At 61.6% G+C, this 114,358-nt stretch overlaps 8 protein-coding genes across 19 annotated transcripts; 5 read left to right on the top strand and 3 right to left on the bottom strand.

The window, feature by feature from the left end:
* Positions 1–5,031: 5,031 nt before the first annotated feature.
* On the top strand, positions 5,032–13,924 carry TTLL13 (tubulin tyrosine ligase like 13; the record flags this gene model as incomplete). Its single annotated transcript, XM_084254117.1, has 14 exons — positions 5,032–5,291; positions 5,624–5,664; positions 6,305–6,423; positions 7,575–7,705; positions 7,846–8,002; positions 8,340–8,483; positions 8,752–8,837; positions 9,102–9,333; positions 9,734–9,918; positions 11,510–11,695; positions 11,895–12,075; positions 12,290–12,469; positions 12,987–13,302; positions 13,668–13,924. 14 exons carry the CDS (start codon positions 5,032–5,034, stop codon positions 13,922–13,924), a joined length of 2,475 nt encoding a protein of 824 aa, XP_084110243.1.
* A 503-nt stretch (positions 13,925–14,427) lies between these two features.
* NGRN (neugrin, neurite outgrowth associated) lies at positions 14,428–19,501 on the top strand (the record flags this gene model as incomplete). Its single annotated transcript, XM_084254116.1, has 3 exons — positions 14,428–14,591; positions 15,435–15,545; positions 18,494–19,501. 3 exons carry the CDS (start codon positions 14,428–14,430, stop codon positions 19,110–19,112), a joined length of 894 nt encoding a protein of 297 aa, XP_084110242.1. The 3' UTR covers positions 19,113–19,501.
* A 2,446-nt stretch (positions 19,502–21,947) lies between these two features.
* On the top strand, positions 21,948–34,742 carry VPS33B (VPS33B late endosome and lysosome associated; the record flags this gene model as incomplete). 4 transcript variants are annotated; one of them, XM_084253831.1, is made up of 23 exons in its annotated part: positions 21,948–22,043; positions 24,794–24,874; positions 25,192–25,253; positions 26,102–26,151; positions 26,306–26,373; positions 26,717–26,762; positions 27,405–27,499; positions 27,783–27,887; positions 28,208–28,304; positions 28,466–28,547; positions 28,743–28,812; positions 29,048–29,134; positions 29,306–29,396; positions 29,581–29,655; positions 29,818–29,882; positions 30,704–30,758; positions 31,922–31,968; positions 32,281–32,413; positions 33,214–33,287; positions 33,682–33,783; positions 33,894–33,969; positions 34,058–34,177; positions 34,407–34,742. In XM_084253831.1, 23 exons carry the CDS (start codon positions 21,948–21,950, stop codon positions 34,484–34,486), a joined length of 1,857 nt encoding a protein of 618 aa, XP_084109957.1. In that variant the 3' UTR covers positions 34,487–34,742. The 4 variants fall into 4 exon arrangements, with proteins under 4 accessions (XP_084109957.1, XP_084109956.1, XP_084109958.1 ...); XM_084253830.1 differs by having other exon boundaries at positions 27,378–27,499; XM_084253832.1 differs by lacking the exon at positions 24,794–24,874.
* Positions 34,743–55,608: 20,866 nt separating this feature from the next.
* PRC1 (protein regulator of cytokinesis 1) lies at positions 55,609–69,181 on the top strand (the record flags this gene model as incomplete). 7 transcript variants are annotated; one of them, XM_084253581.1, is made up of 13 exons in its annotated part: positions 55,609–55,731; positions 57,873–58,106; positions 58,182–58,352; positions 58,790–58,939; positions 59,234–59,381; positions 61,627–61,763; positions 63,528–63,623; positions 64,616–64,762; positions 64,925–65,026; positions 66,702–66,816; positions 67,142–67,311; positions 67,635–67,676; positions 69,110–69,181. In XM_084253581.1, exons 1-13 carry the CDS (start codon positions 55,621–55,623, stop codon positions 69,179–69,181), a joined length of 1,695 nt encoding a protein of 564 aa, XP_084109707.1. In that variant the 5' UTR covers positions 55,609–55,620. The 7 variants fall into 7 exon arrangements, with proteins under 7 accessions (XP_084109707.1, XP_084109704.1, XP_084109706.1 ...); XM_084253578.1 differs by having other exon boundaries at positions 64,925–65,035; positions 66,702–66,812; positions 67,138–67,311; XM_084253580.1 differs by having other exon boundaries at positions 64,925–65,035; positions 67,638–67,676.
* A 6,256-nt stretch (positions 69,182–75,437) lies between these two features.
* RCCD1 (RCC1 domain containing 1) lies at positions 75,438–78,799 on the bottom strand (the record flags this gene model as incomplete). The annotated part of the gene is made up of 7 exons (XM_084254115.1): positions 75,438–75,586; positions 76,549–76,578; positions 77,078–77,236; positions 77,388–77,486; positions 77,719–77,840; positions 77,923–78,298; positions 78,631–78,799. The coding sequence occupies 7 exons, from the start codon at positions 78,797–78,799 to the stop codon at positions 75,438–75,440; spliced, it is 1,104 nt and encodes a 367-aa protein (XP_084110241.1).
* Positions 78,800–79,563: 764 nt separating this feature from the next.
* Positions 79,564–87,652, bottom strand: UNC45A (unc-45 myosin chaperone A; the record flags this gene model as incomplete). Its single annotated transcript, XM_084253445.1, has 16 exons — positions 79,564–80,047; positions 80,188–80,343; positions 80,427–80,544; positions 81,209–81,324; positions 81,537–81,650; positions 82,031–82,097; positions 82,268–82,395; positions 82,550–82,690; positions 82,926–83,067; positions 83,247–83,341; positions 83,923–84,223; positions 84,697–84,868; positions 85,477–85,647; positions 85,918–86,086; positions 86,966–87,133; positions 87,569–87,652. The coding sequence occupies 16 exons, from the start codon at positions 87,650–87,652 to the stop codon at positions 79,784–79,786; spliced, it is 2,406 nt and encodes an 801-aa protein (XP_084109571.1). The 3' UTR covers positions 79,564–79,783.
* A 4,958-nt stretch (positions 87,653–92,610) lies between these two features.
* Positions 92,611–93,899, top strand: HDDC3 (HD domain containing 3). Its single transcript, XM_084253912.1, has 4 exons — positions 92,611–92,912; positions 92,995–93,050; positions 93,127–93,367; positions 93,716–93,899. Exons 1-4 carry the CDS (start codon positions 92,801–92,803, stop codon positions 93,844–93,846), a joined length of 540 nt encoding a protein of 179 aa, XP_084110038.1. The 5' UTR covers positions 92,611–92,800; the 3' UTR covers positions 93,847–93,899.
* A 4,687-nt stretch (positions 93,900–98,586) lies between these two features.
* MAN2A2 (mannosidase alpha class 2A member 2) lies at positions 98,587–109,914 on the bottom strand (the record flags this gene model as incomplete). 3 transcript variants are annotated; one of them, XM_084253524.1, is made up of 22 exons in its annotated part: positions 98,587–99,343; positions 99,800–99,910; positions 100,014–100,301; positions 100,995–101,128; positions 101,794–101,935; positions 102,123–102,256; positions 102,477–102,591; positions 102,845–102,967; positions 103,175–103,411; positions 103,705–103,870; positions 103,959–104,026; positions 104,190–104,304; positions 104,421–104,603; positions 104,752–104,954; positions 105,094–105,271; positions 106,898–107,084; positions 107,694–107,867; positions 108,059–108,186; positions 108,538–108,709; positions 108,786–108,930; positions 109,005–109,262; positions 109,756–109,914. In XM_084253524.1, the coding sequence occupies 22 exons, from the start codon at positions 109,885–109,887 to the stop codon at positions 99,191–99,193; spliced, it is 3,546 nt and encodes a 1,181-aa protein (XP_084109650.1). In that variant the 3' UTR covers positions 98,587–99,190. The 3 variants fall into 3 exon arrangements, with proteins under 3 accessions (XP_084109650.1, XP_084109651.1, XP_084109649.1); XM_084253525.1 differs by having other exon boundaries at positions 100,014–100,208; positions 109,756–109,902; XM_084253523.1 differs by having other exon boundaries at positions 100,014–100,270; positions 100,991–101,128; positions 109,756–109,887.
* Positions 109,915–114,358: the final 4,444 nt, after the last annotated feature.

Below are 114,358 nucleotides of genomic sequence, written 5' to 3'. Positions count from 1 at the left end.
AATTTGACATTCGTCTCTAAGTTTAACTTTTAAACGTCTGTCAAAAATGTTTGGTCCCCTCGAGTTTGGGGCGTGCTGGGCGGAGTGCAGGTGGCATTGCTGCCGAGTAGACTGTGTCCAAGGTGACAGGCCAGACATCAGGCTTTTCCATGCTAGGACTGGTTTTCAGAGGAAAGCCTTCTCTGGCCCAAATAAGTTTTTTCCTGGAAAAAAAATCACTTTTCTTGATGGTGGCATTTCTCAGCCGGTGATAGGCTCTGAGAGTCTTCCAGAGGGAATTTAGACAGAAGCTTTTCAGGGGACGCTGTCCTAAGAGTCATCGAGCAGAGTCAGACGGACTGGGCCAGCCCAGCGCCTCTGCATCTCAGCTGGCTTTTGGAGGGAGGGCCGCCTGCACTGTGGGTTCAGACTTCCTGTGGTCGGAGACCTTGAAGGGCTTTAAATTGGGGAGTAAGTGACTTGCATTTTTGGAAGAACGCCTGAAGCTGCAATGAGTGCCCGGGTGAATGGATTAGAGGGAGAATAACTGTCAAAGACCAGCTTTCGGCAAAATGTCGGGTCAGGCGTCCCTGAAAGGATGAGACGTCCTAGGCCAAACCTTGGGACTGAGGGGCAGGGATGGTGAGGCGGACGCAGACACTCTTATTTCGGCGCAAGCGTCTCCTGCGGAGGGCCTCAGCGGGTCTTCGTTTATACCTTATGGCGAGCGATGGGATGACATCATCATATGATTAGAAGCAAAACAAAACCATCAGTACATTCCTTTCCCATGGACATTTTGTCGCCTACGTGTTTATAAGAAAAGAAACGACCTTAAAAGTTAGTAGATAATTAGACGCGTTATTTCAGCCTAAACAACTATCTAGGGCAGCTCACAGTCCTTGGTACTGCCCTGTCGCCAAGGCTACAGTATCAGGAGATTCCTCTGTCTATAATGGCCTGCAGCCAGAGACCGGTTGCTTCCCGGTAATCAGTTGTTAGAACTTTTTTTTACCTAGAAACTCCTAGCGTAATCAACTGCATGATTCATTACAAGGCTTCTCTACGGAACTTCCACATGAGGAATATTATTATGACCAGCTCTGGGTTGCTTATCAGACATGCCCTTGCACAATAATTATTCCCCATTGTCAAGTGAGCCAGATTATTCAGTGTTTAATTTTTAAGCAAGTAATTTTCCAGGCCATGTATTACGATATTCTTATACGTATAATTTATTGCCCAATGTATATTCCATAAGGTTTTCTCTTTTTATGACCAAGAACAAAAAACAAAGGGATGTTTAATCTTCAGACCCACGGTGTGAGGCACAAGGAATCTTCTGCCCCACGGTGTGAGGCTCTTGAAAAGTCTTCGGTTCCGTGTGAGGCCCTTTTCTTAGCTGCTTGCGAGTGTCTTACCTGGCTGGGGCAGCAAGGCCCCCTGCAGCATAACAGAATCAGGGAGTCTGGTCAGGAAGTTGCTGAATGGTGGTGACTGAAGCAAGAGCCGGTACACTTCAGGTGCTAAAACAGCGCCTGCATGTCATGAGCAGAGTAAAGTTCTACCCACAGCTGTGTCCTTCCATGACGTCACATGATTTGTAATTTATCAAACTAACAAATGGGTGATGACCTGTGGCAGTAAACCCCAGCCCACCTGATCAGCAGTGAGCGGGGCGGAGTCCACACAGAGCAGTCTGCCTGGACAACAGCCTTCTCAAACACTGTCCAACACAGTCCGTTGTTAACCATCCAAAGTCCAAATGTTGTAGAGCAACCCCGATACAAACCGGGGTGCCTGGCTGTGGGTCCTCACCCGCGCGCTTAAAAGGACTTATCCATGCTCCGCTGCAGGCGCACGCGAAAGGTTCATAAAAGGTTTATTTACAAGGGAAGGGGAAAAGGAGGAAATGTACAGCTCTGGGAGAAAAGGGGGAGACAAAGTTTTAAGATTTTTTTTTTTTTAATAGAGGCATGTTTTTCTTTATTTGTTTGCTTGTTTGTTTTTGTTTTGTTTATACAAGCACTGGGTACAGTCAGAGGCGCGGGAGGGTGAGAGGATTCCCCAGAGCCAGAGCGGGGAGCAGAGCAGGCAGAAGGACCGAAGGACACTGCTGAGGGGAGCAGCGGGCGGCAGGAGAGGTCTGTGCGCCGTGTGGGACCCTCCTCTGGTGGCCGGGGAGCAGCCGGGGATCGAACCGGCGCCGCAGAGGCCGCGGGCAGCTTCGCAACCCAGCGCTCTACCGCTGCGCCACCGGGGAGGCCCGGAAGACAAAGTTTTAAATGAGTCCTACCCGATCCGCCGATCAGGAATCCCAAAATGGCGCTCTCAGAGTTGGCCGCCAGCCAGGAGCGGTGAAGCCAGGAGGGGAGCGATCACGAGCCCAAGGCCCACGTGTTTGGTTTTTATACCCACCTGGCTGCCCAACTCCACCCTCAGGTCCCAGCCACCCTCCCTTGGCGGGGACGGGATTTGTCTTTCCCAGTGTCCTGATGGCTTTAGCCTGGCGTGGGGGTGGCGTCCAGAAAGCCTGCATGGGATTAGCTCGGGACATCCTCTCCCCCTAGCACAAACAGATGAGGGTGCCGGCTCCTAAGAGGGTTTCAGGCTCAAACCTCGTGCGCTCAGGGGAGCAGTGTTGGCGCTTCTCAGCCCAAGCCGGGTGGGATGTGTCCAGCACCAGGGCGGTAAGAGGAGCGAGTGCTCCTGCTGACACGGCACGAGTGGCAGCGTCCCAGCGCCCAGATTCGTGCAGAGACAGGTGTGCAGGTGTTCACTTGCCGCTTTCAAGCTTTTTTGGGATCCTCTGCGCAGGGTCAGTGTGTCCAGTCCAGATTTGACTAGGAGAAGCGCCCCCGGGCCTCCCCCTGGGCGTTCCTTGTGTGGGTGCTGCCTGATTTACTGCCCCAGGTGGGTTTATGACTTGACATTAGTGACTCCATTTTATATTGGCCATGTCGCTTCACTCGGCCTATTAGTTTACTTTTTTTAAGATTTATTTATTTATACGAGCACTGGGCACAGTCAGGAGCGCGGGAGGGCGAGAGGATCCCCCAGAGCCAGAGCGGGGAGCAGAGCAGGCAGAAGGACCGAGGGACACTGCTGAGGGGAGCAGCGGGCGGCAGGAGAGGTCTGCGCGCCATGTGGGACCCTCCTCCGGTGGCCGGGGAGCAGCCGGGGATCGAACCGGCGCTGCAGAGGCTGCGGGCAGCTTCGCCGCCCAGCGCTCAACCGCTGCGCCACCGGGGAGGCCCCTTTAAAAAATTTTTTTCTTATACCCACTGTCCATTTATGTTTCATGAAATGCCTGTTTGTGTCCCTAGCCATTTTTTTTTTTAAGATTTATTTATTTGTTTATACAAGAACTGGGTCAGTCAGAACCGCGCGGGGGGGGGGGGGTGCGAGACAATTCACCAGAGCCAGAGCGGGGAGCAGAGCAGGCAGAAGGACCGAAGGACACTGCTGAGGGGAGCAGCGGGCGGCAGGAGAGGCCTGCGCGCCATGCGGGACCCTCCTCCGGTGGGTGGCCGGGGAGCAGCCGGGGATCGAACCGGCGGCGCAGAGGCCCGGGCAGCCTGCAGCCCGGCGCTCGGCCGCCGCCGGGGCCGCTGTTGAACCGCGTCAGTAAGAGGCTCCCGCCGCGGAACCCTCGGCCCTGGAGGCGCGGAAGGACGCGCAGGCGGACGAGGCGCCGAGCCTGACGGGAGCGGGCGGGCGAGCGCGTCGCCTGCGGACGAGAGAGCCGGAGCCCGTCGCGCGCGCCGCGTCCCTGGGGGGGGGCGCCGGCCCAGCGCCCCCTGCGCCCCCTCCTCGGCCCCGCGGCGATCCCAGCGGCCAGCGGGGCTGAGTCCGGCGGAGGCCGCGGGCAGCCGGCCGGGGAGGGGGGCGGCGGCAGCCTGGGCGCCGCACGCGACCCTCGGGGTCCCCGCCGCGCCTCGGGCCGGGGGGGGTTGGGGGGGGGCGAGCCCCGCAGGGTCCGGTCGGCGCTGCCCGCGGCCCGGCCCGAGGCGCGGGGCGGGGCGGGCGGACTGCGAGTCCCATGGTGCCCCGCGCCCCCGCGCCAAGATGGCGCCGCCGCCGCCGTGGGCGTGGCTCCCGGGGCCCCGCCCCCAGAACGCTCGCCAATGGGCGCCGCCCCCGTGTCCATGGCGACGGCGGCGGCGGCGGCCCGCGCGGCGCTGACTGAGGCGCCGCCGCCGCCGGGACCTCGGCGCGGGGAGCGGGCGCGGGGCGCGGGGCGCGGGGAGCGAGCGCGGGGCGCGGGCGCGGGGCGCGGGCGCGGGGCGCGGGGCGCGGGCTCCCCCGACGGCGGACGCAGCCGGGCCTGCGCGGCGAGGAGGCGCCCGAGGCCGGAAGCCCGGGCGGAGCGGCCATGGGCGGCCCGCCGAGCCCCGCCCCGGCCGCGAGGGGCTGACCCGGCCCGGCCGCGGGTGGGCGGCGCCGCGGGGCTCCCGGCCGAGCCCCCGGGGCGCTGCGGCTGCAGATCCGCTTCATGTTGCCCCAGGATCCACTTACTCACGCGCGAGAGCCGGGCGCGGCCCGAGGTGCGGGGTGACAGGGGCCCGCAGGTGCGGGAGCAGCACGGGCGCGGCCGCCGACACGCGGCTGGGCCGCGCGGGAGACCGGGAGGTGCCGCGCCCTGCGGGCAGCTCCCCGCCGGGGATCGAACTCGGGCTGCAGAGGCTGCGGACGGCTTCCTAGGCTGCGTCTTCGCCCCTTGCGCCCCAGGAGGCCCCTTCAGTTCCATCTTAAGAGCAAACCCCGCCCGCCCCGGCCAGCTCCCTTCCCAGGGAGAAGCAAGCCCCGGTCTGACCCTGCCTCTTGCCGCCCCTGCACGCGCCCGCCGTGCGCTGTGGCTGATCTGGGGCGCCTGGGGCTCGTTGGTGACTCCTGGGCACTCTGTGGCCCCCCTGCTGGGCTGTTCTGAAGGGCAGCCACACCCCTACAACACTAGGAGGTGCTTTTGGTGAATGCCAAGGCCCTTCCCAGACCTGCAGGCAGCTGACAGGTACTGCGCTGCCCATTGCTCCCCCCTCAGAGCCTAAGAGGATGGAGCCAAGCACCTGCAAGACCAGCGAAACAGAGGAAGACTACATGGAAGAGGAGGACTCTGAGGAGGAGTGTGTTACGGGGGAAGCGCCCATCCCTGCCAACCCTTCTCAGCAGGAGCTCTCAACAGCTGACTGCGAGGCCCCTGGGAATGGAGTTCCCTTGTCCACTGTCGCCAAGAAAATCCCAAAGAAAGCCACAGGCCCGCTTAACTCAGAGGACTTAGAAACCAGGAGGAGAAGGAGAAGGCGGAAGCGCAGGTGACCGGTCCCTTGGACCCCTCCCCTGCCTGGCTCCGGTCACCCCCGACCTCCCTTCAGAATCGCGGGCCTGGGATCCAAGGGCTTCCTGTAGCCTGGGAGAGAGGACAGGGAGTCAGGAGCATCTCTACCCTTGTGTGCAACAAGAGCAAGATTCAGAGCCGCGCGGCTGGCCTCGCTCAGCATTCCCGCACGACTCTGTCACCCTGGGCTTTGAGTGGCTTCCCGAGAAGATGAGCAGCCATGTGCGGTCGCGGGGTGTCCCTTCCTCCGGGAGCCCAGGCGCTGTCTGCCCCTCCGCTCTGCCTCATGCCTGCTGTCCTCTGTTCCAGACCCCTGGCCATCAACCTGACCAACTGCAAGTACGAGAGTGGTAAGCGCCCAGGCCTGCTCGCGCCCCCTCCGTGCCTGGAGCTCCGGAGAGCCCCCAGCTACACGCAGCCTCAGGGTCTCGCTAGCCGCCCCGTCCAGCTCCCGGGGCGGAGCCATCCCTGCTCCGCTTCCTCTGGCGGTAGGGTGGGCTCCTCCATGGTTAGTGAACAAGAAAAAAGCGGCTGTGAGTCAGCACTGCCCTCCCCCACCCCATTTTACCAGAGAGGAGAGGACAAAGAGGAGAGGTTAAAACAGTTTTTTTTAAGGAAGGTTTCGAGGGGGCTTCAGCGATTAAAAAACAATCCGCCAGCTGGCCGGCCGTCTCTGCCTCCCCACACGTCCCCCCACTGGCCTCTGGGAAGGAGCCACCCAGAGAGGTGCCAGTGTGACGGCTTCCAAGGCCAGAGCCCGGGCCCTTAGAGCTGGACGGGCGGACAGCCAGGCTCTAGGTTTCTCTGGCGGATTCTGGAAGGGCCCTGCCGCCCTCTGAACTTGGGGCCGTCACAGAGTGCCTGACCTGCAGAGCAGAGGGAAGAGCTGCCTCTGCAGCCGCTCTCCAGTCTCTTCCTTTCCCCACCTGCCCCACTGCCCCCCAGGCCTGTTGCCCATGCCCAGCGCTGCCTTGACCTCCCTCTCCGCAGTGCGTCGCGCAGCCCAGATATGCGGCCTGAAGGAGGTAGGGGAGGACGAGGAGTGGACTGTGTACTGGACAGACTGCTCTGTCTCGCTGGAGCGAGTCATGGACATGAAGAGGTTTCAGGTACAGTCTCCTGACCTGGCTCCCAGGGGGGCTGCAGGCCCGGAACCGCCATTCCCACCCCGCGCCTGGGCACCAAGGCTGCCACACTGCGGACAGAGCAGGGCGGGCCCCTGCTCCAGTGGGCCTCGAGCTTGCTGTCTGGAGGCAGAGGCTGCTGGGTGTGTTCTGTTTCAGTGTTGCCCTCCGCCTGGAGGCCTGTGCTCAGCTGCTTCCCTCCGGCTCAGCTGAATAGCTGAGCTCACCTCAGGCCCAGACCCGGAGGCAGCCCCCTGCAAACAGCAGGGCCAGCCAAACAACCCAGGCCTGGAAGCAGCTCAGCCCAGCACCCCACGTCGCACTGAGCTGGGCGGGGCCCACGAGGGCACGGCTGACTGCAGTGCACTTTTCTTCCTCGAGCTGGGTCTTCACCAGTAACAGAAGAATTAAAAAAGGTCCACAGGCTCCTTCCCAGGGAAGCCCGGAAGTTGAGGGTCTCTAGTCCTTCAAGGGGAGCCAAGGGAGAGAGCAAGTTCTAAAAGGGCTTGGGGAGCCCCAGGGGAGGGGCAGGCAGGGGCAGTTGCAGAATGGGGGTGACAGTTAGCAGTGTTCATTGCGGAAGCACCGTGTGGTAGACACAGAGCGCCTCTGCACTGAAATCCTGTGCGTCCAGACAACGCAAAGTGGCAGGTACCCCTTCGTGGAGGACATGCAGCATCAGAATTCTAACTCCATGCCCTGGCGCGTGGAAGGACTGATCTGGGGATAGCCGTGCTGTGCACAAGGGGCTGGGGGGAGAAGCAGGCCACCCTGGCAATGCCATGCCCTCTGGGACTGCTGGCGCTGCCTGCCTGGGCTGCCCTAGCTTAGCTTCCCTTTCCCTGCGCGCCACGCTCTCTAGGACCAGCCCCCATGGGCGGAGGGATCTGAAGGTGTGGGGAGGCCCAGAGGCCTGACTTGCCCTTCTCAGTGCCCCCTATTTCCTGACCTCTGTGTGTGTTTGGGGGAGAAGCCAAGGAGGGTTTTCTCCCTCGAGGGGACCGGGTGCAACGTGTAGCTCTACCAGGACGTCCACCTTGCGCTGCTCACCTCTTCCCCATGGCTCCCCCATGAAGCCCAAGTTCCAGAAACGGAGGTTCGCTCTGGGGGAATCTCACCAGCCGGCTCTGTTGCAGAAAATCAACCACTTCCCTGGCATGACAGAAATCTGCCGCAAAGACCTGCTGGCCCGGAACCTCAACCGCATGCAGAAGCTCTACCCCGCCGAGTACAACATCTTCCCCCGCACCTGGTGCCTCCCTGCAGAGTGAGTGTGGCCGGCGCGGGCCTGGCTGGGGAGCCTTCGCTCCTCCAGACTCTGGCCTCAGACCAGTGTCTGCAAGGGAGGGAAGCGGGGCCAGAGCTTCCCCCCCGGCCGTGCCCGCAGTGACCAGCCCCTCTGCACAGCTACGGGGACTTCCAGGCCTACGGGCGTCAGCGAAAGACCCGCGCTTACATCTGCAAGCCCGACAGCGGCTGTCAGGGCCGCGGCATCTTCATCACCCGAAACCCCCGGGACATCAAGCCAGGAGAGCACATGATCTGCCAGCAGTACATCTCCAAGGTACGGGTGGGGGCTCTGCCCGCCCCGCCCCGCCCCTGTCCCCAGGGGTCTCCCAAAGCCGGGAGGCTGCTGGTTTCAGGCTCCCGCTGTCCCGGTAAACTTTCAGGTAGGAGCAAGCCTGCCTTCTACTTGCTGTCTAAGGAAGTCTGGCCCAATTTCTTACCCCTGTGTGCCTCAGTTTCCCCACATGTTCAATAGGAATAGTCACAGGAAGGACTTGATAGAGTGATGGTAGAAAGGAAATGAGTTTGGGACCTGAGGCGCTGGCGGCCGTGTGTAGTACAGCCAGCACTGCCCAAACGCTTGCTTCTCTTCACTGCGCTCGGCCTGCTCTTAGCCCTTCCTCATTGACGGCTTAAAGTTCGATATGCGGATCTACGTCCTGATCACATCCTGCGATCCGCTTCGGATCTTCATGTACGAGGAGGGCCTGGCCCGCTTCGCCACCATGCCCTACGTGGAGCCGAGCCACAGCAACCTGGTAAGGGGCTTGCCCGCTGCTGGGGCACTGAGGTTCACGTTGGTTACCCCAGACAAGGACGGTGGCCAGGGAGGACCTTGGCACCTGGCTGGCGGGGGCCGCTGGGGCCGGGGCGAGGCTTCTCTGGAGGAGGAGCACATTGCCTTCCCCGGGGGCTCACAGCACACCCTGGGCTGGAGAGGGCAGAGCAGCCCTGGGTGGAGCGTCGGGCATCCAAGGGCTGGCGGCACTTGCCCAGGGCTGGCACTCAGGGCCACTTTCTGCCCAGGATGACGTCTGCATGCACCTGACCAACTACGCCATCAATAAACACAATGAGAATTTCGTCCGGGATGAGGCCATGGGCAGTAAAAGGTACTCCCCGCTCGGACTCTGCTCCTCCTCTGCCACCCACCCGCAGCCTCAGCAGCCTGCACTGGCGCAGGGAAACCAACCTTCCCAGGCCCTGTCCTGCCCTGACCCCCAGAGGCAGCCCCGTGCCCCACCCCGGTAACTGAGCTGGTCTCCGTTTACAGCACAGGGAGGGAGGCAGGGAAGCGGGCTGGTTAGGGAGCCTCCGTGGGCAGCCCAGTCCCGCTGGCCTGGAGCTGGTCTCCCCCTGAGCACCGGGCCTCACAGGAAGCTGTCCACGCTCAACACCTGGCTGCAAGAGCACAGCTACGACGCGCGGGAGCTGTGGAGGGGCGTCGAGGACATCATCGTCAAGACTGTCATCTCCGCCCACTCTGTCCTTCGCCACAACTACCGGACCTGCTTTCCCCAATATCTGAGCGGAGGCATATGCGCCTGCTTTGAGATCCTTGGTTTCGACGTCTTGCTGGACCACAAGTTGAAGCCCTGGCTGCTGGAGGTGAGGATCTCCCGGGCGCTGCAAAACCAAGGTCTCCCCAAGCAGAACCGTGGGCTAGGCGTGCACCCGGCGGTGGACAGAGTGGGCACGCGGCGGCTCCGGGGGGCGGCGCCCAGCGGAAGGGAGAAGACTCCCATACTTCTGACCCGCGGGGTCAAATCTTGGCACCTCTGGGCTCTACCCGGCGATCCAGGCTTTGGACCCAGGTGTTCCTCCCGTAGGCCTCGCCTGGGAGGCCAGGCAGTCCGATTTGCTGTGGGTAACGGCCTGAGCACTGGCGGGATCTCTGTGGCAGAGCATGGGCCCGGGAGTCAGCCCGTCAGCCTCCAGTCAAGGCCGCTCCCAGGAGACCATGGCCTGCTCAGTCCAGGGGTGGGGCAGATAATGGCTCCTCACGCAGGTGAATCACTCTCCAAGCTTCACCACTGACTCCCGCCTTGATCGAGAAGTGAAGGATGCGCTTCTCTATGACGCCATGACCCTTGTCAACCTCCGGGGCTGTGACAAGAGGAAGGTGATGGAGGAGGACAAGCGGCGGGTCAAGGAGCGGCTTTTCCATGGCCACCAACAGCCGCGAGAAGCCAGGTGCCCTGATGTCTGACGTGTGTGGTGATGTGAAACGTGTTCTTTGTCATGACTTTCCTGAGGGTTGAGTCCTTCCCAAGATGGAGAAGGCAGCCTGGGCCTGACCAGTGTCTAACGCCAGCTTGGTCTGCACATCACACATCATCACACCACACGTCTTCGTGTGGCCAATCCCTCCCGCCAGCGACAGGACAGGTGCGGTCGAGACCAAATTTGGAAGAAAAAGGGGTGTGAAGGCAGATCCTGGAAACGCCTATTTCTCTGAAACCCCGCCGACACAGACCCTTAGCCTGCCCCTCCGCAGCTGTCCCCAGGCGGGCGCCGGCCGCTCCCCACGCCGAGGGAACAGGCTCGGCCTCCGCTCCCCGGCCCACGAGTCAGGCCCTCTGCTCCTGACAAAACCATGGGCTGGTCAGTGTCTCCTCTTTTTTTGGGGGTGGGACCCTCGCCGGCAGCCGGGGAACGAACCAGCGCTGCAGAAGCAGCGGGCAGCCTCGCAGCCCAGCGCTCAACCGCCGCGCCACCAGGGGAGGCCCAGTCTCTCCTCTTTCTTCAGCTGCTCAGTTCTCCTCCCTGGAGCCAAGCACTTCCCAGGCTCACGTGTGCTTGCACACACATACGCACACACCTCCGCCTCCCCCGGGCTGCAGCGTTGACTTCCACCCTGTGCCCGGCTCCAAGCACTCACGTCAGCACTAAGGAGTTTCACGGGGTCGACCAGCTGGCTCATCTTTAGCAAAGCTCCTCTCTCTAGACCCCGTCCAGAGGAAGCTGGGGGGGGTGGGGAGCTGAGGGTAGGGCCGTCACACTGCACCGGGCACAGTCTACACCGGGACAGGCTACACAGCACTGGCCGCCTGCCACTGTCTCCGTCCTGAGACAGGGCAGACAGGCCCCTGTGGCTGACATGCTGGGGCTTGCCAAGAGGTAACGATGAGGTGGAGGTTTAGGGTGACTCCTTCACTGTGTGAATGGAGGCAAGGGTACCTGTAAACGCTCTGGGGACACCCCGAGACTGGGTTGTGCATGTGACTGGTATGAATCATGTCTCTTGAAGGGGAAAAAGTGCTGGACTTGATAAACAGAAGTATGGCCGGCCATTTATTGATTCATTTTAAAGATTTATTTATGTATGCATACAAGAGCTGGGGTACAAGCCAGAGGTGCGGGGGTGAGAGGACCGATCAGAGACAGAGCGGGGAGCAGAACAGGTAGACTGACAGAAATCCACTGCTGAGGGGAGCAACAGGCGAGACAGGAGGGGTCTACTGCACCGTGTGGGTAGCTCCCTGGCTGGGGATCGAACTCGTGCTACAGTGGCTGCGGACAGCGTCACAGTGCAGAGACTTAACCCCTTGTACCACCAGGGAGGCCCTGGCAGGCCATTTGAGCAAACAGCAGATAGCTATATAAAAAGGGTCTCATGTGACCCCACATAACACTTCTGAAGCGAGAAAGGAAGGTAGGAACAAAGGGGCAAGGGAGTGGGCAGTAAAGCCCCAGCATTCACACAGGCTCTGATACCCTCAGCTGGTCTCCCGTCCCTTCCTGAACATTCTCCCAGTCCTCCTGACTGACTTGGTTTCCACAGGCGGGAACAAATTGAGTCATCCCGCGCGGCGATGCTGGACCAGGAGCGCTATGAGGACTCCCACCTGGGGGGCTACCGGCGGATCTACCCCAGGTCAGACATGGAGAAGTACGCGCCCTTCTTCAAGCACAACGGCTCCCTCTTCCAGGAGACGGCTGCCTCCAAGGCCAGGGAGGAGTGTGCCAGGTGCCTGGCCGGGGTTCTTGCTGTCCCCGTGGGCGGGGGAGATCCTGAAGCTCCCCACTTACCCAGCAGGGTGGAGGGGAAGCCAGCATGTGAGGAAAGAGGAGTGGTTACCCCATCAACCTCCTCTTCCCACCCCCTCTCTGCGCCCCGCCTTCCCAGCACAATTTCTCCAGTGCCTGAAGCGGCTGTGTCTTGTCAGGCAGCAACTGGAAGAGATCCGCCTGAAGCAGGAGCAGCAGGGGTTCTCGGGCTGTAAGAGGCAAAGGGAAAACAGGGACCAGAACCAGGGAGAATCGGCGGGGGAGAAGAGCGCCCCCAGGGCCCGGCTGCGCAACCTCTCCATCCACCTGGCCTACCGGAACCGCCGCCGGGAGCAGGAGGTCGGAAGATGGGTTGGGGCTGCTAGAGAGGAGGGAAGGTCCGCTGCCCTTTTGCGGGGGTTGGGGAGAGGGAAAGAGGGGGACTTCTCCATAACTGGGAATTTGACCTTTCGGAACCAGAGGCGAGAGAATGGAGGGGAGGGATGGAGCGCTGCAGCCACGACGACGACCGCTGGCCCTTGGGGACCCCGCATTCCCCTCTGGCATCTTGCAGCAGCCCCCAGTGCACCTGGACACCACACAGCCTCAGGAGATCGTGGAGGAGGAGGAGATGGAGCGCATGAAGGCCCTGCTCGAGAGGGAGAATCTCATCCGAAGCCTGGGGATCGTAGAGCAGCTCATGCGCATGCTGCACCCCAGCCACCGGAGCCAGAAAAAACTTCCTGAGTTTCCGGTGCGGGTCCCCAGTCGCCTCTCACCGGGCAACAAGGGCGGGGGGGCCCAGCCCACGGTGGCAGACCCAGTAGAGGCGGCAGACAGACGGCATCTGGCAGTAGAGCCTGGGAAAGCAGGGCACGCTGGGCGGACGGAGCGCCTGCTGGTCCCTTTGCATCTGCTCCCCAGCCCCCTTGCTTTGGTAGTGGCAGCCAGCGAAAGGCAGCTCCCAGCCTCCTGGCCGGCAATGACCGATGAGTAAGCAGGTGCCACACTGAGAGGCTTCTGTGAGGTCCTCTCCCTAGCCCTGCCAGTGCTGTGGCTTTCGTGGGAAATAAGGAAAGCCTCGGGCCAGCAAAACAGCCGCAGCACTACTCCCTGGCCTAACGCAAACCTGCCAGGGCCTGGTTTTGTTGAGCCGCAAAGGAGTCCCGGGTTAATAGTGGCTGCAGCTAGAAGCGCTTCGCCAGTTACCTGCTCTGTGCAGCGCGCCACCCACCTCACAGGGCTGTGTAAGGGGCTGCTCTTCTCTCTAGCCTAGATTTCACCAGGACGGGCTGGGCAGTCAAGAACTGCAATCGGTGAATCTGGTTCCACTGGTCCTCCTGAGAGGGGCCACCAAAAAGCAGGGTCCTCATTTCCTGCACCCAGTCCGGCCCCACGCCTTGATCCCCAGGATCTTAAGGCCACTGCCAAGCACCAATGCTGCAATGCCACCTCATCCTCGGTGCCACCTACGGCCCAAGAACTTCCACTGGATAGAAGATCCAGCAGCCGGTGGCTCCTATTCACTGTTAGTGAAGAAACCTGGAAGGCGCTATTTTCCCAGCGCCAGAGTCAGGTTCACTGGCCGTAAGTACAGGAAACCAGCTCCTGGCACTCAGCTGCTGGACGCCCGCCAGCAGCTCCAAGGCCGGCTGCTCCTGGGGGAGAGAGGGCACGCCTGGCAGTGTGGGGGCCAGGGAGGGAGGGAGGGGATCCGTTCCTTGACCTCCTCCTGCGCAGCAGACCACGGTGAAGGAAATGGCGGAAATACAGGCCCTGCCCGCCACACACTGAAGGGGCAGCAGGCTGGCATACCCGTCAGGCTGGCATACCCGTCAGGCTGGCATACCCGTCAGGGCGGCGTGGGGAGGTCGGGCCGGCAGCGGTTGGGAAGGAAGTGAGCAAACCTCGTCCCCGGCACCAGCTAAGGGGCACCCGTGCTCCCCCCGCAGAAGGCCAAGCCGGCAGGAGGCTAGAAGCCATAAGCCGAGCCCTGGCGGGATCCGTGCCACCCTCCCTGGCCTCAGCGCAGGGCTGTCTTCCGCAGCAGGAGCGGGCGCCGAGCGGCTCGGGGCCCGGGGGCGCTGTGCCCTCCGCGGGCGACGCTGAGCTCGGCGCGGACGAGGCCCGGAATGTCGCCCTCTGCCCGGGCTCGGCGCCCGCGCTGCAGCGGCCCCCCGCGCTCCCGGCCACCCGCCACCCCCGGTAACGGCAGGCGGGAGCCCCGCGCTCAGCGTCTCCCCGAGACCCTCGGGCGGCCAGCGGGGCCGGGGGCGGCGGGCCCCGCCCTCCTCGCCGCCTCGGAGGCCGGCCGCCGGCGCCAGCGCCGCCTGCCCCCGCACCCCGCCTCGCGCCAGCGCCGCGGACCGTCCCCCGCGGCGCGACGGGCCTGGGCCGGGGCCTCCCCCCCGGCAGCCGCGCCGGCCCCGCGGAGCCCGGGCGGGACAGGCCGCCGGGCGGGCGCGCTCGGCAGTGGACGCGGCCTTTGTATTAAAGTTGTGGCTTTGCAGGCGCGTCCGTCGCCTCACTCCGCCCCCGCGTCTCCCCGGCGCCGCCTTCCGGGCCCCGGCGGAAGTGGAGGGCGCGGGCCCCGCCCCTTCCGGCCGAGCGCTTCCGCCACGCCCCTTCCGCAAACGCCCGTTTCCGGCCACACCCCTTCCGCAATGCCCGTTTCCGGCCACGCCCCTTCCGGCGGCGGACGCCGTGCTCGCCATGGCGGGGCCCTTGAGCCGCTCGCTGTGCGGGCGCGTCCGTGCGGCCGTCGCTCGCTGTGCGCCGGCTACCCGCGGGGGGGCGGGCCCGGGCGCCGCCGGCCGCGAGCCGGACCCCGATTCCGACTGGGAGCCGGAGGAGCGGGCGCTGCAGGAGGCGGCGAGGTACCGGCTCCCCTCCGGGCGCGCGGCCTGAGCGGCCCCCCCCCCCGGCCCCTCACCGCCCCTTCGGGAGCGCGGCCCCCCCGGCCCCTCACCGCCCCCTCGGGAGCGCGGCCCCCCCCCGGCCCCTCACCGCCCCCTCGGGAGCGCGCCCCCCCCGGACCCTCACCGCCCCCTCGGGAGCGCGGCCCCCCCACTCACCGCCCCCTCGGGAGCGCGGCCCCCCCCGCCCCCTCACCGCCCCCTCGGGAGCGCGGCCCCCCCGGCCCCTCACCGCCCCCTCGGGAGCGCGGCCCCCCCCCGCCCCCTCACCGCCCCCTCGGGAGCGCGGTCTGAGCAGGCCCCCCCTCCCCCTCGGGCCCTCACCGCCCCCTCGGGAGCGCGCCCCCCCCCCCGGCCCCTCACCGCCCCCTCGGGAGCGCGCCCCCCCCCCGGCCCCTCACCGCCCCCTCGGGAGCGCGGCCCCCCCCCGCCCCCTCACCGCCCCCTCGGGAGCGCGGTCTGAGCAGGCCCCCCCTCCCCCTCGGGCCCTCACCGCCCCCTCGGGAGCGCGGCCCCCCCGGCCCCTCACCGCCCCCTCGGGAGCGCGCCCCCCCCCCGGCCCCTCACCGCCCCCTCGGGAGCGCGGCCCCCCCCCGCCCCCTCACCGCCCCCTCGGGAGCGCGGCCCCCCCGGCCCCTCACCGCCCCCTCGGGAGCGCGCCCCCCCCCCCGGCCCCTCACTGCCCCCTCGGGAGCGCGCCCCCTCCCCCCCCACCGCCCCCTCGGGTGCGCGGCCTGAGCAGCCCCCCCCCCCCCCGTGCGCCGGGCCTGCTCGCGGGGCTCCGCCACTGGTTCTCTCCCGCAGCGCCCTGAGGCGGCAGAGGAAAGCCGTCCGGCTCCAGAAAGTCCGCAGGCAAATGGAGGCGCCAGGGGCCCCGCCCAGGACCCTGACGCGGGAAGCCATGGAGCAGATCCGGTGAGGCCCGCGGGGGCGGCGGCCGTGGTGGGGGCAGGCCCGCGGGGGTCGCTCTTGCCTTCCTCGCCTCGGGTTCCAAAAGAAGCGTGTGGAACGCGAGCTTTGGGAGCAGCTGGGGCGTTGCTAAAATTCAGGAGTGGATTTGTAGACAGAATAGTGGATCGTGAGGTGGTTCTTTTTTTACAAAACATTCATGTATGCGGGCCAGAGGTGCCGGGTGAGCGGGTTCAGCAGGGACAGAGCGGGGAGCAGAACAGGTGGATCCACTGAAACCCACTGCTGAGGGGAGCAGCGGGGAGACGGGAGAGACCTGCTGCGCCGTGTGGGCAGCTCCCTGGCCGGGGATCGAACTCGTGTTGCAGTGGCTGGTGATAGCTTGATACTGCTGAGGCTTAACCCCTGGCACCACCAGGGAGGCCCCACATGTAGATACTTTTTAAAATAATTTTGGGGGGCTTTTTTTTTCAGGCTTCCTTATGCAAATACAAGTGGTATAAAAATACTCAGACTTTACATCCACCTTTAATCAGACAGGATACTATAAATACTGCTTTACATTTTTATTTCTTCACTCAGTATATTTTATATATTTTTTTTTTTTAAGATTTATTTATTTATTTACACAAGCACTGGATACAGTCAGAAGCACGGGAGGGTGAGAGGATTCCCCAGAGCCAGAGTGGGGAGCAGAGCAGGCAGAAGGACCGAAGTACACTGCTGAGGGGAGCAGCGGGCGGCAGGAGAGGTCTGCGCGCCATGTGGGACCCTCCTCCGGGGGCCGGGGAGCAGCCGGGGATCGAACCGGCGCCGCAGAGGCCGCGGGCAGCTTCGCAACCCCGCGCTCAACCGCTGCGCCACCGGGGAGGCCTTATATATCTTTCTGCGTCAGAAAAGTCATTCTCTTCTAGAAAGAGTAGCCAGTTGTAGTGCATTTATCAGCCCAGCAGTGGTGAATACGGGCCTTGTTCCCCTCATCTGCTGCCACAGCTAGTGCTCCAGTGAGCAACTGCATCACCCCACGGGTTTATCAGGCCCTCTGTTGTCTACAGTGGGAGCTGCTGTAGGGTCGCTGGGTCAAGGACAGAGGGACTTGCATTTTGATGAATAATGCTAAATAGCTTTGCCCAGGGTCAGCACTTGGCCAGTTCCATGGTAATGGCTGCTGGAGAGCGTCAGCCTGTAGCACGTCTTACACCGTTTCTTCCCCTATCCTGAGCCTCAGCTGTTTCAGACCTTCGGGTTTCCTACCTCTCCCCCCCCCCCCCCCCCCTGTAGCAAATGTCCTCTAGTTTCCAAGAAAAAAACCAGACATTCGGTGAGAACCCTTTAGAGCTGCTCGGTCTTGCCCCTTCCCTTCCATTCTCTGTCTTCAACTGTGTTTGCGCGTCTGGGGGCAGCAGCCTATCACTCCCCTAGGACCCGTCCTGTGCGTGTTGGCGGTCAAGGCCCTCCCTGATTCCCGAGGGACTTTCATCTGTCACATGGTTTCCCACGTGATTTGTTCCTAGCTGCTCCCTGCTTGCCGCCCCTCGCTTGTTAGTTTTGTCCCTACAGTGAAACTTTCTACACCAATCTGTCCGTGCCTTCTGGGTGTAAGTGATAGTCTGGTTTTCAGCTTCCCTGGCGTGTCTGCAGCATTTCACCTTGTAGTGTGTAGTCTGCTTTTTTAAGATTCTCTTCTCCCTTGACCCAGGGGAGCACTCCCTTCTATTTCTCGAACTGCTTTTCCGAGTTTCCTTCTGGGCTCCCATTCATATTCTGGCATCTTAGGTCTTAGTTGTTGTTTTTTTTTTTCCCCGAAAGTTGTGTCGCTGGTCATTTTATTTCTCTCTGAATATTTCCCTGTATAATGCCATCCACTTCACATGCCTTTAACCACCCTGCTCTTGGCTCAAATCTGTCACCTGTCAGTGTTTGTCTTACGGCGCGCTGCAGTCAGCTGTGTACTAGACAACTTTTTTTGGACATCCCGGGGTTTCTCGAACTCTACATGGACAAAATAGTATTCGTCGTTGTTCCTTGGCAACTTCCAGTTTTTACTATAACCCTGAATGGCCCCATCAAACACCCAAGCTAAACCCCTGGGTATGGTCTGCTTCTTTTCCCAGTTCTCAGGAGCTTCTACCACTTGGCCGGCTTGACAGTTTCTCAGGTTCTCCTCCTCCTCCGCTCTCACTGCTGGTGGCCCCATTCAGGCTGCGTGGATTACCGTGATAGCCCCTAGCCTGAGTTTTCACCTCCGGTCTTGCTGCTGAGACACGCCACTGGATTGGATTTCAGAATGAAAACTTGCTTACGACATTCCACTGCTTATACTCACCTTTGGGCCGCAGTGGCAGAAGGCCTGGCGCCCGGTGACCGGCTCCCGCCCTCCCTGCTGGCCAGCGTGGTTCCCAGCAAAGGTGATGTGCCCCTTTCCATCTTGCAGGCTTCATGGCTGCCCCTCTCACTGGCTCTCCTCTTCCTTCTCTTTTCTCCGCCAGCTCTTCACTCCTTTTCCACCTTTCCAGACCAGCTTTCCTGTGGACTTTGTGACCCGACCTTGGGCCCCGCCACAGGTGTCAGGACAGCCGGGCCCTGGGCCTCCCTCCTGGATGCGCTCACAGAGTCCTGTGCAGGACGCTAACCATGGTGTTGTGTGTTGACACGTGTGTTTCTGTCACCAGTTTGTATGTTCTTGGAAGGGAAGAGCAGTCTTCCTGCATCCCCGGGATCCAGTTCTGGAGCCCGGTGTGCAGTGGGAGGAGCTCAGTGGAGGTGAAGTCAAGACAGCTATGTGTGGTTGGGTGTTGCTGCCACAGAGTGGCACACGGCCCCTGCTGGCACGAGAGGGGCTGTATTTGCAGTTGTTTAGGCTTTCTCATTTTCACTCACGACTAGCAACATCAGTTACGCATTTTAACAGGAGACTACTTCACGACTTAAAAACTTGCTCCTTTTTCCCGTAGGTATTTACATAAAGAATTTGCAGAATCCTGGTCAGTTCCCAGATTGGCGGAGGGCTTTGATGTCAGCACTGATGTGATCCGAAGGGTATTAAAAAGCAAGTTTGTACCCACATTGGAACAGAGACTGAAGCAGGATCAAAAAGTCCTTAAGAAAGTCGGGCTTGGCCACTCACTCCGCCTGCTCCAGGGCTCTGGGGATGTCTCAAAGCCGCTTTCCGCAGGCTGCTCCGTGTCGGCCCCTTTGCTGATGGCAGGGGATGGAGTCTCTTCCAAAGGCCACAGTCACAACATGGCTTTGAGAGTGACTGAATCAGATACTCAAACTGCACATGCACCGAGGAGACAGAAGGGAAGGGATAAAGGAACCCAGGTCCTGGGGCAGGAGTGCCGCGCGCCTGTGCCTGTGGCCAGGGACCGTCGGAGAGAGCCGCACGAGTGCCCCGCCAGTGCTGGTGAAGGCACCGGTTCTGGAGGAACCGACGTTCCTGGACTGCCAGGTGACAGGAAGCCGGAAAAGTCGAAGATGGGGGAGCCAGGTGACCAGAATTTCAGCAGCAAAGTAGTGCAGAGGGGGCGAGAGTTCTTTGATGACAACGGAAACTTCCTGTACAGAATCTGAGCCGAGCCGGGCTTGTGGGATGCTGCCCGAAGCACAGCTGGGCAAGTATGTTTAGAGCTGCCTTGATTCTGTGAATGGATCATCCACCGTGGGAGAGGAAGAAATGATGAGCCTGGAATTTGGGGGGAAACAGCTGCTTGGATTTGAATCTGACACAGCAGGGTGACGGGCTCGGCGAAGTGCAGCCTCCTGGGACATTGCTCCTGGTCTGCCCGTGAGGACCCCTGCCCACGTCCTCCTGCCTGGCTCTGTATGTGGCGGCCAGCTCGTTGCGTGTGTTGTTGGGAGTTTCTGTGATCCCTGCAGTGTGGGGGAAGAAGTGAAATGTGAATCTTCTGACCTTTCCTTCTTGATTCATGAACGCTAAACAGTTCTGTTAGCTGGTTGTTTTCATCGTGCAAAATAAAGCGAAATGTAGCAGCCTGTGGTTGGTGCTTCCAAGGCTAGGAGGGTTTGCCTGTGACTCTGGAGAGGGAAGGACGGGAAGAAGCAGGGTCCATGGTAAACATTGAGGGGTCGTGCAGAGGGATGCCCACAAAGGGCTCTGCAGATCACCCGGCTGGGATGGATTTTGAGAACCAAAGGTGACTGATTTTATTTGCTAGGGGTTGCTGGGTTATGGCTGGGGGTTGACCACCAAAAATGATAAAAAAGCAAAGCGGGAAAAAGCTTTCGGGCCCTTAGCATCGCTCTCCGGTCACTTTCAAAATTAAATAGTATTTCCTTATTTTCACCAAACGTTTACACGGACGTGCTCTAGGCAGTGAGATGGTCTGGAAGGTTCGGACGTGCCCAAGGCCACGTGGCGGCCGGCACTGGGACTGGAGTCGGGCTGGATCCTTGCCCCAATGGCTCGAACATTTAAGAAACCTTAGAACCTGGTGTTGCCTGGTATGATTTGCCAGTTTAGTGATGGTTTTTGTTAGAGCCAGAGATCCGATGTCAGACCTGTAGGTGACCGGAGTCCAATGACAGTTTTCAGCTGTGTCTTCCTTTTCACAGTTCACCAGCAAAAATTGGGTTCTTCAGGCATGAAGAATAGAATGTTTTCCAGCCCTGTCATTGACATTGGCGCATGAGATGTTGCTATATCAACTGTCATAGCCATGTCACTGATGCCTGTTGACATGAACATTTATTCCCCTGTACGGCAAGACCCTGCCATCTGCCCATCACAGGGAACACAGATGCTGGTAAGAACACCCTTGTTTTCACTGCTTTGTCATTCTAGTTTTGTGGTAAAAGTGTACGTTTAAAGGATGTGATTTGCCGGGCCTCCCTGGTGGCGTCCGGGTTAAGTCACAGCACTATCAAGCTATTGCCAGCCACTGCAACATGAGTTTGATCCCCAGCCAGGGAGGTGACCCACATGGCGCGGCAGACCTCTCCTGTCTGCCTGATGCTCCCCTCAGCAGTGTGTTTCAGAAGATCCGCCTGTTCTGCTCCCCACTCTGTCTCTGGTGAATCCTCTGACACACACCACTGCCCCCCCCCCCCCAATACTCCCAGCATCTGGCCTACACTCATTCTTGTGGGCATAAATTTATTTTAAAGATGTCATTTGAACCCCCTCATTCAGACTTTTTATTTATTTTTTATTTTATTATTTTTTAATTTTTTTAATAGAGGCATGTTTTATTTGTTTGTTTTTTGTTTATACAAGCACTGGGTACAGTCAGAAGTGCGGGAGGGTGAGAGGATTCACCAGAGCCAGAGCGGGGAGCGGAGCAGGCAGAAGGACCGAAGGACACTGCTGAGGGGAGCAGCGGGCGGCAGGAGGGGTCTGCGCGCCATGTGGGACCCTCCTCCGGGGGCCGGGGAGCAGCCGGGGATCGAACCGGCGCCGCAGAGGCCGCGGGCAGCTTCGCAACCCAGCGCTCAGCCGCTGCGCCACCGGGGAGGCCCCCTCATTCAGACTTTTTAAAGATTTATTTATGCACACAGGAACAGGGGTACAGGCCAGAGGTGCGGGAGGATGAGAGGACTCCCCAGAGACAAAGCGGGGAGCAGAACAGGCAGATGACCGAAATCCACTGCTGAGGGGCGCAGCGGGGAGACAGGAGAGGTCTGCCGCGCCATGTGGGTAGCTCCCTGGCCAGCCGGGGTTCGAACCTGAGCTGCAGAGGCTGCGTCTTAGCGCCTTGCGCCCCCATCCATCATTTTTACCGTGGGAACCCGCCGCAGTTCTGTTTAACTATTTCCCTACGAGGGCGCAGAGGCAGCATTCCAGGCCTTGGCTGGCCGGGTCAGCCCCCGCCGCGCCCCTTCTCTCCCCCCCCCCCCCCCCCCGCCGCGCCCCCAGCTGCGAAGCCCGAGCGGCCGCCCTGTGCAGCGCCGCGCGCGCCGGAAGGCTCTGCGGACTGCGAGTCGGTCCCGCCCACTTTCCCAGTCCCGGAAAGTCGAGCCAGCGCCCAGCCCGCGCTCTCGAGGGGCAGGAGGAGCGGGTGGTCCCTGAAAAACCAGCTCGGCGTCCATCCCGGGGTCGCGGACACGCGCCCCCCCGGCCGGGAGGCGCAGCCGCAGCCCCGTGTCCCTCCCGGGACGCCGTCGCCTTCCCGGCACGCTCCGCGCGGCCGGGCGCCGGGCACTTCCGGGAGGGCGCTTCCGGGAGGGCTGCTCCCGCCGCGCCGCCTCGTCTGCGGGGCGTCGGCGCTGCCGCCCGCGGGCGGGCTCCGGAGGGCCGGTCGGGGTCGGCGGGCGCGGGGCCCGAGGCCCACTCGTTTCCGGGGCGCGGCGGAGGAGCGAGGGCGCCCCGGGGGCGCGGCGGGAGGGGCTGGGGCCGGGCCGGGCCGGGGGCAGAGCCGCGCCCGCCCCGCCGCCCGGGCGGCCGCGGCCATGGCGCTCCCCCAGCGGCCCGACGCGCCCGAGCTGCCCGACTTCTCCCTGCTCAAGAGGCTGGCCCGGGACCAGCTCATCTACCTGCTGGAGCAGGTCAGTGCCGCCGCGGCCGCCCCCTCCCCGCCCGGCCCGGCCCGGCCCGCGGCCAGAATGTTGCCCTTGGCGCTTCCCCGGCGAGTCCGGTGAAGCCCCTCGGGCGGAGGCAGGCGGGCGGCGCCGCCGGGCCCGGCTGCGGGGCTCCCCCAGGGCACTTTGTCGTACCGGCGGGGGCGACGCCGGCGTGGGAAGGGCGCGGCCAGTCCCTGCCCTTGGGGCCCGTCCACCAGCAGGACCCGAGTGCTCCGCAGGGGCCACCCGGTGTCCCGGGAGCCTCGTTCCTAGCGGAGCGACCTGGGCGTTTCGGGGAGCTAGATTGTGAGGAATACACTTATTTTCCTTCGTTGTTGGTTTTTTTTTTTTTTTAAGATGTGTTTATTTATTCACACAAGCACCGCGTACAGTAAGCAGCGCGGGAGGGTGAGAGGATTCCCCAGAGCCAGAGCGGGGAGCAGAGCAGGCAGAAGGACCGAAGGACACTGCTGAGGGGAGCAGCGGGCGGCAGGAGAGGTCTGCGCGCCATGTAGGACCCTCGCCCTGTGGCCGGGGATCGAACCGGCGCTGCAGAGGCTGCGGGCAGCGTCACAACCCAGTGCTCAACCGCTGCGCCACCGGGGAGGCCCTGAAGGGGTAGATTTTTAAGTCGTGGCAAAAGACTTACTGCTTGGTTGCAAAGGATGAGGAAGAGGCAAAGGCGGTTTGAGATTTCTCACTTGGGCTATTAGGAAATCAGTGCTGCTGCTGTCACTGCAGTGGGTTACACGTTTAGTTGTTTGTTTATTGTTCGTGTTCCCACTGGGTTGGGAGGTGCAGAGGACAGAGAATGCATCTGTTTTCATCAATACCGTATATATCTAGAGAGCGTCTGGCCAAGAATCAGGCACATGGCATGTACTTAATAAATACTTGCTGCATGAACATTGGGTGGGCATGAGCGAAAGAATGTGAGGAACAGGTCCAGTGGGGGGTGTTGATTAGTTTGGGTTTGGTGAGGGTGAAGTGAAGGTGCTAGTTAGAAATGCCACTGGTAGCCTCCAGCTGGTAAGAACATTGAGCAGATGAAGGTGGGAGCGCAGGAGAACCCCAGGGGGTCTGGAACGTGTTTCATTTCTCTTTGATGTCACCCTGAGTTCTAGCACAGTGATTTCCGCATAAAAGTCACTCAACAGATAGCTGAGGAAGTGAAGCGATGCTGGTAAAATGAGACCAAGCATGGACATTTGTAAATGGAACACAGGGAAGGAAGACCCGCCCGCCAGGTGACTGAGCCCGGCCGCGCGGGCTTCTGTGCAGTAACATTCTCTGCAAACCAACTTCCAGCTAAATCCTGTCTATCAGCCCTGATACTCAGACGTCTCAGAGCCATCCTTGACTCTCCCTCCTCGCCTTGTACTTGAGTCTTATGGGTATTTTCTTACACCTCGCTTTTTCAGTTGTGATTATAAAACATTTGCACACTGGAACATGTAGAAGATAAAAGAAAGTACAATGAAAAAAGTCACCCTCAATCCTACGTCAGACACAAGCACTGTTAATGCTGATTGCTTCTTTCAAGTATCTAGAATTTTCTATGCCACACTTCACGTGTTTCTTAAATAGCCTATATTTGTTCATTTTTCTTCACTCATGGCCACATGTCTGGGCTACAAGAATCCCATAAGTGGACTCCTGGCTTCCAGATTTTACCCAGTTCCCAGAGTCATCAAACTAAAATTCCCAGCTGATTGGGATGTTCAGCTTCCAAGCTTCCTGATTTCCCCTGTTCCATCAAGGGTCAGGTCCAAACTCCTTAACCTGCTCCTTTTGTGCTCCAATTCTAGCTGGCCGTCGTCGTACTGTTGCCAGCCTTTCCTCTGTATCAAGATCTCCCAACCTTGGCAGTTTAGACCTTCTGGGTTGTGAATTCTTTGTTGTGGGCCTGTCCTATGCAGTGCAGGGCATTTAGCAGCACCTCTGATCTCTCACAATGGAAGCCAGTGACACCCCTACCCCAAGTCAGACAAGGGAAAATGCACATAGGTGCTGCCAAGTATGCCTCGGTTGTCCCTCCTTCCTGGCCGAGAACATGTGACATGCGTTGGCCAAACTGAATCGCCAGCCCCACCCTTCCCACTCAGCCACTTCCTCTCCTGGACTGTGCCGGATCCCCCTCTTGCGGGATCGCTGTTGACACCCTACACCTTTGTCAAGGCCTCGTTGAGAGGAAATGTCCAGTCGCTTCCCCTCCCTGCCTGTCAGCAGGCCCTTTCCTTGCCGGGCGCAGACGAGAGCAGGTGAAGCGTGAAGATGCAGGAAGTGGGTGACGGGGCGTGAGCACTGGCCTGGACTGCGTTTTCTGCATTGGACATACATTTTTCTTGTGACTAGAAGAAAAATGCTATTTGAAGAGACAGTGTACTTAGTGATGGGCTCCAGGGCGCAGGCGGGGTTTGGTTTGGTTTGGTTTGGTCAGGAGAGCGAGAGTGCCAGGAGGGAGATTGGGGGGGTGCTAGAGAAAAGGGGCAGCGAGTCGCCGCTCGTGCTCTGGGGGCGAGTGATGAGTGAACGCAGAGAGCAGGTGAGAGGTCTGTGCCCTGGGACAGGAAATGAGAAGCAGCTGCGTTGGGTGAGGTGGGTGAAGACAGAGCAGCCTGGACGGTGGAGCCTGATGGTGAGACGCGGGAGCGGAGGCTGCAGGTGCAGGTGGACGTGCTCCCCGCAGGGCGCCCATGTGACCTGCGAGTGGCCCTGTACCCTGTCTCCTTCAGCTTCCTGGGAAAAAGGATTTGTTCATTGAGGCAGATCTCATGAGCCCTCTGGATCGAATTGCCAACGTCTCCATCCTGAAGGTACCCGCCCCCTCCCCGGGAGGACTCGGCCCTTCTCCCCCACACAGCAGTTACTCTTTCCCTGAGCAGTGCAGCGCGTGCCCTCCAGGTAAATGCAGGGCGCTGGACCGTGCGGACACGGGCACTGCTTGTACAGGCGTAGTTTGGCTTCCCTGTTGACGGTTTGAGGCTGGCTTAGGGGGGCCGGGGGCTGGTCAGGAGCCAGTTCCGTCCCTGGAATCCGCACAAACGGGCCGTGCCAGAGGCCCTGTCTCTGTGTCGTGCCCAGGCGCTTTTCAGCACTCCGAGGACATTGTCTCGTGGGCTTTTCTCTGTAGCAACACGAAGTGGACAAGCTGTACAAGGTGGAGAACAAGCCGGCCCTCAGCTCCAGTGAACAGTGAGTGTCTCGGAGCCTGTCTCAGCTCCCAGCTCGACGCGCCCCTGCACGTCTGCCTTTGAACTGTCCCTGCCTGAGGTCAGGCTCCAGGAGCCTTCGGCCCGCGTCACCTGCACTTTCACCGCCTCGTGCCTCAGTTAGGGCTTTCACTGCTTCCTTTTTTTTTTTAAGATTTATTTTTTATTTACGTACACAAGCACTGGGTACAGTCAGAAGCGCGGGAGGGTGAGAGAATTCACCAGAGCCAGAGCGGGGAGCAGAGCAGGCAGAAGGATCGAAGGACACTGCTGAGGGGAGCAGCGGGCGGCAGGAGAGGTCTGCGCGCCATGCGGGACCCTCCTCCGGTGGCCGGGGAGCAGCCGGGGATAGAACCGACGCTGCAGAGGCTGCGGGCAGCTTCGCAACCCAGCGCCCAACCGCTGCGCCACCGGGGAGGCCCTTTGTGTTTCTCAAATTGCACCCTCCCTTTGAAGAATGGATCCCCCAGATCCAGGGGGCCACAGCCAGGAAGGCCACCTTGAAAGACATCATTTTACTATAATACTTGCATTTTTGGCACTTGACTGTTGACCTGCTCCACGTGCGCACCTCTTGCTTTGCCTGAGAGATTGTTAACTATCCGAGAACAGGAACTCTGGGTTCCCACCCCCGCAGGGCCAGAGAATACCCCTAACTCGCCCCAGGGTCCCTGCCGTGTTTAGGGGGCCCTGGCGTCGGTGCAGGGTAGGCCAGCCTTGGCTCAGATGAGAGCTGTGCCCCGTCAGAGGGCGAGTGGCGAAGGATCGGGGGGTGTTCCAGCTTCTTCCAAGCTGCCTTGCTGATCCCATGGCTTTCCTCCTCTGCCCCAGACTGTGCTTCTTGGTCCGGCCGCGCATCCGGAACATGCGGTACATTGCCAGTGAGTGTGTCGTGGGGTCGGGCACTGCGGCCGGGCGAGGGCGGCGGCTCTGCGCTTGGGCTGCCGGGACCCGGACAGCAGGTTGTTTGGGTGCCCACCCGTGGGCAGCCACGCTGCTCGCTGTCTCTCGTCTGACAGGTGGCCTTGCCCCTAGGTCTCATCAATGCCGACAAGTTGGCGGGCCGAACTCGGAAGTACAAAGTGATCTTCAGCCCGCAGAAGGTGAGTGTGGGTCCCGGGGGGGCAGCATGCGCGGGGCGCATGGGGTGGGGGGCCAGCTGGATCTGCCTCCGAGCCAGGCCCCTGCCCCCGCCTGTCACCAGCACAGCGCTGCTGGCTTCGCGCTCTGGGGAAAAGCAGCCGACTTTAAATAAACAAGCGGGAGGGTGAAAGGTCAACGAGACGTCCTGCTGCCCAAGCTGGGCCCTTTCTAGATCTCAGAGTTTGGCTCTCGGGTCTCCTCCGGGATCACAAAGCGTGGTCCTCGTCGGCGAGCACAGGCGCTGCAGAGGGCGGAGAGTCAGGGAGGGCGGTGGGCACTCATCGACCCCCTTTTCTCTTCCAGTTTTACGCCTGTGAGATGGTCTTGGAGGAGGAGGGTGTCTACGGAGGTGAGGCGCTGAGGACGGAGGTGCTGGCGCCTGGCCCGCTGCCTTGTGGCCGGAGCAGGGGTGCTGAGAGTGGGGGTGGGAGCAGGGCTGGGATCAGAACAGCAGTGGGGCGTGACCCGGGTGCCGGCACTTCTGGTTGTGAGTGAGCGGCTGCTGCGTTTTCTCACTCCGGAACTGCCACGGGAAAGCCCTGCGCTCCCGTGGGCGCCTCCCTCCCGTCTCTCGCCACCCCAGCCCGCACTCCTCCCTGGGGGCCCCAGCCCCTCCCTCCTGCCTCTGCGGCCTGTCTTGCTGTGGCTGCTTTGGAGCCCAGTGGTCAGGAGCATGCTCGGCGTGGCTCCCACTCGCTACAGGCGCGCGCAGCTTGTCACGCGTGTGCCTGCCCCTCCTCTGAGCGGCGTCCAGTTGGTGTTGGCCCAGTTGCCGACTGGCGAGCTGCGCGGCCTCTTCCTCTTTGGTCGGCTCCTGAAGACACGCACTGCGCTGTGTCTCCTTTGCTGCCAGGCTGTGAGCCCCTCCGGGGCAGAGCCGGTCCGCGCAGCTCCCGGGCGCCCGTGCCAAGCGTGTGCCAGGCGGCGGGGCCTTCCCTGCCTCTGGGGAGCCTGGTCCTCCGTGGGGGGCTGACGCTCTCGGTACCCGCAGATGTAAGCTGTGATGAGTGGGCCTTCTCCCTGCTGCCTCTTGATGTGGACCTGCTGAGCATGGAACTCCCAGAGTTTTTCAGGGACTACTTCCTGGTAAGCTCAGGGCCCTCCGGTCTTAGCATCTAGGGGTAGGGACGGCCGTGAGGTTTGGTGGGCTGGAGACGCTGATGTCGCCTTCATCCAATTCATAATTGATTATGAGGGATTTGGAGACGGAATGCCTGATGGACAGCCGAGGGCCTTCCTCTGGGCCCATGGAAGTGAGGCCGTGGGAGCCTTCCCCAGTCCTACCTTCCTGCCCCAGGGCTGCTGGAGCGAGCTGCCTTCCAGGGGGCCTGTGGGTTGACCCGGGTCTCTGGCCCGCGTGGTCCTGCAGGAAGGAGACCAGCGCTGGATCAACACGGTGGCCCAGGCCCTGCACCTGCTCAGCACGCTCTATGGGCCCTTCTCCAACTGCTACGGGATCGGCAGGTGTGCCAAGGTGAGGCCGGCCGCACTCTTGTCCCGGGGACGCTGCTTCTCCTGTCCTCTGCCCACCACGGGTTGGCTGTGGGCCTCTTGCTTCTGTCGCTCCAGAGTAGAGAAGAATTTGTGTGGCTAACAAAAGGCAAGAGCCAGGGCCTCCTGGGTCGCAGAGGGGCGAGGAGCGGGGACGGTGGGGACAGGTGGCGTAGGGCAGGTGTGGCAGTAACTACCCCCCACTCAGCCCAAGGAGAAGCAGCGCCCGGGGAGGGTTGGCTCCCAGGCGGTACTGCTGGGGGGACCTGTGCGCCAGAGTGAGGGTGTCCTGGGCCTCGGCAGATGTCACGTGATCTGTGGAGGAACCTGGAAGAGGAGGAGGATGGCGAAACCAAGGGCCGAAGGCCGGAAATCGGGCACGTGTTTCTCCTGGACAGAGGTGGGTGTGCGCAGTGCCCCGTTCACCCCGAGAAGACGCAGGCGCGGGTGACCGGAGGCACGGTGGGAGGAGCCTCAGCGTGGGGCAGGGTGTCGGCGCTTGAGCAACCCGGGCAGGAGCCACGTCAGGGGAGCCCTCACGGTCGGGGATCTTGGTTTCAGACATGGACTTTGTGACGGCACTTTGCTCCCAGGTGGTCTACGAGGGCCTGGTGGATGACACCTTCCGCATCAAGTGTGGTGAGTGGCCTCTCGGCAAGACGCGGTGTCCGCAGCCCCCGGGGCGCCCTCTGGGGCCCATGGGAGGGACCCGGGCTCTGAGCCAGCAGCTGGCTTAGTTCCGTACAGCGAGGACGACCTTGAATGGCAGTTCGGGGAAGGGGGAGCAGGAAGGCTTCACGGGGGAGTCGTTAGCTGTGCCCCCTGCTCTCAAAGGGAGTGTGGACTTTGGCCCAGAGGTCACCTCCTCTGACAAGAGCCTGAAGGTGCTGCTCAACGCCGAGGACAAGGTGAGCGTGACTTCCCCGGAGCCCGGCGCTGGGAGGGGAGAGAGGGGCTCCCTACCAGGAACAGTGCGCCCCGGGACCCATGGTGGGTACGGGCCCGGGCTCGGGACGCCAGCCCAGCTTTCCCTGCCCTTTGCGGAACAGCGAGCGCACTGCTCTTCCTGTGCGGTGCGCCACGCAGGCGACGGGGGCCCGTCACGGCACTGCTCCGGAAGGTTCTTCCTTTGCCCCCTCGCAGGTGTTTGGTGAGATCCGGAACGAGCACTTCTCCAATGTCTTCGGCTTCTTGAGCCAGAAGGCCCGGAACCTGCAGGCCCAGTATGACGTGAGGCTCCAGGCTCATCCCTTTGTGTCCTCAAGGGCTGCTGCTCTTAGGCTCCCCTTCTGATTGACATGGCCCCCAGCTTTTCTCTGGCTGAGTGGGAACTGAGGGAGGGGTGGGGTGGGTCTCAGAGATGAGAGCCGGATGGGGCAACCTCATGGCTTGTTCCCACAGCGCCGCAGGGGCATGGACATCAAGCAGATGAAGAACTTCGTGTCCCAGGAGCTCAAGGGCCTGAAGCAGGAGCACCGTCTGCTGAGTCTCCGTAGGTGTCGGCTGGAGGCAGGGGAGGGAGCCCTGGCCGCCCGGGCACTGATGGCCGCCCGGTGCTCATGTCCCGCGTGGTGTGTGGGAGGTACACCAGCCCTGTGTGGTGTTCCTCTTCTAGAACACACAGCAGCATGCCCGCAGAGTCAGCCATAGGTCAGCTCTTTGTGCCCTGTCTGCAGATATTGGGGCCTGTGAATCCATCATGAAAAGGAAAACCAAGCAGGACTTCCAGGAGCTCATCAAGACGGAGCACGGTAACTGCGGCAGCCGCGTCTCCTGTCCTGCACCTCCCTGCTCCCTCCCTCCCCCCCTCTCCCGCCCCGGTGCCAGCCTTGCCGAGAGATGTGCTCTGGTGCTAGCACAGATGCACCCGCTGAGCTGGTCCCGGTGACAGGCTCTCCTCTGATTCCTCACAGCGCTGCTGGAGGGCTTCAACATCCGGGAGAGCACCAGCTACATAGAAGAGCACATCGACCGGCAGGTGAGGGGTGGGGAGCACCAGTCCAGAGCAGAGCACGTAGACCGGCAGGGGGAGCTGGGGAGCACTGTCCAGAGCAGAGCACGTAGACCGGCAGGGGGAGCTGGGGAGCACTGTCCAGAGCAGAGCACGTAGACCGGCAGGGGGAGCTGGGGAGCACTGTCCAGAGCAGAGCACGTAGACCGGCAGGGGGAGCTGGGGAGCACTGTCCAGAGCAGAGCACGTAGACCGGCAGGGGGAGCTGGGGAGCACTGTCCAGAGCAGAGCACGTAGACCGGCAGGGGGAGCTGGGGAGCACTGTCCAGAGCAGAGCACGTAGACCGTCGGGGAGCTGGGGAGCACTGTCCAGAGCAGAGCACGTAGACCGGCAGGGGGAGCTGGGGAGCACTGTCCAGAGCAGAGCACGTAGACCGGCAGGGGGAGCTGGGGAGCACTGTCCAGAGCAGAGCACGTAGACCGGCAGGGGGAGCTGGGGAACACTGTCCAGAGCAGAGCACGTAGACCGGCAGGGGGAGCTGGGGAGCACTGTCCAGAGCAGAGCACGTAGACCGGCAGGGGGAGCTGGGGAGCACTGTCCAGAGCAGAGCACGTAGACCGGCAGGGGGAGCTGGGGAGCACTGTCCAGAGCAGAGCACGTAGACTGGCAGGGGGAGCTGGGGAGCACTGTCCAGAGCAGAGCACGTAGACCGGCAGGGGGCAGGAGGTGGGGAGCGCCAGTCCAGCAGGGGTGGGGGGGGTGGGAGGGCCTGAAGGGGGCTGAGAGGCGGGTGGCCTCAGGCAGAGTGTTCTGAAACGGACTTCTCCTTGACTCCGTCTCTGTGCAGGTGTCGCCCATAGAAAGCCTTCGCCTCATGTGCCTCTTGTCCATCACTGAGAACGGTGAGCCCAGGGGCCGGAGACGCGGCCCTGAAGAGTGGTACTTAGGGCGAGAAGACGTCTTTCAGAGATAGACATGAGCAGCTGGCAGGCAGAACGGTCCCTGTAGTGTAGAGTTCTTGGCCCTGTAGGGAAAGCAGCTTTTGTTTTGGGTGGAACTAGCCCCAGGTCTCGGCTAATTATTGTTCCAGGCCAGCCCCCCAGGCCCGGCTGCGGAAGGCAAAGGAGAGAGACCGCCTTTCTCCTTCCCGCTGCCTCCTGCCGTTGAGATGGCCTCGTAAAGACAGCGCCCTGCCAATCTCATGAACCTTTCCAGAAGCCCGGTTTCTGCAGCCTTTCATGGCCACCCGTTTCCCTGCGGAAGTCTTGCGCTTACTGAACATCCCCGAGGTGGTTTTCTACCCAGAGAAGTAATTTGCTTGTTCTCCGTCTCCCCCTTTGGAGTCGGAATCCCATTTCTTCTTACTTCTCTGGAGGAAAACGCCTCAGACTGTCCCCTTAAAGTCATCTGCGCCCTTTGCTTGCCCTCAGTGGCTGAACAGCAGTCCCAGTGGAACAGGCACCAAACCTCGAAGCGCCCCCCAGGACACCGTCCCTCCTCCCTCAGCCACATGGTGCCCCACCCCATGACTGGCCTTTGTTTTCAGGGTTCCCGCCTCAGCCCCTGGGGTCAGGGCTCCTCTGTGAACTGGCAGGTCCGGGCTTACCCCTGATGAGCTTACATTTATTTTATTTTTTTTTTTTAACATTTTTTTTTTTAATTAATTTATTTATTTATACAAGCACTGGGCACAGTCAGAAGCACGGGAGGGTGAGAGAATTCACCAGAGCCAGAGCGGGGAGCAGAGCAGGCAGAAGGACCGAAGTACACTGCTGAGGGGAGCAGCGGGCGGCAGGAGAGGTCTGCGCGCCATGTGGGATCCTCCTCCGGTGGCCGGGGAGCAGCCGGGGATCGAACCGGCACTGTAGAGGCTGCGGGCAGCTTCGCAACCCAGCGCTCAACCGCTGCGCCACCCGGGAGGCCCTGAGCTTACATTTAGACCAGACGCAACATTAGCATGAATTACAGAGTTTCCCTGTTGGAGGGGGATCTGGGGCGGGGTCTGGGTCGCTGTAGTTTAGCACGTCTCAGCCGGCACCTGAACCTGGCCCTGCTTTACCCACAGGTTTGATCCCCAAGGACTACCGGTCTCTGAAAACACAGTATCTGCAGGTAAGGCCTGTGCTGAGCATTTGGCAGCTCAGCTGCTGGAGCCAGTGCGCCTGCCCTCCACGAGCCGGGCTGGAGCAGCCCGCTGCCACCTGGCTGCACACTGCCGCCTGTGGGGCCGCGGCCATGTGCAGGTCCGTCCTGACTGATGTCATTAAGTGCCGCGTGACTTCAGTTATTCTGATACGAACATCTTTCATGCAGACAAGCGTGTGCTCCCTCAGGGCACAGCAGCCTGCACAACCTCGCCTTGTGTGTCCTCAGCACTAGCCCCTCCGTGGACACTCACAAGTAGCTGATCTGCCTTTTCTCCAGAGCTATGGCCCAGAGCACCTGCTGACCTTCTCCAACCTGCGGCGAGCTGGGCTCCTGACAGAGCAGGCCCCAGGGGACACCCTCACCGCCATGGAGAGTAAAGTGAGCAAGCTGGTGACGGACAAGGCGGCAGGTGAGCAGGGTGCCCCCACTTCCTCCCACCCCTCCCTCTCCCTCCCCCTCCCCTGCCAGAGGAGAGCGGGAACTGGAAAGGAAGGTGCCATCTCACTACGGCCGCGAGCAAGAGTCCATCCCCTGAGTGCTGGCGTGCGCTCAGCCCTGCATGTCTCTTCTGATCCCCACAGAGCTCCTGTGGGTCCATTTTCTCATCTCCATTTTACAGATGAGGAGACTGAGGCTTAGAGACTAAGGGGCTTGTTCAGAAAGTGTCACGTGTTTTTTTTTGTAAGATTATTTATGCACACAAGAGCTGGGGCACAGGCCAGAGATGCAGGGGGAGAGAGGACTCAGCAGAGACACAGCGGGGAGCAGAACAGGCAGACTGATGAAATCCACGGCTGAGGGGAGCAGCGGGCAAGACAAGAGAGGTCTTCCTCACCATGTGGGTTGCTCCCTGGCTGCAGAGGCTGCGGATTGCTTCACAGTGCTGTGCTTAACCCCTTGCGCCACCAGGGAGGCCTGGGAGTGTCCGATTTGAACCCTGGTTGCTTTGCCTCCCAAGCCCATATGCTTGGCCAGTAAATGCTGAGTTTAGTCGCCAGCCAGCGCCTGGAGGAGGAGGAAGGCTGCAGTTAGTGGGCAGGGGGCGCGTGTCTGGGTCCCTTCCAGGGAGCTGTGGGGGGGCTTGGAGGGGTACAGGTGAGCCAGGCGAGGCTGTTTGGAAAGAGATGGTCCTGTCCCTTCCTGAAGGCGTCGCCTGTGGGTGCGGGGAATCTGCACTGTGGGTGACACCAGCCCGGCTTTCTTTCCCAGGAAAGATTACTGATGCCTTCAGTTCTCTGGCCAAAAGGAGCAATTTTCGTGCCATCAGCAAGAAGCTGAACTTGGTATGTGGGCGCGGGGTCTGCAGGCGCCGGTTCTGTGTGGAGTCCCTTTGTTTTTGAGACGATTCCTGACAGCAGCAGCCGTGGGCCTGCAGTAGCGAGACCAGACACGGAGAGTCATTCCTTGCAGACTGCCCCAGGCCTCTGCCCCAGCCAGAGAACAGGCCCAGTGCTACTTCAGGCACCGGCCCAGGGTGTCAGGGCGGCCTCTTTCCCCCAGCCCGCGCCTCTCTGGAGACTAGCAGCAGGCGCTCCGCGCCTTAAATCCGTGGCTGCCGCATCTGCTGTTGCTACGGCTGTTGCCGCCTCTCACTCTGGTCGCAGTAGGAGCTGCTCTTCGGGATACGCCGCTTCCCGCTGAGCCGGCACTCGCCTCGCGAGCCCCTCTGCCCCACAGATCCCGCGTGTGGATGGCGAGTACGACCTCAAAGTGCCGCGGGACATGGCCTACGTCTTCAGCGGCGCTTACGTGCCCCTCAGCTGCCGCGTCATCGAGCAGGTGAGCAGACGCTGCCCTGCCTGTTTCTCGCGCGCTTCCCTTCACCCCGGCTGGTCCACTCGTGAGCCAGCCTGGCGTCTCAGGCCTGAAACTGGCGGTGGCCTCCCCAGGTGCTGGAGCGGCGGGGCTGGCAGGGCCTGGACGAGGTGGTGCGGCTGCTCAACTGCAGTGAGCTGGTCTTCACAGGTGCGCCCGCGGGGGCGAGGGGCCGGGGCCGGGGCTGGGCGGCGGGGGCGGCGGGCAGCAGGGAGCTGAGAGCACTGTGGCCTCACAGATCTCCTGAGCAAGGAAGACAGGGCTTCCAGCGAGTCGCTGCGCCTCATCTTGGTGGTGTTCCTGGGGGGCTGCACATTCTCAGAGGTCTCGGCCCTCCGCTTCCTTGGCCGAGAGAAAGGTCAGTGCGAACGGGAGGGTGACGGGGGCCCCTGGGGTCTGGGGCGCAAAGGCAGCGCAGAGCAGGGCCGCTCTGCTGGCCTCTGGGCACCACTTGCTGTAGGCAGGGAGCCCAGGCCTGGCCGTCCCGGCGCCCCACAGCCTCGCTCTGTGTGTGTGTGTCCGGGCGCCGGGGGGCTCTGCGTGACTGGGGCTCTTAGTCACCTCTGCTGCTGCGCTTGTCTTCTCAGGGTACAGGTTCATCTTTCTGACGACCGCGGTCACCAACAGTGCTCGCCTCATGGAGGCAATGAGTGAGGTGAAGGCCTGATGTCCGGCGGGCACTGCAGGCTGCCCTGGAAGTGCTCTCCAGGGACACGGAGCTCGGCTCCCCGCTGCTCACGGGCCGACCCGCTGCGAGTGGGACCACAACTCTTCCGGGGTTTTGAGAACCGATCTGAGGAGCGTCCTCCTGCCACCAGGACGTTTTCTTTTAACTTAAGAAGCATGGCCCATGCTGACTGGGTGCAAGGGGGGTCCACTAAACCCTGTCTGCATGGCGCTGTCAATAAAGCCGCCCTCTTAGACGTTCAGTATTTCCCTGTGGACACGCATCTGTCCTTGTTGGGGGGCGCGGGGGCGTTCCGTGGGGTTCTGTGCCCCGTACCCGGACTCTGCTCTGCTGCTTCCGTGAAGGTCGGGCCTCAGCGCCTCACACCGGCTCCCTGACCACCCAACCGGGGCGGATCGATGAGCTGATCAGTGAACACCCTTTAATTACAAAGTTCTGCGGTTCATCACACGTCAGAAAAAATACGCTGCTGTTGTAAGGAGACGCTTTACATCTGCGCCTGTGTCTCGCCGCAAGGGAAAGTGTTGCCGTGGCCACGGCGCGCCTGTCCCGCCCAGCGCCCTCCCTTCCGAGCCCCATCGGCCTTTCTCTTCACCACCACCAGGAAGTGTGACCCTTCTGAGCCCGTCTCGGAGACCGCCTGGGCCTCCTGACGCTTCGCGTCTGCTCCTGCGACACCCCCTTTGTTGTCCTCCTTGGTGGCGGCTGTCTCCTTGACCCACTCCTCCCTTCCCAGTTGGTTGGCACCTCCCCTCTCTGTCCCTGGTGTCATCCACTTCTGGGTCGCACTGGTTCATTTCCAACCTGTCCGTTCGGCGGGCACTTCTCACTCAGCCTGTGCAGGACGGTGCCCACGCGACCCTCTGTCTCTCGCTGGAGCCCTGTTCCCTTCCTGTGTCCCCTGATCTGACGTCGTCTTGTCTCCTACCCATGTTGTCTGTGCAGGAAAGTATATCCTCGACCTCAGACGTGTCCTCTTCATCCCCCAATTCAGCTGGTCCCACGGTGACGGGCAGCCCCGATACAAAACGGGGGGCCTGGCTGGGGGTCCTCACCCGCGCGCTTAAAAGGACTTACCAATACTCTGCTGCAGGCGCACGCGGAAGGTTCATAAAAGGTTTATTCACCAGGGAAGGGGAAATGAGGAAATGCACAACTCGGGGAGAGAAGAGGGAGATGAAGTCTTACATGCGTCCTGCCCGATCCGTCGACCTGGACGCCCCATGGTGCTCTGAGAGCTGGCCGCGAGCCAGGAGCCGTGAAGCCAGGAGGCGAGCGAGAGCGCGAGAGATCCCAAGGCCCACGTGTGTGGTTTTATACCAACCCTGGCTGCTCAACCCCACCCTCAGGTCCCAGCAGCCTTCCCTTTGGTGGTGACGGGATTTGTCCTTCCCAGTGTCTTGATGGCTTTGGTGTGGCGTGGGGGTGGCGTCCACAAAGCCCGTGTGGAAGAAGCTCAGGACATCCTCTCCCCCTGGCACCACTACTTGATATTTCTTGTCTTTCTGTGGCTTTTTTACTGCAGTATCGCTCATCTACTGGATGCGACTTAGCGGTCCAGGCTCACGCCTCTTCAGAGGCATGTTACACACCACAGCAGCACCACAGCCCCCGTACCCCTCCCCTGTCACCCCTGGGCCCCCTCCCACCTCTAGTAACCTCAGTCCTCCAGTCAGATCTAGGCTACATTTTGCTTTAATTTACTGGCTCCTTTGTTTTGCTTTTTAGTCCACCAGCGGAATCCCTCCAGAGCTCGCCTTCCTCTTTCTGACTGGCCGCGCCTAGCACCCCCTCCAGTTCTGTTGAAAACGGCAGGATGTCATCTCCTTAAAGCTGAGGAGCGTTGCGCTGTGTGTGCTGGGGCCTCTGCCTCTGGCCTGGGCGCTTGTGTTCTTTCTGTGACTTGGCTGCTGTAAATAGCGCTGCGACCAACCCAGTGTATATGTTCTTTCAAATCGCTGCTTTAGTCGCTGGATCATAGGATACATCTCTTTTTAATATTTTGAGAACCTCCATCTGTTAGGGGGAGAGGCTGTCCTGAAGCTGATCCCATGCAGGCTTCGTGGACGCCACCCCCACCCCAGGCCAAAGCCAAGGGCACGGGGAACTCCACATCCCATCCCCAACCAAGGGAAGGTGGCTGGGACCTGAGGGTGGGGTTCAGCAGCCAGGTTGGTATAGCCAGACACGTGGGCTTTGGGGGGGGGTTCCCCCATTTTGGCTCTCCACCAGCTGTTACAGGGCAGCCCCGATATTGAACGGGTTGCCTGGCTGTGGGTCCTCACCCGCGCGCTTACAAGGGACTTGTGAATACTGCACTGCAGGCACACACAGAAGGTTCATAAAAGGTTTATGGAAGGAAAAGGAAATAAGGAAATAAGGAAAATGTACAACTCAGGGAGAAAATAGGGAAATAAAGTCTTTCATGCGTCCTACCCGATCCGCCGACCTGGAAACCCAAAGTCACTCTCAGAGCTGGTGGGACGCTGCGAGCTGGCGGAGAGCCAAAATGGGGGACCCCCCCCAAAGCCCACGTGTCTGGCTTTATCCCAACCTGGCTGCTGAACCCCACCCTCAGGTCCCAGCCACCTTCCCTTGGTGGGGATGGGATGTGGAGTTCCCAGTGTCTTTGGCTTTGGCCTGGGGTGGGGGTGGCGTCCACGAAGCCTGCATGGGATCAGCTTCAGGACAGCCTTTTCCCCCCAACACATCCTCTGCCATAGAGGCCAGACCAGCCTACATCCCGACCAACCGTTCCTTTTTCTCTATCTCGGCAACACTTGCTTCTGGGTTTCCCTGATAGGGCGGCCATGCTCCAGGGTATGGGGTGGTGTCTCATTGTGGTTTTGATTTGCATATCCCGGGTAAGTGAACATTTTTCATGTGCCTCTTGGCTATCTCTGCCTTCTGTGGAAAAGTGTCTTCACCTCTTTTGACTATTTTTTTGACTGAGTTATTTTCTTTCTGAGCTCTGTGAGTTTGTTGAGATCTCAGGTATTAGCCCATTGTTGGAGGTATGGTATACATCTATTTTCTCCCATTCAGTGGGGTGTCTTTTCGATGGTACTTCCGTTAGCCACGCAGAAGCTTTTTTGCTCAGTGTAGCTCCGTTTGTTTAATTTTGCCTATTTCCCTTGCCATTGACTTTGCGCCCCCAAAGACATCCCTCTATTATGGAGTGTTTTGACTATGCTTTCTTCTATGTATTTATAGCCTTACATCCAAGTCTTACTACATTTTTAATTAGTTTTTTTGTGTAGTGTGGCATAGTGTGGGGTTTCATTTTTTTTGCATGTAACCAGTTTTTCCCAACACCATTTGTAGAAGACTTTCTCTGCTGAATACTCGAGGCTCCTTTGTTGTAGATTAGCAGTCCATACAAACGTGGGTTTATTTCTGGGCTCTCAGCTCTATCCCATTAGCCCATGTGTCTATTCCAATACCACACTGTTTTGGTTAATGTGACCTTGTAGTGTGGTTTGAAGTCTGTGTGAGTGCTTACTGACATTTTTTTTTTTTAAAAGATTTATTTATTTATTTATTTATACAAGCACTGGGTACAGTCAGAAGCGCGGGAGAGTGAGAGGATCCCCCAGAGCCAGAGCGGGGAGCAGAGCAGGCAGAAGGACCCAAGTCCACTGCTGAGGGGAGCAGCGGGCGGCAGGAGAGGTCTGCGCGCCATGTGGGGCCCTCGCCTGGTGGCCGGGGATCGAACCGGCGCTGCTGAGTAATATTCCATTGTGTACATGTACCACACCTTCTTGATCCAGTCATCTGTTTTTGGGCATTTGGGTTATTTCCAAAGCTTAGCTATTGTCAACAGTGCTGCTGTAAACATAGGGGTGCAGGTGCCCTTTTGAATTACTGTTTCTGTGTCATTTGGATAAAAACCCAGGAGTGGAATTGCTGGATCCTATAGAAGCTCCATCTTTAGCAGGTCGAGGAATCTCCACACAGCTCTCCATGGTGTTTTGACCAGTTTGCACTCCCACCAGCAGCGCAGGAGAGTTCCTTTTTCTCCACATCCTCGCCAGCATTTGTTGCTAGTTTTTTTAATATGTGCCATTCTCACTGGCGTGAGATGGTATCTCATGGTAGTTTTGATTTGCATTTTGCATCAGGGTATATGCTAAGGTAACCGCATACCTCAAGTGTCTAATTTTGACAATGCTCTGTCAAGTTAGTGTTTAAGATCAAAGACTTGGCTGACTGGGCTGTTAGTTTGTAGAATGAATATGTGGCAGAGAAAAAGGTTCGATGGCCAAGTGAATAAACAATGGCTTTGCATTAAACTGAACTCCAGAGCAGTGCTGTCCACAGGAAGTACAATGTGACCCTGTAGGAGGGTCCTAAGTTTCTATACTCACCAGTGTTTCACATCCTGAGTGTATGCTCTGAAGGAACATCACATAGACTTGTTAGCTGCGTGGCTTTGTTAGCTGCAGAACTCCAGTGTGTGGCTGTGTAAAAGATGTGCTAACAGGAGGTGGTGTCCAGAGACCTACAGCAGCAGCGGCCCTGGAAACATGTCTGAGCTCACAGTTTTTGAAGCTTTCTGAAAATCTCAAGTTCATCAGCAGAGTGTGGGCCTCCCTGGTGGTGCTAAGGGCTAAAAACCACACTGTGAAGCAATCTGCAGCCTCTATAGCAGGAGTTCGATACCCGGCCGGCCAGAGAGCAACCCACATGGCACAGCAGACCTCTCCTGCCTCGCCCGCTGCTCCCCTCAGCAGTGGATTTCAGTCAGTCTGCCTGTTCTGCTCCCCACTCTGTCTCTGGTGAGTCCTCTCACCCCCTGCATCTCTGGCCTGTACCCCAGCTCTTGTATGCATAAATAAATCTTAAAAAAAAATGAACATAGTGCAAGTAAAATCAAAAAGCGGTATGATCACATACTACACCCTACATTACTATGGTGATTCACGATATAATAGTAGTACGTGTAACCGTCAACTGAGAGCACTCATGCAGCAGCTATTAGGTGTGTGGGATGTTCGGTGTCCACACCACTGCCGCTGACAGTTGTAAAGGACATTGCGAGCGCCAGTGAAGCTCTGAAAGTGAAGGAAAACGAGGTCCTGAAGGTGAAACAACCATCCTTTATATTTTGGAGGCAAATGACAATTCAGAGAAGTGACCGTGTGCAGGAGGCGCGGGCGAAGAGGGCGGCTTCGCTTGGGGACACGCAACTGCAGGTGGCCCTCTGGCCTGTGAGACTGGCGAGGAGCTTGTGCGGTCAGTGCTGGCGCCGCCGGTGGGGGGGGAGAGGGGCTTCCAGGGGTGCTCCCGGGGGTGGGGTGGGGAGGGGGATGAATAACTGCCAGAAAATAATTCAAGGAAAACATCAGAGCAGGTCCAGGGCGAAGGCACTAAAACGACGTTTCCATCCGGCGGAGCCGCTGACCCTCGCTTGTCCTCTGCTTGGAGAGACGCTGGACAATGGGCCCGGGAGGAGAAGGAAACAGCAGGCAGCTGAGTAGAAAGAGAGAAATGCTGCCGCCCACCCGTGCGCTCCCAACCCGCTCACTGCGAGCACCCGTCTGCGGTGCGGCGCCCTCCCGGCCGGCCCGGCTGCGCCCGGCTGCCCAGCTCCTCTCCACTCAGGGCGGCTCCGCGCGCGCGTGGCGGTGACGGGTCTGGGGAAACTGCAAGCCGCAGAGATTTATGGATAAAGATATTAAATTGTGGGGCCTCCCCGGGGGCGCAGCAGTTGAGCGCTGGGTGGCGAAGCTGCCCACGGCCTCTACAGCGCCGGTTCGATCCCCGGCTGCTCCCCGGCCACCGGAGGAGGGTCCCCCATGGCGCGCAGACCTCTCCTGCCGCCCGCTGCTCCCCTCAGCAGTGTCCTTCGGTCCTTCTGCCTGCTCTGCTCCCCGCTCTGGCTCTGGTGAATCCTCTCACCCTCCCGCGCTTCTGACTGTACCCAGTGCTTGTGTTGCAGGGCAGCCCTCATACAAAACGGCGGGGCCTGGCTGCGGGTCCTCACCCGCGCGCTTAAAAGGACTTATCCATGCTCCGCTGCAGGCGCACGCGAAAGGTTAATAAAAGGTTTATTGACAAGGGAAGGGCAAGTGAGGAAATGTACAGCTCTGGGAGAAAAGTGGGAGACAAAGTTTTAAATGCGTCCTACCTGATCCGCCGATCTGGAATCCCAGATGGCACCTGAGAGCTGGCGCGAGCCAGGAGCCCTGAAGCCAGGGGGCTGGGTTTCGCTTGCCCCCCAAGGCCCACGTGTCTAGTTTTTTTTGCCAACCCTGGCTGCTTAACCCCACCCTCAGGTCCAGCCACCTTCCCCTTGGTGGTGACGGGATTTGTCTTTCCGAATGTCTTGATGGGGGTGGGGTCCACAAAGCCTGTATGGGATTAGCTCGGGACATCCTTTCTCCCTAACAATTCCCCCCTTTCACTTTTTGCCACCATTTCCATGGTGATGAAGATCAAACATATGGATGCTGGGATATAGTCTCAGATGAAAATTTTCCAGGGTTACAGTGTGAAGGAAAACCAGTCCCTCCAGGTATTGTCCATTGTGGAAAGCAAAAGTCCTCCAGTCCTGGAAAACAGTTCATCAGTCCAAGCCGAAAGAAAACATCTGGAGGCATTAGCCAGAACAAGACAGCAAATATATCAAAATCATAGGAAAAAAAATCTTAAAATGGTTCAACTTATGTAAAAACAAGTTCTCTCAACCTTGATCCCAAATTGTTTCAACAGCATAGCAAAAGTTTGCAAACCAAATCTACTTTTAAACCATATTGCCGGGGCCTCCCCGGTGGCGCAGCAGTTGAGCACTGGGTTGCGAAGCTGCCCGCGGCCTCTGCAGCGCCGGTTCGATCCCCGGCTGCTCCCCGGCCACCGGAGGAGGGTCCCACGTGGCGCGCAGACCTCTCCTGCCGCCCGCTGCTCCCCTCAGCAGTGTCCTTCGGTCCTTCTGCCTGCTCTGCTCCCCGCTCTGGCTCTGGTGAATTCTCTCACCCTCCCGCGCTTCTGACTGTACCCGGTGCTTGTATAAATAAATAAATAAATATTAAAGGAAAAAAAAGAGATGGCGAGCATTTAAAAATAAATAAATAAATAAACCATATTGCCTATTTTTGCATAAAATCACAGGGCAGAATAACTAAGCAGCAATTTTAGCTGGCTTCGTTGGAATACTCCATATAGGATCAGAGAGAACCGTTGGCATCCGGTCCATGTAGGCTTCAGGAACAAAGCTGGTCTCATCAGACTCCACCTGGGCTTTCCTCTTCTCGAGGGCACCAGGGACTTTTCGTTGGCCGGGCTGTCCAGTCCTGCACATGGAGGCGGCTTCCTCACCTTCTTTGGAGGTCTCTGGAACCCTACGAACAAAGCAAACAGGTTCTCCTCTTCTTGGTTCAGCTCTGTTTCAACTTTCTGGAAGAACTCCACACGAAGCCACACAGTGAAACTTATGTCCAATTTTTTTCAGTTTAAGCAAACAAAATCCCTATGGAAGTTATGCAAAAACCGACTCTGAGATAAGTAGTAAAAGATTACTACCACTATTTTTATGCTGTGTTGGTATCAGGGGGAGAGAAAATGCAAACACAAGTTAGCTTTGCTGGAAAAAAAAAATTGCAACCTTGCTGTAGATCCTGGTCACCAAAACAAGAAAACTTTGTGGATTCAGAACAAAATGCAAAAAAAAATTTATCAGTGTTATGTCAAAGAAAACTTAGTAAATATCAGGTGTATTTCCAAGTCTGTTCAGTCCTTAGTAGGAAAGTTTTACTCTCAACAGTTCCATCAATAGGAATCTGTTGAGACCTTTTCTCCCTGTATTTCCAGAAACAATTCCTGTAGATATTAAGCAATTGAAGTATACACTATTACAAGGTGACAATCACCATTGACAATTTACATTCACATCAGGTCATGGTGTTACCCGTTTTCCCAAGTGACAATGCTTCCCTTCTAGGTTTACTCTACTAGGTGAGCCAAATAGAACAAATTCATCTAGTGCCTTCCCAGGAGGAAAGGGAGAAACTTTGTGGAGTGTCTCAGGAGCTCTACTGAGGTTCCACAAAATTCCCTTGCATCAGCCAAATGACAGGCCACCAAATTTGTACTTGAATTTAGATTTCTGGGAAGCTTTGCCATAAATACCAGAAAAATAACAGAAACAACAATGTTCAATCTCTATGAAGGCACCGGCTTAGTTCAGGAGCACAATGTTGACAATCAAACCATAACCTTTGTGTTTCCTCATAACTGGAGACTTTTTTTTTTCTTCAATGTCTATGGGCACCATGTGTACCCATTTGTCAACCACTGGAGGTCAAGACAAGGACACAAGGAAAGGACATACAGACATACAACACATAGACACAAAGAGCTCTTTAGTTACCATGTATCACGCGTGGGGTATCTCATACAACTGCAGTTTCACTCACAGGCCAAAGTAACAAACACAAGCAGAGAAAAGAAAAAAATCTCAAAGTAAAAAACAAAAGTTAAAAAGAAATACCAAATTCAAGATTGAACGCCTTTCTGTGTAAAAAAAAAATACCGGCAGCATATGCATGATCCTAGATGTTATTTCACGTCTCCTAAACTTTGAAAGGAAGAAGATTGGTTAGAGCATGTTAGTTTTCTCAGGGTTTCTTCAGAAAAAGCGAGTCCTTGGGTTTCCTGCAGCAATAACTGGAAAAGAAGTCAGTAACATTCAAGTTTCTGTCTGTTTCTTAAACAAATACCTCAAGTCCTCAATGGGTTCACAAGACCAGTGGGACTTCGTCTCCGGGTCAGTTCCTCCTGGGGCTTTCTTAACTCTGGAATGACGTGCCCAGGGTTTGATGCCTGCCAGTTTCAGAGGAGTATGTGTGCTCAGCAGAACGTCCTAGGGACCAGTCCATTTTTCTGACAGCTGGTTTTGGGCGTCCCCGCTCTGCCAGGTCTTCAGTAAGACCAGATCTCCAGGTCTGAGGGATGCAATGGCTGATCAGGAGGCACAGAGATCCTCGAGGCTGCAGAGTTGTGAATTACTGCCAGAACCTCCTGGATGTGTTTCACATATGGTGGGATCCGGCGATCTTGTGCTATGTCCGGACTGGCTTTCAGAACGGAGGCCTGGAAGGGTCTTCCGAACACGATCTCAAAGGGGCTTCATTGTAGCCCACTTCTAGGTGCCACTCTTATGCGGAGGAGGGCAAGGGATAGTACCTGGTCCCAACGAAGTTGTGTTTCTTGGCACAGTTTTGCCAAGGTTTTCTTCAAGGTGTGGTTCATCTTTGCTGTTTGCCCGGAAGACTGCGGTCTCCACGCAGCATGCAATTTCCAGTTGATCTGCAACGCCCTGCTCACTGCATGGGTGACGTCAGAGACACATGCCGGCCCATTATCACTCTGGATGGAGTCCTGCAACCCAAAGCGAGGGATTATCTCTTTCAGCAGCTGTTTTGCAACCTCGGAAGCTTTTTCCGTCTTTGTGGGAAATGCTTCCACCCACCCCGAGAACGTGTCCACAAAAACCAAGAGGTATTTGAAGTTGCCTGTTGTTCGAGGCATTTGTGTAAAGTCCACCTGCCAGTCCTCAAAAGGACACTTGCCCCGATATTGAACCCCAATGGCTTTAGGGTGGGAGTCAGTCTCGGGGTTATTCCTGGCACATAATTCACAAGGGTGATCCGTTGTGCTATTCTATGCAAATATGGGCCCTTCAAATATGGGCGCACAGTTTCTAACAAGGCATCTCTCCCATAGTGAGATCCTTTGTGAAGATGTTTTAGCACCGGATACACCAGGGCCTCCGGGAGGAGGATCACCCCATGGGAGTTTACTCTCCAAGTGGAGCTGGGGTCAAACTCAGTAAATCCCCATGCACAAGCTCTCTCCTCATCCCGCTCGGTGCACTCAGGGCATACTGAGACAACAACCTCCGGCTCTGGGGACTGCCTATCCTGTTGGTGGAGACGGTCAGCCTCCTCCCTGGCTTTCCTGAACACCATCCTCTGCTCATCCAGCGTTAATAAAGTATGCAGCATGGACTGTGTATCTGCCCAGTTAGGGCGGTGGGAGACGAAGATGGAGGCAAACAAGTTTGCCATCCTCTTGGGAGCCTGCTGGTGCGAGGGAACAGAGCTCCTCCAATTTAGGAGGTCCGCAGCGCTGAACGGATGGTGCGACCAGAAGTACCCAGCAGGTCTCCCATGTTCATTCAAGCCACCCATTGGCATCTGGCGAAGGGGAAACTGTCCTGCCTCAGGTTGATCCTTCCTGCCAAAATGGGTGCCGAGTCTAGTGTGGGGAGGAGACGCCATTTTATTTTATTTTATTTTTTTAAAGATTTATTTTTATTTATTTATACAAGCACTGGGTACAGTCAGAAGCGCGGGAGGGTGAGAGGATTCACCAGAGCCAGAGCGGGGAGCAGAGCAGGCAGAAGGACCGAAGTACACTGCTGAGGGGAGCAGCGGGCGGCAGGAGAGGTCTGCGCGCCATGTGGGACCCTCCTCCAGTGGCCGGGGAGCAGCCGGGGATTGAACCAGCGCTGCAGAGGCTGCGGGCAGCTTCGCAACCCAGTGCTCAACCGCTGCACCACCGGGGAGGCCCATGGAGACGCCATTTTAGTGTCCTCCCCAGAGGGCAGTGGAGGCTGTGCAGCCTCAGGGGTCTGCACGGGAGGGGCCTTGTCACGTGGAAGAGGATTTTGTCCTGTTGTATTTAAAGTATTTAAAATATGATGCTCCTCCTCGTCTAACTCTGCCCGCTGACAGTCCTCATGGGAAGGGGAAGGTTTATCCTTTCTCTGTGCCATCAGCTGCGCCTCCGCCATATCCAATTTATGGAGGGCGGCCTCTAGCCGGTCCTGCATACTTTTAAAAGCGTGATCTTTTTTTTTTTTAAAGATTTATTTTTATTTATTTATACAAGCACTGGGTACAGTCAGAAATGCGGGAGGGTGAGAGGATTCACCAGAGCCAGAGCGGGGAGCAGAGCAGGCAGAAGGACCGAAGGATACTGCTGAGGGGAGCAGCGGGCGGCAGGAGAGGTCTGCGTGACATGCGGGACCCTCCTCCGGTGGCCGGGGAGCAGCTGGGGATCGAACCAGTGCTGCAGAGGCTGCGGGCAGCCTGGCAACCCAGCGCTCAACCGCTGCGCCACCGGGGAGGCCCTAAAAGCGTGATCTTGTATGCTTTTATAAACTGACTCAAAGATGCTACGGTTCTCATCCCTCATGCACTTAATAGTTAAATCAAAGGCCTGATGTTGTTGTTGTATGGCCAGGTTAAAAGCCTGGATTTGTTGTTGCACGGCTAAGAGCCTGAATGTGTTGTTGTGTTGTAGAGCAACCCCGATACAAACGGGGTGCCTGACTGTGGGTCCTCACCTGCGCGCTTAAAAGGACTTATCCATGCTCTACTGCAGGCGCACGCGAAAGGTTAATAAAAGGTTTATTTACAAAGGGAAGGGCAAGTGAGGAAATGTACAGCTCTGGGAGAAAAGTGGGAGACAAAGTTTTAAATGAGTCCTACCCGATCCGCCGATCAGGAATCCCAAAATGGCGCTCTCAGAGTTGGCCGCCGGCCAGGAGCGGTGAAGCCAGGAGGCGAGCGATCGCGAGCCAGAGAGCGAGCAAGGCCCACGTGTCTGGTTTTTATATCCAACCTGGCTGCCCAACTCCACCCTCAGGTCCCAGCCACCCTCCCTTGGTGGGGACGGGATTTGTCTTTCCCAATGTCTTGATGGTGATACCCGAATTGTCAGGCCTAGTCTCCCAGCCAGGAACGGATCCCAGGCTGCAGGGCAGCGCTGAGCCCCGGCCACTAGACCCCCACGGGTGGGTGTCTCACGAAGCTGCAGCAGGGACTTCGCAGACGCTCAGGCAAGCAAGCGAGAAGAGGCAGGTCAGGTTTGTTTAGAAGAAAAAGTTTATTAAGGAGGAAAAGAGCAGAAATAAAGTGGGACTCCCGGGCCAGGGAACCAGGCCTGGGAGGGCAAGGAAGCCCAAGTGGAGTCGTGTCTCAGGGAACATAGACCTTTTTCCCTCATTATTCTAAAGCTGCCCCAGTCTCTCTGTGATTGGTCAGTTCTCGGCTGTCTCACTTAATTTGCTACTGAGCGGGGATCTTCACATTCCTCATCTAACAGCTTTCTCTTTCCCCATTTGTTGCATCTTTAAATTTATGGCCCAGTCCTCTGGATGGGCCTCCCTGCATTGAAGCTAAACAGCTGCCCTTCTAATGTGACCATAAATTAAACCACGCTCCATGTCCCCAATCTCCGCCCCCCTTTACCACCTGAAGGAAACCAGGACCAGCGTTAACAATGTTGTCCTTGGTCCTGGCATGTTTGTTTTTCCCAGTGGAATGGGTTACTTTCCCTTGCTTGTCCTTATGTCCGAAGCCTCCCTAAATTTTTCAGAGGTCCCCTCCTGCGCTGTCCCTAAAACTGCCTAATAACCCTAGCTTGCCCTGTCTCTATGGCTTTAGTCTGGAGTGGGGGTGGGGTCCACAGAGCCTGTATGGGATTAACTCAGGACGTCCTTTCCCCCTAACAGCTGCACATTCTCAGTACGTGAAGTAGAACATCTGCCTCTCACAGAAACAAGAATGCAGCAAACGGCGCTTACACATGTTACCAAAAACCACCCAGAAGCACGGACTGCAAAGGGGTGGCTTGTAACCCGCCCGTGTATGGACACAAGAGTGAGCTCACGTGCCATGCGCCAGGCTTCATCAAATCACTTACATTCATGGAAGGGCGGTGAGATCCACTGGAAGAGGCTGCTCAGATTCAGGGCCGGAAGGAAACTGAAAGAGCTCGGGCTGGGGTGAAACTGCAGAGGCTCGTGGTTGCGGCCGCATTTGCGTCAAAACCGCACCCACAGGGCTGTGCGCACAGGGGAAAACAGGCTTTCCAGGACTTGAGGCGAATATGACCCCGCGAGTCCCGCAGAACAGAAGAGTGCGCGTATGGCGACCAGGCAAGGACGGCTGCTTCGGGCTGCTCCTCCGCGGGGGGCGTGGAAACCACTTCGGGCGCCAAACTGTTGTAGGAGCCCCGGTACAGAACAGGGGGCCTGGCTGCGGCCCCCCAAGGCCTGACCCCGCTCCGCTGCGGGCGCGGGAAGGCGCGGGAGGGGCCGTTCCCAGGGAGGGGAGATGAGGCCGCGGCCGCGCGGGGAGGAAAGCGGGAGCCCGAGTCTTAGATGCCTCCCCCGCCGCGCCCGCGGGAGCCCCGCCCGAGGCGCGCAGGAGCGGGAGCCCCGGCCGCGGGTCTCTGGCGCGGCCACCCCGGCCGCTGACCCACCCCCGGCCCGGCCCCTCCCTCTGGGCCGGGCTGTCCTCCCCAGCGTCGGGGCTCGCCCAGCGCGGCGGCCACAAGCCCCGCGGGGTGAGCGCGGCCACCGCTCCCCGGCCCTGGGGCGGAGACGCGGCCGCGGGGGACACGCAGGCGGGGCCGGCCGAGCCCCCGAGTCCGCGGGCGGCTCCCCCCGCGCCGGGGCTGGGAACCACCTCAGGGCGCCGGGCGGACCCGCACGGGGGGGGGGGGGCGCGCCCCGGGGTCGCTGGGTCGGCGGGGTCCCCCCTCCCCCGCAAGGGCCCCGCCCCGCCCCACCCCCCACCCCTCCCCCTCCCCCGCCCCTCCCCCTCCCCCCCACCCCGCGCGCCTCCCGCGGGGCGGCCCCTTCCCGGCGGCCCCCGGGCCGCGCGCTTCGAACGCAAACCGCCCGTGCCGAGCGGGGCAGCCACCGCCTCCGGGCCGCGCACGCGCAGACGCCGGCTGCCGCCCCTGCCTCGGGCCGGCGCGCCCCGTCCCGAGTGCGCAGCCGCGACCGCCGCCGGGGGCGGGGCGGGCGGGGCGGGCGGGGCGGGGCGGGGGCGGGGCCGCGCGCGGAGCGACGGGGCGAGGCGCCAATCGCGGGGCCGCTCCGCCTCGGCGCTCGGTTTGAAATTCCGCGGCGGCCAACGGCTCCGGAGCGGGGCGCGCAGCGCGACGGGCGGGCGGCGGGAGCGGAGCCGCAGCAGCCGAGTCGCAGCAGCCCGGGCCGCGCCGCCGCCGAGCGCCGCCATGAGGAGGAGGTGCGGGGCGGGGGCGGCGGGCCGGGGCGGCGGGGCCCGCGGGGGGCGGAGGCCGGGCCCGGGCGGGGTCGGGGGCCGGGGCGCGCCGTGGCGGGGGCCCCGCGCAGAGCCAGGCTCGGGGCGGCGGGACCTGGGCTGACCCGCGGCGCCGGCGTCGGGGTCCCCGCCGCGGCCGGGGCGTCTGGGCCGCGCGAGGCTGGCAGACACCGGCCTGCGCGCCCGCCGAGCAGCGGGACGGGAGGAGCCGGGAAGGCCCGGGGCGCGGGGGTCCGCGCGGGGGCGCGCCGGGCCCGGGTCAGGGCGGCCCCGGCGGGGCGCGGGAGGTGCCGCTCCCGAGGCCCTGCTGAGGCGACCTGTGCCCCGAGACCTGAAGGGGGTCAGGGGGGCCGGCGAGGCGCGCGCGGTCTGGGCGGCGGGAGGCCGGGCCCGCGAGAGCGGCCGCCGGGCGCGTCAGGAGGCCTCGGAGGCCCGGGCCGGCCGGGGCGGGGGCCGGGGCGGGGCGGGGGGCGTGAGAAGGACGCGCCGGCGGGAGACTCGGCGCGCACCACCCGAATGTTGTGGAAAGTGAAAAAAATTTTTGGTTTAACTTGAAAAATCGCGTTCCTGTGAGAAGTGTCTCCGCCCGAGCGCTGGGCCGACCCAGGCGCCCACGTCCCTGCAGGCCGGGCCCGGGCGGCCTCGGCCTGGCACACGCCGCGCCTGAGCTGCCGCCGCGGGCCCCGCGCGGGGGGCGGCCGGCGGCTGCTGCCGTGCAGGCGTTTGCCGTTTTTTTTAGGATTTATTTGCACAAGAACCGGGGTGTAGCCCAGATGTGCAGCATGGTGAGGACTCACCAGAGACAGCCGGGGCAGAACAGGCAGGCTGAGGAAACACGCCGCGGGGAGCGGCGGGCGAGGCAGGAGGGGTCAGCCGCGCCATGGGGGACCCCCGCCCGGGCCAGGGCCGGCCCCGCCTGCAGAGGGTGTGGACGGGGATGGATGCCCTGCTTGTCTCGGTTTTAATTGGATTTGAGGCCTGTAAATTGTGTTGCAAGGTCAAATTGTTTTATTTTATAAAAAAACACGTAGTAAACAGTTTACTGTTTTTCGGTTAGATCACGAGTTTTTTTTAAAAAATTTAGATTATATGCCCAATGTTTTTTTTTTTTTTAAAGATTTATTTATTTATGCAAGCACTGGGTACAGTCGGGCGGCAGGAGAGGTCTGCGCGCCGTGTGGGACCATCCTCCGGTGGCCGGGGAGCAGCCGGGGATCGAACCGGCACCGCAGAGGCTGCGGGCAGCTTCGCAACCCAGCGCTCAACCGCTGCGCCACCGGGGAGGCCCTGATGGCGCAGGGGTTAAAGTCTCAGCTCTGTCAAGCTATGGCCAGCCACTGTGGCCTGAGTTCAATCCCTGGCCAGGGAGCTGCCCACAGGGCGCAGCAGACCTCTCCTGTCTCCTCGCTGCTCCCCTCAGCAGTGGGTTTCAGTAGATCCACCTGTTCTGCTCCCCACTCTGTCTCTGGGGAATCTTCTCACCCCCTACACCTCTGACCTACACCTCAGTTCTTGTATCATAAATAAATCTTTAAAAAAAATAAGTTTCATTGAGATAATCCCCATCTGATCTACTCCACCTACCTAAAGTATATGCAGTCAATTTTAGAACATTTTTATCATCCCTTCAAAACCACCCGTAGCAGTCCCTCGGTCTGCTTCCTTCACTGCATCCCCACGTCAGCCATGGGCCGTTGCGGATCTGCTCCCATCTCTCTGCATTCGCCTGTTGTGGGTATTTCATGGAAATGGAGTCACGACTGTGACGTGGCTTCTTTCACAGCGCAGTCTTCGCAAGGCTCGTTGCCGGGAGACGTCTGTGTGCAGGTGCTCACACTTGCTGTGCGTTGCTTGGTGGCCATTTGGGTTGTTACTACTTGGAGCTGTTAGAATGATGCTGCTGCTTGTGGACATGTTTTCATGTCCCTCAGGTAGATTCCTAGGAGTGGAATTGTGGAGTCACAGGGTCGGTCCCTGTAACCTTTTGAGGAACTGCGGCCTGTTTTCCTAAGTGGCTGTGCCATTTTACATTCCCACCAGCCATGGGACATTTCCAGTTTCTCCACATTCTTGTCAACACCTATTACTGTCTTTTTTATTGTAGCCAAGCTGGCTTCCCTGATGGCTGATGATGTTGAGCTATTTCTTGTGAGCTATTCTTTTTTTTTTAGCATTTCTTTTTTTTAATTATAAATTTTTAATTTTTTAAAAAAAATTTTACATCATTGTTCATTCTTTTTTTAAAAAAGATTTATTTATTTATTTATTTATTTATAAATTATTCATTTATTTATACAAGCACTGGGTACAGTCAGAAGCGCGGGAGGGTGAGAGAATTCACCAGAGCCAGAGCGGGGAGCAGAGCAGGCAGAAGGACCGAAGGACACTGCTGAGGGGAGCAGCGGGCGGCAGGAGAGGTCTGCGCGCCGTGCGGAACCCTCCAGGGCCCTGCAGAGGCTTTGGGCAGCTTTGTAACCACTGGGCCACTGCCACCTGGGAGGCCCCCCATTGTTCATTCTTAAACAATATTGCTTCCCCCCACCCCCTCAGGTGCAGTCCCAAAGAGTGTCCTTCCCCAGTGCACCCGTGCACCCTCCCCCCAGTCCCCTGTGCTGCTCCCCGCCTCCCTCCCTCTGCTCCCTCTCCCTCCTCCTCCCCTGCAGGGTGTCTCTGGTTTATAATTGTGTTTTTGCTTTGTTGTGTTTTGTACTGTTGTTACTTTTTTACACTGATGTCTTATTTGATTCCCCTATATTCCTGCTATAAGTGAAACCATCCGATATTTTTCTTTTTCCTTCTAGTTTATTTCACTGAGCATCATTCCTTCGAGCTCTGTCCACGTTGCTGCGAATGGCATGAGTTTATCTTTTTTGATTGCTGAGTAATGTGTGTGTGTGTATTTCTGATCCAGTCATCTATTTTTGGGCATTTGGGTTGTTTCCAGGTTTTGGCTATTGCAAATAGTGCTGCAGTAAACATAGGGGTACAGGTGTTCCTTTGAATCACTGTTTTTGTGTCCTTTGGGTAGATCCCTAGGAATGGAATTGTCGGGTCGTATGGTAGCTCCATTTTTAGTAGACTGAGGAGCCTCCAGACAGCTCTCCATAGCGGTTGTGTTATAGAGCAGCCCCGATATTAAACGGGTTCCTGGCTGTGGGTCCTCACCCGCGCGCTTACAAGGGACTTATGAATACTCCACTGCAGGCACACACAAAAGGTTCATAAAAGGTTTATTTACAAGGAAAAGGAAATAAGGAAAATGGACAACTCAGGGAGAAAATAGGGAAATAAAGTCTTTCATGCGTCCTACCCGATCTGCTGACCTGGAAACCCAAAGTCACTCTCAGAGCCAGCGGGATGCTGCGAGCTGGCCGAGAGCCAAAATGGGGGGATCCCCCAAAGCCCACGTGTCTGCCTTTTATACCAACCTGGCTGCTGAACCCCACCCTCGGGTCCCAGCCACCTTCCCTTGGGTGGTGACGGGATGTGGAGTTCCCAGTGTCTTTGGCTTTGGCCTGGGGTGGGGGTGGAGTCCGCAAAGCCTGTATGGGATTAGCTTTAGGACAGCCTTTTCCCCCTAACCGTTGGGCCAGTCTGCACGCCCACCAGCAGTGCAGGAGGGTCCCTTTTCTCCACGTCCTCGCCAACATTTGTTGTTGCTAGTTTTTTAAATATGTGCCATTCTCGCTGGTGTAAGGTGGTATCTCTATATGGTTTTGATTTGCATTTCCCTGGTGATATGGGATGTTGAACATTTTTTCCTATGCCTGTTGGCCATTTGCATTTCCTCTTTGGAGAAGTGTCTTTTAAGTTCTTTTGCTCATTTCTTTCTTTTTTTTAAAGATTTATTTATTTATGTGTACAAGAACTGGGGTACATGCTAGAGGTGGGAGGGGTGAGAGATTCACCAGAGCCAGAGCGGGGAGCAGAACAGGCAGAAGGACCGAAATCCACTGCTGAGGGGAGCAGCGGGGAGACAGGAGAGGTCTGCGCGCCATGTGGGGAGCTCCCTGGCCAGGGATGGAACTCGTGCTGCAGAGACTGCAGACAGCTCCACAGGTTGTGTGTATCTTAACCCCTGTGCCACCAGGGAGGCTCCTCCTGCCCATTTCTTGACTGGATTGTTTACTTTGTTTTTTGTTGGGTCATATTCTTGTGAGCTATTCTTTTGTTTTCTTTGGAAAAATGTCTACTCAGATTCTTTGCCTGGAGCGCCAGTCTTCTTTTATTGTTCAGGAAAGAGATCACTTTACCTTCTGGGCGATGACAGATGAGGCCCAGAAACCGGATGTTAGACATGTAGTGAACTGTTGACTGGAATTCAAGGCCATTATTTTATTTTACTTACAACAATTGCATTCGGGTCTGATGAAATGAACATGGGGACGAGGTGGGAGGCAACTGTGAGGGGTGGCACCGGAGCTACACCTGGTTCTGCAAGGGGCCCTGTCCAGGGAGTGAGGGCAGGTTCAGCTGGCTGGAGTCTGAGGGAGTGAGGGGCAGGAGGAACTAGGAGACTACGGACAGCCGGTTTAGAGGACCCTTGGTGGTGGTGGAATTGTGGTTCCTGAGGGCAGATTGTGGTTCCTGCTTAGGACGGGCCCTGGAGCCTTGGGATTTTGTTCTCCTGAGAACCTGGCTGTCTGGTGGAGACCAGCTAGGGTGGGCCTGGCCTCCAAGACTGAGAGAGGCTCTGGGCAATGGCTGAGTGCTCTGGCTGCCTCACCCTAGGGCTTTGATTGAATGTTGACCTTGGATTAGATCTTGTGTTTTTAAATTTTTTAGAAGATTTATTTATTTATGCATACAAGAACAGGGGTACAGGCGAGAGGTGCGGAGGGGGGTGGTGAGAGGATTCACCAGAGCCAGAGCATGGACTAGAACAGGCAGACGACTGAAATCCACTGCGGAGGGGAGCAGCGGGGAGACAGGAGAGGTCTGCCGCGCCATGGGGTAGCTCCCCGGCCGAGGATCGAACTCGTGCCGCATGGTGGGCAGGGAGGAGAGCTGCTGTTTTTTTAAAGCTTTAGCTAGTACAGACATGGCCTATGTATAGAAATACGGACAGATGAAACCCCAACCCAGTGGATTGTCGGTCAGCACCCCTGTGGGACCAGCCGGCCCAGTCTGTCACCGCCGCCCAGGACAGTGGCCTCTGAAAGCAGAGCTGAGTTTTGCCCGCTTGTGAGCGTTGTCCAGGGGATCGCGTGGTGCGCTAGACCCTTGCTTCTCTGCCTTCGCCACCCCGGTTCTTTTTTTCCTTGTCTTCCCCATTTCCCCATTCTTTCTTTGTTTCTTTTACCTCTCCCCCCCTTAGACATGAGGTGTACTTTAGACACCAGAAACTGGGCTCAGTGTACACGTGAGTTTGAGTCAGGGCCGTCGTGTGAGCTGTGTGATGGCGTGTCCCTAGTGCCATCCTTGTGCCCTCTGGGGGGGTGGGGGTGCTGTCCGGATCCCAGGCAGCGAGTCTGCTCCCTAGCACTATGCGTCTGCCCTTTCTTGAATTTCATAAAATGGAACCAGTGTGTAACCCTCGGACTCTGACAGCTTTCACTGGGCTTAGCTGCCCGTGATTCTGAGATTCCTCCATGCTGGGTATTCCCCCCCCCCCCCCCCCCCCCCCCCGTAGGGAGTGGGTTATTGTCCGTTTTGTATGAGTAGTCTGGGGTTTTGTCTGTCTCCTTGGTGGCCGTGGGTGTGTTTCTGCTGGATACGTGTGTGGAGCTGGAGCTCCTGGGCCCGGCATTAGTAGCTGTTGCCAACAGGTGTTTGGTTTTTCACTTTTCTGACATCGTTGTTCATTTTTGTACAGTATTTGATTTCAGCCCTCAGGTGTAGTCCCCATAAATCTCCCACCACTGCATCACCCCTGAACCATCACCGTAGTCCCTTGTGCTTGCCCTGCCAACGGTTTTTAAAATGGTACCAGTTCACACTCCAGACAAGTGGTAGATGAAAGTTGTGCTTTTCTGTGTCCTCCTCAACATCTGATGCTTGTGTTTGTCAAGCCGTCCTGTTGAGTGAATAGTTGTGATTTAGGAACAAGAACACAGCGATCCATTGCTGGCCACCTTCCAGGAGCTTTAAAACCACCAAACTCTTATCCTCATCAACATTTGATGCTTGTCTGTCTGTTTTACTGATATTTTTGCCTGTTTTTCTTCAATAAAATCATTTATATTTCTGGACCTCCCTGGTGATGCAAGGGGTTAAGGCGCAGCACTATGAGGCTGTCCGCAGCCACTGCAGCACGAGTTCAATCCCCAGCCAGAGAGCTGACCCACATGGCGCAGCAGACCTCTCCTGTCCCCCCGCTGCTCCCCTCAGGAGTGGATCCGCCTGTTCTGGTCCCCACTCTGTCTCTGGTGAATCCTCTCACCCTCTGCACCTCTGGCCTGTACCCTAGTTCTTGTATGCATCCGTAAATAAATCTTTTAAAAAGTCATTTAATTTCTTTTTATACTCTCATGGGTAGACTCATTGATACAATTCCAGATGCTGAATGTTATTCAGAAGACTGAGTTTCTGTGATGTCATGTGAGAGGGTTGCTAGTGTTGTGGTTTATGGGGAAAAGAAAAAGGGAGCGGTTAAAGGTGAATTAAGCTGCATGCTTGTTTTCAGTTTGTTTTAGCCTTGAGGCGACCAAGGTCTAGTTTATTTCATTTCTGTAAATTCTGCTCTTGGTCAGGAGCTTGTGGAACTCCGGGGTCTCTTTCCTTGTGTTTCAGTGAGGTGCTGGCAGAGGAGTCCATAGTGTGCCTCCAGAAAGCCCTGACGCACCTGCGGGAAATATGGGAACTAATTGGGATCCCCGAAGACCAGCGGCTGCAGAGAACCGAGGTTGTGAAGAAGCACATCAAGGTGAGCGCAGCCCAGCTGCCCTGGCAGTGGCTTGGGGCAGGGTGCTGGCACCATCTGAGATGGCATATACCAGGGAGAATGTTACTGTTGCCCAAACCTCAGGCTCCCCTCCCCGCTGCCCCGCCCCGACAACTTCAGAACCGTCTCTCTCATAGGACCTCCTGGATATGATGATTGCTGAAGAGGAGAGCCTGAAGGAGAGGCTCATCAAGAGCATCTCTGTTTGTCAAAAAGAGCTGAGCACCCTGTGCACTGAGTTACACGTGGAGCCCTTTCAGGTGCGCTGTGGGCCTTGGGGGTCCCCCTGGGAGCTGAGCTGGAGGGGGTGTCTGTGGGCAGTGGGCATGAGAAGTGGGGAAACATGCTGCCTGGTTAATAGGTCCCACAAGGTTATTGTAATCTACGTAAGGAGTTGCCTCTCAGAGAGGTGAGACAGCTCATAAGTGTTGCTTATTTTTGATCGAAAACAAGATTCCTCTTACTGTCAATTTGTAGAGCATACAAAAATATTTTAATCTGAGGAAAAGCCAGGCACAGACGGTACTGTGATATTCTTTAAAGGGAAGTGAAAAGAGCTATGTAGGCAGCAAAAATGTCTGACTATACCAGGGAACGTTATCCCCAAATCCTGCATTTGTAGGTTTTTCCATACCCAGAAGCTGCAGACCACTGAACCAGCCAGAACTGCGACTTGTGGTGAAATCCCCCAAAGCTGAGTATCAGGAGAGCAGTCAGTCTCAGCATGCCATGCTTGCCCGAGACCCCGCTGAGCAGCAGTGTGCTGTGGGTCAGGGACCCAGGGAGGATGCTGGCAGGGACACATGTGCCTGGCTAGAAGGCAATAAAGACAGCATTTGGGTCATATAGATGAAGACAAGAGTAAAGTTTGCGTAGGTGATTAGGGCAGCATATGATGGTGAGAGAGCTAAGGATAGTTCTCAGGTCCCTCCTGTTCCAGGAAGAACTGCTTAGGTGTCTAGTGGAGTCAGCACGGGCAGGAGATGGCCTTGGCAGGGATAAGAGTAACTCACAACTGGGCCTCCCCGGTGGCGCAGCGGTTGAGCGCTGGGTTGCGAAGCTGCCTGCGGCCTCTGCGGCGCCGGTTCAATCCCTGGCTGCTCCCCGGCCACCGGAGGAGGGTCCCACGTGGCGCGCAGACCTCTCCTGCAGCCCGCTGCTCCCCTCAGCAGTGTACTTCGGTCCTTCTGCCTGCTCTGCTCCCTGCTCTGGCTCTGGTGAATTCTCTCACCCTCCCGCGCTTCTGACTGTACCCAGTGCATGTATAAATAAAACAAATAAATAAATAAATAAAACATGCCTCTATTAAAAAAAAAAAAAAAAGAGTAACTCACAACTGGCAGCTAAGAGCAGCTGGGCCAATTGTAACATCAATGAAGTTTCTGGAATTCAACAGAAATAACATTGACTTTGAACAGGTTATTGTTGTTGTAACCTTTTTTTTTTTTTTAAGATTTATTTATGCATATAAGAACTGGGGTGTAGACCATAGGTGCAGGGGGTGAGAGGACTCATCAGAGACAGTGGGGAACAGAACAGGCAGGTTGAGTGAAATCCACTGCTGAGGGGAGCAGCAGGGAGACAGGAGAGGTCTGCTATGCCATCCCCCTGGCTGGGGATTCAAACTCAGCTGCAGTGGTGATAGGGTGATAGTGCTGAGACTTAACCCCTGAGCCACCAGGGAGGGCCCTGTTTTTGTAACTTTCAATGTGAAGTTGGGTGTGATGTTAGGTATACAGAGGTACAGCTCCCTTAAAGTACATGATAGTTTCTCGTTCACTGATGTTGAGAAAATTTGTATAACTTCATAGGACATGTAACTGCTCTTCTTCAAATTATCAAGAGTAGAACAAGGAGTCAAAACAAGCTTTCCAGCCAGTTTTTTTTTTTAATTGAAGTAATAAAATTATAAGGGGCCTCCCTGGTGGCCTAGGGGTTAAGTCTTAGCACTGTCACCTCTGTGGCCTGAGTTCCTTCTTCAGCCAGGGAGCTGACCCACATGGCGCAGCAGACCTCTCCTGTCTCGCAGGCTGCTCCCCTCAGCAGTGGATTTCAATAAATCCACCTGTTCTACACCCCAGCTCTTCTATGCAAAAACCCCACAAAACTCTAGGTATCTTATAAATAAATAATGTTCCAGGAGTCTGAGATGTGACATCTGCGCATTATTAAAGACAAGCATGTGCATTAGCCCCATCAGTTTTCACCTCTGGCAAAAGTCCCTTTCCTTGTTTAAGATCTTCATTAGGGGACCCTCTTTGTACCACACTCTGTTGGTCGTGAATTAACTCATTTGTAAGTTTAACTGAAAATCTGTCCTCCGAGTCCTGTTCCGTTGCCCTTCTCTTCTGTCGAAGACATCCACTTGAGCCTGACAGCAAGGAAACATTGTCTTGTACAGGAAGAAGGGGAGACGACCATCTTGCAGCTGGAGAAGGATTTGCGCACTCAGGTAGAACTGATGCGAAAACAGAAAAAGGAGAGAAAACAAGAACTGAAACTGCTTCAAGAGCAAGATCAAGAACTATGTGAGATTCTTTGCATGCCCCAGTACGACATCGACAGCACCTTGGTGCCCAGCTTAGAAGAGCTGAGCCGGTTCAGACAGCACTTGAAAGCCCTGCGGGAAACCAAGGTACACTGCTGGCTGGCGGCACGCTCCCGAGAACCGCTTGAATCCTGGGCGTGCTGTGACCCTTCTGTCTTTCAGGCTTCTCGGCGTGAGGAGTTTGTCAGCATAAAGAAGCAAATCATACTGTGTATGGAAGAATTAGATCACACCCCAGACACGAGCTTTGAACGGGATGTCGTGTGTGAGGATGAAGATGCTTTTTGTTTATCTTTGGAGAACATTGCAACGCTACAGAAGTTGCTGCGGCAGGTAATGTCTGTTGAAATGATGGTCTGGGGCTGCCCAAGTAGTCAGCAGTCTGAGGAAGCATTGTCACCCGTTCAGTCTTAATGAGGAACCAAGAGAAGGAGGGAGAATAAAGACATTAAGTGCAGCCGTGATGTCAAACAAAAGAAAAGAAAACTGTATGTGTCCTTAAAAGTGTGAAATTGAAGTTTTGGATGAAATGATACTAGCCACTTGAATTGGCTAATGTTTACTGGAGAATTTTATTCAAAATTTCAATTGTAATTTGGAAGGGTTTGTATCTTGCCGTAAGGACAGCTTACAGTTTGTGTTAAATCGTGACCACACACCTCTTCACACCCTTGTAAAGGTCTGCAGCTGATCCTTTTTTTTTTTTTTTTTGTGGGAGGCCGGGGGCTACCTTCTCTGCTGCTGTCTTTACTATTTCTGCTTTGCTACAGCTGGAAATGCGAAAATCACAGAATGAAGTGATGTGTGAGGGGCTGCGTGCTCAGATCCGAGAGCTCTGGGACAGGCTGCAGATACCCACAGAAGAGAGAGAGGCCATGGGTAACATTATGACTGGTTCAAAGGCCAAGGTCAGGAAAGCGGTAAGAAACCTGAAAAGTGCTGCTGGGTCAGCAGTCTCCGAGCGTGCCCGTGCCAGGTCTAATGTGCTGACTAGCTTCTGCCTTGAGCAAACTTGTTTCCAAGACAGACACAGCAAGGGGGGCAGGCCTTCTGCCTCTTGCAGACATTCGTGGCTCGTATCATGTTGTTGCAAAGGTGGTCGATTTATCTCTGGCATGAAGCCCGCTGCACTTTTATTTTAACGGGGGAAGAAGCTTCTGCAAACCGAGGTGAACGCAGAAGCGCAGGTCTCTCAGCTGCTCTCTTTCTTTCAGCTGCAATTGGAAGTGGGTCGGCTGGAAGAACTGAAGATGCAAAACATGAAGAAAGTGATTGAGGCAATTCGAGTGGAGCTGGCTCAGTACTGGGACCGGTGTTTCTACAGCCAGGAGCAGAGAGAAGCTTTCGCTCCCTATCATGATGGTTAGTACAGCAACGTGGTCCGCACGTGGCCTGCTGTGTGCAGGTTCAGGAGTGTGTCTACTTCTGAAGCTTTTCAAGCTTTCAGCCCACGTTGCCTTTACTGTACAAATAAGCATTTGCACGTGCAACTGGGAAATTAGAGATCTCTCGATCTCTGAAGCAGTGTGTCACTGGCTGTAGTGAAGCTCCAGTCATCAGGTGCAATGACCAGCCCTTCCAGGAACAGCTTACCCAGTCCTCGTGTCGAGAGACGAGGGCCGAATGCACTTGAGTGTCAAGCAGCTTAACCCGGAAGCACCGCAGGCAGGTGCAAGAGCCCAAGCTGGTGCCCTCAGAGCCCCGTGCAGTGCCTGGCTGACCTAACCCGAATTTCTATAAAGATGAGGCTGTCTTTACTAAGTTCAACAAATGTTTCTTGTTTCTGGACATTTTCAAAGACCCAGCCCTCTGTTGACAGGGTGGGGGAAGGAATACGAAGGAAAACTTAGGCAAGAGAGCGCTTGAGAATGTTCATCAGCTTTGTGCCCAAGATCAACGGGAGCAAACCTGGCTTTTATTATCCACAAGATGTGTATATACTGTCTCATGTGTCATTTTTATTACAAGGAAGAAAAATCTTCCCATTATTTATTTATGCATACAAGAGCCGTGGTACAGGCCAGAGATGCAGGGGGGTGAGAGGACTCACCAGAGACAGATTGGGATGCAGAACAGGCAGACTGACTGAAATCCTCTGCTGAGGGGAGCAGCGAGGAGACAGGAGAGGTCTGCTGCACCATGTGGGTTTCTCCCTGTCCAGCCGAGGATCGAACTCGTGCTGCATGAGGCTGCAGATTGCTTCATAGTGTGGTGCTTAACCCCTCTTACCACCAGAGAGACCCCAAAAATCTTCCCATTACTAAGGGGATCAGTAAGTAAAGATACTAGAGAAATTTCTAAAATTAGGTGTGTACACACATCCCAACATTTATTATGTGAGTCAAAAAGTACAGAAATGCAATTATGGAATTCCGAGCGCTGGGTTTATTTTTCCTTTTCAAGAGGGCTTGACTCTCACTGCCAGGCAGATAAAGAGACTGCACACTGGTGGAAACAGACCAGGGGTTAGCTCCAAAGTTCTGCCTACAACTCTCTAATGCCGTCCCCTGCACAGAGGATAGGAAGGGAACGTCCTTGCTAGTTCCCACCATTTGGAAGCTGCTATATTCCGTTTTATCAGCACCAGTATATGGAATGCATCTGGATTAAATGTTAGCACTAAAAATGAAGCTAGTACATGAGATTCCGGCTAAAGAGGGCACTTAAAGGAGAATAAAGTGTATCACGAGGTAAAAATGAACAAAAGATTCTTACTGCTTTATAAGCATAGGTTTGTGTGTATTTTTAATCAGCTGAAAACATTTAATGTAAACCAAACACTGCTCCGCCTCCACCTTAGCTGTGAGTTCTTGTTTCCACATATGATGAGCTCCCCTTGTTTTCTGTTCTATTCAACGGATGTTTCCAACACGTTTCATTAGACCTGGTCTCATGTTGGGGGTGGGGGGGAGGGAATTAGACAGACATGGGGAGGGGGCGACACACAGGAAGAGCGAACATGACTGAATTACACCACTCGGGAGCAGTGGGCAAGAGGAGAGGCCCCCTGCGCCTTACGTGGGTTGGCTCCCTGGGCCGGGTATCGAACTCAGGCCGTAGTAGTAGCAGCACCGCGGCACTGAGCCTTAACCCGCTAGGGCGCTGGGGAGGCCCTTCTCACTCCCTGACTTTAAAGGCTACTAGTACTTCTCCGGAGGGAGCCTCTGATTTGGCAATGGTGCGCTGATGTAAGCGCTTAAACTCGGCGTCTGCAGGTGTAGCCCATGTCCTGAGAGGGCAGACAGGGGTAAACCCCGCGGTCTGGCATCTGCTCATTGGGAGCCTGCACTCAAGTGGGCCTCAAGTTTACAGTCCGCGTGGCCCGCTAAGCACTGCCAGCAGGTGCTAAGGTGCACTGCGGCTCCCGCCTGGGGGTGCCGACTCGCGTGCGTAGCCAGGAACGGCCGGGCAGCCTTCCTTCCGTGGCAGGGCCCGGAGGCGAGCGTGGACGCCTGGGAAGAGTATGAATGGGTTAGCACGGACTTTGCCAGTCCACGTTCACCCACCACCAAATCTGTTGTGTGGATTTGCAAACCCCACATCGCCGCCAAGCTGCCGTGGCGCTGTGGCGCTGCCACACCCATTTATACCTGTTTATACCTTGCAGAGGACTACACTGAAAGTCTCCTCCAGCTCCACGATGCCGAGATCGTGCAGTTGAGAAACTACTACGAGGTGCACAGAGAGCTCTTTGAAGGCGTCCAGAAGTGGGAAGAAAGCTGGAGGCTCTTCCTAGAGTTTGAGGTACCACCTTGTCCATCTTACCTGGAGAACTAGAGTCAGCGCCCGGTTTCCTTTGCACGTTACTGGGTTCTGGGGCCCTATTTCATCAGGTCAAGTTACTGTTGACCCCCCGTGTGTGTGACCCTTGTGTGTAGGAGCACTAACCCCAGAGTCAACAGCTTGAATAAGTTTCTTGCATAAGGGACGCCCAGAGGCGGGCGGTGCAGATGGCTGTGGCTACTCTATCTGGTTCCTGGCTGTTGAGCTCACTTCTTCACCACCACTAAGAGCTGGGCCTCATCCAAGTCCAGGGAGGCTCCAGAGCGCACCCCCCCAGCATATGGGTGGCTTAGGGCCAGATGGGGGAGAGAGCCCCTTGAAGACAAGAGCCTGCATCCTCCGAGGGCCCCTCCAGGCTCGCCACAGCAGCTCTGCCCCGATGCTAGCAAAGCAGGGAGAACTGCAAGACCTGGCTTGGCCCTAGGCCAGCGCCAGGGAGGGAGAGGAGAATGGATGTCAGCAAACATCTGGCACATTCCACCATTTTGATTTTCCCAATTTTCTCAGAGAATTGTCTGGGCACGGGGTTCCCTCAGACTAGGGTGGGGGTGGACTCAGCCAGGGACCTCGGCCAAGAATTCCAAAGACATTCGCTCAGGTTCGTGCCATCCTGACACAGCTGGAAGGGCCCTTCAGGGAATCCTCACTCAAGTCCTTCCACTCTATGGAGGAAACTAAGACTCCAGAGTGAGTAGCGAGAACGGGGTGAGGTCTCAGAGCTGCCGCGGCCACAGCACGGCGTGGAGGGGCAGCGCTGCTGGCAGTAAGAGCCGAACAGGTAGCTCTGGTCACACCCGTCTTTCAGAGAAGAGAAGTGAATCCTACCTGCTCTGGCGTAGTCCGTCTGGGGCGTGGCTTTCTCATGCTTGACCTCTAGGCTGTGGAGACGGTGAACTCTGCCGAGCACCTCCTTCTGAGAGTTCACACCTGACCTGTAGTTCCCGGGTCCGTACCTCACTGCTGTTCTGACGTACTAGGCGCAATAGGAAGAGCCGGGGCAGTTACTAAGAAGCCTAGTGTTTTACATTTTATTCTCGTCCATTTTGAGAGGGTTCATCTAGTGAAGGACAGAGGATCCATAAGCCCCGACTTGGGTGCCGCTCCGCTGCCCTGGCTCTGGCGGAAGTGCGCCCAGGGCTGCCGCCGAGCACTGTGCAGGCTTCCCCGTCAGCTAACCTTTGCCCAAGGAAAAGAGCCGGTGACGCTGTGCATAGAAAGCCTGTCCTACTTTTTTAGGAATCGGTAGTTTTCCTGCACCCGGGGGGGGGGGGGGTGTGATCATGTGGTGACCTGGTGGTGCGTGCCCCCACCCCTCCCTGAGAGCTGTGGGGTGTGCGCAGCCGCCTTGACAATGGTATCTTTTTGTTGTTTTTTCAAAGATTTATGCATACAAGAATGGGGGTACAGGCCAGAGGTGCGGGGGCAGGGTGGTGGTGAGAGGACTCACCAGAGACAGTGGGGAGCAGAACAGGCAGCTCGACTAGAATCCACTGATGAGGGGAGCAGCGGGGAGACAGGCGAGGTCTGCTGCGCCACGTGGGTAGCTCCCTGGCCGGGGACTGAACTCGTGCTGCAGAGGCTGCGGACAGCTTCATAGGTTGCGTCTTAACCTTGCACCACCAGGGAGGCCCAACAATGGTATCTTTCTGAGAGCAGGGAACCTGAGAAGAAGTCACTGGTCTGGCTTTCCCAGAGGCTACTCTAACGGAAATGTATTTTTCACAGAGAAAAGCATCAGATCCCAGTAGATTTACAAACCGTGGAGGAAATCTCCTGAAGGAAGAAAAGCAACGCGCGAAGCTCCAAAAAACACTGCCTAAGGTAATACTGCTGTCAGGTTTTTGGTGCTTGGCCAGAAGAGGCCTGACTGTCGTGTGTCTTTGCTTTGAATCATGTGGCCTAAAACTGCCTTTTCAAAGACAAAGCTTAGGCAAGGACAAGAAGGCGGCCTCGAGCCTTCCCCGTGGAAGCGTGGAGAGCCAGGCCCCATCGGTTTGCTAGGGCTGCGCTACAGCTCACCCCAGGCACTTTGATAAACAGCAGGGGTGCCTCTTCCCGCCCCGAGGCGCAGCTCTGAGGTGAAGGTGCAGGCCAGGGCTGCTTTCCCTGAGGCTCTGCCCCCTGCTTGCGGGCGATGCCACCCCTGTCTCCACATGGCCGCCTCTGTGCACGTCCACGTCCACTCTCTTCAAAGGACACCAGCCACGTCCGCTCAGGGCTCAGCCTTGGACCCCGTTTTTACCTTGATGTCCAGATAAAGGCACATTCTGCGGTCCCGTGGGTTAGGCCTTCACCCCGACTTCGGGTGGGGGCGTGGGAGGAGGCCAGAGTTGAGCCAGTCAGTAACAAAGGAAAACTTCTTAAAGTGCTGAGGGCTTCAGGCCTTTTCTACTGAGTGGCACGTGCTGAGTTCTGCGCCATTGAAGGCGCTGTCCCACCTTGAGGCTTCCACGTCGTTCCGAGAGCCTCAGAGTCGAGGCGAGCGAGGAGCCGGGAAGGCCTAGCTGCCTCTTCGCCACCGCCACCGTGGCAACTGGAACTGCAGGTCGGGCCGGGGGTGCTGCTGCCGCTGCACGCGCCCGTCTGGCTTTGCTGTCCTCCCTGGGGCCGCCCTGACTTTGGGCACCAAAACCTTCGTGTCGGACTCACGGCCCTCGCCTTTCCCCGCCGTGGTGTGAAGCAGAAGCAGACCCGGCTTCGATTTCCGCCCTGAGTCGCCACCGGGTCCGGGCTGGAGTTGAGCCAGTGACCCTCCCGGGGCGGGGGAGCAGCCTTTCATCTGTCCTCACGTGCGGCCTTGCTTCTGCTCTCAGCTGGAGGAGGAGCTGAAGGCACAGATTGAGAAGTGGGAACAGGAGCATTCGAAGGCGTTTGTGGTGAATGGGCAGAAGTTCATGGAGTACGTGACGGAGCAGTGGGAGCTGCATCGGCTGGAGAAAGAACGAGCCAAGCAGGAGAGAGTAAGTGAACGCAACCTGGGCAGAGGGCGGGACAGCCAGGCGTGTGGCCCTGAGCCTCGGGGGCCAGCGCAGCCCTTCTTAGCTCTAGGCCCAGGGTTCCGGCCCCACCCCAGACCCGCTCTCCTGTGGGACCGGTCAGCATTGCGCCCGCTGTTCACACAGCAACTGAAGAACAAGAAGCAGACGGAGACGGAGATGCTCTACGGCAGCGCGCCCAGGACACCCAGCAAGCGCCGCGGACTGCTGCCCAGCACACCCGGCAAAGTGCGTAAGGTAAAGTGCAGCTCCGTGAGCCGCTGTTCAGCAGTGGCTCTTGAGACCAGGCCTCTTGGCCACCGCTTGCCCTGTGTCCCCAGAGGCGATTCCCCAGGGGCGTGAAGGTCACTTGAGGGTGAGGGGCAGGCTGCAGCTAATCCCGGAGGCTCGAGGGCTGCTGCAACTCCACCCAAGGACTGTGAAAGGTGACTTTTGTGCTTCAAGGGGGGCATTAGGTCCCCATTTTCTGACTTGGACAGATGAAGCAGAGTGTTAATTCCCTTCTTCCGCCTCAGCTTGGATTTTATGACATAGGGGAGGTTTTATTTTGTAAGATTTATGTATGCTTGTAAGAGCTGGGGTACAGGCCAGAGATGAGGGGGGTGAGAGGACTCACCAGAGACAGTGGGGAGCAGAACAGGCAGACTGATGAAATCCGCTGCTGAGGGGAGCAGCGAGGAGACAGGAGAGGTCTGCTGTGCCCTGTGGGTTGCTCCCTGGCTGGCTGGGGGATCGACCTCGTGCTGCAGAGGCTGCGGACAGCTTCATGAGCTGTGTCTTAATCCCTTGCGCCACCAGGGAGGCCCCTATAGGGAAGGTTTTAAAAGTCACTTGTAATGGCCTCCAAGAGGACCCCCGAGAACACTTGCCAGCCATTTCAGGGGCCTCGGTGCCAGCCATGCTGCTCCTCCAGTCTGATGCCTGATGGCTGTGGGGCCAGCACAGTGGCTCCGCCCTTGCCAGCTTCTGGTACCTTCAGACTTGACCTGTGTTCGAGGGGCGCAGGGCAGGCGCTTCCGGCGTTCGTGTGCATTCCCTGGATGCTCGTGAGGCCGAGCCTTCTGCTGTCCCCTGGCCTCCTAGGTCCTTTTCTGGGGACTCTTCCTATTAGGACATTTATCTCCTAGCAGATTAGAGGAATTCTTGGGGGTTCCAAATGCTCCCCCTTTCACACTGACCGCCCAGTGTCTGGGTCTTGGATAACTCATCTCCTGCTCCTTGTGGCATCAGCCGGCGGATGGAAAGCTGGCCCCGCCGCGGGAAAGACACCACTGTTCCTTCACGGCGCGCTCTTCTCCCTGGTGCCTGCGTCGTGCTGCCTCGTCTGCCTCCTCCTTGAATGATTCTGTCACGCTTACGCCTCCCCTCCATCCACACGGTGCCCATCTCCCTCACCCGCAAGGGCCCCCAGCGCCCCCCTTTCCAGTTCCTGCCGCCAGTGCCGCTGTCATCGTGGCGCGTGGCACGTTCTGGTGTGTGACAGAACCTCGCGTGCGCGCCCCTCGCCTGGCCTTCAGGGCGCCTGCTGAGTGTATCTGCTGGTGCCAGGGCCAGAGGCTCAGGCGGCCACTCGCTTCTACGGCTCAGCAGCATCCCGCTGTGAGCAGGCCCCTCCGCGGACGCACGGCCTGTCCCTGGCTGGCCAGTCGGTGTCCTGGCCGCGCTGGGTAACTGTGGCGCCGTCTTCGAGCTTCCATTTCCCTCGGGCTCGTGCCTAGGGGTGAAGGGCGGCTGCGGCGCAGGTGGGAACCAGAAGGGCAGCGCTCGCCGGGCAGCCCTGGCGCTGCGGAGCAGCGGGCTCGTGCGTGTCGTCCCGGCGCTCCCGGGCTGCTGCCTGGGCTCACGCCTCAGTGGAGGGCTGGGCCGTGTCCTCGCCCAGCAGCCGCCTCCCTCCTCCTTCCAGCTGAACACGACCACCCTGTCCAACGCCACGGCCAACAGCAGCATCCGGCCTGCCTTCGGCGGCACCGTCTACCGTTCCCCGGTGTCGCGACTTCCACCCTCTGGCAGCAAGGTGAGTGGCCTGGCCTTTGTGTTGGGGGGCTTCTGCTCCCGCTTAGGGTTACCCTCCAGCTGCTGAGAGACGCTAGTTTCAAGCCTGCAGCGGGGGCTCCCCGGGCCTGCTCGTGTAGTGGGAAGCCCTGGGGTCACACGGGCGCAGCGCAAAGCCTGGGCCTCGGTGGGCGCTGAGCGAGGTCACGGGGTCACGGGACATGGCCGGGCACTCGGAGGAGGGGCGCGCAGGTGCTGAGCGTTGGGTCGCTGAGGCACTTAGACTGCGGAAACCCCGGGCCCCGCTGCAGCCTCTGCCCAGGGCACACGCGGCTCTTCCTCCACAGCCAGGCGCTTCCACCTGCTCTGTGACAAAGACCCCCCGTGCCGGCAGGCACGGCGCCAACAAGGAGAACCTCGAGCTCAATGGCAGCATCCTGAGCGGTGGGTACCCCAACTCGGCCCCCCTCCAGCGCAACTTCAGCATTAATTCTGTTGCCAGCACCTATTCTGAGTTTGCGGTAATTCACCTTTTCTAATATCTACCAGTCCCTGGGGAGCACACAGTTGGGGCAGCACGGGTGTCTCCCCTGGGCGCCGAGGCGAGTCAGGACAGTCCCTGGGGGCTGAGAATCCCTCTCCTGCCGTGACCGAGGCCAGTGTGGGGGAGGCGCCAGGGGCACCCCACCCAGGAAGGCGGGAGCTGGCAGCGGCAAGCAGAAACTGCGCCTGGATCCTTCTGCTTAAGAATACCTCTCCCTGGCTGCAGGAGGTGACCCTCTGCCCACGCCCTGGTGCTCTCCTGGTGGAGTTCTTGGTAATTGTCTCAATTCTCTGTTCTTAGAAGGATCCATCCCTCTCTGACAGCTCCACTGTTGGGCTTCAGGTCTGTATGGCGACCCTGCATGTCCCTTCCTGAACACGCCTCGCCTGCTGGCTTCATTCCCGTCTGCACGGGCTGCACTAACCACCCATCTCAGCGGTGCTGCCGCGGAACCTTTGTCTCAGGTGGCGGGGATCCCCAGCACACCTCTAAAGTAATGCCTGGCTAATCCCACAAGGGATTGACTAACCTGCTGGTGAACAAGAAACGTGTTCAGACTCGAATTGGATTCTCAGCCCCGCTGACAGTCAGGCAAAGTGTTTTTCTATGTCACTTCGCCCTCCCTGGTGGTGACAGCAGAGGCTTCCGGGGTACTGGGAAGAACGGAGGCCCCCGTGGCGCGGGAGGGGCCCCAGCTGTGTGCTGCCCCTAGCGAGGCTCCTGCCTGCGTGCTGATTCCTTCCTGGAGCATATGCCTTCCTCGCCCTCCGCTGGCGCGGGCCCTGTCCGCTCAAGCTGCAGCGCTCACGTCCTTGGCCTGGCCTGTTTCTACTACACGGAGCTGTTCGAGCAGCTCAGAGGCGCTAGAAGAAAGGAATCTTTCCAGAATGCTCTTGAGCCTCCCGTGCCCTACTCCCCGCTTCCTAACACTTAGCGGCAGGGCCTCTAACTTGACAACACGAGTCTCCCCCTCCCCACCCCCACAACAAGGGGCCAGTTGAGCTTCCTGTTGAGAGCTGAGGCTGCCCTTTACTCTTGGCTGGCGTCGAGCTAAAGCCGAGGGGCCAACTTTTACTGCTGCAGTGACAGACACTGGGGCTGCGCGCCTGGCCTGAGTGCCGAGGCCGGCTTCCTGTCCTGGCACTTTACCCACGTGACACGGCGGTGCTTGTCGCCCAGGCTGGCTGACGGCGGGCAAAGGGCCCGGCTGTTCATTACCTGCCCAGCCAAGCCTTGTTTCCTCCACTTGGCACCTCTCTCGCCAGGCCGAGGGGGGCTCACCTGGATGGGTTTGCAGGTAGACACCCCTGGGCAGCGCCACAGCCAGCACGTGCACCTCACTAACCTTCCTCAGGAGCTGGTCCTGCCTTTTCTTTTCTGCTTCTCTACCATGTGCTCCAGCATGAGATCAAGTCACCAGCAGGTTACAAGGCCCTCGGCCCCAGGGATTGGTAGATATGTGGGCTGGCCCATTGTTTAAAAAGGCCTCAAAGCTTGTGCCTACCTAGCTTGACAGCTCGGAGGACTGGATGGCTAGGAGGCGCTGCCCTAGTCGGAAAACCTAAGGGGCGGTGGACTGGCTGAGGGAGGGGCAGAGTCCGCGAGCACGCGCTTCCTTTAACAGAACGGCGCTTCCTCCACAGAACAGCGCCCACACCCGCCCCTGACAGCCTGTCTCAGAGGAGCCATCCCTGGGGACCTCCTGCTGACACCCACACCTAGGGAGGCGCCCTGAGGGGACAGGCCCATCACTTGTGTTGTCTGTTTTTCAACAGCGAGAACTTTCAAAGGCTTCCAAGTCTGACGCTACGTCACGAATCCTCAATTCCACCAACATCCAGTCCTGAGGAGCCCTGAGGAGCCGTGCCGAGCCCGCTGCGGCTCCCTGGGCCTAGGCTGGGCCTAGCCGCGCGGGGGCTGCCCTCCTTCACGTGGGTGTGCTGGAAGCCCCGGACCAGCGTCACTACCACGGGCCTAGCGTGGAGCAAATGCCACCACAGGCTTCACGGGGCCTCGGAGACTTGCTTTTATTTTGACTCAGAAATATGTTTAGTTCGCAGCAGTCAGTGCAAACCGTAGCATATGGACCTGAGCGCCTCTCCCCACCCGCTCGCTCAAGCACACCCCGGGGCTTGCTGTAGCTCACGCCGCACGAAATAGCAACGGTGCCCGCAAGTCGTCTGGGCCTGTGCACGCGTTAGTTGGCAATTAGCCGCTTTCCTGGTTATGGGTGCTCCGGTAATGCTGTTAGCTTTGCTCCCACCTGCGGCGGTCCCCACGCAGAAAGCCTCGCTCCCGAGGAGGGGCTGTCAGAGTGGCGCAGCCTGACCTGCTGCCACCGGGTGACGGGGTGGCCTGGCGGGCCGGGTGGACGCGTCACCTGCCTCTGGGCCTAGCCTCGTCCCTGTGCCGAGTCCACGTCCCCGCTGCGGCTGCCAGCCAAGTGGGGGGCTGTGTGGCTGGGCGTTTCTGGCCTGGAGAGCTGGCACTTTGCACATGGCATAGGGGGTTGTTCCTGCTACACTGCCCCCCAGCCCCGTCGATCACTACTACTGCTGCACGCCCCGAAGCACTATTTATTCTCCCTCTGCCTGCACCAGCCCCGGAAATGGTTAGCAGCTCACCAGAGCGGACCTAGCCAGGGTCAGCGCGCTGGGAAGTCATACACCTACTATACTAAAAATAAAATACGTGTATACTTACGATTTAAAGACACAATGTGACGGTTCTCTTTTTCCCCGAAAGCACTTTTTGGTTGGTTTGGTCTGAAAAACAGGAAAGACCAAAGGACGTAGAAGACATTTGTGGTTAGGAACGTGATTTTTCTTGTGCATTTTTAATTAAGAACATCCCTAGGTGATAGAAGGAAGGTTGAAGGAATACACCATACGGGGCAAGTTAGCCTGACTTTCTAAACAAAGTAGATTTACTTATGTATGCAAGAGCTGGGGTACGGGCCAGAGGGGGGGTGTGTGTGTGTGCGCGTATGTGTGAGGATCACCAGAGACACAGTGGGGAGCAGAGCAGGCAGGCGGGCCGAAATACATAGCTGTGAGGAGCAGCGGGAGACAGGTCTGCTGCGCCATGTAGTTCCCCCTGGCCGGGGATCGAACTCGGGCTGCAGCGGCTGCGGACAGCTTCATAGGCTGCGTCTCCACCTTTTGTGCCACCGGGGAGGCCCAAACACCTTCATGAGACACACTTTGACAGGGGCCTCCCTGGCGGCGCAAGGGGTTAAGCACAGCGCTGTGAAGCTGTCCGCAGCCTCCCCACATGGCGAGCAGACCCCTCCTGCCTCGCCCGCGGCTCCCCTCAGCAGTGGATCCCGTCCGTCTGCCCGTTCTGCTCCCCGCTCTGTCTCTGGCGAATCCTCTCACCCCCCCACACCCCTGGCCTGCACCCCAGCTCTTGTATAAGACATATACTTTGACAAATGCGGCCCTCACCACCAGTCACCTCACTCAATCCGTCGCTCCCAAAAGCCGCTTCCTGCATCTCGGCAATCCTTCTGCCTCCTCACCCCCCACCCCCGGCCGTCACCAGAGGAGTCTGCGCATTACAGAGGTGAGAAGAATCCTACACATCTGGCTCTCGGCCTATTCCTTATTATGTTGAGGGTCACCCATGGGGTCAGTCTGTCCGCGTGTCCAGGCTGCCCTGGGCGCACACAGCTCGCCCCCCTGCTGTGCTCGGCCGCTTGGACTTCCAGGTGCTGCCTAGGAGGAAAGCCGGCCCGGGGGGGGGGGGGGGGTGTGCAGGAGTCTTGAGAGGGACACGTTTTCCTCTGGGCAACCGTGGCGGGGTCGTGTGCACGCAGGTGTGTGCTGAGCGTGACGTGGCCACACCATTCCTGGCAGTGCCGCGCGCGGGTCACAGACCCCATTCTGGTGGGCGGGAGGCACATCTCGGCTTCAGTGACTCTCCCTCGCCTGGGCCATCCTTCTTTTGAAGGATCTGATTAGAAGATCGGAAGGATTTTAGAAAGTTAGAATAAGCGAACTGGGTAAAGCTGCAGGGCACCAAGTCAACACCCAGAAACCTGCTGTGACGCGCCACTGAATGACAAAAACCTGGAGCAAACCCCGGGGGCGAAGGGCCTGTGTGCTGAAAGCAAGAAGCTGATGAAAACCGAAGACCTGCTCGTGGAGAAGGCTCGGCGCGGGGGCGGCGCACCCCCCCCCATGGGCCCGCCCGGGGTCCCGGCGATGCTCATGGAGGGAACAACCGCGCGGGCTCTGGAGGGAGCCACCAAAGACCCCCAACAGCCGAAGTCACCCAAGCGCGACGCGCCCTCATCTCAAACTTGCAAACTACGGTGACCAAAGCAGTGGGGGGGGGGGGGGCCCAGCAGTCGGGGGGGGGCCCCCGTGAAACAGGCCAGGGGTGCGGAGCTCAGGCACAAAGGCGCACCAGGTGGCCCGTGAGCCTACAGTACGGGAGGCAAGACAGCGGCGACGGCCCCAGACGAGTGGCGGGACAGGGCCCGGCGTCCTGACAGAGACCGGACACCACCCCCCAGGCGAGGACAGGCAGGCCGCTCCCCACACTGGTCTTGGCGACTTTGTCTTTGGACCTGACATCAAAAGCAAAAGCAAACCAGGGCAATGGGACAGGAGATGCGCAGGTGCTCTATCTGGTGAGGGGCCAGTCACCTAGTAAGGCGGTAGACTGGGCTGTCGGGAGGGTCGTGACGTATTTTTTCTACGTTCCTCAAGCAAAAAATGTGTCGTAGCGTCTGACAACCCGGTGCAACAAAGAGCACATACAGTTCAATAAGAACATTAGTAAAATACGGATGGTGGGGCCTCCCTGGCGGCGCAGGGGTTGGTTGTCTCAAGACTACACGGCAGCCACTGCGGCCTGCGTTCGATCCCCAGCCAGGGAGCTACCCACGCGGTGCAGCAGACCCCTCCTGCCGCCCTGCTGCTCCCCTCAGCAGTGGGTTTCAGTAGATCTGCCTGTTCTGCTCCCCACTCTGTCTCTGGGGAATCCTCTCCCCCCGCACCTCTGGCCTGTACCCCAGCTCTTGGATGCAGAAATAAATAAATCCTTAAAAAATCAAAAAAAGAAATACGGGTGGTAGAGCTGCATAGGCTGCACAGAGCCGCGAGGGCGCTCTGGGGCGCGTTCCCAGTGGTTCCGTCACCGTGATAGCGCTCGCTAGGCCGGCGGGCGCTGCCCGTGGGGACCGCGGTCACAAATGTGGTCCTTGATTTTTTAAGCAATGACTTTTTATTTTTATTTTTATTTATTTTTTAAAGATTTATTATTTATACAAGCACTGGGCGCAGTCAGAAGCGCGGGAGGGTGAGAGGATCCCCCAGAGCCAGAGCGGGGCGCAGAGCAGGCAGAAGGACCGAAGCACACTGCTGAGGGGAGCAGCGGGCGGCAGGAGAGGTCTGCGCGCCATGTAGGACCCTCGCCCAGTGGCCGGGGATCGAACCGGCGCTGCAGAGGCCACGGGCAGTTTCGCAACCCAGCGCTCAACCGCGGCGCCACCGGGGAGGCCTGACTTATTTTTAGACAATGACATGTGATCCCTCTTGACCCAAACCTGAAGTACACGACCGCACGCGACGGAGCACTACTCCGCCGCTGAAGAGACGGCCACGTCTGCAACGACCCGGACGGGGCTTGAGGGCATTAGGTGAAATGAACAAAGAAGGACAAGCACTGCGACCTCATTTACGTGTAGGATCTGTATTTTATTAACACAAAGTGCAGCTTCCCCGGGAACCCACAAAAAAGCCTCCATTAGTAAGTTTGGAAAGAGCACACGACAGGAGGGCGACGTACAAACACCAGCCTCATCTCTACACGCCGGCCGCCAGCAACGCGCAGCCGAAATTTGCAACATGCCCAAAACGTGCCCGTGCATCCGCTTCACCGCCCGGCATCCCGCCGACGAGAGGGGCCGGACGGGCAGACGCTGCGTCCTCGGACGGGAGCCTCGACACGTGGGACGCGACGTGTCCGGATCTACAGAGCAAATGCGAGCGCATCAGTGCCCGGCAGGCGCGTGGGAAGCGCAAAGCTGACCCCGAGATGCATGTGGAAAAGCAAGGAGGCTAGAACAGCCGAGTCTGGAGAGAACCAACGTGGAGGGCGAGACTCGGGCGTCGACCGGCGCGAGGCCAGCCAGTCCGAGAGGCCCACAGACGTGGCAGGGGGGGGGGGGGTGCGGACAAGCGCGGAGGCCGGTCGGGACAGTGTTTCCAACGAGTGGCGGGGGACGCTGGACGGTCGCTTACTCAAAAAAAGGGAGGGACTGTGGCCTCTGCCCCGCTCCAGGCCTAAGTGACCTCAGAATACAGCGGAGCTCACGTGGAAAGCGACAACTGTCAGAAGGAAACACGGATGGCTCGGACCGAGCAGAGCGCACCTGCACGGACATCAGAAGCGCGACCCCTGGAGGAACAGGACGCTGAGATTTTAACGAATTGTAAACCTTTCATTCCGAGAAAGAGACCGTCACACGGGCTGAAGCCTCCTGGCGGCCCAGGGCTTGAGTCTCAGGCCGTCGTGCGGACCCCCGGCCAGGGAGCGGCCCCCAGGGCGCAGCAGGCCTCTCCTGTCTCCCCGCTGCGCCCCTCAGCAGTGGGCTTCGGTAGATCTGCCTGTTCTGCCCCCCGCTCTGTCTCTGGTGAGTCCTTTCACCCGACCCCCCGTAGCCCTGGCCTGCACCCCAGTTCTTGTGTGCATAGACCGAAAAAATAAATCGAGTAGCTGCCAACGGGGAGAAAATATCCGCAAATCACATGACCAGCAAAGGTAACGGACTCTCCCCAAACTCCACGACGGAAGCCCCGGGCACGGGAGGTCGGGACAACCTCGCCAGACAAGACAGCGAAAGCGGCACGTGCAGACCACACGGTCCAGAGACAGACAAGCAGGGGGTGGGGGCGCGGCCAGCTCCTGGGGGAGAGATTAAGCTGGGCAGGGGGTGGTGGGGAGGGGGATGGGGAAGGAAGGGGTGTGAGGAGAGTCGTGTGTGTGTGTGTGTGTGTGTGTGTGTGTGTGTGACTGCAGCTGGGAAGGCGAGTGTGCGTCTGGGGGGAGGGAGGGGAGTCGTGTCAGCGTGCATGTCTGTAACTTCAGCTGGGGAGGGATGTGTGTGTAACTACAGCTGGAAAGGTGTGTGTGAATGAGTGTGTAACTGCAGCTGGGGAGGTGTGTGTGAATGTGTGAGTGTGTAGCTGCAGCTGGGGAGGTGTGTCTGAGTGTGTAGCTGCAGCTGGGGAGGTGTGTGTGAATGTGTGAGTGTGTAGCTGCAGCTGGGGAGGTGTGTGTGAATGTGTGAGTGTGTAGCTGCAGCTGGGGAGGTGTGTGTGAATGTGTGAGTGTGTAACTGCAGCTGGGGAGGTGTGTCTGAGTGTGTAGCTGCAGCTGGGGAGGTGTGTGTGAATGCGAGTGTGGAACCGCGGGGGGAGGCGGGCGTGAGTGTGGCACTGCAGCGGGAGGGCGCCCCGGCGGCGGGGCCGCAGAGGGAGCAGCGCCCCGAACCTCAGGCCGCAAAGCGGGGCGCACGGTGCGTTTTCGCAAGAACCGGTGACCCGGGCGGGGGTGGGGGCGCGCCCTGCCCCCCACGCCGGCCACGAGGGACAGCAGTGCTGCCAAGACCAGGCCGAGCCCGCCCGCGCCGCGGAGGGTAACGTGGGGGGCACTGACACCCTCAAGCTCCCCTGGAGCCTGAAAAGCCTCGACGGACCCGAAGGCGCGGCCGGTGCTGGAGGCGCAAATGCCAGACGCCGCTGCTCGGGGTGCAGGGAGACGCCGGCTGAGCCCGCGCCCCACAGAGAGCTGGGGTGCCCCTGCCCCCCCCCGCAGATGGCTCAGAGCAGCCAGCGCCCCACAGCGCACTCGGGCGGGAAGAGTGTCCACCCCGAGGGCTCCTGGGCCACCGAGTCCCTCCCCCCGGGGCCAGGCTTGAGGACGCGGGCGGGCGGGGCTCACGGGAGCTGCACCCCGCGCCCGGGGTTCTGCGCCCTCCCGTCTGCCCCACGGGCGCCGGGGTCGGGGCGCCCGGCTCTGCGACCCCGAGGTGCGGGGGGAGGCGGGGCTGCGGGAAGGCAGGCGCCCCGACCTGGCCAGGCCACTCACCCGTCAGCTCTGCGCCCCCGCGGCGCACACGTAGGTGTTCCAGGGCCCGCAGTGCACGGCGCGCACCCGCAGGTGGTTGTCGGCGAAGTAGTCCACGCGGCAGGGCCGGTCGCGGCTGGCCGTGTCCCCGAGGCCCAGCTGGCCGTATTTGCCTGCGGGGAGACAGGCCTGGCTGCCGCACCTCCCCCCGCAGTGCCCCCCGGGGCTCACGGCTGTGGCCACGGTCCCGGAGGCCCGCGCGGGGGCGAGCAGCAAACTCCCTGCGGCTTAGAGAGGCCGATGCCCAAGAGGCAACGACCCCCAGAAGCCGCCACGAAGACGGAGGAGAGGGCGACACGCGGCCCTCCCTCGCCTTCTCAAGGCCCCCAGGCTTCATCCCGCCGCCCCTGTCTCTCCGGGGTCGTCTTCCCCTGACCTAGAAAGGTCACTGGGTGCTGGCCACAAACCATCCGTCGCTTGACCCCGAGGCCAACTCGAGCGAAGCGCCGCTACACTGCGCGATGACAGACGGCGAGCGGCCCCGGCCCACACGCTCGGCTGTCGCGGCCTCGACGCGTCGCGAGGAGTAAAACGCACCCACGATCGTCATAACAACCAAGAGCGAGTCAGCGGCGGGGCCGGTCAGGAAGCGGGGAAGTGACCGCACAGCGCGAAGGACAGACCCCGCGGCTGCCGAGGAACCGGGCCAGGTCCCGACGGGGCTGCGGGCGCGGATCGCCGCCGGCCACGGGAAGCCACGGCCGCTCGCCACAGCCGGAGCTGGGCCCCGGCACAGGCGCCTGCCGCCCCGACTCCACACACCCGCGCTCAGCCCTGCCCTCCCCGAAGCGCGTCTCTGGCTCCTGGACTCGCCGACTCCCCGACCGCCCCGCGCCGTCCCTCGGCCCTGAGACGCCTCATCGTCCGCGCCCCTCCGGGGAGGAGACCGCAGCCAGCGGGCCCGCGAGTCCTCGGGTGCCCAAGAGGCCGGCGGCCACCCCCGGCGCGGTGCCTCCCGGAGCCGAGAGGGGTCCCCGCCCTCTTTCCCCTGCCCAGAGCCAGACGAGGCTCCCGGCCCGGCCCTCCCGGGGGCCACTCTGCCCGGCCCCCGCGCCCCCCGCGCGGCCACACTCACCCCAGCCCCAGGTGTACAGCTCCCCGGCGCCTGCAACCAAGAGCGCGGTGAGGGCCGCCCCTGCAGGCCGCTGCTTCCGAGGGGCGCACCGGGAATCGCCTCCCCACTCCCCGCAGCAGGGGGACAGGGAGGCTGCCCAGGCGGGCGGAGGCCGAGCACCCCCGCCCCGCACAAGGGGGCCCTCCAGGACCGAAAAGCCACCCGGGCGCCTGCAGCGGACACGGAACAGCTCGGTGCCTCTCGGGCCCCCTAGAAGCGACACGTCGGGCCGCCCCGTCTGAGGTGCCTGGGGTCATCCCCCACCGGGGAGCTGCCCACAGGGCGCAGCAGACCCCTCCGGCCTCCCCGCGGCTCCCCCAGCAGCGTCCTCAGTCCTCCGCCCGCTCTGCTCCCCGCTCTGCCTCTGGAGCCTCCTGTCACCCCCCATCTCTGGCCTGCACCCCGGTTCTATGCAAAAAAAGCGGCACGTCTGGGGCCCCCACCCTTTCCTGCAGCCCCGGCCTGAGCGGGAGAGGCCCCGTCCACTCACGCGTCACCACCGCCGTGTGCCGGGACCCGCAGCTGACCTCGGCGGCCTCGGCGTCCAGGGGCAGGTCCAGGAGGGCGGGGAAGGGCTGCACCGCTATGAAGGGGTCTCCGGGCCCCGCCGCGCTCTCCCCCCGGGGGGCGTCCCCACCGGGGCCGGGGGCTGTGGGGCGGGGCGGGGGTGAGGGCGGGTGAGCCAGCCAGGCTGCCCCTCTGACTGCGCCCCAGAGCTGCGCGGACGGGACGGCCCCCCAGAGCGCTCAGCCGGCCCCCGGGGGCACGGGACGGGGAGGGGGGTGGGGGGGGGGCCTCACCTGCCCCCGCCGGGGCCTCGCCGCGCGGCCCCAGGTTCCGGGCGGGCAGGCCCAGCTGCCCCGACTCGTTCCAGCCCCAGACGTAAACGTCCCCGGCCTCTGGGAGGGAGAAGTGGGGTTCACGCCACGCCGAGGGCCCCTCATCCGAGGACCCTGCAGCCACCCCCGAGGCCCCTGCAGCCACCCCCACGGCCGGGGCCCCGGCCCGGGGCGCTGCTCCCCGCCCCCGCCCGCCCCCGGGGGCAGCAGCGGTCCCCGCGCCCCCCCGCCGGTCCCCGGGGCCCAGGGGGCTCCCCGCACGCCCCCCCCCGCCCGGGCGGGGGCCGCTCACCGCTCACGCACGCCGAGTGCCAGCCGCCCGCCGCCACGCGCGCCACGGGCAGCCCCTGCAGCGCCTCCACGGCCCGGGGCTCGCGCGCGGCCTCCAGCGCCCCGTGGCCCAGCTGGCCGAGCCTGCGGGGGGCGGGGGCGGGGGGGGGTCGGTCCTGGTCCCCGCGGCCCCCCGCCCCCCCGCCCGCCCGCCGGCCCCACTCACCGGCCGGCGCCCCAGGCGAACACGCGGCCCCCCGCGCCCAGCAGCAGCGCGTGCTCCGCGCCCAGCTCCAGCCGCAGCGCCCGCAGCGCGGGGCCCAGCGCGCGGCAGAAGGGCGGGCGCGGGCTCAGGTGCGCGCCGGGCAGCAGCGGCAGCGGGGGCGGCCCGGCCCGGCCCGGCCCGCTCTCGGGGCGCAGCGCCCGCGCCCACAGGGGCGCCCCGCGCAGCGCCCGCCCGGGCGCCCAGGCCTGCAGCTCCGGCCCGCGCCCGGGGCCCTTCGGCGCGCGCAGCAGCACGAGCAGCGCCTCCGCGGCCCACGCGTCGCGGCAGCCCCCGGCCCCGCCGCCCGCCGCGCCCGACAGCTCCAGGCGGCCGGCGCCTGCGGGGAGAGCGCGCTGGGCGGGGCCGGGCGGGGTACGGGGGGCCCGGGGAGCGCGGGGCCGGGGGACTGGGGGGCAGGGCGGGGGCCCCGGGAGCCGGGGGTACGGGGGGCGCGGGGGGCGCGGGGCCGGGGGACTGGGGGGCCGGGCGGGGGGCCCGGGAGCCGGGGGTACGGGGGGGGCCCGGGGGGCGCGGGGGGCCCGGGAGCCGGGGGCGCGGGGCCGGGGGACTGGGGGGCAGGGCGGGGGCCCCGGGAGCCGGGGGTACGGGGGGCGCGGGGGGCGCGGGGCCGGGGGACTGGGGGGCAGGGCGGGGGCGCGGGGCGCTCACGCGTCAGCAGCGCGGTGTAGCTCCAGCTGGCGCGCACGCGGAGGGCGTCGGCGCCCGGGCCCCGCAGCGCCTCAGGCCGCAGCACCCGCAGCCCGCGCCCGGGGCCCGGCGCCTGCCCGAAGCCGCAGAACCCGAAGCCGAACCAGGCCCCGGGGCGCTCGGCCGCCATGGCCGCGGGGGCTGCGGGGCGCGCGCGCGGGGCGGGGCTCGGCGCGGGGGGCGGGCGGGGCCCCCAGACGCCGGGGCGGGGCCCCCGCCGCTCCGCCCCCCCCGCGCCCGGGCCACGAGTCCACCCGCGGGGCCCCCGCTCCCCCGCCCCCCGCGCCCGGTCGGCGCGCGGCGGACCCTCCCCCGCCCCTCCGGGCCCCCCTGGGCCCGCCCGCGGCCTCGCGCGGTCGGGGGCTCCGCGGGGCGCGGGCTGGACGGACGGCCCCGGGCCCGCCCCTCGCCGGCCCGCCCCCATTGGCTCGCGGCCTGCCACTCACCGCCTCTGGGCCAATGGGCTCGCAGAGCGGCTCAGCCCGTCGAGCGGAAGCGGCTCGCGAGGACCCGCCCCGCAGGTGGGGAGGTGCCGGGCGCCCGCAGGCCCCACCGCCCGGGCCCCGCCCCCACCCCCGCCCGGGCCCCGCCCCCACCCCCGCCCGGGCCCCGCCCCCACCCCCGGGCCGAGGCGCGCGCGGCGACCAGCCCGAGCCCCCCCCCCCCCCCCCCCCCGAGCCCGGCAGACCGGATCGCTCCGTCCTGGGGGCCGTGGGGCCCAGCCCTGGCCAGCGGGGGCCCCGCCTGGAAGCGGCGCTGCTGCTGCCGCCGATGGGGGGGGGGGGCGGGGGCTCCCGTGGCTCGGCGCACCCGCCTCCCGCCCCAGGAGGCGCGCTCGGTGCACACAACGCTCGTGCACACAACGCTCGTGCACACAACGCTCGTGCACACACTTTTATTGTTTCCTGGGGCGGGGGCGGCCCCGGGCAGGCTGGGCAGCGGGGCGCCCGGGGGTGCGGGCAGAGCGGCGTGTCCGGCGTGTCCGTGCGGCGAGCCCGTCCCCTCGCGGGCCGCGCCCAGGGCGGCTGGGGGGCCTCGTGCTCAGCGTCCAGCCTGTGGCCAAAGCGGCACCGTCCACACTCGCGGCGCGGCAGGGGTGCGCAGCCGCGGCCGCTCACGGTCCGCCGCGCTGGGGCGCGATGAGCCCGTACTGCACCGCTTTCCCCAGGCAGGCGGCCGCCGCCCCGGCCACCGGGCCGTCCTCGCCCTCGCCCCCGGCCAGCACCGACAGGATCTCCAGCACCTCGCTCTGCATCAGGGCGCCGGCCACCTCGGGCGAGGCCTCCACCATGTTCAGCACCACCACGGCCCCCCGGTGCCGCAGCTCCCGGCTGGGGCTCAGCAGCAGGGCCTGCAGGATCTCCAGCCAGTGCGCCGTCTGTGGGAACAGGGCCCGTGACCGCCAGGCAGCAGGCGGGAGCCTGCGGGGAACTCGCCCGCCAGACCTCAGACCCACACCAGTCGCCGCCCTGCCGGGGCGCCTGCCCCAGCTCCCCGCCCCCACCCAGAGGCACTGACCACTTGGGGAATGCGGCTGCAGAGCGAGGGCCGCATGGAGGTGAGCATGGCCAGGCCCCCGGCCGCCGCCCGCCGCAGCAGCTCGTCGTCCTCTCCGCTGTACAGCACCAGCAGCTTCAGCCGGTCGTTGCCCGGGGCTTCGAAGAGGTCCTGCACCTGCGAGCAGACGCGGCGGCGTCAGCTGGCCAGAGCCAGCGGCACAGGGTCTCCGCGCGCTGGCCGCCCGGGCCGACACCCACCTCCTTGCTCACGGCCAGGTTACTCATGCACTCCGTGGCCGCGCGGCGGATCAGCTCGTGCTCCTCGAACATGTAGCCCTCGATCATGGGCACAGCCTTCTCCTTCAGGATCTTCTGCCTGCGGGGCCCAGGGGCCTCATCAGAGCCACCACCCCAGTCCTGGGCCCCCACACCACCAAGCCCAAGGGATTTCCTGGGTGACGTGCACCGAGGTCTCCTAGGCACAGGCTGCGGTACTTTCCACACATCTAACCAGGCCTCAGGCAACAAATTCCTCAAAACTGGGAGTTAGGGGGTTGGGGCGACGGCAGTGCTAACCCTGGGCCCACGCCCTGCCCGCCCTGGACTCTCGTAACCCTCACGACAGGGGAGGCACAGGGGAGACCATCCTGACTGCTCTGCAGAAAAAGCAGCAGGCCGATAGGACGTAATGCGTTCGCCGTCATGGCGGACGGAGTTAACCTGGCGCGTGCAGGGAGCCAGCACTGGGTGCCAAGTGCCTCTACAGGAGCTTTCTCGTCTGAGTCTCCTCAGCACTACCCCGTGAGGCAGGCACTGTGACCAGCCTGCTTCGGAGGAGGAAACGGGCCGAGTGGCTTGGTCACGGGCTCCAGGTGACAGGCTGGTAGCCAGCGGGGCCAGGCCTCCAGCGCCCTCTCCCACCTCTGAGACCCAGGGGCGCCACGGTGACGCCCACAGAGGCAAGTGAGCCAGGAGCGCTTCCCTGACTAGGTGCTCGAGCGGGTGTGTGCGCTGCCCAGGCCCCACACCCCAGGCCTCACCGGAGCCGCTCGCTGATCCCCGCCAGGTTAGTCAGCGCCATGAGCGCCTCGAAGTTCTGCAGGCCCGAGCAGTTGAGGTGTAGCAGGGAGACCAGGGGCCGGACCACTTCATAGATCTGAGACACGAACCCCATCAGGCTGCCTGCCCTGCTCCCACAGACCCCACTGGTGGGAGCCCCCCCCCCGAAAAAGCCATGCCCCTCACCAGCCCACCAGTAGGAGTCCCACTCCACCCGGTACCCCGCCCTGGGGTTCAGCAAAGCTGCCAGTCCTGTGGGCCCAAGGAGCACAGCCTGGGGAGGAGGGGGGAGGGCAGGGAGACACGCACCCGCTCGCCAGGAAAGGTCATCTCCGGGTTGGAGGTGATGGTGAGCTTGGCAAGGGCCTGGGCAGCCTTGGTCTGCCCCACTTCGGTGCCCTCCAGGGCCAGCGGGAGCAGAGCCTGAGGAGACAGGCCTGTCAGCATCAGGTCTGAGCCCGAGCGTGGTGCTGACCTCGCCCCTCCTCCCGCCGGGCCTGGCACAGCCGCTCATGGCCAGCCTCCTCGCTGACGTCCCCCATTAAGCCACCCAGACCTTCCCAAAGCACCTGTTGAGGGCCCGGCCTGGACTGTGCTGGGCCCTGGGGCTGTGGGCTCGACAGCGCGGGGAAGGAGAGTGCAGGGCGTGACTAGGCAGGACTGTGGGGCCCAAGGGCCACCCTCCTCAGCATCCCCCCACTCGGCAGGAGGCCGCTGGGGCTGTCCCACATCCAGCACTAGTCTCGTGTAACAGCTGCTGAGTCCTGCCCTCTGGCCCCCCGGGGCCCTCCACGCCAGCTCACCTTGCCCCCACCCTGAGCGACCACAGTGCCGCGGTCCTCGACCTCTTCCACCAGAGCCAGGAAGACCCTGCGGGGAGAAGGCAGTGGTGGCGGGGTGGGCAGCCTGGCCACCGGCAGACACCCCAATGGCAGCCCAGCGGGGACCCCCCGCTCCCGGCCACACCAGGACCTGCTCCCATGGCCCCACCGCGGCGCGAGGCCTGGAAGGGCAGGGCTGGGCACTGCGCAGCGGCGCACCTGGAGAGCAGCTCCCTGCAGGAACTGGTCAGCACCGGGCTCTCGGTCTTCACCATGCAGGTCAAGGCTGACACCACGCCTGCCGCCAGCAGCTTCTTCACCCGAGCACGCACGAAACTCGGTTTGTCCTGGGGAAGGAGACAGCCGAGCGGAGGGGCCTCAGCTGGCCTGATGGGGCGGGGACCCGCTGGGGACAAAAGGTCAGGCCTGCTGCCGGGACGGCCCTGGGTCAGCCGGTCCTAGTGAAGGGAGACCCAGAAACCCCCACCGGTGGCCCCTCACCTTGGGGTGCTGTTCGGGGACGTGCTGCTTGGCGTACTTGGCCAGCTCCACCATCTTGGGGTCGGGCTCCTCGTAGTCGTAGCTGTTGGTACAGTTGACCAACGCCGAGGCCACGGCAAAGAGCACTGACCGCTCCTCAGACTGCAGGGCAGGGCGGCGTGGATGAAGGCGGCCAGGCCCCAGGTCTCCCCTGCCAACCCCTCAGGAGCTCACACACGCGACCAACCCAGCTTCCCGAAGAGATCAGCCTCCCCGACGCCGCTGGTGCCACTCCAGCTGCCTGCCCTCCCTCCCTGGACCCCAGGAGCCACTGGCCGAAGTGTGCCAAGAAAAGCCAGCTCAATTCTAGACAGTGTCCCCACCCGTGCGGCGCTACCCTGCTGAGCTGGAACAGAGCCTTCAGGGCAGCCTCATCCTCCACAAACTCTTCCTTCACGTCGGCATCGAAGGTGAGGTAGGCCAGGCCTTCCACTGCCCAGCGCCGCGTGCCCGCGTCGATCTGGTCATTGCACAGCCACCTGGGGACATGCGGGGTGGGGGCGGCCATCAGGACTGGGGCAGGAAGGCTTCTGCCAGGGGCTCGGGCCTCCCCTGGACATCACAGGACAGGATGAGGGTGGCAGGGGAGGGTAGTGGGCAGACCCCCGCCTCCACCAGGCCCGCTCACAAGGGGAGCTGACGAGCCCGGGAGACTTACTTTCGACACTGCTTGGCCAGTTTGAGGGTGGAACCCTCAGCAAACTGCTTCATGCTGAAGTCGGTCCCTCCAGCCGAGCCGAGCTTACAGAGCCCCTGAGGAAGAGACGACGCGGCTGGCTGTTGGCCTCAGCAGGGCGGCTGCGCTGGGCTCCCCCGCCACCCTCCCCAGAGCATGGCCACGTGTCCTGGCAGCCGGCAGATGATGCCCAGCCATGGTGCCGTCCTGCTCCCGCCCTCCCCACCTGCACCCCGACAGGCTCCACTCTGCTCCCCGTCACCCAGTAAAGCTCTCCACCAACAGAGCCATGGTGTGAGGGACAGGATGGGTGCCTCCGCCCGAGCCACGGGCCTACAGGCCACGGAGAAGCCCAGGCCTCAGCGCCCCACAGAGCACCGGCATCCCCGAGGAGCCAGCCGACAGCAGGTTCACAGGGCCGGGGGTCCCCCCAAGCCACCGGCTCCAGGCTCCTGCAGGCCTGGCCTTTCCACAGCCCAGCCTGGCCTGGATATCCGGCCCACCCTTCCTCACCCCACCCCACGATCTCCCCCCACTCAGGGGCGCGTGTAGCCCCGCGCTCTGCCTCCTCTGTGCACTGGCCTGAGGCCCGCAGGGGAGACGTGCGCCCCCCGCGTCTCCGCCGACAGCGCGTGCCGGCACGCCCACCGCCGCTCACCACCAGCGCCCGGATGCGGATGCTGTCCTTCTCGCTGCGCTTGTACAGGTCCTTGAGCAGCGAGACGCCGTTGGCGGTGATGAAGGAGGCCCGCTTGGCCTTGCCGGCTGCGTGGATCAGGGCCTCCACGGCCACCAGCTGCTGCTCCTCCTGCTGGGAGGCACACAGCGCGATCACGCTCTCCATGACGCCGCTCAGCTCCAGGGCCCGGTTGCCGGCTTCGCACGGGCCCTGCAGGAGGCAGGACACCGTCTGGATGGCCCGCAGCTTCCCGGCCAGCCCGCGGCCCTCAAACCAGCTCCTGAGGGGCACAGGGTGACAGCATCACACCGAGGCCGGCATAGAGGGACTCCCCCCTGGCCCCGCACGGGCTCGGCGTCTGCACTGCGGGGGCCAGAGCAGGCTGGGGCAGTCGGCCTTGATCGGCCGCAGTGACCGACGTGAGGGAGGCTCCCCTGAGCGACGGGCAGACGCAGGGTCGCAGTCTCACCGCAGCGTTGCGCCTCCCTGTGCCTATTACAACTGGAAGTTGTTCTGTCCGTGTCCTAATTTGCCACCAGCTGTGAGTCTGTATGGGGAGGCCCTGGGGGGGGTCCCTACCGTGCCGGGCAGGCACAGGGTGAGGGCGTGGGACAGGCCAGGTGGGCTGATGGCGCCCGGGAGGCACCGAAACGACAGAACATCTAGGAGGTCGCTTTGGAAGGAGACGTGGCCCCTGGCCCTCCGGCCCCCAGCCCCTCCTGCTGACGCCCCAGGGCGGAGGGACGGCCTCACCTGATGTAGTTCTCACAGAGCCGATGGAAATTCTCCCTCTCGGCGTCGCACTTCAGGTCGTCAAAGAGCTTGCTCAGGAGGATGGAGGCACTCATGCGGCTGTCGGCGGTCACCGAGAGCTCCCCGGGGGGGTCCTGCACTGCACCCCCCACCTCCAGGATCTTCCTCAGGCCTGAAAAAACACCCCACTTAGACGGCAGAATGCGGGCTCCGTCCTGAGAGGCGGCAGAGTGCACGCAGCGGCTGTGGGGGCCGGGGGGAGCCACACACACAGGGGCAGAGGCTCCTCAGGGTCAAGCGGAGCGGGGACCGCGCCTGTGCCCGCGGGACCGCTGGGCCACAAGAGGTGAGAGCGCCGCCCTGTGCTCGCGTGGAGCATCTGGGGGGTGGGGAGGGGAGATTTATGGCCAGGCCTCACTTCGCGCCTTCACGGGCTCCGGGGAAGCAGGGTTTCAAGCCAGACCATGGTTAGTGAAAGCCGGCCCCCGACAGCGTGGCTCCCTAAGGCCACTGGGCTGCCCCCTCACAGTCACAGAGGGAAGACCTGGGGCGAGAGGCCACTCCCGGGGCTGCTGTGGCAAATGCCAAGTGCTCATCCCCTGAGAGCAGAAGCCAAACCCCCCGCCCAGCTCTCGGCCATGGCTGAAGGTTTAACTCTACGTCCCCCGAGGGGACCACAGGCTCAGGTGGGGTTCAGTGAGGGGACAGCAGGGCGGTCACGCCGGGGATGAGCCGGCCGCGGACACTCATCCCTCTCTGACTTTGGGTGGCGTCGCCTACCTTGGTCAATAACCCAGAGGGTGAGGCTGTTGTCGGGGTCCTTAGGAGACTTCCGGGGCACCACTTTAATCAGGAGGGTCAGGGCATTGTCTCGGCCTTGTCCGGAAACCCCCACCTCGGTCAAGAGCTCCAAGAGGTTGCTGATGAGGACCTTCAGCTCCCGGGCAGGGTCTGGCAATGAGACGGCACTCTGGGCTCCGCGGGCCGGCGCGGGCCGACCCTGAACTTCTCCCATGTGGGGGAAACAAACCAGAGACATGGGGGGCAGGGGCCCACATCCTGGCTCTGAGCAGGCCTCAGCCAACCCCGAAGGCACCAGTAAAACGCTGTCACCAAGTCCTGTTCCCGAACAACCCCCACCGCAAGCCTGGTCTTGAGAGAACGCGCCGGCCCGCTCAGCCTCTCCTGCTCCCTAACAGTGGCACCCAGGGGACCACTCACCCACGATGATGGCGCCTTCTTTGCCATGGAAGCCTTTCCTGACGCCTTCCTTGAGGGCGTCAAATATCACCTGCAGTAGGTGGCAGGCAGCCAGGGACACAGCAGGGCTTTCCACGCCCAGGATGGAGACCACACGCCGGGTTCCCAGCACGCTCAGCGTGGCCACCGTCTGGTGGGGGAGCGGACAGGCTCTGGGTTAGCAAAGGGCGACCGTAGAGACGGGGACTCGAGTGTGGTCGGGAAACACCACCTGAGTGGAGGGAGCAGTTGCCTGCGAGAACAGTGGGCCTGTTCCGGGAGACAACAGGTACCCCTTGCTCAAAAGAATTCCAGAAGATTCTGGAAGAACACCCACTGCTTCTTGCCCCCTTGGCGCCTAACAGAGCCAAGGAGAACTGCGGCCCTGAGAGCAGCTGTTTGGCTGCCGACTTCCCAGGAGGAGACACGTACCCCAGGACAAGCCTCGTCTACCCGGGCCCTCCCCGACACCAGCCTGCAGGTGCTGTCAAGGCATCGGCACAAGGCTGCCCCCAAGGCTTGCCCCCGTTTCTAATGTGGAAAGCCCAAAAGGCCCAGTGGGAGCATGCAGTGTGCCCAGGACAGCAGGGGGCGGGGGGGGTGCCATGGGGCAAGTCCCTGTCCTGGCCCAGGCTGCCTCCACTGGGCTCGGAGCCCACCCACTGCCTGGGCCAGCACCGAGCCCGCCCACGAGCTCCCAGGGCCAGGCCCTTCTCGGCGGTCAGTGTCCCGGCGGTGGGTGAGTCACTGGCCACTCACTCCCGCCAAGGCACTTCCGGGGGTAGAGAGGTGCCCGGGCTTTTACCATGTGAAACCCAACCCTGGCCCGGGGCAGTTTCTGCTCTCCTGGGCCCTGTTCATCCCAAATCACGTTGGCCTTTCCTGAGATGCTGCAATTTTCCCTCTCGCTGGGTGTCTCCCGAGACTCTCTCAGCCTCACCTTCCTTTCAGAATAAGACGAGGAGTGGATGGACACGTGAACAGATGGACGCATGCACCCAGGCCCTAAGGAGACCCCCACCCCACCTACCCGAGACTGGTGCTCCGAGCAAATGCCGACCAGTGTGCGCAGGGCGGCCAGCATCAGGTCAGGCTCCCCTGTGTCCAGCAGGCGCTGCAAGAGCTGTACCCCGTTGCTCCGGAAGATCTTCTCAGCCCCGGCATCCTCCCGGGCCAGCACCACCAGGTTCTGAGAAGCCTGTGCCGGAAGCAGCACACCTTAGCGGGCGGGTGGGCGGGGCACTGAACTCTGGACCTCACTGCTTCCGCACAGCGGCTGAGCCACCGTGGCCACCAACGCGGCCTCTCTGAGCTTCCCTTGCCGCCTGTGTAAATAGGGGAAGGCGCCTGTTCTAGAGTTGATGGCGGAGTCAACGGGCCTGAGAGGTAGAGAGTCCCCTGTACCCTCTCACCCGCGGCTCCTGCACAGGGTACTCAGGGAGACCTGGTCTTCCTGGGCTCACGCTCAGGTGCCAGTCCTCGGCCAACCTGCTGGGGCCCTTAACCCGGCGGCGCCTCGAAGAGTGGTGCATGCAGACTAGCAGGGCTCCTGGGCCAGGTCAGCCCAGGGCAGGGCGCGGTGGAAGGCAGCCCTAGTGCAGTTGGGTCCACTGGCTCAGCCCAGGGCCAGTACCTTTTGCTTTTTCTCAGTGCCTTTCTCCTGGGGGTCCAGCAGGATCTGAAACATCTGTTCCACCTTGGCATCGGTCGAAGACATGTAGCGCACCTGCGACAGGCAGCAGAGCACCTAAAGAGCCACCCCTCTGGCCAGGGACATTCCTGCTGACTTCTCGGCCCCTCCCGGGCCTGGTTCCTGTCTCTGGCGGCACCACGAGGAGGTGCGGCTGACAGCCAGGGCCTCACTACTCTGGGCAGGAGGAGACTCGTCCGGCAGCTGCTCCCTAACCCCCTGCGGCTATTTTCCTTTCTGAGCTACTTCCCGCTTGGGCAGCAAGACTGCCGCCCATGCTGAAGGCAGTGCCGTTCAGAAGAGAGCATCCGGAAGCCGGGAGCCAACCCCCTCCTGGGGCACCATGCCCTGCCGAGGCACCCCTCACACCTCAGGCCGGGGAGCCGGCAGGTCAGGCAGTCAGAGCTCATCACTGATGCTCCTTCTAGCCCCAGATTCTTTCCACACTGTTTAAAAACCTGAACGTGCAAAGCCATCGGAGGCCCTCTCCCTCCGGGACCTGGGCGAGGGCAGGACAGACACCTGTGCCACAGCCCTGTGCCCCTTGCGTCACGACAGACGTGACGAATCGATCACGGCACACTCTCCGCCTGCACCAGGCCACCTGCTCTAGTTCCTCCCGTAACACAGGGCTGCAGGCAGCCCCTGCCTGCCCCACAGAGCTGGCACTGATGGGGAAGCAGGAGGCTCTCTCAGGTCTCATTTTCACAATCCTTGCTCCCATCGTGCCAGCATTTTAGCACCAAATTATCTGGTAAATTCAAGCTTGCGTAGGCTCCATGGGCCTTTTCTCCAGACTTTTACACGTCCATGCTACACAAAGCCCCCCTCTAAAGAAAAACTAGCAGATGAAACGAAACATCCTTCAAAAAGGGCCTTCAATCCTGATCTTCTATCCATCCACATATCCCCGTTATCATTTAATGTCACCTTTTTAAATTTTTCTTTCACATTTACATACCCGAGGAGCCCCACCACACACACACCCCCCCATGGTGCTGTTTTGGGTGTGTACGTGGAAGAAAGTTTTAACGTGTCTGCTCTCCACGTCCACACGTGCTGCCACCTGTCCCGGGCCCCACAGCTCGGGAGTTTATGCAGCCAGTCCCGTCCTCACCACTGCAAACAAGGCTGATGACAACACACCCAGGCCCGCTTGGGTACGCAGACGAGGCTTCTCTAGGGCAGACGGCAAAAGGGCTAGACCATGGAAGACGCCCATTTAAAGTTTTAAGAGCTACACTAAGGTCTCCTTAAAGAGCTGTGCTGGTTTACACCTCCTCCAGCAGCCCTGGGTGAGCCCACGTTCCCCCAACGTCACCCGGTGTCTGCCTCTCTCCCTCAGCCAAGGGTACAAGCTTTACACAGTCTGAGAAACACACCTCTGAGAAAGCGACCCCTCGCTATGATTTAATCTGCTTTCCCGGGCTGCAGGCAGGGCGAGCATCAGGCCATAAGCTCATCTGCTTGCCGCCTCCGCTCCAGGGACCTTGCAGACCCGGGACCCAGGTTGGAGTCCCCGGGCCCCACCCGCTGCGCTCTCCCGCCACTCTCATACCTTCTCCTGAATCTGGCCCCCGATGCTGCGCAGGGCCTCCTGGAACACCTTGTTCTTGGGCTCCAGGCTCACACATCTCTGCAGGTCCAAGACGGCCTGGTCCAGGCGGCCCAGCTTCTCCAGGGCTTGGCTCCGCCGGTAAAGTGCTTTGACGTCCCCACCATCCTTTTCAATGGCTGAGCACAAACAGGAGCCCTGTCAGCGCCCGGGAGGCCACCGTCTCCAGGCAAGAGCAGGAGGGACAGATCTCCAGCGCCAGAGGAAGACGGGGACGAAGGTGCGGCTCAGCACTTCGGCCTCAGAGAAGGTGAGCGCAGCTGCAGAGAAGGAAAGGCCCGCGGGAGTGGGAAAGAGAGGCGGCGGAGCGCCGGGTGGCAGGAGAGGGTGTAGGCGCTGTGGTGCCCGGCCCTGCCCACCAGAGCAGCCCCGGGCCCGGAGGGCCCGCGCCCCTACCTTTGGACGCCTCCTTTTCGGCCTGCTCGTAGTCCTCCTGCGGGAGAAGGGGCGGGAGGGCGGCATGTCCCCTCGGGGAACTCCCGGCAGCGGGGCTGTGCTCCCGTCACCCCACCCCGAGCCCCAGCACGCCCGAGCGGGGTGGCCCGGCAGTGCGGGCGCGGGCGCGGGCGCGGGAGGAGGGCGGGCGCGCGCGGGCTCGCTCACCAGCTTGAGGAGGCAGGCGGCCCGGTTCCGGTGCAGGACCGCCCGGTCCCGGGGCGGCGCGCCCAGCGCCAGGGCCCGGCCGTAGGCCGCCAGGGCGCCGTCGTAGTCGCCGGCCTGGAACAGCTCGTTGCCCTCCGTCCGCAGCTGCTCCGCGGCGCGGGCCTGCGCGGGGCAGAGGCGCCGGCGTGGGCAGGGGCAGGGCCCGGGCCGGGGAGGGGGGCGCGGGCGGGGGCGGGGGCCGGGGAGGGGGGCGCGGGGGCCGCCCCCCGGGGTCCCCGCGCACTCACCGTCATCCCGAAGCGACGTGCGGGCGCGCAGGCGCAGTCTGCGGGGCGTGGGGCGCTCCCGGGGCCTCCGCCGCGCGGCCCCGCCCCGTCGCGCGTCGGAGGGGGGCGGGGCCGCGGCGCGAGGGGCCGGCTGGGCGGGGCGCGGCCCGGGCGCGCAGGCGCCGACGGCTCCGGCCGCGCAGGCGCAGACCGCCCCGGCGCGCCTAGTTCACCCCCGCGCAGACCCGCAGGGGGCGCGCCGCGGAGGACCGCGCTGGAGGCGCGCGGCGCCGGCGATCCGCGCCCCGGCCCCGGCCGGGACTCCGACTCTGGCCCGGGCCTCGACCCCGGCCCCGGACGCGGCAGAAGTGCACGAGGTCTGCGGTCATCAGCGCCACGAGCAGCAGGCTGTAGAGGCCCAGCGCCAGGAGCGGGCCCGGGCCCCTGCGGGAGGCCGTCAAGAGGCCGTCGGGAGGCCGTCGGGAGGCCGTCGGGAGGCCGTCAGGAGGCCGTCAAGAGGCCGTCAAGAGGCCGGCGGGAGGCCGTCGGGAGGCCGTCAAGAGGCCGTCAGGAGGCCGTCAAGAGGCCGGCGGGCCGCCCGCGAGGCCCGCCGAGACGAGGGGCCGCGCGCGGAAGCCCGGGGCCGCGGGCAGCCCGAGGCCCTCCCCGGGGGAATCAAGCGTCACCAACCCGACTCGCGTGCGGTGCCGCGGCGCATGGCCCGCAAGAGTCTCTCGTCCCGACACCCCGCACTCCCCGCACCCGACGCCTGCGCGACCCCGGGGCACAGCCCTGGGCCGCTAGTCTGCAGGCGACAAGCCTCCCTCCCCTGAACTTGGATCAGGCGCCGCCCCGTCGGCGTTCCAGGGCTCCGGGCCGGTGCTCACCTGAAGATGGGCGGGGGCGGAAGGGCGGACAGGTTCACCTGGTACAAGGCCTCGAATTCGCGCAGGGTGCAGCAGGAGCCCCCCGCGGCCCGCAGGTGGCAGCAGTAGGCTTCCTCCGGCGCATCCGAGAGCCGAGGGCAGAAGAAACCCGGGTGGTGGCGGCCCTCCGCATCCCTGGTGGTCTGGCACAAGTGGGGGTGGTGGGCCAGTGCTGCTGGAGGGACAAGGGGCTGGAGGCCGGCAGGAAGGGTGTCCACACCGTCCCCCCCCCCCCGCACCCTTTCGGGAGAGTGAAAGGGATCAGCCATGGGCTGCCTCCTCCCCAGCAGCTCCCCAGAGCACCTACCCCTGCGGAGATGGGCACGAGCAGAAGGCTGTACCTGAGAGGTCGGTGGGCTGGGCCAGAGTCACCCCGCTGAAGAGTACCAGGAGCCCCACAGACAGGCCTGTCAGCAGAGGGCCCAGACTCCCCGGAAAGCCCATGAGGGGTCACCTCCACCTCGGCCCTGGTCCCAGGAGGCCCAACATCACTCCTCCTACGCCATGGCTGCAGACAGTAAGGAAATAGAGATCAGAGCCCCACAGCCCCTGGGCACACGGCACAGACCTGAGGCTTCTCTGTCACGGGCCTTGAGAGGGGGCGAGAGAGACTGAGTTTCTATCTTCTCTTGGAAAATGGGAGGCCCAAGGGTTTCTGAGCTGGGGGAAAGGCTCAGAAGACGGGCAACGGGAGAGAGAGAAGGTGAGCTGTTCGCCCGAGGACAGACAAGCATCAAGGGCCGGGTTCGCTTCTCTCCACCCACCGTCAACTCTCAGGCTGTGCTGGAAGCCTTGGGAATTCTGGCCTCTCCGTTCCAGGCCCCGGAGACCTCAGCCCAGCAGTCTGGAGCTTCCTTCCCTCACCTCTGCCTCGTGGCAAACTCCGGGACTAGCCGAACGCAGGGCGAGTCCTTTCCTTCCCGTGTCCGCTGCGCTTCTGCCCTCGCTGCCGCTGAGGCCCGAGGCTCCCTGCCTGGTTGGAGGTTACTTAGCAGCCGGCCAACCCCTCGCCTGGGGAAAGCTCTGCGGGCCCCAGGGCTCCCCCAGCCGGGGCAGTAGATGCCCTCCCCAGAGACACGAGCTTTCTCTGGAAGGCGAGGCCTCCAGGGCGGGGCTGTCCCGAGCCCTCCCTCGGACTTCTCCCACAGGGCTGCGGGCAGCTGCACCGCTGGTCGCCGAGGGCCCGGGCGGGTGCCTGGGGGAGGGGAGGAGCCCTTCAGCCCAGGGAAGAAGCGCAATTCTGTCCTGGTGTCTGGAGCAAGGACACTTCTCGCGGAAACACCACAGCTGCCCGGAGCCCCGGTCCAAGCAACGAGGCTGGAAATTTCCCCGGGTTAGCCCTGGGGCCTGCCAGGGCCCAAAGGGGAGACTCCTGGCCTGCAGCACCCAGGCCCACCCCCTCGGGGAGAGCTGCTTGAGAGCACGGAGACCGCAGGTTGCCGCTCGGGGCTGGTCCCGGGAGCCCCAACATCAGTCCTCCGGGGCCGCTGCGGACGGCCGGGGAGTGACTTTTCATGGGCCGAGGGCCGCGCCCCCTCCCCCAGGGGGACCCCGGGCTCGGGGAGCTGCCGGGGCCGCGGCCGCCGCGCCCTCCCGCCCGGACACGGCGCAGCCTTGTTTCTCTCCCGCCCCCGCCCGGGGGGCCGGCGGGGATGCTCGGGGCGGCGGGCAGCGCGGCTCTCGCGCCGGCCGGTGGGGCGCGCCCGGGCCGGCCTCCGCGGCGCCAGGGGGCGCTGTGGACACGCCGTGGGCGCCCCGCGGCGCGATGGACTCGGAGCTGGCGCGGCTGCTGGACGCGGCCGACTTCGCGGCGCGCAAGCACCGACGGCAGCGGCGCAAGGACCCCGAGGGGACCCCCTACATCAACCACCCCATCGGTGGGGCGGCGCCGGGGGAGGGGAGGGGGCACCGCGGTCGGGGACTCGCCCGGGGCCCGTGTGACCGCCCGTTCGCCCGCAGGGGTGGCGCGGATCCTGGCGCGCGAGGCGGGGGTCACGGACGTTGAGGTGCTGCAGGTAACGCGCCCGCGGGGGCCGGGGGCGGGGGGGGCCGGGAGGGGCGGGGGCCGCGCGGCTGACGGGGCCGCCGCAGGCCGCGCTGCTGCACGACGCGCTGGAGGACACGGACGCCGCCCCCGAGGAGCTGGAGCGGCGCTTCGGGGCGCGCGTGCGCCGCCTGGTGGAGGAGCTGACGGACGACAAGGCGCTGCCGCCGGCCGAGCGCAAGCGGCTGCAGGAGGAGCGCGCGCCGCGCCGCAGCCCCGGGGCCAAGCTGCTGGCGCTGGCGGACAAGCTGCACAACCTGCGCGACCTGCAGCGCTGCCCGCCCGCGGGTAGGCGCCCCGCCCGGACGCGCGCGGGGGGCAGCCGGGGGGGGGGGGCGGGGCGGGGGGCAGCCCGGGGGGGGCGGGGGGCAGCCCCGGGGGGGGGCGGGGGGCAGCCCCGGGGCGGGGCGGGGGGCAGCCCCGGGGGGGGGGCGGGGGGCAGCCCGGGGGGGGGCGGGGGGCAGCCCCGGGGGGGCGGGGGGCAGCCCGGGGGGGCGGGGGGCAGCCCGGGGGGGGCGGGGGGCAGCCCCGGGGGGGGGGCGGGGGGCAGCCCGGGGGGGGCGGGGGCGGGGGGCAGCCGGGGGGCGGGGCCCCCCCTGGTCCCGGCCCGCCTCAGGGCCGCCCGCTGTCCCGCAGGCTGGCCGCCCGCGCGCGTGCACGAGTACTTCGAGTGGGCGGCGCGCGTGGTGCGCGGGCTGCGGGGCACGAGCGCGCCGCTGGAGGACGCGCTGGCGCGGCTGTTCCGGGAGCGCGGGCTGGAGCTCTGAGCGGCCCCGGCCCGGCCCGCCCGCCCCCAGGCCCGGGGCCCCGGCCCGCCCCGCGCCCGCCCCATCCCGCCCGCACACCAGGCCCGGGGCGCCCGCGCGGGGGCGGCGGGAATAAAGCGACTTGGGTCAAGCTTCGGTGGCTGCTGCTCCTTGTCCGGCCCGCGGAGCGGGGGGGCGCCCTGGGGTCCGGGGGGCGGGGGGCGGGCCCCACGCGCGGGCGTTCCCCGGAGGCTGAGCGACAGGCGCTGCCCGAGGCCGCCGGGCCCGGGCCCCGCCGGCGGGGACGGGGCGGGGCGGGGCGGGGCGGGGCGGGGCGGGGCGGGTCTGGGGCTTCCGCCCCGAGGAGGCGGCCGTGGGGACGCCGCGGGGCCTCAGCTCCGTCCCGCCGCGGCGAAGCGCGGGTTTCCCGGGTGCGGCGTCGCCCGCGAGGTCGGCCGGCGTCCCAGGAGCGCTCCGGGCCCGGCGCTCGGCGCTGCCCGCGCCGCCGCTCCTCAGCGCCCGGCCGCGGCGGAGACCCCGGGGACGGTCCGGCCAGGCGCCCCGCGCCCCGCGCCCCGGCGAGAGTGGCCCGCGCTGGGCCAGGCCCCGCCGGACGCGGCGGCAAAGGCCCGGCCCGAGGTTTCTGGCCCGGCCCGAGTCCGGGGGCCGCGAGAATACGAAGCTTTTAAATTCAGTGATTGTTTTTAAGAAATGAAATTTACAGACACCTTTTCACATGACCGGCCCGGGAGCATTTTCGGGACACGGCGTGCTCCGCAGGCGGCCACCCCTGCGGACGGGCTTGGAGGCCCGCACAGCCCCGCGGGAGGGCGCGGCTTCTCTCCGGGCGCCCCTTTCTATGAACAGCTCAGTTTTGTCTCCGGCTTCTCTCTACACCGGCCGTGCCCAGCGGCCGTGCACACACATTTCCTTGTGCCTGCATTTCGCCCCAACAAGAACCTCTTGAATAAATGCCTTTCTGGCCCCCCTGGTGGCACAGGGGCTTGAGAGGCAACTGTCCGCAGCCTCTGCAGCACGCGTTCAATCCCCGGCCGGCCAGCGAGCTACGCACATGGCGCGGCAGGCCTCTCCCGTCTCCCCGCTGCTCCCCTCAGCAGTGTCTTCAGTCCGTCTGCCTGTTCTGCTCCCCGCTCTGTCTCTGGTGACTCCTCTCACCCCCCGCACCTCTGGCCTGTACCCCAGTTCTTGTGTGCACACTAAATCAATCTTTAAAAAAAAAATGCCTTTCTAACATTATTGCTATCCAGGATTTTAGTTCCTCTTTTTAAGTTACAAAATGCTGTATTTCATGGCCAATGATGCCGTTAGTTTTATGCGCCCAAAAAGCATCCATTCTTTTTTGCTGATGAACATCTTTTTTTCTTCCACTGAAGCTGCAAAATCTTGGTCTTTGCCTATCAAAAGATATCATCTCCCCCCATTCTTGAGTGACAGTGCAGCTGGCACTGGATGCAGGGGTGCTGACAGCCCCCCAGGCTGAGTGTTTCATCTCACGGACTCCCCGTAAGGCTGCCAGCCTTTCATCCGTCTCTCCTTTCTAAGGCTTCTATGTTTTCTCTCTGGTTGATTTTTTTTTTTTTAAAGATTTATTTATTTATTTACACAAGCACTGGGTACAATCAGAAGCGCGGGAGGGTGAGAGGATTCCCCAGAGCCAGAGCGGGGAGCAGAGCAGGCAGAAGGACCGAAGCACACTGCCGAGGGGAGCAGCGGGCGGCAGGAGAGGTCTGCGCGCCATGTGGGACCCTCCTCCGGTGGCCGGGGAGCAGCCGGGGATCGAACCGGCGCTGCAGAGGCTGCAGGCAGCTTCGCAACCCAGCGCTCAACCGCTGCGCCACCAGGGAGGCCCTCTCTCTGGTTGATTTTTAGAGTGAGGATTTTTTTTAATGGCAGCTTTCTTGGAACTCAGTCATCTCTTTCATTCTGAGAATTCGTGTTTTTCTTCAACCTGAAAACCCATGATCTGATTGTTTTCTTCTTCTCTCACTAGTCTCTTACAACTGCTGTTAAAGATTATGTCAAAGCTTATCATCATCCTGTCTCTCTTAGCGTTTCTTATATTTTCCTTTTATCTTGTATATTCGAGTGATTCCTCTATTGTATTTTTCAAGCCCACAAAGTTTGTTTTGTTTTCTAAAATCTCACCTGCATCAATCCAGTGTCTATCCCTCACGTAGATTTTGATGCAGCGTTAGTTCTGGCTGTGTGTTGAGCCGAGGCTTCGTTTGCAGCCTCGCTGGCTTTCCTGCCCGTGCTCCTCACTCAGAGAGGCTGACCTCCCCGGGTCAGCCCCACCATGCAAGGCAAAGCCTAGCGCCCCCTGTCCTGAGCCGGCAGGTTCCTCCTGAGCTGCATCGCCCCACCTTCTGCTCAGACCCTGGTTGGTCTCTCCATTCTTGGTCAAAAAAGCTGCCCTCCTGCTGCATGGCGCTGCTGTTCCATCTTCAGTGTCTTACTCAGCATCCTGAGATGTTGGGGGTTAGGGAGCGGGAGTTTGGGGGAGTACGCCCTTTGTTTGAAGGCACCGCCCCAGCCATTCTGACAGGAGGCCCCAGTCTCTCCTCCACTGGAGAGTTTCTCAAGGCTTCAAGAGTCGCCTTGGCTTAAATCTGTCACATCCCAAAGGCCCGAGGAGTCCGCTCCAGCTGCACCTGGGTTTCCCAACTGCACCGGGTTCACGTTCATTTCTGGTTTAGCTCGGTGAGAGAGGGCTGCAGTCAGGAGCCCAAATGGACAGGGAACCTCAGCGGCCCCCCTTCGTCCTGACACCTGGTAGGCTCTGCATCCACTCCCGCTTTGTGAAGTACGTGGTGTCGCCACCAGCCTCTCCTCCCCTCTTAAGTGTTTGTTCAGACACTTGTTAAGGGAAAAGTCAGTGATTTTGTTCCCTGATTTGGACGATGAGCCTCACATGGCTTTCCCAAGTAGACACGTGACGTCAGCTCAGCACAGGGACGCGTGGGCAGCAGGTCCTGTTAGGTAAAGATGTTGGCGCTCTGTGTACTTGAGGTTCTACGCAGCCAGCTCAGAGCGGTACGGGCCTGCTCGCCAGGATGGCAGGACGCAGCTCTCCGCTCTGGCTCCCCAGCCACGCAGCTCCGCCTCCACGGGAGCTGGCCGGTGGGCGAGGCCTCAGGCCCGGGCTCTTATCCAGTCCCAGGAGTTCCGGTTTTGACTCAGAATCGAGGCCTCCGCGCCAGAGCACTGAGGGTCGTTGCTTGCCTGAAATCCGGCCTCTTCCAATTACGTGGGCCAAGGCAGCGCCGGGGAGCTTGTCGCAACGCCGCATTCTTTGGCTGCTACTCCAGAGTTGGGTTCCATAGGTCATGCCCGGGAATCTGCTTGTCCTTAAAGGGAGGTTTTTGGCTTGGCCTTGTTCCATGTCAGCCCAGCGAGCGGGGCCTCTGACCTGCAGACCCCACTCCAGCCTGCAGGCTGGGGGAGCAGGCGGGTCAGCCCTGGCGGAGGGCGGGCGTCTCAGCGAGCTGCTCTGGTGATTCTGGCCCCGCTCGGGCAAGGCTGCCTGGGAAGGTGAGTGCGCGGGATTACACGTGGCAGTCCTGGCAGGCCAGTAAGGCAAGATCTCCACAGGCAGCATCCTTTACTCTGCTCATTTCCGAGGGGTGCGCAGAGTCACCCCGACATTCCAATAGCTGCCACAGCGTGACGGCTCAGCTCCTTACTCACTGGGGTACAGCTCGTGGGTAAGCGCGCTCCTGCGCACGGGGCACATCGCTCGGCAGGTCTCATCGACTCATTTCCTCCACCCAGACTCCCACAGGGCTGCAGGCAGGCGCTGGCGGCGAGAGCCCTGGGTGGCCTGCGGGCCTCCAAGCCGTGCCCCCCAGTCTTTAGGGAGCTACTCAGCAGGCCTTTCTCCAAGGACCCACGGCTACTGTTGCACAAACAAATGCAGGTCCCGCCTCGTCCCGTGCCGCGGACACCTTCTCCCAAACCCGCCATTTGTGTTTAACCTTGGTCTTCACCACCACACAGAAACCGCCAATGTTTCTCGTGGTAAAATCTCTTTCCCCTTATTATCTTTTAGTTTTCATGTTGTATTTTAAAAAGACCTTCCTACACCAGGGATATAAAATTATCCTCTGTTTTCTTCAGTAACTTTTAGGCTGACATTCTGCTTTTCTCCTCTGGAACTAGTGTTTGCGCACAGCTCGAGGGAGAGCTCTGCCCCTCCCTTTACTGGGTGGCCAGTTGTCTTCCAAGCCTCATTTATGAAACAAGCCACCTCCTGCCACTGACAGCGCCACCTGTCCGACGCCGCGTCCCCGGCTGGCAGACGAGGGAGACACTGACCACGTCACCAAGCACCAGGTGCCATCTACAGGGACCACTGTGGCTTTTCTCGATTAGTTGAAGCTGGACAAGGCTGAGGCACGGTCAGCCTCCTCCTACCTCACTTTCCATGACCCGAGTCCCCGTGTTGGGACCCCACCCTCTGGACAGTGTCCAGGGTGAAGCACTGAAGCGGGGAGGGGGTGAACATGTCTCTGGTTGCCCAGCTACCGGGGGCCCGGGAGGCTTCCTTTCTCTCCAGGGAGGGCAGCCAGCCAGCCCACGCACCCCCAGGGGAGGGCCCTGGGACTGTGTCCAGAGTCCAGCCTCCAGACAGGAGTCAGGCAGGCAGAGCCCCCACGCGCCTGCCACCAGCCCACAAATCAACACACAGACCAAGTGCCCAGTTTAAACAGGGTTTTCAGTACCTGAAATATCATCTGACGTCCGGCCGTGACCATCTCAGCGAGTCCTTCACCGCGCGGCAGCCCCACAGGGCCAGGGCGCAGCCAGAGGCACTCTGAGGGGGGCCGCCAAGGAGCAGCAAGTCTCTTCCCTCTCCGCCCACTGCTCACTCTGCCCCCAGCCTCCGCCTCCCGGCAACACTGCCCCCGCTTGTCACCCCAGGCCACGCAGGCGCCACATGACCTTGGTTCTCCTCAAGCCCGCTCTTGTCATGGGCCACCCTGACGCCAGGCAGTTACCTGCTCGGCCTCCTGTCCCTGCGTCTCCTCCAGCCACGCTGGGAAAAGGATGGGGACTTGAGCCTGCACCCCAGGGGCGGCGCTCAGAACCTGCCGCAGAGTCCTGCAGTGCCACCGGGCCCTGGGCCTCCTCTGCTCTCTCTGGCGTCTGCCCTTTGGGCCCAGCTCTGGCTCGCAGGGCGCCCCGAACACAGACGCAATAAACAGGAAACCAGGGCAGAGCCTCGGTCGCAGGTCTGAGAGGTAGATCGGGATGGGGTCCCCAGTGTGGCTCGTCCAACCCGACCTGACATTGGTGATAAGAGTCCGTCTCTGTGCATGATCGTTCTCTTCCGGCCACGGAAGTCCTAGCCCAGGCGGAGGCGGAAGGTGGCGATCTCCATGGGCTCCAAGTAGACGTCGGTGTTGTTGGAGGGCGAGGCCAGCGGGTACAGCAGCGTCAAGGAGGTGGGCTGAAGGAAACCCACGTCCAGGCCACGGAAAAGGCTGCCCAGGGCCACCTGCACAGAGGGCCCGAGGTGTTGGCTGCGGTGTGGACACGCTGGGCCCCACAGCCCTCCCTCTGCAGAGGTTGTCACCTCCTCAGAATCTCAGAGAAGCGCGGTGAAGGGGTCCACGTAGACATATGGGCTTGTAAGGGGCCCTGAGCCCCCCTTAGCCTCAAGGCCAGCCCCCCGGGGACAGGGCAGCACAGGAGCTGGGACGTGGAGACACTGGCCCTGGACTCTGTTGTGGTGTTTTCCACTCCGCTCCATGAGACCCCTCCTCACGGAACAGAGGCTGTCCCAAGTCCCGGCTAGAACTTGCCTTCTGGGCCTCTGCAGCTTTGACCACACAGGCCCACAGCTTCCCCTTTCTCTCCAGAAAGCCCCAGAGTGACCCCATCACTGCCACCCTGCTGTCCTGGGTGCCCATCCCATCTCCAGGGCCTGCCGTTCCCCAACCTGGCCGCTCACCTTGCCTTGGCTTGTGGTGCAGTTGAAGCCTAAGTTCTTGGCCTCGAGGCCACAGTCGAAGCCCTTGCGGTGTAAGATGAGGGCGGCCTCTGCCGAGGGCAACACAGCATCCTGGATAAGAGCACACGGTGGGGAGGGGTGTGTGTGTGTGGAGGGCCAGCTCTGAGGGCGGCAGGCATAGGAGGGCTCGTGAGGAGGCCTAGAGGGCACTTACCTCGGCCTGCAGCGCACGCAGGTTGAGCAGATGGAAGTCACAGGGCAGGGAGGACACCAGGGGGTGAAAGGAGCGCAGGGCAGGGCCGGGCGGTGGCTGCGTGGTCACAGGCAGGGCCAGCGCTGGGCTGTTCAGGTGGGCGGAGGTCAGGTGGCTGAGGAGGGATGGGTAGCTGGCGGGGTGGTGGTCCTGGACCTGCAAGGTGGGTGAGAGTGGGGTGAGGAGCAGCCGCACCCCCGGGGCATCTAGGAAAGGGCCTGCCAGTGAGTGAGGGCACGTGGGGCCTGGCTGCGCGGCCTCCAGACACACCAGCTCCCTGCCCCGGGGGTTCGGCTCCCACAGCAGTTACCACAGACTCGCTGTGGGCTTCCCCAGGGAGCCTGGGTCTCCGGTGAGAACATGCCCCACTCATCAGAGAAGCTGTCCTCGCCCCTAGGCCCGCAGCGCCACTGGCTGCTGGGGACGTGCTCATCCTCTGCCGCCGGCGACCCCCACTCGCGACCCGTACTCCCTGGAGGGTCAGGTCCTGTCTTCAGAGCGCGTGTCCCTCCCAGACCTTAAAGCAGGCGCTCAGCATCCACTTGGTGATGGAAGGGGGCCACAGACGTGGAGGCTGGCGGCAGGCTTTGTGTGGGCTCCGGCTGGGGGACTACGTGCTAAGCGTGCCCCCGGCCACCCTTGCTCCCCATCGTCGCTCCTGGGACTCTGAAAGGTCAAGTCCCTAAGCGTGGCTGCCAGGGTGGAGAAAAGGCGGGCTGGCAGGCGCAGAGCCATGAGCTGCGCGGCCGGGGCAGAGGGCCGGGGAAGGAGAGCGCACGAGGGGCCCGGGGTGCGTGAGGCCGAGCAGCGAGGCTCCAGACTGTCCCCACGCAGGAGGCAGGCCTGTTCCGCCTTTGCAGCGCTCCCCAGCCTGGGCTGAACCCCAGGGCCACGCCCGGGGACCGGCCTGACCGGGGACCCTAGGAGAGGCAGAGAACGAACCTCGCTGCCCAGAACTCGCCGCTCCAGCAGGAGGCGGAAGTGGTTCCGGGTCCTCTTGTTGTCCTTGAGCCCCTGGCCGAGGCCCCGGTTGTCGTCCTGCATCAGCCGCCGGTCCAAGATCACCTCCAGCTGGCCTGGGGGCGGAGACCATGAGCCCCTGGCCTGCCACCAGCTACCCACAGGCCGGGAGGGACAAGCCCCACAAGCACCCTAGAAGGGAGCCACTGGGAGAAGCAGCCGAAGGAGCCCGAGCGTCCCGGGGGGAGGTGGCAGGGCCTGCCGGGGACCAGGCTGCAGGGCCAGGCGCACCGGCCACACCGCGGGCCTTCCTGGCTCGGGCAGTTTGTTGTGTCAGAGTTTAGCCGGAAGACGAGTTCTGGTCCTGCGCAGGGACAGCCTTGAGCTCCACCCACCGCCTTCGTCAAGAGGCAGGGACGAGCGGGAGGCTGGAGGCAGGTCAGGTGTCCTCTGGGACACCCAGGCAGGGGCAGGTGATCACATCTCTTTCCAGGGCTGCGGCAGTGGGGCCCAGGCCTCAGCCTCCCGCTGATGCTCTGGGGGTGTCCTATGGCCAGCTCTAGGCCAGCCCCTCGTGTGCTAGTTCTGGTGCTTCAGAACGCCATTCTCTTTTCCAGCCCCATTAACGGGACAAGGGCGTCTATTTTTCTCCTCTGCAAACTACCTCATGGTAACATCAAATGCACTTTTCGAGCTGTCGCTACTGCCGGTCCTGGCCAGGAGATGGGCGGGACACACCTAGGTGAGAGCCCCCCCCCCCCCCGCCTGCAGGGGCCCTCACCATCGTGCAGGCTGGAGACGCCCAGCGCCTGGGCAGTGTGCAGCGTGAGGCGGTTCTGAGCGTCCTGGATATAGGCCATGACGGGCATGGGGTAGAAGTTGGCCTGCAGGGGCAGCTTCTTCAGGTATCGCCGGGGCTGCACCTGTGGAGGGAGGGCTGGCACGTCAAAGGCATGAAAGCACCATTTGGGGCACAAAGGGTTCCCACGTCTGAAAGGTCCCTGACTACTCTACCCTCCACCTCCTCCTGCTCCGTCTGAGCCGCCCCCAGCACTGAGGACAGCTCAGCTCTGCACTTGGGTCTCCAAAAGCCTGGGGCGCAGGACTCACCTGGAAGCCATTGAGGTCCGTAAAGAAGATGCCCTGGCTGGCGATGTCCGTGTGGATGCGCAGGGCCAGCTCCTTGTTGACGTGGTCCCGGATGTCCACCAGAGTGGAGACGTCCAGAGACAGCCCCTCCACCCCTGGGCACGGGGACAGGAGAGCACTGAGGGTGCAAGGCGGGCCCTACCCGAGGAATCGGGCTGGGGGACACCGTGCCCTCGGGGGGCAGCAACCAGGGCGGCTGTGGACAACCTCACTCCAAGAGAATGAAAGTTTGTCCAGGCCGGAAAGTGGCCAGAAGAGCAGAGCAGCCACTGCGGCAGCCATGCTCCTTGCAGACCTGCCGGGCCGTGGGCTCACCTGGCAGATTGTAGAGCCGGACCACCTGGTGGACGTGCTCGTAGTAGGCAACCACCTCGGAGAAGAAAGGGCCTTCGGTGACACGCAGCACTGGGGGGTCCTTGGGGACATAGGGCTGAGGAAAGAGCAGGGGGCGGCTGACACCACCCCAGAGGCGGGGGGGGGGGGTGGGGGGGGTGTCTCCCGCCAGGCTCAGCCTGAAGGCCAAAGCGGAGCCCCACCCGGACCCCGCCCCAGAGATGGCAAGCCCCGGCCCCAGGCAGGGATGGCCTGGAGGAGGGAGCGGCCCCCAACCCAGGCCTCCCTTCACTCTCCTCCAGGTGGAGGGGCCCCCAGGGGCGGCCCCTGCCCGCGGGGTGCCCGCGAACCTGGGCTTCGCCATCAGGCAGGAAGAGGTAGGCTCCGCTCTTGTCTTTGGACGTGCGGGTGCCATAGATGAGGAATTCCATGTCCACCCGCTGCTCCTGCTCCTCGTCCACCCTTCGGATGCTCTGCCAAGAAACACAGCCCTGACCCCTGGCCCCAGACCAGCATGTCAGGCCTGCCCTCTGGGAGGGCGCAGACTAACTTCCCCAGGAGCCACGCCCGGCTCCCCCCAGCTGTCAGCGGTGAGGAGCGCCACACCCAGGCCACCGACAGTGGGGGCAGCTCTCGGCCGAGGCCACGGCAAGCACCTCCTCCAGCCCCTGATCCTTTACCTTGAGGAGCCCGGTCAGGCCTGAGAACCAGACCTGCATGTAGCGGTTGCTGAGGGCAAAGTCGCTGCTGCCAGAGTCGACGACGCGCAGAGGGAAGGCCTCGTGCCTGCTGACGGACAGCCGCCGGCCATGCAGGTAGACGCGTGTGGACGAGGGCAGTGTGCGGGGGCCGTCCACGCCCGGCTGCAGCTGCAGCACGCTGAGGCCCAGCGCCGGCAGGCGGATGGGCACAGACACCTGCGGGCACAGGGTGAGGAGGCAGCTGCCGCCCCTGCTGGGGACCCCCAGGGAGCCCCAGAGAGCCCACCCAGAGTGCAGGGGCGTGGCTGGCCCCTCGAGGACTTAGAGTCTCAGACCACACCAAGAGGCTGTGAAATGGATTCGGTGTTTGCTGAATGACTGAAGGAGCGAGGGCAATGTGATACTGTCTCTGCTGTTGCCATCATGGTCCTTCACCTCTGTCCAGGGACAGTCAAGTCCGGAGAGGCCCCCGCCTCTGAAGGCCCCCACGAGGGCAGGGAGGCCCTCACCTGGTAGACGTTGGGGACCATGTCGGTGGCCGAGCTCCAGTGTGCGCTGATCTGCACGGCCAGCGGCTGCCCCTCCTCCGAGAGGACGCGCACGCGGGGCGAGCTGACAAGCAGGGCCACCACGCTGAGCCGCTCCTGCTCCAGGGGGTTGAACAGCACCACGTACCTGCGGGGAGGGTGGGCTCACCCGGAGGTCTCGGGGCAGGGTCCCACAGCACCAGGAGCACCCGCCCCTGCACCCCCGTGTAGCTCACCGTGGGGAGGACTCCAGCTGGAGGACTGTGCGCTCCGGCAGGGCGTCGTGACTCAAGCGCGTCTCATCCTGGAAGAGAGGCGGGATGGAGGGGCCGGGCGAGCTGCCTCCCACGCCCGTCCAGGGATGGGCACCAGCCACCCGTGCGGGGCTGTGCCCAGGACGGTGAGAAGAGGAGCTGCACCCCAGGCCACTCTGAGGGGACTGCCTGAGCATGGGGGCGGGGGCTCACCATCTGGAGGAAGGGGGCCTCTGGGTCAAAGCGGTAGGCGTCCTTGTCCCCCAGCACCAGGTAGTGGGCTGCGTTTATGATCACCTGCTTCAGGCCCACCAGGGCGCGCAGGAGTCTGGGGACGGGAGGGGGGTGGTGGTGAAGAGGGCCGCAGAGCCCTCTGGGGCGGGGTCGGGACTGCCCAACTGCCCCTCTGGGGGAGAGGAGAGGGTGAACGGAGGGGGATCCCACCTGACCCCATAGTCCACTACCACCGCCTCCTTGGCCGTGCCGGTGATGGCATCGTGGTGCTGGAAGAGGCCCAGGGTGCGCCGCGCTTCCGTCAGGAGGGCGAAGTTCGACAGGGGGTACTGGCCGGCCAGCTCAGCGCGGCGGGCGTGGGCAACCGCCAGGCTGTACAAGATCTCTGCCCCCCTGCCGGGAGAGAGGGGTCAGCGCCTGCCTGTCCGCCCGCGCCGCCCTCCTACACTCTCCCCATGCCCGGGTCTTTGCTTGTCTCCCCACAGCCAGGCCGTGCCCCCAGGCCCCGCAGCGGACTCCCTCCAGGCCGGGGGCAGCTTACCGCAGGTGGGCTTCCAGCACTCGGTCCAGGCGCTTGTAGAAAGGCCGGGAGGTATAGTAGCCTGTCCAGTAATGATCCTCGCGGTCGGCATAGGAGAAGAAGTCGCCGCTGAGCACGGGGAAGCCTGGAGGCCGCGCCCCTGGTTCCACCCCTGTCCTCTTGTACAGGGCGTCGAAATAGTCAGACAGGGTGCCAAACTGGGCCTGTGGGGACCCCAAAAGCCCCTCAGTGCCAGACCCTCCTGGGAAGCATGGCCCCCGAGCAGCAGCTGCCATGGCCCGCATAAGCTGGGCGCCCGGGAGACCCGCCAGAGCCGGGAATGCCTGGGCTGCGTCCCCACACCTGCACGTGCAGGTCGGGCTTGCTGTTGAGGAAGTCGAAGAGCCGCTGGTAGTTGGAGAACTGGGCGTCCCACTCCTGCGGCTTGTCATAGCGGAAGTCGTCGCCCAGCGGCACCAGCAGGACGTGGCTGCGGAACAGCCGGGACTTCTTCCGGTACTGGTCCAGGAGCAGGGTGGCCCTGCGGGGAGGGGCCAGCCTGATGTCCTGGGCCAGGAACCCTGCGCCCCCTGAGCCACGGCCCTGAGTGGGCACCTCCTGGCAGGAAGGCCAGTCCCGAGCCCCAGAGTCCTGACGTTGCAGCAGCAGAGGCTCTCCCCAGGCAAGCCCCCCACTCGGGCCCCAAGCCTGACCACCCGCTGCTCCTGCACGCCCCACAGACCCCAGTGGACTGCTCCCCAGGATGCCACCCTGGGCCTGTGCCCACTCTTCTGCTCCCTCTGCAGCGTCCCCATGGGATATTCAGCACCTGCTCACCCCAGTTCCCTCAGAGGGGGGCCCCAGTGCTGGGTGCGTGAGTCCAGGGAGGGCCAGCCCCTGGAAGACCACGCCGGTGGGGCCCAGCCTGGTTCCTCGAGACATGTCGCCTCACCAGAACGAAGGGGGGCACCTCACCCTGGTGAGCCTTGCCTGGTGAGACGCCCCCCACACCCCAACCTGTTGAGACTTTTGAGGTCCTGACTCTGGCACTGCGGTCTGCCTGCCAGTTGGCCAAGCAGCGCAGCCGAGGGACGAGGCAGGCCAGGGCGCGAGGTGCTCGCCGAGGCTGTGGGCGAGGCTGCTCACCTCCTTGGCTCAGTTTCTACATAACGCCACGAGAACACACACGAGTCAGTGTTACACACTCGGGAGGGCGCCTGCCACAGCAGGACCTTCAGGTGGAATCTGCGGGTTTCCTTTCCGCCCAAGTTACTGGTGACACCAGCAGGAGAACACAGCTCTGCAGCCTCTGCTCAGGCCAGCTGGTGCAGGCACAGGCTGGGGTCACGGCCCTAAGCCGGCCATCCCTGACCCTCCACCCTCTCCTGCTCTCAATTTCCTCCTCTGGGAGGGCCCCACATGCTCCACTCCCCCTCCTGTCACAGCCTGGCAACCTCTCACAGGGCACCTGCAGCCCCTGCTTGGAGGAAACTCGCCTCACAGCCCTGGATTCTTGTTGGGACCCAGCACTCGATTTCTGGAAACAAAGGACCACTTTCTTTGCCCTTCAGCCACACGGTCCACCTCTTGGACCTCACGGAAACCGCAGCATTATCACACAAAAACCCGTTCAGCCTGTTACCACGGCCAGTCCGGATCTGGCTGAGCCACTGTTCAGCTCACCCTTCACCCGCATGTCCTGGGGCGGACGCTGGTGTCCACACGGCAGCACCCCTGGGCCCCCGAGAGAGTTTGCAAGGCTGCGGGCTGTCTGGCAAGACTGAAGGGGCACCTGCAGGGGGCTCTGTGTCCACGGGGTGGCTGCCTGGGCCAGCGAGGCCTGGAGGCCCGAGGCCGCAGGACCCTGCCTGCCTTGAGAGCCGTTCGCGCGTCAGGCAGCAGCTCTGACCGCGGCCGGGGAACACGTGCGTTCAGGAAGGGATCCATTCCGGGAAAGGGGTACCTGGGGCTGCCCAGTTTTAGGGGGAGCTCAGTTTTAGGGGGAGCTGCCCAGTTTTAGGGGGAGCTCAGGGGCTTTGGGGGGCCTGCACTCACCACCTGAGCCCTGCCCCCCGCAATGCCCCAGGCAGCAGCGCAGGCAGCAGAGGCTGGGTCCCCCAGAGGCCCAGTTTCTGGATCTTTTTGCGGTCGGCCCAGCAGTGAGTACCTCTCGGCGACATTGGCCTCCGTGATGGCCCGGGGCGGCACCTTCCAGGGACAGTTGATACGGCCACCGGGCAAGCGTTTGAAATCAAACTGGCAGCAGATCTTGGGGTCCGGGCCACAGGTGTGGGGGACATCGTAGCTGTAGAAGGGCATCATGTGGCAGAAGATGTCTGTGCTGGAGTCGGCATCTGTAAGAGACACACGCATCTATAAGAGAGCGGCCAGCAAGGCGGGGGTGGCCCTGGAGCCCAGAGCCCTCCCAGGACCCTGGTGCCACGTGCTCAGATTGGTGGGATGGACATCAGGCCCCGCAGAGGCCAGAGGTCAGTGACCCTCCTCCGTCCCCCGCCCCCCACACACACACACACACAACCTAAAGGAGAGGACTTCCGGGGTCTGGCAGTGGGCACAGGGGCAGGTCATCTGCTTGGAGGAAGCAGGGTCTTTTTTTTTTTTTTTTAAAGATTTATTTATTTATTTATTTATGCAAGCACTGGGTACAGTCAGAAGCGCGGGAGGGCGAGAGGATTCACCAGAGCCAGAGCGGGGAGCAGAGCAGGCAGAAGGACCGAAGGACACTGCTGAGGGGAGCAGCGGGCAGCAGGAGAGGTCTGCGCGCCATGGGGGACCCTCGCCCAGTGGCCGGGGATCGAACCGGCGCTGCAGAGGCTGCGGGCAGCTTTGCAACCCAGCGCTCAACCGCTGCGCCACCGGGGAGGCCTGATGCAGGGTCTTCTTCCTAGATCCCCGCTCCTTCCCAGGGAAACACTCTGCTGTGGCCCCACCCCTGGCCTTACCCCACGTCTGCCTCCACATGAACTCCAGGCTGTGGGTGGCAGCGAAGTGTTTCTTGATGGCATAATGCACTCTCTGGATCAGCATGCTGGTCAGGTTGGCACGGCGCAGCAGGTAAGGCATGGTGGAACTGTGGCCAAAAGGGTCCACAGCCCATCCAGAGCGCGGGGTGGCACCTGGAGAGGGGCAGGGAAGCCAGAGGCTCTGAGCTCTGGATCCTGGGGCCCACCTCCTACCTGCCAGCACACCAGCTCCCCAGAGCTTAGCCCAGAGAGGAGCCCATACCAATCCCTGCACAGACACCCCCTGCTGTCCACTGGGCCCAGCTGCGGGGGTCTGGGGAGAGTCCACTCCAGGCTGGACTCACCGAGGTTCCTTTCCAGCCACTGGTGCCCCTCAATGAGCTGGTCAATCAACGCAAAGTAATGGGAGTTGGCTTCGTCCGGCATCACCCAGCCTCCCGTGGCAATCTCCAGCTGCCCATTCCCCACCAGCCTGGAGGAAGGACTCGCACTCAGCGGGGCAAGACCTTTTGCCAGCCCGTGCACCGTTGCCACTGAGCCAGCAGCCCAGCCTGGGACCCAGCGCGCAGACCTGGGCCCTCCTCTCCTTCCAGCCAGCCTCCAGGCACAGCCTGCTTGCCCCTGCCTCCAGGCAAGCCCCACTCATGCTTCGCTTATGCGCTCTGAGTCCCCAGAACATCAGTGAGCCTGCACCGCTCTGGGGCAGCTCTTGTTCTCAGCCAAGATCGCCCAGCCCCTCCCAATACTGTGGCACCCCAAGCTCAGCGAGCCCTACACCCACAACCTGACCCACGGCTAGCCCCGCTCTCCCGTGGGCACTGGCCTCCGGACGGCGGCTCTCTTCTGCACATTGATGTTGTCCCACCACTTGGCAAAAAATGAGACCTCCGCCCAAAGGAAGCGCCGCCGAGGGTCCTCCTGCAGCTTGGCCACCATGCTGTTGAGGATGTGCTGTGTCTGCTCCGTGTAGTACTTGTCGAAGGTCTTGATCCAGCCTGGGGGAAGCAGGCCCTGAGGATCCTCCTCAGCCTCCCTCACCTTGCGCTCCCAGCCCAGGCAGCACGGTCTCACCTGGGTCGTTGTGTGAGTGTGGCACCACAAACACCTGCAGGTCTTCAGCGTCCCAGTCGTGGGGGCCGTAGGAGATGTCGAAGCCCTGCTTCCACACGCCACCGTCCACGTTGTCAAAGGGCAACTCCTCCGTCACGGTGAACATCTGCAGGGGGCAGCGGGCGCTCAGGGCGCACTCTAGCCACGGTGGGGGCGCAGTGCCCATCTGCCAGCTCGTACCTGCAGCTCTGGCTTCTGGCCTTGGGCCCCCAGAGCAAACTGGCAGTCTTGTGGGGAGATGGAGAAGAAGCTAGGCCGGGGCTCCGGCGGCACCACCCAGGAGCCATTGGCCGTATAGTAGGGCAGGAGGGCGGGCGGGCCCTCGGCGTTGGCGGTCAGCTCCAGCACAGAGTCCTTGATGTGGCTAATGATCTCATGGTTCTCCTCCAGCAGCTGCTCCAGCTGCTCGATGCGGTTCTGCAGCACAGAAATTTGGCTCTGCCAAAAAACCAGAAAGTGATCACCGTTGGCTCTTCTCGCACTGAGGGGCCCGCCACCTGCAGCCTGCTGCAAGCCTGCGCAACCTGGCCCGAGCCAGACCCAGGAGCCCACAGGGCCGGACGGCTGTGCTCAAACCAGGGAAGAGGCAGCGACCTCAACCCGGCATCCATCCCACAGTGTCAGGCGGACCCTCCCCCTCCAGCTTATGGTGGCAGAGATGCCATCACCCATGATGGCAGTTGCCCACCCGGAGTGTGAAAGGACCCAGTGGGGAGGAAGCTGCCTCCACTAGCAGTGGGTCAAGGATCTGGGAGGGCGCGGCAGGGCCGACAGCCGTTTTTCCTGCCTTCTCTATCTTTCTGCCATGATAGCTTTGGGTTTCTAGAAAGCCTCTTCATTGGGAAGGCACGCTTCTGTCTGGACTAACAGGGCATGCCAGCGGGGCCCAGCTGTCTCGGAAGCCAAGAAACCAGCCACAGGCCTGACTCACCCGGGGGAAGTTCCCGCCATTCTGGTGCCGGCTGGGGTCATGCTGCACTCGGTCCAGCATGAGGTAGAGTGAGAAGACAGCCACGCAGAAGATGGCAGCACCGCACACCGTCACCTGCTTCTTCAGCTTCATCCTGGCTGGCACGCACACCTGGTGGGGACACCAAAGCCGGTAGTCCTGCTGGCCTTCCCACCCAACGCCCCTGTGCCTTCTGGAGGGCTGCCCCTCGAAGAGCGGCGAATTCCAGCATGGGCACTGGGTCCTGCCCAGCCTCGCTCCCTTGGCTGAGACCGAAGGAGCACAGGTAACTGGCACCTGAGGACTGGCCCAGGCAGTCCAAGCGGCAGCTGGGGTGGAGGTGACGCCCGGTCACAAAGTTCCTGCTCTGCCTCCAGACGCCCTGTGCCACCTCCTGATGACAACCAGCTTCCCGTTAGACTCACCGCCCCCCCCAAAAAACACGCAGCGCCTGGCCAGTATGCCTCGAGTCGCAGATGAATGGGCCAGTCTCTGCTCCGTGTAAAGGGTATGGCCAAGCCCAGAGGCTCACAGAAAGGCCTTTCACCCTGGCCTCTTGATCAGACTGGCACTGGCCACAAACAGTGGCTGGCAGGGCTCCCCTCATGAAGAAAAGAATGAATTGGAAAAGCAGCTTATGTTTCTGACATAAAACGAGCCCGGCTCTTGTCCCTGCGGCTCCAGGCCCGCGGAGGTGACCTCCTCCTCCTACAGGGCACCTGGGGACCCCTGCCCTGTGAGGGGGGCTGAGGGATCCTGGCGCGGCCTGCTCGGGTGTGGGTAACTCCAGAGGGGCGGTGCAGGCCGCCACCACCCGCGGGCCCCCACTTGCCTGCCAGGCGGCCGGGCGGCGGCGGCGGCTGCGGAGTCCGCGTCGCCTGGGCCCGGGAGCCGGTCACCTCTGCGCCGCGCCCCACTTCGGGCGATCAGATCGCTCTCCGGGGCCTCCCACAGTATTTTGAGCCCGGAGGCTGGGTCCAGGCCAGGAAGGGCGGCGCTAGGGAGAGAGAGTTGGATCCCGGGGGGCAGGTGGGCACCTGCCGCGCGTCTCCCGGCCGGTCGCCGGCCCTGCCCCTCCCCGGCCTCCTGGGCCGCGGCCTCCGCCACCGACCCCGGGCCCGAGACCGCGGCGACCCGGGCCGGACGCGGCCGCCCCCCCGCGCGGCGCGCCCTCCCGCCGCGAGCCGCCGCCGCCGGGCCCCGCGCTCGCCCGGCGCGTTACCGTCCGCGCCGGTCTCCCCGCCGCTCCGGGCCCCGCCGGCCCCGCGGCCGCCCCTCACATCCCCGGCGGCGGCGGCCCGCGCGAGGCAGCGACGCAGGCCGAGGAGCGCGGCCGCCCACCCGTCGCCCCCGCTCGGCGCGCCGCCCGCGCCGTCGCCGCGCCCGCGCGACACTGCGTGAGGGGCGGGGCCAGCCGCCCGGGCACGCGCCGCAGGCCCCGCCCCGTCCCGTCCCCGCCCCGCCCCGCGACCTCTGGGGCCCCGCCCTCTGCCCAAGCCCCGCCCCGTCCCTTCCCTCCGGCGCCCCCTCCAGGGCCCCGCCGCTGTCAAAGCCCCGCCCCTCTCCCCTCCCCCTGCGCCCTCCTCCGGGGCCCCGCCCAGGCCCTGCTCCCGTCCGCGACCCCTGCCGTGGCCCCGCCCCCACAAAGCCCCGCCCCGGAAGCCCCGCCCGCAAACGCCCCGCCCCGCCAGGGCTCCGCCCCCAGAAGCCCGCCCCGCCCCGGCCCGGCCGCAGTGCGCACGCGCAGCCGGGGCCCGTCCCCGCGCCGCGGAGCCCGCGTGGGCGCGCGGTGGGTTTCCCGCGGGCGGACGCCTTCCCGGCCGCACCCCGCCGCGGCTGGGCTCGGCGCCGTCCGTGGGCGCGGCGGGGCCCGGCCCGAGCTCCGCCCTCCCGCGGCCCGCGGGCCCGCGCTGTGCCGGGCAGGCCCCGCTGTCCGCGCCCACGGGCTCGCGTCCTGCGGGGACCCCCGCGAGGTCCGTCCGCCTTCACGTTTCTCCGAAGGGCGCATTCACGGGCACACAGGAGCGGGGTGCAGGCCGGAGGCGGGGCGCGGGGCAGGCGGGCTGACGCGCGGGGCGCGGGGCGCGGGCGGGGTCTGCGCGCCGCGTGGGGCCCCCGCCGCCGGCCGGGATCGAACCCGCGCCCGGAGCTGCGGACAGCCTCGCAGCGCGGCCTCCCCAACACGAGCCACCTTGCGAGTGGGTTGTTTGAGCTGAGGCCAGTCCAGGCCCTGCAGGCACTTAACTACCTCAGAGTGGAAATGGGGGTTTACAATTTTATTACCTCCAGGAGCAACAGTTCCATCAGCAAAACCTGTCTCTGGGCCTCCCTGGTGGTGCAGGTGCTTGAGCGCGGCCCTGTGAAGCTGTGCCCGGCCTCTGCCGTGCGGGTTCGTTCCGCCAGCCCGGAGCAACCCGCAGGGCACAGCGGACCCCCCTGTCTCCCCGCTGCTCCCCTCAGCAGTGGACTTCAGGCAGTCCCTGTTCTGTTCCCGGCTCTGTCTCCGGTGAATCCTCTCACCCTCCCGCGCATCTGGCCTGTACCCCGATTCTTGTATAAATAAATCAATCTTTTTTTAAAAAAAGAAGAACGGATCTCTGCTGGAGCAAGGTAGTCACAGAGCACCTGGTCCTTGTGGTGGGATCCCCTCCCCGCTCCTTGAAGCCCAGGCCCCATCCCATTCCTCAGTTCAGGACAAAACCCCCTTTTTGTCCTACTTTCGTTAGAATTTACACCCATGTGGATTCTCCATGGGTAGGTAATTAAATGTGGTCTTTCCTTCTACTAATCCATCTCCTGTTAGTTTGTTTGCTGGACCAGCCAGGGAAGAGCCCAGGAAGCAGGGAGAGGGTTTCCTCTCCGCAGACAGCAGGGGGGGCTGCCCCCCCCCCCCAGGACTCAGCTGGACCAGACCTTCCCTTGCACGGCAGGATTGTGGGTCTGCACTGTCAATCACTAACTGTTGAATGCTGCTGAGACAGGTTTTTGACTAATAAACCAGATTTAAAGTGCCATCGCATTGATTGCTTTCAAAAACATTTTTAGCCTTACTTATTGACCGGCATACCTGTCACTATGACCCCGACCTTCGTCTCCTGGGTCTCTGTTTTGCCCTGTGTTCTGGGAAACTTCTCTTCCAAACTTGCCGAGTCTTTGACTTTGGTAATCATGATCTTACTTTTCAAGAGTCCCTGATTGTTCTCTGGCAATTCTCCTGTTTTGTTTTCATAGAGGGAGGGGTAACTTTCGACTTATGGCATGTCTTAAGTGTACGTCTGGATGAGGAGTTTGGATAAGTGTATTCATAAGTATAACCCGCCACGTAGATCAAAACAGAACCTTCCCATCACCCCAGGAAGCTCCCCTCTGCCAGGCACAGCCCCCAGGCACAGCACCTGCAGCAGCTGCCGACGGGGCCACCATACCTCCCAGCCTGCACCAGCGAGGAGCCCGTATGATCCGGATCCTCACCCTGGCAGCAAAAGCAGGATGACCCCAAGCCGGAGGTCGGAGGATGGGCACAGCGGCGGGTCTCTGGAGCTGAGAAGCTGCTTTAAACTGCCAGCAGGTCAGGGGGAGAGACCTGCACTCAACCAGAACTAGGAAGAGGGGTGAGAAATGCTGGGCAGTCTCCTGCAAATAGGGTGGTTTCTGACCTCCCTTTGTTCCTGGGGGATTCCGGGCCCTCTGTGGCAGGAGGAGTTCTAGAATGTCCTGGGTTAGACTGTGGTCAAGCCTGGCCTGCAGGGCCTATAGGGAGCCACACTGTCGGGGTGCTGTGTCAGAGCTGTGGCCTACAACCCCCTCTGGCTACCCCAACCTTCGGTTCTTTTCAGGAGCATGAACTACCCAGCAGGTAGCCCAGTGCATTGCACTGATGGGAGCTGGGACCCAGTCCTTTCCCATTGTGTAGCAAAGTCAGCTGAGAGTGGCCACAACTAGGCCTCCCGGCTGGAGGCCTAAGGTTACCTGGAGCCGAAGCCCCATGTCCAGTTGTACGCTCAGCCTTACAACACCGTTATCAAGAGTTTGCTCCACTTTTCCTGATTCCCACACCCTGATCCTTGAGCAGCAGGAGGCACAGGCCACGCACACCCCCACGTCCCGCCCCCAGGCTGGCTGCACCATGCCCAGGCCGTGGCGTGGGGACCGACCCTGCAGAGCCGGGACCAGTTTCTGCTTGACAGCAAGCATGGGCCTGACATCCCCAGCACAACTAGGTGAAGGAGAAGTACCAGAATCTCCTCTCCCTCCAGCTCACCTTTGCCAAGGTTGCCTCGGTGGCCTCGGTAGCCTGACTTTCTGGGGCAGGCCCGAAGGGGAAAGAAAGAATGAGAAGGGCCAGGTGTGTGGCTAGGGTCGCCGAGGGCCACCTCTCCCTTCTGGCCTTATAAACTCCCCAACGCCAGGCCTCCCCAGGCCACCACGGACCTGCGGCCCACACTCTCCGCCCTGGGAGCTGAGCTGGGGGCAACGCCCTATTTAGTTTCTCCTGTAAGAGCACATTCCACCTCCCATCGGCGCTGCCACCTGTCGCAACGCGGGGCACGACACGTCTCGCAGGCGCCCCAGGCAGTGACCCTCT

Source organism: Talpa europaea (genome assembly GCF_964194135.1).
Source record: "Talpa europaea genome assembly, chromosome: 14".
Taxonomy (NCBI): domain Eukaryota; kingdom Metazoa; phylum Chordata; class Mammalia; order Eulipotyphla; family Talpidae; genus Talpa; species Talpa europaea.
This window is presented reverse-complemented; position numbering and strand designations above follow the sequence as displayed.

Excerpts from the sequence above, each read along its gene's own strand:
- HDDC3 (XM_084253912.1), top strand. The coding sequence starts at position 92,801 with ATGGACTCGGAGCTGGCGCGGCTGCTGGACGCGGCCGACTTCGCGGCG. Across the intron at positions 93,051-93,126 it reads CGGACGTTGAGGTGCTGCAG|GCCGCGCTGCTGCACGACGC; the intron begins GTAACGCGCCCG and ends GGGCCGCCGCAG. Across the intron at positions 93,368-93,715 it reads GCAGCGCTGCCCGCCCGCGG|GCTGGCCGCCCGCGCGCGTG; the intron begins GTAGGCGCCCCG and ends GCTGTCCCGCAG.